General features: G+C 32.2%; 1 protein-coding gene across 1 annotated transcript; it reads left to right on the forward strand.

The window, feature by feature from the left end:
- The first annotated feature begins 27,222 nt into the window (after positions 1 to 27,222).
- Positions 27,223 to 116,105, forward strand: LOC111001777 (irregular chiasm C-roughest protein-like). Its single transcript, XM_045629547.1, has 22 exons — positions 27,223 to 27,473; positions 65,581 to 65,804; positions 70,610 to 70,760; positions 72,874 to 72,954; positions 81,949 to 82,100; positions 86,191 to 86,282; positions 87,563 to 87,671; positions 96,649 to 96,724; positions 98,373 to 98,455; positions 99,500 to 99,602; positions 99,757 to 99,890; positions 99,971 to 100,094; positions 104,739 to 104,884; positions 105,813 to 105,966; positions 106,366 to 106,604; positions 107,301 to 107,462; positions 107,918 to 108,021; positions 108,412 to 108,560; positions 109,792 to 109,968; positions 110,222 to 110,328; positions 110,926 to 111,028; positions 111,190 to 116,105. The coding sequence occupies exons 2-22, from the start codon at positions 65,676 to 65,678 to the stop codon at positions 111,225 to 111,227; spliced, it is 2,613 nt and encodes an 870-aa protein (XP_045485503.1). The 5' UTR covers positions 27,223 to 27,473; positions 65,581 to 65,675; the 3' UTR covers positions 111,228 to 116,105.
- The last annotated feature ends 28,074 nt before the right edge of the window (positions 116,106 to 144,179 follow it).

Genomic DNA, 144,179 nt, shown 5'->3' on the forward strand with positions numbered 1-144,179 from the left:
TTCTTTATTTATTTTGGACTATACAAATTAATTTTCTAAAACCGTTAAATTGTATTGTTCAAATGTCGTTGAATTTTATATATATATTGTTAAATTTTAGTTTTTTTTGTATTTTAAAAACATCTAAAACATATAACTGAAATGCCAACTACGTGTAAAAATCGACGCCATACTAGTTTAGCACTCTCAGAACGGAAGCTATAGTGAATTCGGTCCAGTACCCAACAATCAGAGAGCCAAACACATAATCTTATATGTCGCGTTGCTATGTTTTATATTATTTACGACTCGATTATTTAATATTTATTGCATGTGAAAATATTAACATACATGACTTAAGCGGCTTAAAAATAATATGCGGTATTATAAAATAAACAAGCTTTATATTATATCGACATGTTGTCAAGTAAACTCTCGGAACTACGGGTATCCGTAGCCCTTTTATTTTAACGTAGAAAATAAATGCATTATTTAGCTCGGGATCTCTCTCGGATGTCGCTGGAATTTACAAAGTAAGAGCGTTTAGTATTTACAATAAAAAAATGCCCGAGTTGATAGTTGATACATTTTCAGCCCATATTTTTATATAAGATACGTTTGAGAATTTTCTGCATTTATAAACATTTTAATAATACAAAACCAAAGCCACATAAGTTAAGACATCAAAAATGAATAAATTAAAGAATACTGAGGAATTATACATTTAAATTTTTATACATCAAAGGGTTTCTGTCAAATGTCTGAAGTAAAAAAAGCAATAAAATAATTATATTTGTGGGTTATTAATAAGACTAGTATATTATTATTATTGTTGGCTGTTATCAATTAAATTAATAATGGATTAATTTTATTAATAATATTTGTCCAGTGTCACAATAAGGTCTTAGATGGCGTTGGTTTTCTAAAAAAAATTGTTAACAAATTACTCAGCCGTTCATATATATCATAGATTATTGGGTTTAAAACATTCCAGTTTCCTGACGATAGGAAGTACTATACTCAGGAATATATGTATTAATATTAGCGCACAGTCGAGATTTGAAAGTATGACATGCCCAACAATGTTATAACATAGCCCAAAACCGGAATTCAAAAAATCCTTTCAATCCTTTGTCTCAATCGACAGCTACTACGCAACAGGTTAACATCATATTTTAATGTCGATACGAATCTTGAATTTATCTGAATAGCTACCTCAAATGAAAATGATCCCAAAATGATTTATAATAAAGATTAGATTCATAATTCAACCGAAAGTTTAAGATTGTATCACCATTGTTTTCAAGAACGAACTCTGTCCGTGGCACAGGAGAGGTAGAAACAGTTGAAATAATCTAGCTCGTTGCTAGTGGTATTCTTGTTTCGTTTATAAACGGTCTTTGTACAAAAACATCATATAAAACCTAGCCTAACTTAAGATTAGTAGAAGATGGTGTGGTGGTGAACAAATACCATCGGTGACCCCAGAGCTGGCACTTACCTCGCTCAATGAATACAGTATCGCAGTACAGCGAGGTAACGCTGCCAGGGTCAAAGATAGCCTACACTGCCACAGGGACTAAACTTTGTAAATTTGTATGAATTTTCTTTTTTTTAATTTTAAATTATTATTACTATGTAGGTTAAGAATATTGTAAGTACTATAAAAGATATAATTTTGTATTAAGTATCTATAAAAGAATAATTTATAGATTCTTAATACAAAATTTACTAGAAAGTCTAGCACTAATAACACTTACTTGTTAAGTCTCTATTAAGAGGAAGATTCTGTTCTTGTGTACACTTTTTTCCAGTTACCACTTTGTTTGCACTTAAGAGGTACTCTCGTGCACTCAGACTAATTCACTAATTAGAATGGTTTTGTCCTTTTCAATCTTCTCAGTAAGCCCGTGGTGTCAAACAGTTGAATACTGTAACTTTTTACAAATGTGCGAGAGGTTAGTACTGGTATTAAGTAATTATTATTAATGGAAAATCAACCGTTAAGATATTATTACAAAATTTAATTGTTCGTATATCTACTGTCCAACCAAATCTGTGTTCAACCTTTTTGTAGCAATTATTAGCCTCATTAATGATTAGATTAATGATATCGGAGAAGCCTTTGAAGCAATTCTATCATTAAATTACAATGTTTATTGTGAAACGTTATTAATTTCTAAAAGGCACAATGATAAGAATGACTTCCTTATAATTAAATATATTTAAATGAAAAGCATGTCATTATTCTTGTTAATTTGAATACCGTATATTGTGATTCGAATACTTAATTATATGAATGCAGTGTATTTTTTTTTCCAATTTTAGTACTCTTACTTTTAGAGCAGGGGTTAAGGGAAACTATTACCCTGCCCTCCCGTCCATGGAGAACAGATATGGCCTTGAGTTTTGCCCTCGTTGCGGAGTATAATGTGACTTCTCAACTATAAAAAAGGTTATATAATAGACCCATTAACGCTTCGAAAATCGAAATAGTCTATCTGCTTCAAAAAGCAAATTTTCTCGAGTAACCCACACAATATTCTGGAAGTCTTGTATACCTGAAATATACGGAAACGTGTGGCCGTAAAAAGATCATAAAAGCGGGCCATCTCCAAAAGTGAAATATTGAGGAGGAATTTGTCCACATTGTTGTGCTGCGTCCACACTAGTTTTGTGTTTATTTAATTGTATGATACTGAATAGATCTCACTATTGTTTGAGTGATTCCAACCTATCTTCTAATTAAATCAAAGTATGTATGTGAATGTATTATTACAGAGGATGTCTCGTAAATATCTATTTTTGAACATCTGTTACTGTAGTTTAATTATGAAAAAGTTCACTTACTTTGGTCATATCGCTCGTCATCTGCGCTAAGACCTAACAAGGAGGAGATATAATATATATGGCAGCATCATTCCTATACCAATAGCGACACCGAAGTTTTCGTATACGATTTCAATGAAGTGTTATTCGGTCCAAATTTCCGTTACTTTTGGCCAGTCGTACAAATACATTAAAGTCGAGATTGCAAGTAGAAGCTACAGTTAGTCAGCAGGTCTACCAGTAGTATCTCTTGATGCAAGGTTTATCGAGATACCCCTCATAGTCAATATTAGACAATACTGAGAGATACTCATGATATTGCTCGCTACAAAACAGAGCAAAGCGATCGGTTTGAGCTGACAAATAAATCAGTAATATATTCCACTTAAATCAGCGCTCAACAAATCACAAAACAACACAAACAATCATACTTATTGAGCAATTTAAGTAAAATAGTTTTTGAAAATTTAACTAGGTGGCAACACTATATTATATGAAGGTTGATTGTAACTAAGTGTTCTTGCTGTCATTCATCTTCTTACCAAATAAAAGTTATATTTGTGCTAATTACTATCGTTTCTTTGATAAACGACCCATAATCCTTCAGGTTATGGGCCCAGTAGATTCTGCAATTGAAAGTTTTAAGAAAAATAGCAAAGAAAAAGTTACAATCGTATTGTGAAGAAATTGACAAAATAACCTCAAAATGGATTCAATGCGGTCAATAAACTTAGAAAAATTTGATGGAAATAACTTTAGGCCATGGAAATTCCAGATAAAGTGTGCCCTAAAAGCAAAAGGGATTGATATTTCAGTGCCTAAACCGGCTGGAAATAATGTTGAATGGACAAAGAATGATGGCATGGCCATGTTTATTATAACATCTTCGATGGACTTCAAACAAATAACTTTAATAGAAAATTGTGAAACTGCTAAGGAAATAATGACAAAACTTGAATCAATATACGAACAGAAGAGTGAATTATGTAAAATGTTGATCCATGAAAAGTTTTATCAGTATAAAATGTCTACAAATGACAGTGTAGCTCAACACATTTCTAAAGTGGAATCATTGGCCAAGCAGTTAAAAGAAAGTGGCGAAAGTATTAGTGAAATGGCTGTGATAACAAAAATACTTGGAACACTGCCTCATAAGTATAGATCACTCCGTCAAGCGTGGATGTCTTTGGATCCAGAGCAACAGACTCTTGTCAATCTCACTGCTCGTTTGTTAGATGAAGAAGCTAGTTTACAGTGTGAAGAAGAACAAGAAACCGCTCTTCTTGTGGCTAAGAAAGGATGTAAAAATAGCCCAAAACAAAGTGAGCTGAATAGAAATGCTAGTAATTCAAATCAAAATAAAAACAGTAAACACAGATTTGAATGTTATAATTGTGGGAAACGAGGACATTTTTCTCGAGAATGTCGTGCTCCAAAGAAATCCAAGTATAGAAAACCTCAACAGGAAGGTGCAGACTTGTTAGCGTTTAATGTAGAAACCAAATTCCATGAAGCTGAAGACAATGTGTGGATTTTAGACAGTGGTGCCTCTGCACATATGACCTATAGAAAGGAGTTCTTTGTAGAACTATTGGAATGTAACCAGAAATCATTGACATTAGGAAACAAACAATCAGTGGAAGTGGCTGGCATTGGCAAGGTGTTAATAAAGAGATGTGTCAATGGACAGTGGGAGAACAGTGAACTACATGATGTATTGTATGTTCCGAATTTGCGACGAAATCTGTTCTCAGAAGGTGTGATAATGCGTAAATCATATATCATTATCAAGAAAGACTCTGGTGCATTCATATACAAAGGAAATGACTTGGTAATGTGTGCAACAATAACAGAAAATAATTTATACGAATTGAAAATTAAAGCTGTGGTCTCAGATACATGTAACTTAGTTCAAAGTGATCAAAATAACATTAAAATGTGGCATGAAAGACTGGGACATGTTAACCTAAAACAAATCAAGAGTATGAGTGCTGATAATGTGGTAGAAGGCTTGAAACTGAATAACAGTGATAAAACTGATTTTGTTTGTGAAGCATGTGCATATGGAAAGCAGTGCAGATTTCCATTTCACAAATCTATACGAGGAGAACTACAGCCAGGTGACCTTGTATATAGTGATGTCTGTGGACCTATGAGTCATACATCTATCCAAGGTATGAGATACTTTATATTATTTAAGGATGCTGCTACAAGTTACAGGCATGTATATTTTGTCAAACATAAAAGTGATGTGATGGACATATTCATGAAATACAATGCTTTGATCAAAAATAAGTACATGCATAGTGTCAGAATATTGCATACTGATAATGGAAGAGAGTATGTGAATAAAACCTTCAATGACTATCTCAGCAAAGAAGGTATAATTCATGAGTGTACTGCGCCATATACACCAGAACAAAATGGGCGTGCTGAAAGAGAGAACCGTACCATTGTGGAGAGTGCACGTTCAATGTTGTACGCGAGGGATGTGTCACTGGAATTATGGGCTGAGGCTGTGAATTGTGCAGTATATTTATTAAACCGGACTTCCTCCAGCCAAACTCCTAAGAAAACACCATTTGAATTATGGAACGGCATCAAACCTCATATAGGCCATGTGAAGGTGTTTGGAAGTATTGGATATGTCCATATTCCTAATCAGCTAAGAACTAAACTTGACAAAAAGAGTGAGAAAATGATACTAATTGGGTATGATAATAACAATTACAGGATGTTCAATCCAGAAACCAAAAAGGTTAAAATATCAAGAAATGTAATTTTTGAAGAACATAATGTTCCAGAGATAAGGAAGAATATTACACAAATATACATTGACGATGAAGTGAAGACATTAGGACAACAAAATCAAATGCAAGAAACAAATGTAGAGGATACTCTTGTGGAAACTTCATCATCAGAGAATGAAGATACCATGTTGAGTTGTAATAGTAATGACCCTACATATGAACCTTCTCAAGAATTAGATGATGATTTAATTCAAAGCAACATAAATTTGAGACCAAGGATTAATAGACGTTTTGAAGCAAACCTAATTGAACTGTCACTGCCACAAACGTATGCTGAAGCAATGAAAAGTCCACAAAGAAACGACTGGTTGAAAGCTATTGATGAAGAATTGCTTGCACATGAAGAGAATAATACTTGGACTCCAGTAGAGAGGTCTGGTCAACGTACGCTTACTACAAAGTGGGTTTTTGCTATAAAAAAGGATGAAAATGATCAGGTAAAACGGTTTAAAGCTCGTTTATGTGCACGCGAGTTTAATCAAATAAAAGATATTGACTATCAAGAAATATTCTCTCCAACAACGAGATATGACTCTATAAGAATTATCCTTTCTATTGCAGCTAAATATAATTTAGAAATTCAACATTTTGATGTAAAGACTGCTTTTTTGAACGGGTATTTGGAAGAGAATATTTTTATAGAAGTACCAGAAGGAATTTCATTTAAAAATGATTGTATCCTAAAACTTAATAAATCACTGTATGGACTTAAACAGGCGTCTCGTTGTTGGAATAGAAGATTCACTGAGTTTTTAATAAAATATGGTTTTGTGCAATCTCAGGCTGACAGTTGTGTTTATGTAGGTATTTTCAATGGGGTGAAGGTATTCATAATAATTTATGTTGATGATGCACTTGTAGTCTCTTCCAGTTCCTCAATGATTAAAAGAGTTATAGAATATTTGAAACAAACATTTAAAATAAAAGAATTAAAATTGAAATATTTTGTGGGAATGGAAATAGAGAGAGTAAATAATTGTATCTGTATTTATCAAAGAGATTACATTGAAAAATTAATAGAGAAGTTTTGTATGAGTGATTCAAATCCTGCCAGTACCCCTGCAGATGTAAATGTTGTTATTTCAAAGAAAATGGATGAAAATATTATTAATTTTCCATACAGAGAAGCTATAGGGTCCTTGTTATTTTTGAGCTCTGTTTCAAGGCCTGACATTTCTTTTGCTGTAAATGTTTTGAGTAGATATGTAAACGATCCAAGTCAACAACATGTAAATGCCATTAAACGTGTTATTAGATATGTACCTAATAAATACTAAAGATTTATGTATATGTTATGGAGAAAGTAGTGATCTCACTGGCTATTCGGATTCAGATTTTGCAGGTGATGTAGACACGCGTAAGTCTACTACAGGTTATATTTTTAATATGAATGGGGGACCTATAACATGGTGTAGCCAGAAACAGAAGACTACTGCTCTCTCCACAACTGAAGCAGAATTTGTAGCTGCTTGTGAAGCTGCAAAAGAGATATTATGGTTACAGCAATTATTATTAGATTTAGGTGAAAATATTACATCTGTTCCATTGTATGTTGATAATCAGAGTGCAATTAAGTTAATTAGCAATCCTGTTTATCATAAGAAAACCAAACACATAGATGTGAAATTTAATTTTATAAGGGAAAAGGTTGAGTTGGGTGTAATTAAACTAAATTATATTCCTAGTAACAGTCAATTAGCAGATATGTTAACTAAAGCGTTACCAACTCAAGCTTTTATCTATTTAAGAGATCACATTTTGTTTTTCTTTTCACAACTCTAATTTCAGTAGGAGTTTATTTTTTTTTTATATTTGTACCTAGTTTAAATTTTAGTGGGAGTATTGAGCAATTTAAGTAAAATAGTTTTTGAAAATTTAACTAGGTGGCAACACTATATTATATGAAGGTTGATTGTAACTAAGTGTTCTTGCTGTCATTCATCTTCTTACCAAATAAAAGTTATATTTGTGCTAATTACTATCGTTTCTTTGATAAACGACCCATAATCCTTTAATACTCTCTCTGACACCTTGAAATATTCAAAATAACCAATCCCCAAGTGTGGACGCAGCCGTACTTCACATACACTTTGCGTTATTAAATTTTGAGTTTTGTCATATTTTTACCTCAAGTGCAATGAAGTAGCGTGCCTGCATCGATATAAGTTTTACATACTACTGTTAATTGTTTCCTCAGTAAGGACAGAGGGGGCAAACGAACAGAAGGCTCTCGGGAACCCAATACCTTAGACATAAGGATACGGATACGGGCTAGCCGGAAACAGTCCGAATCTTTGCACGCTGGCACCCCTGTTTAAACTGCATCTTCATACTTTTACGAGGATGGAATCTGGGAGTCTCGCCCACCGCACGAAACGCAATTAAATGGGTACATATAGGTTTAAAAGGTTTATTGCCTTACTTTCATGTGAAACAGTAAAGGGGTTCCACTAGAAAGTGGGTTGACTGATTGCAATTCAAATCAAATCAAATCAAAATGTATTTATTCATATAGGTAATATAATGTACACTTATGAACGTCAAAAAAAATTAAATGAATTTAATTTTACATTTACTGCCAGTTCTCAAATCAAGGGCGAAGAACGGAAGAGAAGAACTGGCAATAAACTCTCCGCCACTCTTTTTAATCGCCAAGTTTTTTTTATACAATGTTTGTAAGGAGCTGTAACTGCATTGGTGAAATAACCTCTGTCACAGGTTATTTCAGGCAATAGGGTCTAAAGAAGAACAACCACCAAGAAACTTATATTAACTAAAAAAGTTCTTTATTTAAAAAATAATTTGAAATGTTTGTTTAAATCCAAAAACAACCATAAAGTTTCTAAACAATAAACGTATCGCGACAACTCAAGCGGCATTTATTGAACGGCAATACGTCCAATCCGAAATAGATACGAAATCCGACATAATAGCCTGATACAACCTTGCATACATATTGAAAACTAGCCAAAAACAACACACACCAACATCACCTCTATTCCATGTAATTAAAGACGTTTATTGTCTACATATTTTCGTCTGGTAATTATAATACGTTGTTTAGAATTGCGTATAGATTTTGTAGCAAAATGCAATTTCCAATGTTGAAATCGTTAGAGTCAGTGCGTAAGTAATGGATGCGGTATTTTTTGGTTCAATGGATAGCGTACATTGGCGTATTAGAATTAAATTTAGTTAATACATTTTTCCGAACGTAGCAGCTGTTAAAGATTTTTTTTCACTTAAAATATAACAAAAAATAGTATTTAATACAATACACTTGTCGACGACTTATAAACAGAAATTTAAATAAATTATTAATTAGTATAATATAGTTATATTGTGAGCAACTCTATAAATGTAAATTAAGTATCACTTATACGATCTTGTTGGCAGCTCATAACACTAAGATATTTTTTTCGGAATTTAAGAAATAGTTCATTTCACCGCAAACTAGAAAGTAAAGAGTTGTTTCCTCATAAGTGGGACATTAAGACGTATTATATATAATTATAATAGAATTCAAATAATTATAAACTTCTAAGTACTACTACTAAGTATATTAAGTCTAATCTATTATTATTATTATTAAAAAACACACACTGTTTTTATTAAAAAATTACAAATTAACTCAACATGTCAGTTACATTCCATAGTTTTACACGGGTAAAGAGGTAATTTAATCAAATTAAAATATATTTAGTTTCATCTTCATAAATGTGCGAAACGTTTGTAGTAGCCTTAAATATATTATTATATAAATTATAGAATAAACCTAATATTAAGACATTTTTACGAAATATTTACTGTGATAATATTATATACTCATATTATAAAAAGGAAAAATTGTATTTACTTATGCATTTCAAAATGGCTCGCTGTGGACGCCCTCTGCCCCACCTAGGGGTTAGGGGTATAGGACATAAAGAAGAAGAAGATGCATTTCAAAAAATACTTGACCGATTTAAAAAAATTCGCCATTTGAATGCTACAGTATTGTATAAGGTGTTAAAAAATGCCTATAAATATATTTCATGCGCTGCGAAAAGTATTGATGATAGAAAAAAATTCCACGATATACTCACTCCGAATCCAATTAAAAAAAATATATATATTTAGTTTTTTTTTACAACCAGCTACGGTCCTGTCATACTTCTCGTTCTCTTTCTTGACAGTCCACATACTCTTCAGTTATAGGAACTCATTTAAAGATTACACAAAATTACAAATTATCAATAAATCTTTGAAACTACGCAACGGATTTTGATACGGTTTTTTTAATAGATAGAGTGATTCAAGAGGAAGGTTTATATGTATAATAACATCCAATAAATAGTGGAGAAGTACTGTAATTTTTGAGGTTTCTAATGTGATGTCGTAAATAATTACATTTTTCCGCTTACATTGCAAATAGTGTTGCCCAAAATCGGTCTTGGTCTTGCAGTCTTGGTCTTGTTCTTGCATTTTTGCAAGACCAATACCAATACCAAGACCGCCTTATCGTAGCAAGAACAATACCAAGACTGAAGCCTGCAAGACTTGAGCAAGACAATACTTAAGCCTGCAATACTCTTGCGTCTTGCAGTTAGGACAAACTGAGATTTGGGCGTTATCAAATTTTCAACTTTATCACTAGAGAAATAAGGTTCAAGGTTGATTGGGAAAATGTGACGTTCTGCGAATAAACTGTTGGTCGGTCGGTGTATTATATACCTACATATTTGATAATTTACGAACAAAGACGCCGCGGTTTGCAACAAGTGTATCACAGCATTTGACACGCTGTCTCGATAGTGGGTGATTTAAACAAATTTGAAACGTGGAAAAACTCCAAATATGAGCGACGTCATATTGCTTTACGCATTTGGTTTTAAAATCACACATTTCCAAAAATCGAGATTTGCAGTTTCGGTTTATCAACTTCTATCGTATCTACTCTAGTAGCTAGTAACCTCCATAAAAACAGCAGGCAACGTATAGTTCCAATAAAAAAGGAACATAATAAACAATATTATTTGCATAATTATCTACACTTTATTTTTGCGTAGGCACAAAACCTATTTGATTTTGATTCTGATACTTCTGTTTTTTAATCTTTCAAAGATTTATTCTATCTATCAAAGAATGCCGCATTTTTCTTTGTCGGTCTTCGGCTTGTGTGCTTATAAATATGAGTTTTTATTTCAATTTCAGTCATTTCTAATTGAGTTTCGCTTCAAGTCTATCTTATTTATTATTCTCGCCCATTTACCTAGCTAGGTACTCTAAATTCTTATTGCTTTCGGAGTGAATGTTTACAATTTGACATGAGTGACGAGTAAATAGCAATAGGCTAATAGGTATTTGCAAGTCTTGCGAGACTTGCGAGACTCTTGCTGCAAGATCAAGACCAAGACCAAGACTGAGAGCGCAATACCAATACCAAGATCAAGACCAGGTGTATTGACGCAAGACCAATACCAAGACTGGTCTAAGTCTCGTCTTGGTCTTGCATTTGGGCAACACTAATTGCAAACGCAGGCTGAACCCTACGAGTTTTATCAAAATAATGTACTAAGTATTGTACACATTGAAAAGGTCTACAGAAAAATCCGTGATGATATATGTCTATATGGTATATGTCGCGTATATTATCGGAGCTTTCCAGCGACGGAAATGACAATACATAATAAAAACCTGCTTTTCATCAGCATTGTACCCGTGCGAAGCTGGGGCGGGTCACTAGTTTATAATAAAGCAAACGTCTCCATATAACCACAAGTGTGGCGTCTGATACATCAGAAATAAAGGAATGTCGATATACTTTCCGATTGGCTGCATATCGACGAGTTTCAACACTATCGTATTACATACTGCATTGATCTGTGGTCAAAGTATTGACGATATTCCGTTATGGTATCGATTAGAAACTAGTTTTTCAATTAAAGTAACATTGTTAATCCACATTTATATAATAGTTAAACTTTAGTTAGTTACTTTTTGAATGTTAATAATATAGAGAAAATAAAGAGATAATTTGTGTTCATTTGTGGGTAGGTTTCGGTGTTTAAAATTTGTCATACTTCGTCCATTATTGGTTTTATAATTTTAAGACTAAAATATTTCTTGTGTTAAGACTATGGTGCAGTAAATAATTGCAGTGCAGTAATATTGTTAATCCACATTTATATAATAGTTAAACTTTAGTTAGTTACTTTTTAAATGTTAATAATATAGAGAAAATAAAGAGATAATTTGTGTTCAGTTGTGGGTGCAGGTTTCGGTGTTTAAAATTTGTCATACGTCGTCCATTATTGGTTTTATAATTTTAAGACTAGAATATTTCTTGTGTTAAGACTATGGTGCAGTAAATAATTGCAGTGCAGTAATATTGTTAATCCACATTTATATAATAGTTAAACTTTAGTTAGTTACTTTTTGAATGTTAATAATATAGAGAAAATAAAGAGATAATTTGTGTTCATTTGTGGGTGCAGGTTTCGGTGTTTAAAATTTGTCATACGTCGTCCATTGTTGGTTCTAAAATGTTAAGACTAGAATATGTCTGTGTTAAGACTATGGTGCATAGCTGGTAAATAAAATAAATCTATAATAAAGTTAAACCAATGTAATTAGATAAATTCTGTTTCATAAATATGCATTTTACAGTTTTGATATGGTAACAGTATACGGTTACTCATTAACATCAACAAATTATGTCCATTTACTTCAAGCATTCAATAATACATAAAATAGATTTATGAAGGAAAAAATAACGTTGTCTATTTCCAAGTAATAAATAACAAAGTATGCATTACGCAATGAGTCGGGGACAGCAATGGATGGAAATATGATAAGCTTATTGTAATTGTTTTCTACGAAATTCAGTGCACAAGATATAACCTCAGATGTCCAGTAAGTAATCGAATCCTAGAAAATGTCTTCAGATTTATGTTCATAAATATATTCCTATTGTTTTATATTCCTGTAAAATATACTTATAAGCTTGCATACACATCTGTAATAACGCAACAAAAAACACATATATCTCAGGACCAATAGAAGTAGCCAACATCTCATATGTTCAACACCAAGACGCGCTTTGGGGTTTTTGATGAAGTTAACAGCCACCATAATAACAGACATACGCGAATCATATGTCTTTTTTTAAACATAAATTATATATAAATATAATTTATGTTTAAAAAAATAAAACAAATGAAAGCCAAACTACATAAGCCCTTGGCTAAAGGGGTCTACTTAAAGCTAATTTTTTCTACATTGTTAACGCAACATTACTATTAAATATCATACATGTTTTAAATTACTATAGACTTTATTATGTTTTAAACAAATGAAAGCTGCTAAACGTCACCAACACGACCTTCAAGAAAAGAGCGTACCGTCAGGTCCTGACCCCTTATTCTAAAAAAACAAATAATTATATAGTATTGTCTTTTATTAACATAACTTGTACACATTTAAAGAAAACAGTGTTTAAAGAAAAAAAACGGGTGTCAATTCTGCAAAACCCCTTCATCTTTCAGTCAATACCAACTCCGGGGGAAAAAATACAGGCGGGAGACCTTTTTCTACAGCTGTGATACGTTTTGAAACTCAACACCCCTTTGTCTTCAGTCACCGTGACCACGTACGCTGTAAAGCACGCGAAACGTCGGTTAAATCTAAAATTATGTACAATAATTATAAATTAATAATACATAGCTTAAATCCGTTGAAAAATGTTTTCTATTAACATAATTATAGCTTTTTTATAAATTGCAATTTGATTTTATAAATTGTCGTGCAGTTCGAATTGTCTACCAACATAGGGCTTCTTTCAACTGATTCATGTATCACTTTAAAAAATGTAGATTGCGTTTACAATAACATATCGTAAAGCCTCAAGTGAGTAGTTTCAAAAGGCTACAACTCATTTATTCTCAAACAGAATATTTAACCTTTTCAATCGTTTGAAACGAATCTCTGGGGTTCTTTGTAAACATTTTCTTAGGAAACATTCTTTCTGTCCTTAAATGCAAGCCTTTGGGGAAAGGAAACTATGGATTTGTTGGTAACTATTAAGAGTGTAAATAAATAAATAAATAACTTATGACACGATCTATCAGAAAACGTGACTTTTGAATTAAATTGAATTAAATAAAACTTCGACAATCCGTCTGAAGATCGTTCAAAGAAAAGAGTTTATCAACACTTAAAATACTAGCAACGTACTCGCGACCCGATTGTATGGAGAATATCTACTGGAGGTTTCCTTGTTCTATAAAAAAAACCTTTGCTAGTTCTATCATCAATACGACTCTTTTAAAGATTCAGCAGTGATAAAAAGTATATAAAGTTACATGTTTCCTTTGATTTCTGAAGAATAATGTTGCTAAGGAAAATGTCTTAATAAAATTGGATCCTAAAAAATATAATTCGAAGGAAATGTAAATTTCCATTCATAGGTCATTGAACATTCTCCAGTACTGGTACTCTGTTACTTACAATAGTAATTTAACTTATTCGATGTATTTGTAATTTCAAGGAACGGGATAACTATTGGTATCAGAGGGGTCAGTCTAATATAAGAAATACATATCGGCGCAAATTTATATATTGTTACGAAAAATATTAATAATGTTTGGGATTCATATTTTATGATAGTCTGTAGTAATTTTATATTCTTTATTATTTATGTTACAGCAATGGCGTGTTAGTGTCAGCTGCCACTGTCATTATCATTTAATGACATCGAAGTCAAATCTCTTTAAAACCGTTAATATGACTAGTTCATTTAATTTGTCAATGTTGCTAGATCTTATAATTAATCACTATTCAATGATCGATAATAATTCTGACTCCATAGTCATAATTATTATTATGGAAAGTTATTTATCATAATTTTAAATATTGGAGACTAGATAACAATAAATATTAAAGTAATCTTTGACACTCGTTCTTATGACTCTGTTTGACTCTGTTGTCTATTCGGGTTCGGTCGTGGAACGAGTACCCGAAATGTTACGAAGCTTGTTTATTACAAATTCTGGTTGTTATAAATACAGGAACTGATTGGTACGAGCCTCAGTTCGATTGAGCGGTCGAACCAAGCAGAAGCCTTTAAAGTGTAGACTCTAATGTCGAAATTAAATGGCAGATGCCAACAAACTAATCTATGACACCAGTATTACTGACGTCATTATCTTCAATAATTTAATGACAGCTTTAATAAATCTGGATTCGTTATTTACAGAGGCCCTTCGCGCCGACAGCAGCGGTGGGATCACACATCTCCAAGAGACTTCGGGAGAGCTGATCCATACGTTAGTTTCGGTACGCGATTGACGTGCCGAAATGGCGCAACTACACTTCGGACCAAGCGAGCCGTTACGCAGAGTATGCTACAATGGCACGGACGTTTTTTTAAGAGGATTCGACCATATGCTACCGACGCCGACGCCGAGGTAATGGTTGCGGTGATCACAGGTATTTACCCTGAGTTTTTTCGATCTGAGTAACTGAGAATTACCTCCGATTCACTAAATAAATTCTTATCAGTTCTTATAATATTTCGTAGGCGTAAAATCGAAAGTAGAGTAAATATAATGATATAACAAAGATCCCGTGTTATGGTATCTTCAAAATATCAGTTCGTTCGTTTCACTTTCTTAAACCGGGTCGTTTGTCGTTGTCGTGTTACCGGGACTGCAAAGTAAGAAATTCGTCTAAGCATAACGTTATTTCGTCATAATTCAGTAACAACAATACCGGTTTTCATGGCACAGTTTATTAAATGAGATTTCTGCCGTTGTGTGGGTCATCTAGAGTAAAATTGCTACTACCGTCAAAATGACGAATGTAACTCGCTATATTAAACTATTAAGTATTGTTCATTTATTAAACTTACTACAACAAAATATGTAATTAATTGTTCAAAGAAAGGTATAAGACTTTTTAAAACTATTAAAATTGTCAATTAATTCGAGAAAGTCATAATAAGATATGAATTTTATGAATCGAGAAAAAGAACGGGACGGACCAACTTTGCGTTGATTTTTGCGTGTTGAATTTAAGTACGGTTAGACATATTAGCAGACCAAATTTAGAGATTAGGCAGAGCCCGTAATTAAAAAAAGTAAAAGTAATTGTAAAATTAAACCTTCTAATATTTTTGACGAACATCAGGTGCATGAATGTAATTTGATGTGAATAACTAATGTGATAATAGTGTGATGACAAAAAAAAATATATCAAGTATTTTGTGATACCATTTTACTGTGGGTTTTAATTTTTAATATATCTTTTTTTAAAGAGAACGGGTATCGGTATATTCTGTCATTAGACTGCTTTTGAGAAGAACTGCTTTATAATTCTTAATCTAGATGTCAGCAGGCCGAGGCGGTTTACATGTTGTGGTTGGTTGAGTAACCAATTGGAGCAATTCTTTGAACGCCATGAGTTTATACTTCAGTCGAATTGACCGTATCGGCGGAAAATTTGTCGGAGAGTTTTATGTGAGGAGGCCTCGACCTCTTCTACTGACGTTTTTGGATCTAGGTAATTGCATTGAATTACTGAATAACTAATCTAATTAAAGGTAATAATTATTTTATGTATATGCATTGACATGTTTATGAAAAAATAAAAATGTGTTTTACCTATCCAATATCCTTCCTAAAACGCTGGCTGGCCACCATGCGTATCCTTGATCCTGGTCTTGTGGGCTGAACCCAGGATGGGTGATGCCTTGTGTGGGCTAGATCTCTAAATGAGTGATGCCTTGTGTGTGGGCTAGATCTCTAAATGAGTGATGCCTTGTGTGTGGGCTAGATCTCGTAATGAGTGATGCCTTGTGTGTGGGCTAGATCTCGTAATGAGTGATGCCTTGTGTGTGGGCTAGATCTCGTAATGAGTGATGCCTTTTGTTTTCCTATCCAATATCCTTCCTAAAACGCTGGCTGGCCACCATGCGTATCCTTGATCCTGGTCTTGTTGGCTGAACCCAGGATGGGTGATGCGTTACGTGTTGGCTAGATCTCGTCATGAGTGATGCCTTGTTTAAAGTTGTTGCAATGTAAAGCAGCGCAAGGGACGCGCTGGAGTCAGTATGGCCGTATCGGCGCAAATTTATATATTGTTACGAAAAATATTAATAATGTTTGGGATTCATATTTTATGATAGTCTGTAGTAATTTTATATTCTTTATTATTTATGTTACAGCAATGGCGTGTTAGTGTCAGCTGCCACTGTCATTATCATTTAATGACATCGAAGTCAAATCTCTTTAAAACCGTTAATATGACTAGTTCATTTAACTTGTCAATGTTGCTAGATCTTATAATTAATCACTATTCAATGATCGATAATAATTCTGACTCCATAGTCATAATTATTATTATGGAAAGTTATTTATCATAATTTTAAATATTGGAGACTAGATAACAATAAATATTAAAGTAATCTTTGACACTCGTTCTTATGACTCTGTTTGACTCTGTTGTCTATTCGGGTTCGGTCGTGGAACGAGTACCCGAAATGTTACGAAGCTTGTTTATTACAAATTCTGGTTGTTATAAATACAGGAACTGATTGGTACGAGCCTCAGTTCGATTGAGCGGTCGAACCAAGCAGAAGCCTTTAAAGTGTAGACTCTAATGTCGAAATTAAATGGCAGATGCCAACAAACTAATCTATGACACCAGTATTACTGACGTCATTATCTTCAATAATTTAATGACAGCTTTAATAAATCTGGATTCGTTATTTACAGAGGCCCTTCGCGCCGACATACACAATGTATTGGAATAATAATAATAATGAAGCACGTTTAATTTCAAATCATGACAAAAAGATAATATACAGCTTATATTTTTTAAATTGTATACATTAAATTCCAACCATATCACCTCGACGTCCGCCGTTCCACATCTGCGCGTTTTTCTAAAGTCCTTTAAGAAAAGAGTGTAACATTTATTTTACATTTATTCTTAAAAGGCCGGCAACGCACTCGTGAGTTCATTCAGAGTGTCCATGGGCTTCGGTATCACTTAACATCAGGTGAGCCTCCTGCCTGTTTGCCCCCTGTTCTATAAAAAAATCATGTAGGTATGTAATGTACACTTATGAAGGTCAAAAAAAGAAATATACATTAAATGCTTCTAATTTTACATATATTACCAGTTCTCAAATCAAGGGCGTAGAACGGAAGAGGAGAACTGGCAATAAACTCTTCGCCACTCTTTTTAATCGCCAAGTCTTTTCTTTTACACAACGTTTGTAAGGAGCTACAATCATTACACCATGTTCCAGTTGAGTTATAAAGAATAATAAAATAAATTAAAAACAAAGATTTGTTCTCTATCAGCAGGAGGCATGGTGAAATAGGAGCACGCACTTCAAACTCGTGAGAACAACACGCAAATACATAGTAGAAACAACTAAATATCATCGAATTCAAGTACAACCAGTCACCACAAGTACCACCAGTTCACGAGTATGAACGCATAGCCAGCCATCGGCCCCCTCGCCATATTTTAGGGAGAGTGTACAAATCACTTTTTGCTTTTTTATGTTCGTAAGCTTACTATATGACCATTAACAAACCTTTTTAATTAATAATTAATTAAAGCTAATGAAACATTGCAATAATATTTTGTGCTAAATTTAATTAAATACTATGCTGCTGTTAAAATCGTGTAATGTTAAATGGCTTTTAATATATTAAAATAATTATAAATCTACAACCAAAACATATTTAATAAGAAACTTTTTTTAAATAATTTCTCATATAAAGATGAAAAAAACCTGATGTTGAATATTTTAATTTAAAAAAATATTTTGTCTTGTATAAGGTGTTCAAAACTTCGTAAAATAAATCTCTGTACAAACACAGAGACAATCTGTCTTCCAGTTTAACGAACTGTGACCTATTCAATATCCCACCCTAAATGCCATTCCCACAGTTCATAGAATTTTGTTAATTTCGATGGTAGTGTAAAAGTTTACGAGCACATCAAATTTCCAGGGATTTTGGGGAAGTCATAATTCGCACTATCTCGTTTCTAAATCCTTATACCTTTAATACGACAGGTTTTCTGTTAAAAATGTTCAAGAGCCGCATCAGGTATACCTGAAACATTTTATATCAGTTTGTGATTAAAAATGATTAAAGAAGTCTTTTAAACCTTGGCTAAATTTCTAAAAACCGCATGCACTATAGAAATGTTTCACTATAATGTTATGTTCTGTGGTAATGCTTAAGATAAATCCAGATTCTAGACAAAGCCAATGATGATAGCAGGTCTTTGTGTCAGTCGTTGATTAAAGTTTCAATGGAGGTCAGCGAATGGCCTGACTTAGTTAGTGGTTTATAATTCTATTATAAATATATTAAGGCACTTTGTGTTAGAAACTATGACCCATACATAATAAACATTAACTCCCACGATGAACCCGAATTTTCAGTGTTTGATTCCCCGATAGCAACAGTAATTGATTCATATTGATAAGCATAGACAGCTACATTCTAAGTCTTCTAGATTTTTTATTTTTTTCTGGCCAGTAGGATCAGCCTTCTGTGCCTGTCAAAAAGTAGACGGCGGTCTACTTTTTGAATCTTACTCCCGATGTTTAAGTAAATTCGCATATAAGTAGAATGTTGAAGGTCGAAGAATTTGTTATAAAATTTAATATAAGAAATAGTCAATATTGTTTATATAAGGTAATAAATATATCGGCTTAAATAAAATTTCCTACCCTTTTACACGGCCATTGTGTGTATCACTGCTTAAAAAACATAACACTTCATTATAACATGCGCTGTCATAAATACTTATTACATCAACATGAAACGCATCTTAGCAGAAATTTAAACAAATGAACGCTCCATTTTCCATTTAAAAAGGTTTTTTAACTTACTTATTTTTTTCGAGTAGTTTTCAAAGTAAAAACAAATCTTTATAGAGAATCATGATAATATAAAACTTTTCCGTATAATAAGACAGTGTTACACCTTGTTAGCGATTTGTTTAATGTCTATTACCTAGAAGTCTTGAATTTCAATTTTTGAAAAAAAATCTTGCGTTAGCAGAGAATGCCCACCTATGCCTATACCAACCTCCTTGAAAACGATTTTCTTTCGGACAAAGACATATCTTGCATCGTTGCCATTTTATTAAGAACATTATTTTTTCTGAATAAAGTTTATTGCAAAAAAACGACTGTATTGGTATAACTAAAAGAGTTACAGTTACATATAAAACCGAGCAATAGCAATCATAAAGACGTATGTCCCGTAAAAAATTAAAACTCCCATAACAAATTCCCCAATGTAGGGGAAAATGTCATAAGGTGGAAACATTCGCTGTCAACGGCGCCATTTTGAATTCATCGCGCGCAAAACGCCCGCCATTTTTGTATACGAGTATTGCTATCCTAATGCGAGCATAAATGTCAAATTGCAATGGTTGCCTGCAAAAATAACGGTCTAAGCCATACGTGATCTGAACGAGTAATTAGTTTTTATTTTGTATCGTTTTACCTAACATAAATTCGCTCGCTACTGGCCATAAAAGGCTTATTATCTAATCCTATATGTTTTCTAAACAAGTTTTTACTGATACTTTTTTAGTTTATAAAACAAAAGGTAAGGAGTATACATGTTTTATATATATATCTGAGTAAAATAGCAGGCTGCTCTTCCTCAGGTCAAGAAAATATTATAGCTTTAACAGTTAGAATAACTTTGCTAGAGTAATTCAAGGTATGACGTCCTCCATTGCACGTCCATCATATATTTGTGACCCGATGTCCAAAAATTTTTACCCAAGATATCGCAATCGAGAGCTATCTGCTATGACAATAGTTGTGGATTTAATTATATTTTTATAGTAAATATATATGTTTCTTTTCGCTATAAAATAGTGCATGTCTCTATTTCGTCAACTGATAGCTAATTATTTATTAGCTCCAATGTGAAGTGAAGCCAGTCTTAATAATTGCAGCTTCTTACAATTCCTTTTCTTTTTCAAAGTTCTTTCAGAAAAAGATCGTCCTTTTTTTATAAAATTTACGTGTAAAATATTCGAAATATATTTTAATTTTATTTTATATGTAGTTAGATAAGTAAGCATTTGTTTATATAAAATCACAAGGACGAAACTAATTTGCATGGGAACAATCTTTAGTCCTCTCTAAGTGAAGGGATAAATTCTGAGCCGCGCCCATAGACCGTTTCCTTTTACAGGCCTAGAATATGCTAGTTGCGACACCTTTGGTACAGTTGTGTACACAATTATTAAATTATTTGCGTTACTTTCTATTATTTGTGACGCTGTTAAGTTTAGTTAACGGTTCATATAATTTCCATACTGCATGGTCATCTACAGGTCAATTATCTTGTTGTTGCGATTGCGTCCATTTAATAGGAGCCTTTGTTTTTTTCGACTTAAATTTAAATTTAAAAATTACCAATGTAATATAATTTTTTGGTTATTTTTTTAAATAATCAATAGTTTATTACCACTAGAAATTGTGTCGGAAATTATTTTATGTAAATGATTAATCATTGGTTTCGTTTCTAAGTTCGACTAAATAAATATAACTATTGAGTATAATGTCTTACACACGTTAATATTTTTAGCTTTGTTATTACATTATGTTAAAAGCGTCTGTCACCCATCAAATATTCCTCTTCTCACTAAAATATAAAGGCTGATAAGAAGTATTTTTTCATCATATCATAGAGCAGTGTTGGCGTAGTGGCTTCAGCGTGCGACTCTCATACCTGAGGTCGTAGGTTCGATCCAGGCTGTGCACCAATGGACTTTCTTTCTATGTGCGCATTTAACATTTGCTCGAACGGTGAAGGAAAACATCGTGAGGAAACCGACATGTCTAAGACCCAAAAAGTCGACGACGTGTGTCAGGCACTGGAGGCTGATCACCTACTTGCCTATTAGATTTAAAAGTGATCATGAAACAGATTCAGAAATCTGAGGCCAAGACCTAAAGAGGTTGTAGCCACTGATTTATTTATTTATTCATAGGCACATTTGAGCTTCTGGCTTAATTGGCAAGGACAATATACTGTATTTTATTGGTAGCATTTCAATTAAACTTTTGCCACTAACTTCCCCAGGCCACAGTGCATGATTTGGATTATCCTTTCTTGTAAAAACACTGGAACTCCTTGCCATCTTCCCTAGATAGTTTAATACGGGTTCATTCAAGCATCTCCTAGACAGACACACACTCCAATAGACCACTCACTTAACATTAGGTGTGAGGCCTGTATAGAAAAACCCTCATAATAGGACACGTATAGACTTTTATCAATACCAATCGTTCTACAAAACATGTACCCGAGTGTATTCCTACAACGTTCGCAGCTCGGTACATTCAAAGAGATTTGCGAGATAGAATGCGATAGTAATATTATTTGCATTTACCTATACAGATTTAAGTAACGCGAGCGATGTGAGGTTTCTATCAGATTTATATACAACGCTATTAATGGAATAAAATAAATATCTCAAACTAAAAATAACTTTATTCATGTAGGTAACTACACAAAAGTACACTTATCAGTCAATTGAATAAACAGTTATTCTAAATTTGAATTTTATACCAGTTCGCAAGTCAAGGGCGTAGTGTGGGCAAGAAGAAATGGCAGAAACTCTCCGCCAATCTTTCATCGCCAAGTTTTGAATCAGCCTTAAATATGTGAAATAATCGCCAAATTTGTCAAATAATCATTTAAATAATCGCCAAGTTTTTTTATAGAACAGGGGGCAAACGGGCAGGAGGCTCACCTGATGTTAAGTGATACCACCGCCCATGAACACTCTCAATGCAAGAGGGCTCGTGAGTGCGTTGCTGGCCTTTTAAGAATTGGTACGCTCTTTTCTTTTCTTTAAGATGACTTCATTTTCATAAAGGTATCAAATATATAAATATACTACGATCGTTCTGATTCAAGCAGTCAGTTTGACTAAATCTCGAAGGTTAATAAACGGAATTATAGATTTTATTATCTGTGAGAACAACATTCAACTACTTTGATTCGTATAGCAATTGTCAATTGTCTATATTGCCTTATACAGGTGTGCCGTAATAAATGGATAATATGGTTCTCGCAGATAGTGGAAGAAAAATACTGTTGTTTCTTTAGTGAATCGACAGAATTGTATACAATTGCGGCATTTAATACAAAATAATACTTTTATTTGATACGGCTTTTTCATCATTTTTATATTATTGTGCAGTTTATTTTTTTTAACTTTAACTTACTTTAACTTAATTAAATTAAATCAGTAACGGGTCGCTACAGCCATTTGTCAATCTAAAAGGCAAGTACTGGTGACTTCTGTGTCTAAGGCAATCCGGTTTCCTGACGATTTTTTCCCTTCACGGTTCAAGCGAATGTTAAATGCACACATAGAACGAAAGTCCAATTGTTGCATAGCCGGGGATCGATCCTACGGCCTCAGAGATGAGAGTCGCAGACTGAAGCAACTATGACTACTCTTTAACTAAAGATAAAACGCAACTGTTATTATGATAATATTTAGTTAAATGGATACATTTAGCAATATTGTTTCTTCTGTACACAGTTGTAAACTTCTACGTAATATAAACCTATAACATTACATGAATTCTGTAATCACACACTCTTTAAATTGTATCAATAAACGATAAAAAACTCACACAAGATAAAGTTTATTTTTAAACCGGCTTCAATCCTGTTCCGCAGGCTCTTACGCGTGGTGAGTGACAGGGATAGATATAGGATATCACGTTATATATGAAAGGGACAGATAAAGTCGCGTGGCTGCAAAAACGGAAGATGCTTATTAAAGAGAATTGCAATGCTATCTGGTTATTCAAGATCTTTGAATAAAATTGTTGTTATGAGAAAATCTATAGCTATTTACTTGGCAATATAAGTTTTGGTGTTTTTATGGGACAATACTGGACCAGCAGGGGCTTAGTAGCCTATTACAACGATTAAAACAAAACAAAACAAAAATATCTTTATTTGAATTAAATTACATTTACTGCTAGTTCTGAAATCAAGGGCGTAGAACGGAAGAGAAGAACTGGCAATAAAATCTCCGCAACTCTTTTTAATCTCCAAATTTTTTACACAACGTTTGTAAGGAGCTGCCATTACACCATGTTCCATATGACATCTTGAGTAATCAAGAATAATAAAACAAATTAAAACTAAAGATTGGGCTAGCAGGTACCCAGCCACCTTCGGGGGAACACTCTCTTCTTTAAGATCTCCAAGTCGTGTTTTGATTCAAATACCTCTCTAATGGCGGCTCTTTTGACAAAAAGCGCGGCAGAAATATGAGTCAAATTTGGAATTGCCAGGCGGCAAAAAGAACTTTACAATAAGGCAGGTGATGTAATTCAGGTAAAAACAATTTAATGATTTATTTATTGCGAAATCTTACAGCTAAAATGAATTATATAAAATAAATTATAAATAAAAACAGTTATACTTTATTATGAAGCAGCTGGAAGAGGACTATGTGTCGGAGACAAGCTCATTACCTAAAACGGGTCAAGTGATGTATTAGATTAAGATTCGTTTATGTATATAGAATTTTTTTTATGTAACTTAAATAAGTATACATGTATATTATACTGGATGTCAATAAAGGCTTAATAATAATAATACTTTATTAGCCAACGATGGGATATAATGTATGTTATTACACGAAAGTAAAAAATCAAACAAATATATTACATACGTTTAACTCAGTAATACCTAATACGGATGTATTGTGTGATGTTGTGAATGTGAGGGTATAAACGCTAGTGTGTGTTATCTCCGGTGTACTTTAAATTCTTAGTCTTACACGAGTAATCCAGGAATTAATCGTGAAGTGTCAAATGATTTTATTAACACAAAACAAATTCTAATGAATTTAGGATCTATGAGTAAACCTTTTTAAATACAGTTTTAATGAAAAGCTTGTCACTTGTTTTTATTGCATATCTAAGTAGTTTCATATATTCCGTATGTCTTTTTATGTTGGATGCACACGGGCATCTGATGTTAAGTGATACGGCCGCCCATGGACACTCGCATTGCCAGAAGGCTTGCAAGCGCGCTGCCGATCTGTTTAGAATTGGTACGATCTTTTTGTGAAGGATCCTAAGTCAAATTGATCCGGAATTAACTGGTGAGCAGCTGGAGGAATTGCCATATTGAACGCTCAGTTGTGGAACGATAGACGTTAAGGTGATATGGATGGTATTTTGTATTCTGCCTTATCCGATGATAAAACTCATCTTTGAAACTGTTTAATTTAAAAGTAATCATCTTTAGTACTAAGGTATCTAAGCATTTTGGTCTCTCGGTGTCTTCCACTATAATTAAAAATGTGAGTGTGTACTAGTGTACACACGTAAAAAGCGAAACTGCTGTATGACCTTATTTTTCGATAAATGATCTACTATATACAACTATACAGAAATCGGTTGATTTAAGTTGAATTAGATAAAGTTTAACAAAAAGTTTTTATTATCATAGACATGAATACAAATAATACAATTATTTCATTTTATTTTATTACTACGAAGATTATTACAGAATTTCAATAATTATAATGTAATGATTACTTACTACCATTTTTATTGTTATAGTATATTTTTGTTATTAATGGCTTCGATCTCATCGAATTAACCGTGGCAGGAACAAGAAAAAGATGGCGCGTAACCGAAACATGTGACGGGAATTTTTTTTTCAACGCCGATAAAGAAGTTTCACTTCAAAAATAATAGTAGTATAAAATCTTACAATTTGTTTAATAACTCAGGCAATCTCATACTTCCACCTACGTCTAGTCCTGTCCTGCCGCAATCAATAGTAATTAAATGCTATTACTGCTCTCGGCTAAACATACAGTCTAGCCTAGTAATACTATGAGAATATCAACCTAACATGGAATTAACTGTATGGAGAAAATATACAAGATCGAACAGCCATCTTTGTCACACGGTGGTATCCAACGGGTTTACTTCCAAGTAAAAATGTAGAAATCTTTCCGTTAATTGTGATTCGCTGAAAAAAAATCTTTACGCAATTTTCTTACACTCAATATTTTCATGTGTGTTTATACTTTTACTGTGTTATGTGTGTGTTAATGTTTTTTATTTTTTGCGTATATGCAAATTATGAAGGTAACTTTGTAAACGTCTTAGGATATTATGTAGCTGAGACTTAGCGCGAAGTAATTCGCGAACAGCTATCAGATTTCCGTATGTCAAATTACAAATGACATATGGAAGTCATACTTAGTAACTTCTGAATCTCGATAGACATATTTCTATTATACCCGCCTATGAACAGCACGAAATTAAGAATATTTATATTTGAGAAATTAAATATTATAGACCATCAAAGATTGCATCTGCCGACAAAATCTTTCCAACTAATATTTATTTAAATTTTAACCATATTTAAAAGTAGATTTATCAAAATTGAAATAACATTTTAATAGATTTAAAATATTATTTCAATTTGTTCAATGAATACAGCAATAAAATTTTCGTATTCAAATATTCAAATTTTAATTAAATAATGTTTCAATTCATAAGAATATGTTGTCTTACGCCCGTAGGTACCGGGTTCAACCATTCGTATAAATTTCTACGTCGTATATTACTGAAACAACACAAAGGTCAAAAATCTGTTTAAGAGTACAAGTTTGCAATAATGTTATTTTTTTTGTAAGTGGCAAATCTTATGGATTCTAAATTCAAAATGCAGATTAAAACTTTTCAACTCACAGAGCGGGGCATTAATGCTATGAAATAAAAAAAAACCGTTAAAATTAATTCAAACTGTTCCAAGTCTGCTTAATGTATAGGAAAAATTTCTAATGCCTTGTACATTGATAACACGACGCGTCTACCTTGTTTTTGAAACTCTGCAGTGTGGTGCGAGCGAGACGGCGATATTCAGCTTTCACACGCGTGATAGAGAGATAAATATTATTGCACCGGTAGTAAGGAGTGAAAGAGATCAATAATGAGAGGCACGAGGAGTTGAAAAGGGATTTCAGATTAAGGTCGTTTTCCAGACAAAGATTAGTTTGGTGTGAAAATCATAGATATGCTATGTCATGTCTTAATTGGTGGCAAAGAGTTGTAATTTTATCGAATTATTTTGATATGGTGACTTGCATTGCTGACTAATTTTTGCTGATTTAATATGATACATATTACAAGTTGACGAGACTATTAAAAGGAATATTTATTTGTTTATTTTTTTAGTCATAAAAATATTATAATCAAGATATTATTATATACTATAAAATTATTATTAAGTTCTACTTAATTTTAAATAAGAAGTGCCATCTTAGTTCTCTCATTCTTAGTTTAATATACCCGCTGAGTTATAAACTACACACTAATATAACAAGAAAAAATGCATAAATACTCGCTTAATATAACTATCGTATACAATTACATACAAAGTGACAAGATATCAAAAATCTGAATCACTCTTAATGGTGGTTCTGCACATTATCGATTCTATGACAGTCAGCCTGGCCAGGGCAAGCGAAGCCTACACTACACCCTCAGTTACCGGCTGGGCGCAAAACATACGGTTGTGTTACATTTCGCGCCCTTTCGACGATCCGCGGCATTTTGAATTTTAAATTTCGAACGTGCGTCAACATACGAATGACGAATTATTATCTGTGGCTCTGTGAATTATTATTAAAACCTTTTTGGTGAGAAAAAAATTATGGATATTGAAACTTTTTGCGGAAAGTGTTTTTCTGTTAGCGCGTTGTGTTTTCTTTGTAAAGTGCGTAATGTTTATGGATTTTGTTGACTACTAGGTCGAGGTGAGTTTGCTTTTTAATACAGAAAGAGCTTTTAATAAAAACAGCAGATAGAATATTAGCCAATATACCATTGAAGACAGATGTATAAACTTTTAGCATGCATTAATTTTATTTAAAAATAAAATAACAAAACTAGTAAAATCAAAATTTAAATAAAGTTTTTAGAATAATTTATAATTTAATTACCGAGCCTAATTACTGTATACAGTTAAAAATTTTAGAAATACTTACTAAATAAAATCATTAAATAGTTTCATTATATTCTAAAATATTATTTAACAAATATAAGTGATATCGATAATTCATATAAATAGAATAGTAAATTTTCGTCAAAAGCAATAATAATAAATTAACACAGAAAACTGTGCAATATTTTGTAGTATTACTGTAATAATATTTTTTATATTAATATACACGTAGGTACACTTCCTGTTTAAAACTTTTATCATAGACGATATGGTGAACATAGAATACACAATATATTGTGTGCATTTCTTATGGTTACTTGAACAAACTTAACATAATTTCAACAGTAGGATTAATAAATAAAGCATAAACACAGGTCCAGAAGTTTTCAAATAAAAAAGTCCATTTTTAATTATAGAACCTTTAATTAGCAATTAATGACAAATGTATATAAAAGCTTTTACACTACTTTCAACATACTTTAGAAACATATTTTATCTATGTTAGGCAGTTGAAACTGAGCTTTTATGCTCAAACAGTTGATATCACTTAAGCCCATCTTATCACTATGCAAAGGACAACACACTTGATTGATGTCGTAACAAAGCTCTCACTGAGGACGAAGATTCCTTTCCCATCCGGGGTAAATATTTGTGATGGTGATGAATTGTAAACCACATTACGCAAGTTTTTTTTAATTTGTATTATCTATGGTAATATTCATAAGAGCAGTGTTGGCCTAGTGGCTTCAGCGTACGACTCTCATACCTGAGGTCGTAGGTTCGATCCCCGGCTGTGCACTAATGGACTTCCTTTCTATGTGCGCATTTAACAATTGCTCGAACGGTGAAGGAAAACATCGTGAAGAAACCGACATGTCTTAGACCCAAAAAGTCGACGACGTGTGTCAGGCACTGGAGGCTGATCACCTTCTTGCTTGATTTAAAAATGATCATGAAACAGATTCCGAAATCTGAGGCCAAGACCTAAAGAGGTTGTAGCGCCACTGATTTATTTATTTAATAAATACTATTAACCACAGAGTAATTCAGTATTTTAACTAACTTAAATATCATATAGTATGTAATACAGTCATATGTTTCCACACAAATAGTAGACAGCAATGAAGATTATATAATTAGCAACAATTCTACTAATATCTGCAGAATTAACAGAATTGTTAATAGATGTTATTGTATAAAATTCACGCACACAAACACGCATACAATTCACATAAAACAATCTTCCTTACAATTATGGAAGAACTGGTACACATTGTATATTTTTAGTTTTTATATAATATAACTATTGATACAATTATTGCTTATACAATATTAGATTACATGCCACCCATTGATTATTTAAATATAACAAAAAAATCCTTGCATAAGTGTACCAAGTATTCCTGTTCCTAGAATATATAGATTAACATTGTATTGCATAATAGAAATATAATGACGGACTTATCGCTTTTATATAACAATTGAAAGAGACAAGGTAAGCAAGAAATATAAAAAAAATATAAGACATAATATAGTTATGTTGACAAAACCAATGGAACAAAAAAAAAACTTATGTAAACACTGGTAAGGATAATATTAAAAATAGGACATGAAAAAGAAAAGAAGAATATTTAAAGCTTCGATGTAAAACAAAACTTGTAATGGCTTAAAACATGATAAAAAACTCTCTATCTCTAAGCTTTCACGTATCAAGTTCAATCAGTATCGCTTCATTGATTTCGCCGTGAAAAAGACAAATAGTGTTACTTTCGTTCGATTAGGAAATGACGGATTACGGTCAATGATGCGTTGTCGGTTTTTTAAAGAGACAGTAGCATCGATACTATTTCATGCCTTTTGCTCTTCAAGCGTAGGTCATTAACTCGAATATTTAGGAGACATGGTTATAATTGGTTACACGCGTGTTATGTTATATCTTATTCATAAGAGAGATATAGAAAACTTATTTTCTCAGAGTTACACAATACGGGTTTATACTACACTAGTGACCCGCCCCAGCTTCGCACGGGTGCAATGCTGATGAAAAGCAGGTTTTTATTATGTATTGTTATTTCCGTCGCTGGAAAGCTCCGATAATATACGCGTTCGATCGCTGCTAAATAATCTGTAATGGGCTGTATAGATCTATATTAAATGAACAATGTATTCAAGGTATTTAATTGGTTAAGGATTAATGCTGTATTGGTTAAAATCGCTTCGAAAATTAGCCATTGTTTGTCGTAAAAAGTAAATGACAAAAAAAGTTATTGTGGGTTATCCATAAGAGATAGACATATACCATCATGGACTTTTCTGTAGATCTTTTCAATGTGTACAATACTTAGTACATTATTTTAATAAAACTCTTAGGGTTCAGCCTGCGTTTGCAATGTAAGCGGAAAAATGTAATTATTTACGACATCACATTAGAAACCTCAAAAATAACAGTACTTCTCCACTATTTAATGGATGTTATTATACATATAAACCTTCCTCTTGTATCACTCTATCTATTAAAAAAACCGCATCAAAATGCGTAGCGAGTTTCAAAGATTTAAGCATACAAATGGACATAGGGACAGAGAAAGCGACTTTGTTTTATACTATGTAGTGGTAACATTCTTCGCAAAGCGACAAATAGATATATATAGCGACACTGTTTTTTATATTTTATTATAAAGACTTGATTGTATAGAATAACAAACGAAACCACAGGTTTAAATTCGGAACAGTTATAATACCAATTTTTAATTTTGAAAAAAGATAACGATTTAATATCAAAATTAATCCATAACATTCGATATGTTTTGATACGAACGAATAAATTAATAACCAGTTCACCCGTTACTGGTTCTAATTAGGTGATTTAGTTTGAGTTCTACTCGTGTTTAATGTGTTTTAACTGGTTTGAGAAAAGGCCGTGTTGGGAAATTGGTTTTTAAATATGTATTAGCTACCATTGAGGTTCTTAGCTGGTGGTTTAATGTAGTTCCCAACAGTAGTGCCTAAATTCTCATCCCGGAAAATCACCAATTCTTCTTCTCCGACATACCACTTTATGTATAAACATACAATAATCTAATCTGTATCTTAAATGTCAATGAAAATTAAATCTTGTTTTAAGAGGGTCGGGTTTAAATAAAAAAAAATATATTTCCCGTATGAAGTTTGACTATTTGCCAGCGCTAAAACGAAAAAAGCGGAAATTTGATAAAACATTAGACTAAGGGCCTGTTTCACAATGTCCGGATAAGTGCTAAATAAGCTATTTGTTACTTATTTGTAGGATAAACAGTATTTTTGCGTTTCAGGACTGTCAGATAGCGCTATACGTCATGAAATTCGAAGTATCTTATTTTGAACTTTTATCTTTCGAATAATTTATGTGTTGCATAGCTATTTGGCACTTTATCCATACAATACATTGTGAAACAGGCCCTTAGACATCAGACGTCAGGTATCAGACCCAGAAAGCCGAATATATATATTCCTATTTAAAAGACGAAAACCTATTAAGAGCAAAGCATATAGCGCGACATTTAAATGTGTTTGAAGGCCACCAACGTACTCGCAAGGCCGATTACCCTCTTTTAGTAAAAAAATCAATCAATGGATGTTCTAAATATAAATTGTTTGATCACAGCTTGACAGTATGTGAACGTTAGATTATGTAATATAACTGCTATTGCTCGAAGTAGAGCGTTCTTCCTTTATTGGATGTGATACGTTTTTGTAAGATGTAATCTCTCACACTATTATTAATATGCCAGATCACTTCTACCTAAGGATGACAAATATCCTATAATCTCATTCAGATTCATTTAATATTCGATATTTTTTTATAATGAATTCAGTTATACGCGATATAATCTGGTAGCTTTGATGTCAAGAAAACTATTGTCTATATATTCTCTCGAATCTCCTTTGCCCCGGGGTTATAGGCATTATGGAGATATACAATATACTAACCTACTAATAAAATATTTAGGACACTATTGTAACAAAAACAAATCGTATGGACTTGCGATTGTCCGCATAAAACATAAATTATATTTTTTATAGACAATAAAATAGAAAAAAATGTGTAGAATTCTTAAAAGGCCGGCAATGTACTCGCGAGCCCTTTGGTATTGAGAGTCTCCATGGACGGCGGTATCACCGCCCCCCCTGCCCGTTTGCCCACTGTTCTATAAGAAAAAGACACTTTTATTTATTGCATAGTTATATGTTAACAGGTTTGATTAAAATATATAATCAGTGTTTCAAGGACGATCAAGGACGAATAATAAACCTATCGTTAATGAGGTTGTTCAACTTATTATATTCACAATTTATACTTGCGAACAAGACAATTTTTTTATCGTTTATACATTTTTTAGATCCGCACAACTTCCTGCATTCTTCCCTGTCTTTCGCAAGCCTCTAATTTAACGTTTCTATATGCTCTCGTCACTAAAACTTCCATTATAGATGAAATCCACTGTGTTTGAATATGGCCCAAGAATGAATATCTTTAATATTTATTAATTTGTTGGCACTTCGTTATAGTATTTATAATACTAATAAAAAAACACAAATAACACAATACATAAAAATTACAAGGGGTACAACGGGTGGCCTTATCGCTAACAAGCGATCTCTTCCAGGCAACCCTAGTGAGAAAAGAAAAAAAAATTATGAGTGCAAGACGTTATATAAAAAAAATATATAGAACCTTACTCTGGAGAAAAACTAAAAATAGAATATTAATAACTAACTAAAACTCAAAAGCTAATCTTAAGGAATCATTAATAGCGAATCGCAATAGAAAAGAAGAGGAAATACAAGAATGAAACAGGTCAGGGTTGATCAGGATAGGATAAGTTTAGGAAATGTTTGTATAGAATTTATGTACTTAGCAAACAGGCCGCGAAAATATCGCAAAAAGTAGCCATGCTATTTGTATATGCTATTTGCTTAGAACTAAAATAGCAACCTGTTATTTACATAAGTCGCAACACTCAAGGGCCAGTCAGAAGCGCCCTTGGCCGAACAAAATAAACAACAGTAGCGCACCTGTTGGTCAATTATCTCAAGTCAGGAATCTCAACAAAAACCCGTTCCAACTTTTAACGTGACCGATCCTACTACGGGAACTCATTTTAGAACTCATCATACTAGAATACTGTACTCTACAAAATAATTGACAAAATTTTCTAAATTAAGCGTTCTAGATGAAACTGGCTGGCGAAAAATCTGTTAATGTAATGTGAAAATAATTGGGGTAATTAAAAGTGCTCGTATTAATTACTAAATACAATCTGTCTCGTGCTGATATGTATCAAAATATATATAAAAGGATCGGAGTTTAAATTAAAAAAAATAAAAAATAAATTCTTTATTTGACCCGAAACAAATACCACATTACACATATTACAACATTCATGTAAATCTGTGTATAATTTTGTATTTAATGACTTCGCCGCCTTGAAACCTGAAGGGAAGTGTGTAGTGGTAAGTTAAGGTTCGGTAGATCGATCGAGTTTCAATAGTACTAGTACAATATCACATCAAAGGCGACTTTTTGTTAAGATCAGTGGGCCCTTGTTATTTTTTGTAAGAAATTTACTTTTTTATTTTATTGTGAGAACGCTCTCAAGTGACGGTTGGTTCGAATAACATGATTGTCAATTGTCTAGAGTACTAGGTACTGCAGACCTATTCTCGTTATATCGACAGTAAAATCGTAGTTATTTCAACATAATATATTATATTGACGGCATGTTAATAGATTTTGTTAAATAGAGAGACTAGACCGGTCACCCCACTTTGAATCCTGCCATAATCGATAAAAATACTTACAATTCAATTGTTTATTTGAATGAATCGTAATAATATTATAATATTTAGTTATTTATATTTATATAATTTAATTATAAAGCAAAAAGCAAATATTTAAATATATTATAAAAAGGAGTCCCAATAGGCAAGGTTCCGAAGATACTGGCAGCGTAAATTAAAAAAAATAGTATATTTCAATTACATAAGCATATAATACATCTAATTTATATTACATTTTCATATTCAAAATCATTATAGTAAATTTATTGACATCAATTTTTAATTGAATGTTAGATTATTTAAGTTCTCATTAGTTATTTCTTAGGTTATAATCAAGAAAATGTATTAAACTTACCCATCACAAACAATAGCATATGACAAAAACAAATAATAAAATAATAATAATAAAAGACGATTTGCGGTCTTACTGCTAATAGCAGTTTCATTCATGTATCTACAGTTATAACAAATATGGGCCACAGGAATATGGCTTATAATATAGGTACGAACAAGCCTTCTGAGAATGATACTGAGTATGCACTTATGAGCCCATTATATCCGATACCGGATCATCATGTTCATGGAATCGACTTTACCATATATATTTCCGTGAAAGTAATATGATAGTTATCGGTAACATACACTTTATAATTAATATGACAAATATTTATCTAAATGTACTAAATATCTGGTTTATTATAATATTTTTTCCTATTTAAGTTTGCTAAAAACTTATATTTGTTATCACATTCAAAGGCTGTTTAATTAACTTCATGAGAATAAAGTAGAAATTTCCATAATTTATGATCGTAGTAACAAAAATACCGCTCCGGTAAGCTTGAGGCTACTGCATCGGCATCTATAAGGCTGTTTCGGGATACTTCGAGATCTTTCTGTACGCCGTCGCCCGCCGCGTTGCCGACGCCGAAGCAACACTCGGGGGCATCTAGGACGATGCAGCATGCTTAAGGACGCCTCGTAATCCTTAAGAACGTTGCAGCGTGCTAAGATATAGTTTCCGACAGTATGCGCTTGTATGTAAGGATCCTGAAGGATCCTTTTCCATGCCGATGCCGATAATGATCACAAAGTTGTAAACTTCTATCTTCACCGAATTTTTTTTAAGACTCACGTAAAATGTAGTAGGAACTACTCGAGGTGGTTATTGTTCATCCAGTCTATGAATATCTGGTGAGCGATTCACAAATATTTGTTTATATGATAAAAACGATGGTTTGGTCGTTGCTACAGAGAAACAAAAGAAAGCTACCGCATTTATGGATACTCCTACATCAGAGATTTACACTTTGGATTTCATTCTTAAAATACGTTTATAAAAACACTATAATATGTTGTAATTTATCTTCCATTGCTCACTGCATATTATTAGTGCATCCGACATAAGCCTAGCGTTAAAGAGAAAGAATATAAAATTAGCAACACGCTTTAAATAGTATACTGGACATAATGGAAAATAGTTTTCAACTAAAATATGTGCTCTATTGTATCTAAACAAAAGTTAAAAATAACAATCTGGTATGCATTAGTTAGAAGAAGCGTGGGCGTAATAGCAATGGCACACGTTCTTTGTTATAAAAGTATTTTTGGATTTCCCATAATGTATATTTAATCATGTTAAAGGTTAGTCGACATCACAGGAGAACGAAGAGCTGGCAGCTACCTCGCACAAAGAATTAGTCTAGCAATTCAAAGGGGGAACGCTGCTAGTATCTTCGGAACCTTGCCTAAAGGGACTCCTTTTAATAATATTTTTTAATAATTAAATTTTAAGGTTAGTTATTAGATATATTTTTATGTATTAGGTGATGTAGTTGGAATAAATATCATGTTATTGTATGATAAAATATTAAGTTCATTTGCTTAAAGGATTATCAAATATTGTTACTCAAGATGTCACATGGTACATGGTGTAATGGTTGCAGCTCCTTACAAACGTTGTGTAAAAGAAAAAAACTTGGCGATTGAAAAGAGTGTCGGAGAGTTTATTGCCAGTTCTTCTATTCCGTTTTACGCCCTTGATTTGAGAATTGTAGTAAACGTAAAATTAGAAGCAGAATGTATATTTCTTTTTTTTGACGTACATAAGTTACCTAGATGAATAAAGGATTTTGAATTGAATTATTTATTGAATAGATTTTAATATCGCAGTACTTATCGCCGTCATATACACGGCAAGCGAGCAAAATCTTATTTGAATATATCAGACATAATTTAAGAAGTGAGCCGCTGATATTTTTAAAGTGAAAAGTGAAATGGTAAATAAAAAAATAATCATATCATCTGGTACTATATTTTGCAATATATTAAAAGATAAACAAATCTAGATATTAAAACTGAAGTTGTTTCTACGTACACAACACAATACTGCGTAACATACAAATATTAAATTAGGTATATTATTTCTGAATCAATTTGAAAAGAAATCATTATCTTACCAATAATTTAAATGCCGGCAACACACTCGCGAGCCCTCTCAAATTGTTGTCCAATTAAAAAAAGCAACAGAAAGTGGAGAGGATATCTTAGCTAAGCATCATATATATCTTTCTATTGGATATAGTTGATAACATATTATTAGTTTTAAAGAATTTCACAAGGCGTTAAGCAAAGAAAATCTTCCGGAAAATCAATATAGCAGAAATAAATAAGGCTTCAAATTTTTTATGAATCATTCTACGTCACATTTACGGCCGTACCCTTTTATGATTTCCGGTTTATTACTTTCACAAGTGACTAATTTTCCTCCTAAAATCCCAGTGGGAGGCTTAATTAAATACGTTTATGGTTCCTGAAACTAATTAAAAATATTCAGAAGGGAAACCTTTATTAGCAAAAAGATACATATAAACTTAGTATTTTAGATATAAATATTATTCAGGTCGATGTCTCAACCTTAAACAAAAAAAATTGTGTACCGTCTAGATACCCTGAGTATCACATCGATTCATTTTTACCTGAAATCGCTGTTTGGTCAAAACTCATCAACGTCCAGATTGGGCATTCTGGATATCCATAGTTTCTCCCACACAGTTTAAAATCGATTTTCGTTTAGTACTTATAATTTATTTGTCTTTTTATATCTTCATATACGTTGTTTGCCTATAAATGTTTGCCACATTAAAAACTGTATTTTATTGTTCTTGTACCAATGTATCAGTGTGTCGAGCGTGGGCAGGCTTTTATGAATAAATAAGGCTGTTGTTGGAACTGAAAAAGAAATTGCATGTGCTTATAGACCCATTTAAAATAGTTGATTATCTAGCTACATCAATAGGATATAAAATGTCGATGATAGCTTTTATTGGCTATCCGATAAAGCCTTCTTCTCGATCAATAATTTGGCCAAGACTTGCAATGTTAATAAATTTATATATCATCATAAAATCCCCATATATGCATCGACATCTGTAAAATTCACTGAACTATTAAAACCTATATAGTGGCCCAAGAAAACAATTTTATTACAGGAAAATAAACCAATAAGGAAGCATAAATCAAAACTGTTAACATTTTCTCTTATAGCTTTATTTAGCATTGTTTGCAACGAAGCGAACCTACTACATACTTTATCAGAGCTTAAATTACCTTGAAGTGACCTGGATTGGTATACATAGCATTTGGTGCCTTAAGAACGAAATGATAAAATGCATTATGGCGTGTTTCCTTTTGTGATATAATCTGAGAACCTGCATGTGTGTTTCGCTTCGGATTGAGCTTGTTTTGATAATAACAATTGCAACTAAGTATAGGATTATGTGGCATTTTTCTTGACGATTGTGACAGGTGTCTAGGATAAACGAATATCTTTTGCGTTTACATACTCAAACTCAAAATGTCCTTTTATTATAATATTCATATAGGTAAGCAAGTACACATATGAACTCCAAAAAAAATTAAATGGTGTATTAATTTACTTAACGAAATACATAGGTTAAAAGACGTTTTGCATTGTTCATTGAGTGAGCTGGCAAAAGTTATATTAATTGTTAGTGCCTATTTTAGTAAATTTCTTGTATGTAATTTCATATGATTTTTTTGTGTTTCGTCTGTAATGTATATTGCTTATTGTACACTCGTGTCAATTTAGGGTCACCTAAAGGTGTAAGTGTTTTTATAAATAAATAAAATAAATCGCACGACAGTTTTCATTCAACTGGCTGGGAGTTGCCTAACTAGATCATATATCTCGTACTATAATTTGTTAGTTATGACTTGAAACCAAAAATAATATTCTGATTAACACACTTTCACTCCGTAGAAGTATCATTATCATTACCCTATAATTTAGTTACATGTCTTAATTCTACTTCATAGAAATTGGGCTACAACTTCTTATAAAGATTTGGACTTGAATTTTGAGTCTTTATACTATACATTCTTTGAAATATTATACGCAGACACGGAATCTACGTTCTAAAAATAAATCTGCTACAACATTTTTACGTATGCCTTAGATTTCTGTATTTATTTCATGATCATTTGCCAATGGCAAGTAGGTAAGTGATCAGCATCCTATACCTGATACAGACTGTAGACTTCATGGGTTTTATGATGTTTTCCTTCAGTGTTCCATCACTTTCTAATACATGCATATTTGCACATATACAGTCCATTACACACATATGCAGCACAGCCGGTGTTCGAACCTATGACAACCTAAAGCCACTAGGCCAACACTGCTACGTTTTCGGTGTTAAAATATATAAAAATCGTAATATTATTTTTACTTTTTTATATGCATTGTAAGTTTTTTCTTCTTACAGTCGCCAATATTGCTCACCGCCCGTATCGTCTAATGATACAACAATAATAACACATTTTAGTAAATTTAGATAAAACCATGTTACATATACTAAGACTTTTCCAGTAAATCACACGGTTTATTGGTGATCGTATAACAGGTTTTGTGTAATGAAATATGTTATTAAATATCGTTAGTTTAGTTTAGACTAATAATTTTGAATCATGCCCTTATAGACGATATTGCCGCCGCGTATTATGTGATATTTGTACTTTGACGTAAATAATAATATGCCACCGTATATATGATTGAAAACTGGATTACCAAAGCAAAAGACAAACAGATGAGGAGCAAAATGGAGGAGGCCTTTACCCGTAGAGGGGTCCATATTAATTTATGATTTTGATTAATTTTTAATTTATTCATTTAAATTTAAATTTATAAATATTGACATTACTAATTATGATTGGAATTTAAATTTAAGGATAAATAAAATGGTTATATTAAAATTTGTAATGCATACATATAATGTAATAATTAATCATATGATATACTTGTTTAAAATATATTATTCATTATGAAAACAAAGAGGCTAATAATAATGAATATATAATATATGTTTCCACCTAATTTTGACTAAGTAAAATACTGTATAATGACGTGTTTTTGTTATAAATGTCTTAAACAAAGCCATACTTTTCCTCTTGGCTTAAATATTCAAAAGGTTATTATTATGTGGTTTGAGAGAAACCTTGCGAAATGCGGTCATGTTAGGCCGTTGAAAAGATCGCCCACGCGCTAGAATATAGGCCTACCACAGTCTATAACACAGAGAAAGCGATTTTTAATACCATTATAATCTTAACTAATAAGCTTAAGCTAATTTGTTCTGTGAAAAATATGGTTTAAATATCGAATAATTCAAGTTAAGTATAATATTACTGACACACACGCTAGCCCTCATAATGCAAGCGTATTTCTGTATTTATTTCACTAAATCAGTTTGCTATAACGCAGTATTTCAAGACCCACAGCTCAGGGATTTCCTAGTAATCTTAAACGTTTAGAATTAAGTTTCTTATTTCTAATTACTTATAAAAAAAAGTTATACATACAAATTTAAAAAAGGCTAATGCTAATAGGCATGAAACACATACAAAGGGATCACTTTAATTAAAGGCCAGATCAGCTTCGTGAAATGTGGTCGTAATACAAATTATATTCTCACTAAATCTCAGATTTAAAGAAATTTGCAAGCAAGTATGTAATTCCTGTGGGAATCAAGAGGCTGTGTTTATATAAAACAAAGTTTATACACTGTGGCTCTATCTATGAATTATTAAAACACAGGGCCATGCTTTTGTTTCTTTAACCAAAAATGTCATTGTTGTGTTAGTAAACTTTCGTATCTATTACGTATTATTATTGTATTAGAATAAATCTAGCTACATTTGTTCTGTATTTCAATTTCAAATGTTATATAAATTGTATTTATGTATACAGCAAAAAAGGTTTTAATCTGATTTAGCTAACATTTATTTTCTGATCTAAATATAAAGAAAGAAAGAAAGAACTTTATTAGACACAATATATTACATGAATGTTTCTATAAAGTGGAGTGCACTGGCCCCCACACTAGGATTCCCTGTGTTGTGGGCAGCCAGTCTCTTCCTTTTCACATTTAAACTGTATTGCTAATTAATTTTACTAAACAAATTTATATCTATACTATTTTTGTACAATAAGAATGTTTTCTGTATCAGTATAGGACAGCTTAACAAGATATTGTTTGAGTTTTTTAGTAAAAGTATGTAAATATAAAACAAAGTCGTGTTAATAACTCAAGTTCGACTGGACCGAGTTTAGTAATAAATTATCTAATAACAATTAATTAATTAATTATTTTACGAATGCAAACAGCATATGGCGCCATCTGTTGACAAAACTACGCATCATTTTGCATAGTAATAGAAGAAAGCAGAGTGGGATCATTATCGTCACGTGGAGACTAGTCCACCACCATGGGTGAAAATCCAGAACTACAGATTAGGATAGATACATACCAACATTAATATCCTTAGCCTCCTTGGTGAAGTATCTAATAGCCATGAGTTTTTAGTTATTTAAATAGAAGAAGGCTAAGTCCTTTAAATTGTTTTTAATGTTTCCGCTTGAAAAACCGCAGAGCTTTTCGCTAATTAGACGAACACGCCCACGACTTTCACAACTTTCTATTACATCCACGTTACACTCAATAATCATTAAACGCCATTACTAACCGCAAAACATTTTGAGTTTTTATCGTATTGAAGTTTTTGTTAACACCCACTCGGCTAATTGCTCAATGTTATGACGTACTTCCATAAAATCACTTTGAGTCCGGTTCTGACAGGTTTAAGCACAATGCCTGCCATCTTCTGAGATCTAGTGCCCACTTAATCTTAATCTTTATTTATGTCTTCAGTCGAAATATTATCTATATTTTATGATTTAGTAGAAAATCCTTTGTTAAACTAAATTATTTAGAAAACTAGATGTCAATGTTTAGACTACGCTATTTTTGCGCCGTATCGGTGCCTGGCTTCGAAATTTGAACAAATTATTATGAGTTTTTGTTTGTCTATACTAATATTATAAAGAGGAAAGGTTTGATTTTTTGTTTGTTTGTTTGTATGAATTGAATAGGCTCCGAAACTACTTGGCAGATTTGAAAAATTCTTTCACTGTTGGAAAGCTACATCATTCCTGAGTGACATAGGCTATATTTCATTTTCAAAAAAATAGGCATCCTTACTAAAATTACGATAACATTAACATTTGTTTATTATTTGATACAATTCTAACAGATGGCGCTGAGTTAAAGGTAGTAGTTTGGCAAGACGACGTTTGTCAGGTCAGCTAGTATTTTATATAAACCTAAGTGCATAACATGGATAATTAAGAAGTTTACGAGTTTATACTTGCCGAATTTATTTTTTCTGTTCAGTAGATATTAGATAGACATGAATATTTACGTTTTACGTAACTCCAAAAAATACGAGCTCTTTCTAACTAATCATACAAGGCAAAGTGGCAGGTAGAAGGAGACCTGGCGGCAATGGATGACCTGGTTACAATCGCAGCATCCAAAATTAAACTAGCCATTATGATAGCGAACCTTCGCAAGGAGAGGACAGTATAAGAAGAAAGAAGATTTTTTTAGACCGGAGACCAATGGGCGGATTAAGAGTAAGTGCTTGTAGTACCAGGAAGTATGCAAGTCAAAAATCAAATCTAAGATATCAATGTTTATTGTATCTCAAATTTTACATATATACATGGGGCCCGACTCTTATACGTATCTCAAATATATGAGTCGGGCCCCGTAAGTAGTCACAGACACTTGTGTTGGGGTTGTATCGCTAATTCCCATATTTATACAATATTGAGACAGTTGTTACAAAAGAACACAAAACAAAACAAAACCCTGCCAAGAAACAAAGCCGGTAAAACATTAAATAAAATGTAATTCTAATAATTTATCAGAAAATTCTATGAACTTATTCTATGCATGCGTGTTTGTGTATGTTTGTGCTGTGTGTCTGTGAGTGGGTGTGTGCAATTATACCGAACCAAAACAATGTTTATATACTATAATTTTGTTATATAATGTTTATGAAGCTCGTGCAGATTAAGTTTTGAGAAAGACGACGTTACTTTAACAGTCGCGTTAATGATCATTCTTTAATGACAAGAATTCATTGATGCGCTGATTTTCCTGACCCTTATTCACACCGGCTGGGAAGTATGTTTCGCTAAAATATGATTTCACTTAGCCTACCTTTTTAATAGCTACATACCCAGAAAGGAGCATTTTACTGTGCTATCCCATAGAGACCTTTTACAAAATAAAACTAGTGTTCAAGGAATTAATTAAAAATTAGTCGAATTCCTTCAATTGTCTTCAAGTATTAGGTATATAAGTAATCATAGCAACATATTGATCGATTCATTTTTATTCATATATGTTATTAACTAATATATTCAAAATCAAACACAAAATATCTTTATTCATATAGGTAAACAAGTACACTTATGAACGTCAAGTAATGTAAATTTATATTTACTACCAGTTCGCAAGTCAAAGGCGTAGAGCGGGCAAGAAGAACTGGCAAGAAACTCAAGAAATTATCTCATTAAGAGGTCTTTATGTTAAGAGGTTTTAAGATTTATTAGAATAAGCGCTTAGCATGATTTAAACGTCTTGACTCGAAATGACAAAGCCGTAAAAAATTGTTTTCGCGTAGAAGTGACCCAAGCTTCCGTCGCCAAAAATATCGTCAATTTATCATGCGTTACATAATTTTCAATTATTTTCGCTTTACGTTATTTATGAGGTACCCACAAAAAGTACAGTTTTGTTATCGATACTGATAGTTCGAAAGGAAATTTTGACATTTATAGCCAGTATAAAAGAGTTATAGTTGTACCTCCCATTTTGATAGAGCGGAGGAAAAAATAAAACATAATTTACGAGCCTTTTTGCGGTTGAAGAAATCAATTTTATCTGTTTTATTACTTCGGCTCTATGTTATAAAGATCAATATCGCGTAACTTTTTTATTATAGCACTTACCTAGACGACTTGTGTTATAAAACAATTATTATAGCTTATGTATTTAAGAGACGGTGTTAACGCCAACGGTATTTTGCAATGTTGATTGATTTATTATAAGTACTGTCATTTTAAATTTATATGAGCGCGTTCTTTGCAGAATCTAAAAACGAAAATATCAATTTGTGATTAATAGGCTCCTCTGCTTTTATTCAAGCGTTTGTTAGAAGGGCCTGTTAAAGTGTGTGATCTGATAATATTAATAAAAGAAATATATTAGAATGTATACAAAATCTATGCTGCAATAATCCTCAATTTTCTGTTTCTTGATATTTTCAGTTTCTTTATATCTCATTCACGCCGTAAATATTTGGGTAAGGCAAGGCTATGTTTTCCTTCACGAGCGATTATAATACGCGCGCACGAAGAAAAGTCCGTCAGTACGGAGTCGAACGATCAAGGCACTAGGCCTGTTATATTATTAGTAAATTTATTTTGTAAGCAGTATTGGTCTAGTTTCTTCAGTGTGCGCCTCATCCCTGTGGTTCGATACCCAGGCTGTGCACCAATGGACTTTCTTTCTATATGCCCATTTAACATTCGCACGAACGGTAACGGGAAACATGAGAAACCCCACATGTCTTTAATCCAAAAAGTCGACGGCGTGTGTCAGGCACATGAGTCTGATCACCTACTTGCCTATTCGATTTAAAAATGATCATGAAACAACATATTCAGAAATCTGAGGCCCAGAGCTAAAGAGATTGTTACGCCACTGAGTTATTTTATTTATTTATATTTTTTACCGAACCATATAAAATGCAATGTTTTAAAGACATAACATTTTTCCTTACCTTCCATCATCTTTACAGGTATTGAGGTATTCCTCTTATATGTGCGGATAATATTATGTCGTATATAATATTATGTATTTTCAATTATGCAGACATTACATAAAAGGACAGATGTGTCCCGTTATAACATCGCTTGAAATTAAGACAAGTTTTTTAACGGCATTTATTTCTTTCCAAATATAGCGTTGTTGTTCAAAAAAAGGTTTACGAAAACGCAATTATATTGAGTACTGTTGTGACGAAAAGTGATTTTATTAACCTGTTATTTTAATTTATATTGTCTTTTAATTATTATATTATATATACATTATCACTGACCATATCCAGAATACGTATTTTTCTTTCGATGCTAATATGCTGTGGGAACATTCATTTAGCTCTGTCACCATTGACATGTTTAGCTGGAAATATTTAAACTTAATTAAAATAACATTATGTAAATATTATTTCGGTTTAAAAAAACTATCTATTGTACTTAAATGAAATAAAAAATTGCACAAACACGTGCAAACATAAATTCTATATTTTAAATGCTTGCTAATGTTGACATAATCTAATAAAAGTTCATGGTAATTAGACAAAAAATGGACTGACTGATTATCATTGATATCGACCGATCACAATCTGTTACTGCGCAGATTTAGGAACTTCAGAGCAAAAAACAATGCCTAAGAAGCATTAAATACAAAACACATACAAACAAATCAACTTTTCGACACAACAGTACACACACCAAATAAAACTGTCACGCAATTTATATCGTACAATTGGAAAAAAAATCTACCAGCTTTGTTGTAAGATTATTCTTTTAAATGAAGTGTTGGGTTTTCCGGGTTTTTAATAAGGATTTGTGTCAGAAATAATGAGATCTGAGATCCGAGCTCGTTTTATTTGTAATTTGAGCAGATTTGTGTTTTTAACCAACTGTTAGGTACTGGAAGGTACGTTTGTATGACGATAATGATAGCATCAAATACACGCATCTTAGGTACCGACTTACTTATCAGAAATTAAAACGTTTGTTAATACATACGTTTCATTTCACGAAGTCAGAACCTGTATAATACTGTCCAAAAATACGGACTTAATAAAAGAAAATATTGTTCAGAAAATACTTTCTGAACAACGGGGACCCAGCTTTAATAAGAGAGACTAAAAAGTGAGCTAAACACGTACAATGCAGATTTAGCATTCAATTAGTTCATTATAATAATAATAATAATAATAATAATAATTTATTTATTGCACGAATATGGTATAAAATGTCAAGGTGGTACAATTGTCAGTCGTTCGCATATTCTGCCACACACAGTGGCGCGCAAATTTATCTTAGTTTAGATTTTACATTATTAGTCAGATTCATATCAATTAAGTCAATTATTATACATAATTAAATTTATATAAATTACCATGTCTCACACAAATAATCGTTTATTGAGTAGTACGTTTTTTCTAAAAGTAATGCACTAAGTCGCTTTTTAAAGATTCTTGTCGGAAGATCTTTAAGTTCTTTCGGTAATCTATTGTAAATTTTAATTGCCATACAGAAGGCGTTTTTCCGAAATAATTCTAAATTTATTTTTGGCACAGCCAATTTCTCCCCATGTCTACTACTTACTACATTCGATTTAAAAATATGTATATTTCTGTGTACGAACAGGGACATTTCTAATATATAAATACATGGAAGAGATAACACTTTGAGTCTCTTAAATAGAGGCACGCAACTATCGATGCAATTTGCTCCACAAATTGCTCTAATACATTTTTTTTGGGCCTTAAATACCCTATTCACTTCGACTGAATTTCCCCAAATTATAATTCCATATCTAATTATAGATGCAATATATGCATGATAAGCAGCTAATACCGCAGCATGGTTAACAGTTTCTCTTAGTCGTTTTAACACAAAAACAAAACGGTCTATTTTGTTCTGTAATTTTTCAATATGTGATTTCCAATTACAAAATTTATCTATCGTTATACCTAAAAATACACACTCGTTCATTATGTCCAGTTTATTGTGTTTATATTGTACGTCTATTAGTGTTTTAGAGTTATATGTCTGAAAATGAATTATGTTAGTTTTGGTCATGTTTATTTGTAGGTTATTTGAATTCATCCAGTTGATGGCGTCGTCTAGAGATTTAATTAAGTTGTTTTTTAAATCTTGGTCGTTTTTGCCTTTTATTATAAGTGTAGTGTCATCAGCAAATAGTATACAGTTCTGGTGTATAGCATCTGGGAGGTCATTTATGTATGTTAGAAAAAGTAGTGGGGCCAAAATACTGCCCTGAGGTGTTCCGTACTCATTTTTCTTATAGTTGGATCTATAGGTTTTTTGTTTTAGTTTACAAATCTTTGTTATTTCCACATATTGCATTCTATTTTCAAGGTAACTTTTCACCCAGTTATAGGCATTACCTCTTATTCCGTAGCATTCTAATTTTTTTAAAAGTCTTTCATGGCATACAAAGTCAAAAGCCTTTGTCATGTCTAAAAAGATGCAACCTACAAGCATTTTATGATTTAAGCATTCAGTAATTTGTTTAACTAGGGTAAAGCACGCAAGGGTAGTGGAACGATTTTTCCTGAAGCCAAATTGTTCTTTTTTTAGAATATCGTATGATAAAAAGAAATTCTCTATTTTATTATACATGACTTTTTCGAAAATTTTAGATAATATGGGAATTAAAGTTATTGGTCTATAATTAGTCATTTGTGTTTTTGCTCCTTTTTTATGTAATGGTTTGATAATTGATATTTTTAGTTTTTCAGGAAAGATCCCTTCTACTATCGATAGATTAATTATGTATGTCAGTGGATCAAGTAGGTATAATGCGCATGATTTAATTGTTTTGGTATCTAAATTATCGTATCCTGTAGATTTTGTATTTTTCAACGATGTAATAATTTTTAGTATATCCGTGTTATTTATGGGGGAAAGAAAAATACTTTTATGGTTTAGAGGGATTTTAGCTTCTGGCAAATTGTTTGTTTTATTTTTAGTAGGCAGTGAGGTAAAATAGTCATTAAAAAAGTTGCATATTTCATGCGGTGATTCATATGTTTTGTTATCGATATTAATTGCTTCTATTCCTGAATTAAATGTCATGTCTCGTGTATTAGTTTTAATTACATTCCAGGCTGCTCTAGTTTTGTTTTTTGCGGAATTTATGTATTCTGCATTATTAAGTTGATGGGATTTATGTATACATTTTTTTAAGATAGATGAGTATTTATTATATGCAGACTTATTGTCCATTACCCTCGGATCTCTGACAGAAAACAGACGCGGACTTTTTCAAGATTACATCACAAATATCCCTCGGAATTAATATCAAGTGACTCATTCATCTGTATTAAATATTCTCAGCGATAATGAAAAAAATCTTGAAACATCTCAGAAAAACGAAATGTCGCAAACAAGTTCTTGGTACGATGCGCGTGACTCTTATGTTGAATTCATTGTATTAACCGCCAGTACTTACCCAAAGAAAATTAAACTTTAAATCAGTGTAATAAAGTGCAAATTGTCGTGAACAGAAGTCGTATGAAGCCAACTAGCTTGCGGTGTTAAAACTTACCGTATTCGAATTGCAACCTTTTTGTTACGGGTTAAGATACATAATTCCATGTCAGTTAACCGGAATAAATTGTCTGGTGTTTTGCGACATTTCAAAGCTTCATTTTACCAGTTTTCCTGAGAGTGCGTTAAACTTCTTGTATGCATATATAGAATGCATAGCATTTTAGTCATGAAAAACTGAAGCGTTGGACAGAGGCTATAGAAATCACTGTCTCGTGAACTACAATAGCCATAGGTTTGGTGCTAAAAATAAAACTTTTTCGATTGTTACACTACTTTTTTTATCTAGCCTTTAGCTTTAACTAGCCTTTCTCACTTTTACTCTTGCTTCTATATACCATGGTGGAATGGCAAGCTAGGCACAGAAAAGTTATCACTATATTAAGAAACATAATTCCATGTGATAGATACCCTGAATAGTCTGGTTTATTGCGAGATTTCAAAGCTTTATTTTACCAGTTTTCCAGAGAGTGTGTTAAAAGTATTCTAGAGGTAAAATGATGATTAACTAATGATTTTTTTAATTGAGATGGTCGGAAATTCTTCGTTACAGTAAAGCAGTCGTTTACTATACAAACAAAAATCACTTATTTAAATAGCATAAGATGCTGTCTATAGGTAAAAAGAATAAAATCTCGCATGGCAGGTGCAACCTGACCGGACATAGAACCGGCCGTTCGACCGCAGAAGAGTTGAATGCATTCAAATTAATTTTATGTACTTTAGACTCCGTTATAACATTACACTGACTGCGGCTGAAATTAAAAATTATTCAGTAAGCTTGTGATTAAAATCTATTGTTAAGCTAAGTTATCGCTATTGTTGATAAAAAACTAAGTGTGGGATCTCGATAAATCGAACCTGTTTAAGTAAAAATACTTAGTAATCCCAAATACACGGTATTTTGAACTATTTAGACTTTTTAAGCCGAACATAATGTTATTTCCATCTCCGACGTCCGAATCGAAAAACTCTTTTTGTGTTGGATATAACCGAAGGTAGCTATTTAGAAAACTTAATAATAGATTCTATGGAATATAGGCCGATCGAAATAGACCGATTAAAGCCGCGGGGAACATCTAAAGATCTACTGCCTTATAAATTCTAATAAATAATACTAAAAATAATCTTCAGTTGCGTTAGCGTTCTTCCGCCCTTAAACCACATCATATACTATATGTTCCTCTAGTGACTATAATAAATTATGTTATAGTTATGTGCACTCTGTTGATAAAGCCGTCTTATATAAGCATTGAATTTTATTGCTCTCGCGTCACTTTAAATCTTAATATATATATTTCTTGTGTGCGTGTGTATGTGACTGAACTCCTCCTAAACGACTGGACCGATTTAGACGAAATTTTTTGTGTGTGTTTAAGGGGATCTGGGAATGGTTTAGATTCACAATTTTGTCCGCTGGACAATGTTTTTTTAATTAATTTTCAATTTATTAGTTGTTGTTGATTTTGGAATGTTTTACATTGGATCCGACAGACGGCGCTACCATCGCAGTGTCAAATTTTAAATAATATTCGAATTTTAATTTTAGTCTGTCCCGAAGTTTAAAAAAAGTTTTGTTATCATTGTGTTATATCGTGTGTGACCATGTGCTGGATTGTTAGATATTGTCATAACATTTGAATAATAATTTTCATCAAAATGGCTTATTAAAAATTGAAATTTTGAAATTAAAGACGTGTAGACAGGACAACGTCTGTCGGATCCGCTAGTATTAATATATAATAATAGTACGCTTATATAAGGGTAGAGCTATATGTATCTATAGATTTTTTATTGCTTATTTTATATACTAAATTGTAAATATTAACATGTTTTGTTAATTAGTATATACAAATATTTCTTCTCATTTAAAAGACAATTAGATCGGCCTTCTGCGCCTTCCTTCACCGTTCGACTCATCAGCTAATTTAGCGTTTATTACTAAATACGTTGAGAAATTATTTAATGTTTTCGTAACTAACGTAATAGCAAGTTAATTTCAGCATTTACGAGGTTTTCCTTCGCCATTTTCCGATGAGATCGACGCAATCGAAAGATCTTTTTTAATTGCATTTCAATCGCGTCGTCCCGAGTTTCACTCAGCAAAAAACTTGCTGCAATCAAGAAAATACACAAATGTCCATTAACTTTTCTTAGTTAGGGTTGGCTTCGGTTAACTAAATTAAAAAGCCTCTTATATCAATCGATGGGACGGTCTAAAATTATCTAACATCAACCCTACATTCAATAGCAAGTTAATGTACATGCATTAGTAGCACTATTTAATGGCTACTTGAATTAGAAAATTGACAATATGTGAAGGCAAACATTCGATAAATGAAAATAGTTTCTTAAGTCGTTCCCTAGATGGGTGCATATGATGTTAGAACAATCATATTACATAACAATATTTAGTTGTAGGTGTTTAAGCGCGTTATTTTGTGTTTTTATCCGGGTGATTCAGTCTGGATCTGATCTGGATAATCATGTCTTAATCAGTGAGACTTTCAGAAAAATAACGTTTGTGTTGATATTTGAGGGTAATTTGTATGATCAAATTATTCGTTTGGGAGCATACATATTTATATGTCTTATCCCCTTTATGAGCAAGTGGATCAAGCAAGTGTAAGCGAATAAAATAATAATAATAATAAGTGGCGCTACAGCCTTTTTAGGTTCAGATTCAGATCCTCAGATTTCTCAATCTGTTTCATGATCTTTTTTTAATCTTTTAGGTGATCAGCCTCCAGTGCCTCCTCCTGACACATGTCGTCGACTTTTTGGGTCTATGGCATGTCGATTTCCTGACGATGTTTTCCTTCACCGTTCGAGCAAATGTTAAATGCGCACATAGAAAGAAAGTCCACTGGTGCACAGCCGGGGATCGAACCTACGACCTCAGGTATGAGAGTCGCACGCTGAAGCCACTAGGCCAGCACTGCTCAAGCGAATAAAATAGATCGAAGAAAAATCCGATACTACAAAGCCAGAATCTACGATAACAACTTAGGCTTTGATACATTTTCAATTCAATAATCCTATACCGTTTAAAAGGAAGCGATAGACTCGATTTCTGCATTTATACGCTTAATTAATCAGAACCCAGCAAAATGTTTGATAATTTTGGTATAGTAAAACTCGGGGAATAATAAAATATGACCTGCGTGGGTATGAATGAATGGTACGAATCAAAAAGTGATTGGTGACGATTGTTGAAAGTAATCGAAAAGTTATTATTATTATAGTTAAAAATTACAACTTACAGATTGCGTTGTGCGATGATGTCTTGTCTGAACTTACACTTAAACGCGGACAGAGAATGACCCAAAAAATAAAAGCTTTCGAGATCTGGATATAGACGTAAAATATCTTGGGTCTGTCCAAGGATACGAAACAAACCGTGCGGTATAGAATCAAAAAGAACAAAGATATGATTTTGACGGTAAAGAAACTACGGACACGTCTTACGTAAGACAAATTCAACTATTGATTCAAGGCAAAGAGGCAATTAGTAGGAGACTTGTCTTGGTTGAATAATCTTAGGCAATGGTTTGGTCAAAGCACCAAGCTGTTGAAAAAAAGCGCAGCATTTAAAAGTAGCCTTTATGATCGGCAACCATCGAAAGGAAATGGTACTATCAGAGGAAGGGAATTTCGTGTGAGAAGTTTTATTTAAGGTGATAAAAATAGTTTCACCAACTTTATTAGAATCATTTTACCGACATTTACTGCGCAGGAAATAATCTTCAGATTCCTACGCATCTTTTGATTATTCCTATAAATTGATGTTAATTATGAATTTGGAATTAAAAATTAAAATATGACTTACATTTGATTTTAAACAGGTTTCACCCGGCGCCAGACAGATCGTACGATTAAACATCATAAATATTTATTATTCCTTTCACTTGACAGTTAGATTTATTGAGGTTCATTTTTTTGAATCCTAATAGAAATGTCTTAGTTTTTTATAGTTACAACTTTGTTCCTGCGCTAGTTAAACGGTTGCTGTATTCGGCGTTTTTTATATTAAAAATCTACGGCCTTATAAGGATTAGCTTTTTTATACATTTAAAATAACCGTAGCCGTAAAAAATTATCTCGTGTTTCAATAAAGCCTGCGCATGTGAATTAAGACGAATACGACGAAATAAATAATAGATTTTTTTTTAATTAAATTATTTCTACAGTTAATCTCTAAACAATATTCGAACAATTACATTACACACAAAAGCTAAAACGGAATACACATTGAAACAGAAACATAAAGCACAGTTTTACAAAGCACAGTTCTAAGATTGATCGATTGATAGATTATAATATATATTTAATGTAAAGGAACAAACAAAGCCATTATTAGTAAAAGATACCTGAGTTTTTTAAATATTTGTTTTAAGAATTGTCTAGTCACATATCTCCATTTGTTGGTTATTTATGTTGTAATCTTCTTCCTTTAAAAAAGGATTCATCAACGGATCTTGAAAATATAATTTCCATAATTCTCTTTCCTAAAATCACCTTAAAATACCTAAATTACCAGCTAGATTGTACAAGTCATTTTTTATGTTGCAAGTTATGGAGTCAAAGACGCTATGAAGATTTAAAATTGCTCGATTTTTCAGTATAACATTTGTCAATCAGAAACCATAAGGACATGGGCAATAACACATCCGTGAGATCTCTCGTCAGATGGCTCAGTTATTGATACATTACCATATTAATTAGATGTGCTCGGCCGCCTGCTGCTATATCAACAACATGTCAATTCTGATGTACACTCCAGGACATGGATTTTGTGACACACGGATTAGAAAAGTAACATTTTACCTACGCTCGATTCACTTTTCATTCGAATAATTATTGCTAGTTAAAACTACTTATATTTAGTTTCTAATTGATATATTTTGCATGCCTTAGTATATTCATAGACAAATTTTAGTGTGTATTTTCCTCTAGAGTTGTCCTTTCTTCAGTACTGAAGATCATCTTGGTATTCCATATCTGCCTACATTAACTATAAGGCCTGTAAGGACCTTAACTTGATCGGTCCAGCAAGTTGAGAATCGTTCTCGGAGTCTTGCCTTCCACTCTTCCCGTCATCAAAAGTTTCTGCATGTTATCGGGACCTCTGCGAGCGACCTCTGTAGTTCACTTGGACATGTATGTCCAAAAAAACATACTGAACTTGGTGACATACTGAAAAAAGACGTTTCGTCATTTGTAATAGTCTGCGGATTGACAAATTTGTTCAGGGAGTTCTGAGCTTCCGCCTTTACCACCACATTACATTGGCAGATCTATCCTTCCCCTTATTTTCCTTTGTGGAGAAGCCTTAGTGTAATATAGGCACATAAAACCAAAATTTGTTTTAATTCAACTTAACATCCACTAAGTAGTATATTGATAATAGTGTACCTTAAAACTGAAGCCTTTAAAAGCTAAGTATGCTATCTTTTGCATAAAACATAAGCTTATAGTTCATATTACAAATTAAAACTCAACTTTCATTCGCGTAATATTCATTTGTAAATACCATAAAATATTTATACTTCCTATGAATTAATATTATTCAGTTCTTTATTACAATAAGCCGGCATTTATGGCTCTACGGTTATTAACATTTTTATAACCGTTCTGGAATATTTGCTCGCGAGTGTATACGAATAGGTAACAGCTTCACAGTTTTAAACATTTAATTAATAAAGGAAGTATTAGTAAAGTATTTTACGCTTTTTCCATTAATAAAGACATTTCTTCGGTTAATGGTTGACTATAAAACCAATCGTTTAGGAACATCTTAACCAATGGTTTATACCCATTTGCTTGAGTAAGTTGGATAATTAAAAGAATTAAACGGTAGCCGATGCTTAGAGATGGCTATGGGTATTAATGATTCTATTAACGAATATTTGAATTTGGAATGGATAGACTTAAGAAGTTTTATATTGACTTGTGTATTGATGTACATTTGATACAAGATTGTCATATTATACCAACATCTTTAGCGCCCGTACATGTCTTATATTTTAGACAGATTGCGTATTTCATTTACTCGAATGTTGAAGGAAACTAGCTAGCCTTCTACCCAAAAAGTCGACGGCGTGTGTCAGGCAGGTGTAGCACCATGATTTGTATAAGTCCAATAATAAATATATAGTGTAAAATAAGTCTTAAAGATATTATCATCCATGTTTTAACGACCATTTTAGATCATTGAAAGTTCCCACAAGAAACCTGTTTACGGTTATTGCTACCAATCACCGAGACAAACTCGATCGAAATGTGAGCTGTAGTGATATTGTATATTAAAAATAATATCTTCCTATACATTGCATATGACGATTATAATGAGGATAAAATTATTTTTTAGTATTTAAGTCCCTGTATTAATAAGTAGGTTTTTAATCAGTTTCACAGGCATTAAATTGTACCGCTTCTTTGTGACCTTTAAATGACAAAGATTTATGATTTATGAAATAAATCTGTTTCTTTAGTTGTATGCGATCATAGAGGTTATTTGCGATCATTATTGGGTTAGGTTAGTTTTAAAATGTTGACACATCATAGCCGTCGGCGCCCATAGTCCACTCCGTGCTACAAATCCAAAAAGTGTCTTGTCCTGGCATCCGAAATAAGAAACTTCCAGCGCTCCCTGTCTTGTGCCACTTCCGATTTCTGGCGTAACTGAATAAATTATTATCCAGCTAAAGAGATTGTTTGGTAAATCGATCAAATCTTATATTTGTTAGATCTATTATAAAGCAGTGAGCAGTGTTGGCATAGTGGCTTCGGCGTGTGAGGACCGGAGGCCGTAGGTTCGATCCCTGGCTGGCACCAATGGACTTTCTTTCTATGTGCGCATTTAAAATTTTCTCGAACGGTGAAGGAAAACATCGTGAGGAAACCGACATGTCTTAGACCCAAAAAGTCGACGACATGTGTCAGGCACTGGAGGCTGATCACCAACTTGCCTATTAGATTTTAAAATGATCATGAAATCTGAGGCCAAGATCTAAAGAAGTTGTAGCGCATCTGATTTTTTTTATTAATTAAAGATGGCTGCATATAGATATATGCCTATTTCTCACTGGGACTAAAATAGTAAATATACCAATTACACTAGGGGCAGTTCTCAGCACATATTTTTAAATTAAACGATGAACAAGCGCTTTCATCAGTCAGCCCTAAAAAGACGGATGTCAAAATTGACCCGTATAATGAAATTTCACCCTCCTTGTACGTTTCGTCACGATATTTGTGTACACAAATATTGACTGAGTAGGGATATAAGCGTAATGAGGGACACATAGTTTATTTACTTAATTTTGTTTACAATTACGGCATTTGGTAATTGAAAGTTTATGGCTTTTGTATTGAACGTTGGATAATATTATCCAACAAGTACAATTAATAATTGATTTTTATTCATACAAAACATTCATTTATTAAAAAGTGCCTACACAAGAAGTTGATGAAGAAATTAACTGAAAGTGAAAGTTCTTTGTAAAATATTTATTACTAAGGTTAAAGCCGCAAAAATTTACACTGTTAACACACTGTATATGTGCTAATGATAATATTAATAAATAAAAAATCTGCGTTTACTGCATAAGACAATATGCGACAGAATTGTCATCTAAAGTAATATGTAACTACTAAACGAATACATCAACCAATAGCGTGTATTTTTTCTCGATCTCCCTTACTCTCTCTCTCTCGATCTCCCTTACTCTCTCTCTCTCGATCTCCCGTACTCTCTCTCTCGATCTTTTAAATTTGCTTGCTTCCTACTCTCGCTCTTCGCCCTTTATTCCCTCTTGCCCTCACATTCAGTCCCTATCGCTCTCCCTTTTCTTCGACAAAAACGTTGCACATCCTCGTGACGCTAATCTTATGTTTCGAGTGTTTCATCCCTAAAAATTTACTCTCATGCGCCTAAATAAATTTCACTTCAAAAATGATTTAAAATGGCTAATTTAAGTCACAGTTATAACGTTTAGCACGATTTTACGACTACAATACGTGAAAGAGATTAGCTTCGGTCTTTAAGGCCCATCGAAACCGCGAGAGTTTATATCCTAGGTCTAGAATCTGGTTAGAACGACCTCAATAAAAGTTGATTGCCTGAAGTTAGGCGTATGCATGCGAGGGTTATTACATTTCGTAAAAGATGTGAAAGTGAGATGAAAATTTTACGACTTTTATATTTTCATTTTAAAAAGCTGTGCAGAGTTTTTACTGTGTGATGTGCATGTAAAGATTTTTTTACTGCAAAGATGGCGCAGGCGCAGTGGCCGTATTCTCATAATATTGTAGTAAGAATTATTTTTATGTGACAAACGGAGTAGATGCCAGAAGTTAAACGAAACCGCTGGTCATTAATACTCACATTTCCCACGCAAGTGAGTTGCTGGCTTTTGATGAATATGCTGTTTTGATAAAGGGGCCTAAGTCCAATTAAGAATTATGTCCTAAGTTATTACATTACTTTTATGCTTTTATAATTGTTCGTCACTTTGTACGTAGATATTTACAAACATTGTATATCTTTAGTTTCAATTGAAACTCCAAAACGAAACTCCTCTATAATAAAAATGTATGATATTTTTATTATATTAAATATATATAAGTAGTCAAAAATATAACGCAATGTAATCGAAACAAAATTTGCATTACGTTGTTTTATCTTGGCAATTTGCGTTTCCTTACATAATAAATTCAGGAAACATTTGTACAAAAATAAATTGGAAATCGACAGATCCGATTAAGGGTTTGTCAAGCCACCAGGCACATCATTAAAACAGTTTATTTTCCATGCGAAAAACCGTGCAAGCCGATGTGTTCTTTATGCTTGGGCACTGCGTGTTTAATTTCCTTGAAGTTTTTTATCAAAGGCTGTTTATAAACAGATGCCCGTAGCATCCGTTCCCAGAAGGATTGTGGATGGTAAAAAATTGTAAAAAAATACCATGAGATAGTGATTTCGCGGTTGACACAAGCTTCAACTTTATAGGTTATATTCGGTTGCATTTTATAACTTTATTGTTATTATTTGCCTTTAAATATAGTTTTTCAGAAGTGTACATTTCGGAACTTAGACTTATATTTTGTACGGCAGATAGCAAGTTTGCGTATGAATATTTGATAGTAGAAGATGTAAAAAGTATTGGTGTTTCTATGCAATTACCCGCATATTGGCATGTAAGAGTTATTGAATATGCAATAATTAATATAAATGTTTGCTTTTTAGTAGTCGATCAAATTTACGATAAAACACCGAAATTACGTACAAAACGCGATGTTTTGTATGTAATACTTGCTCCTTTATTGCATTATAGTCCCAACCTTGAGGCGATATTTACCGCTATGGGTTTGATAACCTAATTTTTAAAAAATATCTCAAATTTTTGCGAGCTTTTAAGAATTCCTAACGGTTTTAAGACACTGTAATAATGACTACCATATAACCGTTGATCTCAGTACAATTTGATACAGACAACGTGAAATAAATTAACCTCGTTAGGTTTCATATGAGAAAATCAGTACCTTTTAAACCAACACATGGTAGGTAATAAGGTAATTCGATCGTGTTCGTGGAACGTTACCTTCATAATTGAACTTGATTGTACGTTAGCGTATCGATTGTGTTAAATGAAAACTGTCTCTATTTTATTTATTATTAGGTTGATATTTGAATGAATACTGAGCTTACTTCTTGGAACTACTGTTTCGAACATTGCAGTATATGAATTGCGTCAGAGAAATTTAAATTTGACTGATTTAAATATACATTTTTATAAATATTTTTTATACAGTATAGTAGAAATTGCATATTACACTTGCACCACACAAATAACATAGACGAAAGTTCGAGTCACTTATCACATTCTTTTACTGCGTATTTTACAATGTTGACAATTGCATTATAATACGATACGATAGACTTACGATACAACCATGTGGAACGGATTACAATATATGTAATCTTTCGTAAAGGTTGTTTAAAAGAATAAACTAGTACAAAAAAACATTTAATTGTTCCTCTGTCCGGCCTACTATAATTGTAGACATGACGTGTTATTAATCCCTATAATCACATGCTACTATGCCAGATATTAAAATGCCTGTTAAATGTTAAAGTGCAAGACTGGTTTAACCTATCAGGTTGTACCTCCGACGATTTAGATAAACGGTTCAATATGTTTTGATTAGATTCCTCTCATCAGTAGCAAATATTTGCAGTGTTAGTTTCTCCGGAGATAATAATCATTGTTATACATGCATGCATTTAGAGGTACCTTCCTTTAAAATAAAATTTCAATACAATGGATTCTGAGATAGTCAACCTATCCAAAGGTACAAGCTCGCAAAACGCAGAATTCACAAATTGGATTTCGAATCTACAGAGGTCGAGAGGAGAGGAGAGAGGAGGGGAGAGGTGTGTGATGTCTGAAAAACCAACACAGGCACACAGAACGATCATAAAAACTTTCAGCTACACTCTCAATTACATACGCATACACACCCATTCACACTCACTTGTTCACTCATTCTTAGTTTATAACACTAAAATTATTATTTTTATATCCCTTTTTTTAAAACTGTTTTAAACATATAACACGCAATAATTATTGTCTTCTAGTACAACTAGTACAACACATGGCTACCCTAGCGTGGGGACTAACGATATATGAATCTTGTCACAACCCTTTTGTCATAAATAAAGTTTTTGTTATTTTATTTTTTTATTTATTTTTAATGTTTTAAACTGTTTTAAATATGTACCACGTACCACGAAATAATTGTCTTCTAGTTACCCACAACACATGGCTACCCTAGTGTGGGGACTAACGATATATGAATCTTGTCACAACCCTTTTGTCATTAATAAAGTTTTTGTTATTTTATTTTTTTATTTATTTTTAAAGTTTTAAACTGTTTTAAATATGTACCATGTATGTACCACGAAATAATTGTCTTCTAGTTACCCACAACACATGGCTACCCTAGTGTGGGGACTAGCGATATATGAATCTTGTCACAAACCTTTTGTCAAAAATAAAGTTTTTTTTTTACTTTCCATTTTGTGGTAACCAAGCTGCACATACGGTACTGTAAGTTATATATACTTAGTCTGAGTTTTTAGCTTCCGGTCCCGCCTTTGTAGTTACAGAAGCAATCAGTTAAAAGTTGTAATTGATCATTGCATCGTAATCATTCCTTCTAGCACGCCGATCACATGAGATTAGACCATCAAGAGCCTTAATTGCCGTCGACTAATTGGGGGCCAGTTAATTATCTACGCATCTGATCACGCTGACAGCTCTGTAATTTGTAGCTATGGACATTTGTGGCAGTCTATTTAGATGTCATTGTCGATGACTTTTATTGAGTCCTAAGCTTTCATAAACAATTAATGAAAGAATACGTCAAATGAGGAACTCATTGGGACATCGCATCTGACATGTTGGGATTCTGTCATTCCTTTCATTGCAGTATTATTTGAGAATTTAAAGAAAAATCGACTCAGTAAAATGAAGCCTTGCTGTAAACAGAAATAATAAAACAAGGCGTGTCCGAAATACATAATTTTAGTTTCATACATTTTGATGAGAGTGAGGTAAATATTTTAACTCGGTCGATCGTCACATATTTTGATCGACTTACTACTTTGGTTCATTCTGACTGTGTTGGACGCGTTTCTTTATTGATTACCTTATTGCCAATTTAAAAAAAATGTTAGTAGGATAGTTACGTCCTGAATTTTATAATTTTGTACTGTCTTTTGTGACTACTGTAAGGCAGTCTAACCTCTCTTATTGTTTTCAATCTAATATACTTTCTCCATATTCTTAAGACTGATAATTTTGTGCTTTTTTGCTAAGGATATATCGGAACGAGGTATGTACATAGTACTCATTATTTTAGTGTATCGACAGCTACAGAACCGTTCTTTGTGGTATAAAGTTTTTTTTTAATAAAATCTTTCCTAAATGAGCTTTTAGAAGTGATTAAGATCTCCTCAATCGCTTCAATACTTTAGTGACTAATAATATTACTATGTAAAATACATATAGGTATATTTTTGTAAAGCAATTATAGATAGCTAGAACCGTTTTCAATGCATAATTTAATATCTAGAACAAGATACTGTATCGAAGGCAGGAAAACCGCCAGCTTTAATTTCCTCTTTTAGATTAAATACATGTATTTCTGTGATGTAGATAAAGTGTGTAGTGTTTTTTTTATAAGTATCTAATATTTTTACTGATATTAAAAATATATATATATTTGTTCTCTAAATAGCTGTGTTGATTTGTTAGCTTCAGCGTGCCCCATCCTTGAGGCCGTAGGTTCGATCCGCGGCTGTGTCTATTCTGACGTCAGGCACAGGAGGCAGATCATCTACTTGCCTATTAAATAAATGATTATAAAACAGAAGCAGAAATCTGTATGTCTATGGTAGTGCTACTGATTTATTTATTAATATGTTATATTATAAAACGATCCATAGATCGAGATAACATATTTAATTTGAATCAATATTCGAGTATCTGATCATGTGCTAAATATAAAACTTTATATAATATGTCTATCAACATAATAAACGACTTATATCGTATGTTAATCCATTTCCGGTTAGTCTGTCTGGTTCTAAATTTAAATTTGGTAGACAATGAGTTAATGGAATGGAACACAATTTAATCTAAGCATTTAGAAAATTTTAAAGTTCAATGTTGCATATTTGGAAATGAATGGAATGTATTGATGAAAAAACTAAAAACATTCTGCTACTAAGTTCATGTTGTTAATTATGTTGATGAAAATCGCCTTAATACATGCACATTTTGCCACGGTAATAGTATGATTTGACATGAAATAAATCCATTTTTATGTAAAATCATTCTCTGGACACCATTCTCTTACTGTATGACGTATTTTGTAGGTAAAAGGTGCATTGTTTTATCGTAAATACTTTAGTGGCGCGATATTTTTCTTTTAAGCAGGGGCTAGTTATTTTTAAGTCACATTAAGTCTGGACTGGGGTGGATATAAATACATACAGGAGTAGTCGTCGGAAACATCAGTGGCACGCGACTAGCTTATTGTTACGGTTGTGAGTTAAGTGATTTTGATGGAAATCTAGGAAATATAGCGTTCAGGTAAGGTAATATAATATTATTCGAATATTAATAAAATTCAAACTTTAAATATATGAGGTGCATATACTTTAACAAATAGTTCAATTATACGACCTTTAAAATACAATTTGTTAAACACAAAAAACCATTCTGACTTAATATTATGAAATATTACTTTAATAAACAATTAAAACAAAGAATCTAATTGCAGCGTTTCAACAAAAGTACTTTTGTCACTTTTCACTGCAGCGTAAATTCAATTTGCCATAAAGAGATAAAAGTGTTTTAGTCAGTGTGGTAGAATATTGGCCAGTTTAAATTTTTACGCCAGTGACGATAGGTTGTGTGAGACAAGGTTTTGTAGATTGGAAAACGGTTTTTCTCGTCTTAAAAAGATAAAGCCCACTAAGGATTTCACTCACGCGTCTTAAGTGGTTGACGCCTTTGAGTTTGAACTTAAGTGGTACTCGAGACACCTTTTCCTGTTTGATCAATTTATATACGTAATCGTATATAATATAATTGAAAAAGGAATCTAAAAATAAAAAAGACTACAAAAAATACATTAGCAGTTCTGATTTCAAAAATCCAATACAAAACTGTTCTTGTGCATTTCAGTATAATATGATTGTGTGTAAATATAGATCTCCAATGTATTACTGATTAGTTTGAATCTGTTTCTACGCTGAGACATTGCGTCTATATGCGGATATCATTAGCTGGAAGTCTTCCACGGGCTACATCAGTATATGATCGTCAACTAAGTGAACAAACTCCCGCCAAATTGATTTAATACTATATATCCTGATCGGAAAATAAAAGCTTTTGATAATGAGGCAGAGCGACATTCATGTCGTTGTCGCCGAGAGCGAGCTCAGAAGTTGGATGATGTTTTTTCACGTTGTGTTTTTTTTGAGTCATGAAAAAAGTTTTTATCTCAATTGATACTGGCCACTTACTTTTCAATAAAAATGCTAAAGAAATTAATCGCATTTCAAAATTGTCTCGGACTTTCGAATTTTAAAATATTGCATGATTGCATGAAATTTATATTTAAATTAAATTCCCGAAAAAAATATGTAAAATTTCCGAACCGATAAAATAGATTGAAACGGCCGGGTTTAAAATAATTACTAAGTATAACTCGATCAACAAGTTTTGATTAATTTAATCTATAAAATCGGATGTATACAGTCAAATCCTCGATAAATTAATTAAACGTATAATTAAAGATAGCGTATCTTTTAAAGGTCCCGATAGATTAATATTAACAATATCGACGATTTTAATGAAACTATATACACGTCACGTTATCTTAATAGAAAGATATATAAGAAGATTATATGCTACTTTTATAGTTAAATCTAAATTACATTGATAGTAGAAAAGTATACTGTTAACAGTATGGGATAAGAACGCGTTTGAAAGGTGTTTTAATTTGGTATGTTTTTAAATGAATGGTTTAAAATCTCATTTTTTGTTAGTTAATTCGGACATCCAATTTATTAAGTAAAATAAAGTGGCGCTACAAGCTATTTAGGTAAGCCCTCAGATTTCTGTATCATGATCATTTGCCAATCTAATACGGAAGGAAGCTAATCACGTAAATCAGCCTCCTATGCCGGCCTAAGGAAAGTCGGTTTCCTCACGATCCTCCTTCAACGATCGAACGAATGTTAAATGCCACATAGATAGATTCCATTGGTGCACTGCTGGGGTTCAAACAGCAAAATATTAGAGATGAGAGTCGCACGCTGAAGCTACGAGGCAGAACAGTAATCATTCAGTATAAGTTCGTCTTAGACGTCTTATAAACGTGGTAACATTTCAGTAGTTATACTGGTAAGGAATAAGAATACTTGCCCGCTCTACGCCCTTGACTTCCGAACTGGTAGTAAATGTAAATTTACAATTGCTTTAGTTTGTTTTTTTGACGTTCATAAGTGTACTTGTTTACCTATTAGTAAAAATATTTGCAGTTTGAGTTTGAGAAAAGTTACATAATTTATATAAGATTACATATTTTTTTGTTTTGTATTCTTTATTAGATGCTTAAAGAAACTTGGAACTTGTGATGGATCAGCTAAAACGCCAATAAATCGATAACTAATAAAAAGTGTAAAAAGCCTTTTCGGTTTTGATATTAATTTGATATTAATAATTATAAATAAATACAATATGGAGATTTTGAATAATCCTCTATTCAAAATAATATTGTGAATTGAATTATATTACTGTATGCAACGAAGTGTTAATAAATAAAAATAAAATAAATATAGTATATGCGAACTAATCAATCCGAGATTACCGTAATGAGCGAATGTAAGAAATAATATGGCTGGGAATGAGAATATCCCGTATAGTCTAGGAGTTCCAATATATCTATCCAAATATGTATTTTTTTCCTTTTTTACACCTAAGTATATTCATAAATATTTCTCAATAAATACAGTTTCAACTGATAAGTTTGAAGTTGACTAAAAGCTGATAAATAGGATTTTTAGGATACAAAGTGTCTCCATATAACTTCACGAGTCTAAATTATCAAAACTGGTCTCTGTAATTCTTCATACAATTCATTCCCGTTTAAAAAATTGCACGTCTATTAAAGCAAAGTTTGCTTAAAGTGGATGTTAACAAAAGCAAGAATAAGAATTCCTTAGATGACAATACTGCAAAAACCTTTGACAAGGACAGGATGTAATGTGAACACTCGCTTATCGTACCATTATACAAGTTATGTCATATTACGTTACGTTTTATTTCATGTTACATATATACCTATGTTTTTCGTAATATATAACTGCTATGAAAATTATTCTTATGAATTCTCATTATAATAGTTGGGTCAGTCCATACGTGTAGCATACTTGACATGGATTAAGGACAACTGATGCCATACTTCCCATGTTATCGAGAAAATGTTGTTGGGTTTTAGTGAGTAGGGGTTTATTGCACCCCACGGAGCGACACACACAATCCCCGAGTCACGTTTAAAAGTTGCACCGGTTCGGAGGTCTGTAAATATATTAAAAAAGGACTAGCAATGTAAATAAAGTCTCACTAAAATGTCAGACATGGGTCATTGCACCCAAATTATAAATGTATCGAGTAGATTGCCGCAACGCATGGTGGCGACTCTTAGGCTATAACTACGTAGATAACAGAAGTTCACTACTGGTTATAGTTACACCATTTCCGGGATATAACAGTAGTAACGTGGTATTAAGTATTACTTCACATGTCAGTTAAAAGCGTCTTAATGTAAGATTATTTAATGGTGTGGACGGACTTTCTTGAATAACGATCAGAATTTCCAAGGATCTAGTGAATTTCATTGCAGTTATTTTTTTTTAATTTAACGAAGAAGAAAGTGGAGGGTTATTAGGATTAATTCCTGCAGCTGCAAAAAACAAATGCCCGTCGCCGGTATACGCCCGTTATTGATGAACTATCAACGGTGACGTCATCTATCCTATCATACACATAATTCGTGCAGCAACTAACTCGCGAGTCCTCTGACAATAAGATAAGCGGTGGTATTAGTGAACATCAAAGTCAAAAATCTTATTAGAAATTATTCATAAAGGTAACACAATGTACACTTACGAACGTCAAAAAAAGAAATATACATTAAATGCTTCTAATTTTACATTTACTACCAGTTCTCAAATCAAAAGCGTAGAGCAAAAGACAATAAACTCTCCACCACTCTTTGTAAGGACGAAGGATGGAGGTGCAACCATTACACCATGTTCCACATGACATCTTAAGTAATTAATAATAATAATATAGATAAAATAAAGATTTGTCTGAGATTGTCAAAGTTCCACATCAGTAGCCACTCTTTTGTACGTGGGTACTACAGTACCCAAAAAACAGTATGGCCTCATTCGTACGTGGTAACTACAGTACCCAAAACGAAGAGTTTAAGAAAATGCCATCTAGTTCAAACTGACCTAAGAAATAAACGTTTTTATCGACGTAGAACGATAGCTTACGAAATAGTGTACCCAATTAACAACAGATGGCAATGAAATATGAAGAGTTCTTTGTACAAAAAAAATTCCAAAGTCGGTTAAGTGGTACTTGTCAATTTTGTCAACAAGCGTATCGAGTGTCGGCAATTATTTTGTTAGTTTTATATCATATTTCTTTAATTATCATACATCAAAATAAACTTGAATATTTGTACTTTATGATTATGATAATATTTTATAGTTTTAAATGCGAAATTGAGTTTGATTCCAACTTTAAAATATTGTCGTCACGGGCTATTAAATTGAGTTTGATTTCAACTTTAAGATATTGTAGTCACGGGCATCTAATTATTATTAAATGTATTTTAATCTATATCCTTTAAGCTATTTTCTAGTATTTTTTTCATAGTTGTAGTTATTATATACCAACAGATATAATGGTTTTTGTTGCGATGTATCGGGCGCGGTGCGCGAGGGTCTAGGCCGCGTGAGTAGATGTACAGATGAGATATAAACAGTCGTGCGGCCCGTGCAAAAGAGAGGGTAGAGCATCCTCCTACTTTACTTTTTAAATAAACGGCTTAACCACAAAAGCTCAATAATTAACAATTTAATTTGAAAAATATTAAAACCCTGAAACAAGATGAAAACCACTTAAACTCAGAGTAATTTGAATGAACATGACTAAAAGCGCGAATCGCGTTAAAGGGACAACAGTTTGGAACTTTAAAATTATTCTGAGACTTCCTAACTTATTTATTTGATTAACCCGCCACGTTTAGGTATGGCATCCAGTAAAAGCATAGCTATATAATAGACATCTTTCTCTTAATTATATCTAGTATATTATACGAGAACATAACGCATTTTTATATCAAATAACAATTCAGATATGCATTAGGCATTGTCACGGCGAGCATATATAAAGTTTTATAGTAAATTAAAAACAAACAATTATAAAAGAAAACAATAAACAAAAAATAAATAAAAGTACTTATTTATCTAGAAATTACGAATAAAACCGATTGCACATTCCTAGGAGATATTATTTTACATTCGCAATATATTTGGACAATTGTCTTAAAATCGGAGAGTCGTCGTTATAAAAAGACCAATTTAGTTTAAAAGGGAACTATTTATAAACATATCTGTCTTCAATTAACCATTCTATTGTTTCAGATCCGGCCACCAGAAATAAACATGGCGCCGTTCAAAATAAAGGAGACGTAGGGAAGCGGACATCCCTCCAAGATGTAAATAGATTTCCTGAGGATATGAAAATGTCAAGTTATAGATCGCGAGTGTGGGGTGTGCCGTTATTTCTTTTGTTGCGGACTATGTTTGTGATCAGTGGGGTTTTCGGTATGCAGGAGCAAAAATTCGCGATGGAACCTCAAGATCAGGTAAGAAGATAGTATACTAAAAGTAACTTTACTAAAAACATGACATCAACAATTTTGACGTGTTAACGTTTTATAATTCGATCGAGCCGGCACGGACAAAAAAACATGACGCATGCGGCGTTACTTCGCTCTGAGGCGTTCCATATAAGGCTTGAAGTGCGAGCAAGAGCGCAGAACGAGCGAAAAATTGACATAATTGTATTTATGCGTACAAATAAATGAAACTTGATCAATTCAATTACGATTTCCATTTACTTCCTTCTCTATATCCATACAAAATATCTATCAAACAAATAAAATTAAAATTTTCTTATGGCATTGTCACGTTCAACTATCGTCAGTTAACCGACTTTACAGACAACCTATTTTTTTAAGAATAATTTTGCCTTGTAGTCTATACAAACGAGATGGTTTTCTTTGGTAAAGTAAAGTCGCCCGTCCTATAATTGACATATATTATTATATGTAAAATCTTCAACTACTACTAATCACTCGGCCCCTTTCTACTTGCAGTAGGCTATTAGCACCTTTCTTTACCTACGAAAGGTGTCACAACAAACACAGATTATATAAACGAAAAATAGGTGTTCTAAATAATATCATGAAAAATGTAACAAAATCTGAGACCACAAAAAATTTGTCCCATTTAGGATAATAATAGAAAGTATTTTTAAGTTTAAAATAGTTTTTATTACTCCACTGTTGGTTTCCGTATGATGTTTACGCTATCCGCTACTTTAGTTTCACGGCCAGAGTTAAAAGCCTGATCTTAAAGTTGACAATAAAAAGGTTTAATTACTAGACTTATCCTCTTTTCACTGAACCAATACAGACATAAATCACCAATGGACCTGCGTTTTATATCATAGCTATCAGTGGCAGACAAGTAAAATTTCGTATTCCTTAATATTTTCCAGTACGTATAACTCAGATTTTCAGAACTAGCTGCGGGATTGTAGGTTTAATGGAGTTTGCAAATAATCGCGGTAACTTGATAAATTCGGTTTAGTTATTTCGGCTCTAATTTGTGAATTATCTCGCGTTGATTGAGTTCGAAATTAATGTTACGTAGATGCTGTATCCAAAATTGTCTTTTTTGAGTACGTGTGTTTTCATAATTCTTAAAGAATAATTAGTAGAAGTACCTAACATACCAGTATACTTTTAAAATTTGATTCGCAAATTAAAGATTTAAGTTTGTGCCTGGTAGATAGTACCGGTGACCCCAATTCTACTGCTTTCTTCGCTCAACGAATAAGTATCAACGAAATGCTACCAGCGTTTTAAAGGAGCAATGCCACAGGGCACAACCTTTTTAATGCGTTTTAAATTAATTTTTATTTATTTTCCTATTTACTATGTAGGTTAATAAAATTGTAAAAACTGTATGTTATATATAAATAAACAAATCTATAATATCAGTTAGTTTAGGATCCACTCTTTCTATAAATACCTTGCATTACCCTACCTTAATATAGTTATATAATATAAACTCATTTAACCAACTAGATATTATACATAGCCAAACTTATTTGACTGAGGGTTAAGAAGAAAAGAGGGTACCTATTATAAAAAGGCTGGTAAAGCAAATCCGATGAGATCAATTCTCTCCTATTATATACAACATACATTGTAAACTCCATATAACGGCCATTGATTTAACGATGAACATTTTGATGAATAATTTGTTTTGGTTGGTGTAGCTTGTCTTACATAGAATGATGTTTTCTCATACATAGCATTACACCCACTCTCAATAACAACAAAAATTTAGTCACAAAGTGTATGTTCTTTTGTCGCTTTATTATCCTAGCTCGCAATGAACTTGATGGTCGGTATCATGCATATGAACTTTTTAAGAAATTCGCTCTTTCGTTTCAAAATTGGGATTGCTTGCACGTGTACACTGTTGTTAACCATCACTAATAAGTAGTAGTCATGAATTATCTGTACGTTATCATATAGATAATCAATGACTGATACTTATTTGTATGACACAGAAATTTTGGATTCAGTGAGAAATACTAAACAACAAAGAGACGAAGAAGATAAGGCGGATGATCCCAAGGCTCCACCGAGCATTGAAAAAGCTCTGGTAGCAGCTAAACGATTGGAAAAATACTTTCCTTATAACCAAGGTGCCTCAATATCGCAAGATATGATAAAATTAATGGTGCAACAAAGGACGTCAGACAAAATTACCAGTACTAGTATTCAAATAAGATTCTTTTTTATGTACATAACGACTAATACTAGTTTGAAATAAACGTTTTCTTTTTCTAATTCTGATCTTTCTTCTCTTAACGATAATTCTCTATAACCACACAATGCACAGTACCTCCAGTTTTGTTATAAAGAGTTTACACTGAACATATATGTAATGTATGTCTTTAACAAGTATATTATCTAACTCTTTCTTGGCTTTACTAGTTAACTCATAACGTAAACTCGGAGTTCCCAGGTTCGATTTACTGCAATAATTGTCTGGGCACAGAGGCCTATTATGACTGAGACTGAACATATGTCTTAAAGCTAAAAGAGCTTCAAAACACAGTTTAAAATTGTATATAATTATTGCTAAACTATATCACAGCGCCACAAAGCATTTAAAAAAATCTTCAATCTGTTTGTACTTTCTCGCAAGCTTAAGTAAAGCCTTCTTTACTCAACTCCAATGTGATGTTGCATCTACAAACGATTCTCAATACTTAGATTGAATGTACCAATTTTTTACTTCGCTATTATTTATAAATGATACTAGCGAAAGATTCGTAATTCGATGTAGTGATTAAGATGTGAGTAATTCACTATATGTTATTGTTATAAAGAAATCACACAAATATTTCACAATAAGAAATATGAAATAAATAGAAAATTTAACAATATCTTTGAAACAATTTTTAAACTGAACTATTTACAAACGATATTAAATCAGTATTTAGAGAGATAATACAATTTGACAGAAAAATATTTATTAAATTGAAAATAATGTGTTCGTAGAAGTGTAATTATCTGTTTCATGGTTTACTAGACTAATCCTCTTATTCATAAAACAAAATAGGTCAAATATCACCGTTTTTACAAAACGAATATTTCTTTAATACACCGTATATTAAAAAGATATTCTTCATTTGACAAGGAAGAGAGAGTTAGGAAAAAATAGTGGTTATGGTTAGGTTAGGGAAGAAATAGTGGTTTATGAATTTAAAAGTCATTCCATTTTTATGCGTGTAATATTATTACCCTTACAAATAGCATAACTCTATATCTTAATATATATAAATCTCCTGTCACGATGTTTGTCCGCAATGGACTCCTCAACTGCTTAACCAATTTTTAATTAAATTGGCACACTGTGAGCAGTCTGATCCACCTTAAGAGATAAGATAGCTTAGATCCTTTAATTATAGTCCCAATTTTATTTGATACAATTCTAACAGATGACGCTGTGTTAAAGGTACCAACGTTTCACATAAGCTATTTCACATCAGTTCTCTTAAAGTTTCCCTTGAATAGCTTACTACTATGTAATATAACAAAAACCTTAGCCACAGCAACGTTTGGCCGAGTCTGCTAGTATTCTTATATTTTTTCAAATGAAGTTCATATCTCCCCCTTTTTATCACATCAAAGACACAACTAAACAGAACCAATAATTTGTTAAAACAATCCAAACTAATTTTAGTTTTATTTTATAGATAAAACCAAAGGCATATTTCATATAATATTTTCAATTACAGCGAGACATACACCAGAACATATCATAAAGCATATGAGATTGTTAAAAAAAATTACGTAGAGCTTTGTAATTATATTATAAATATCTGTTAGCAACAACTCACTGGGGTTTCGGCCCAGTTTAAATACAGTGATTTTGTTTTGTTTTTTTTAACACGTCTTATGAGACGTCAAATCTAAAATAATTGTGGTCTTCATATTTTTATGAAGACCACAATTATTTTAGATTTGGACCAAAGATAAACGATAGAAGCTTAATATGTATAATAGACACAAGAATCAACAGCTGTCCAATTTCCCACGCAAACTTATCATACAAGTTTAACATCCGATCTGTATTTTATCAAAGCTATTAATCCAACATTTTATTAATTTACTTAGATTCAGGTGACGTTATGTAGGCATAGACGTAAGCGATAAAAGTGTGATAAAGTAGATAATTTTAAGTGAGGCGTAATTACAAGGAAGCCAAGAATTACTGTTAGATTAAATGGTGAAAAGGTGTCTGGCATTATAAACTAGTAACTTAGTTAAAAGCTATTTGAAGGAGATAATATGCAGAGTTTGCTCTGGTTATGATGTTTTTATTTAAATTGATTTGTTACTAAGAAAAAAATACAAATTTGGTCAAAGATTTGCTTAAGATCCTAAAGAGTCACTTTATTATCTCGCTAATAATAATATTCAAATTTTAAAGCAGTGTTTGCCTAGTGGCTTTAGTGTGCGACTCTGATCTCTGAGGTCATAGGTTCGATCCCCGGCAATGAACCAATACACTTTGTGTCTATATGCGCATTATCATATCATAATCGCTCGAACATTGAAGGAAAACAGCGTGAGGTAACCGGCTTGCGGTCCAAAATTTGAAAAGACTTATTTTATTGTTTTCCATTAAATAATAATATTACATAGTATAGCCAAAATTGAGACTTTCGCAAAATAAAAAGGACTGTGTGTTTAATCTAATATCGAATAATTAACAAATAATGACTACAATCATTTTTGTGTGTTGACATCATTTTTAAACTTAAACTTCACGAAAAATAACATATACATTTTTTTTACAGACTGCAGTCATAGGATCAAGAGTAACTCTACCATGTAGAGTTGAGAACAAAGCAGGTCAACTTCAATGGACAAAAGATGACTTTGGATTAGGTCTTCATAGGGATCTGAGTGGCTACGACCGGTATAAAATGATCGGGAGTGACGAGGAAGGTATGTGTCGGATCTTGTGTTTTTTTTATAGAACAGGGGCCAACGGGCAGGAGGCTCACCTGATCTTAAGTGATACCGCCGCCCATGGACACTCTCGATGCTAGAGGGCTCGCGAGTGCGTTGCCGGTCTTTTAAGAATTTGTACGCTCTTTGTGTCTTTAGTAATTAAAAATATTGCGTTTAAATCTAATTTAGCAGTGTAAGGGTGATTATAAAATTATTTTGTACGCGTTTTTTTTAAAGAAAAGGGGCCAAATGTGAAGGAGGTTTATTCACTATCGTCCATGGACACTGTCACTGTCAGAGGGCTCGCGAGGGTGTTTCCGGCCTTTAGTTTTGTTTCCATAATGTTAATCTTCAATCAATTAATTTATGAATTAGAAGCTTGATTGTTTTCAATTAAAAACTGACGTTTCACCTATAAAAACTGGTAGTCATAAAAATGTAATCAATTCTAAGAAAATTGGTAAATACATTGGTCTTTGCTATTCAAATGCTAAATAATAGCAGCAAGACACCATCTCACGCTTAAGTATTAAAGCTCTTTTATTAAATCTGAAAAGTATATAATAAATATTGGACAAAATAAAATACAAGACTACGGATACCGATTAATGATATCCTAAATATAACTAAATGAGCTGCCACCAGTCAGCAACAAACATACTAAGTTTCATCACAAGTTTCGAGGTTGTAAGCTCCGTAGCAAACTTCGGACCTTTGTTAGCTAAATGCCTTTATATTAAGTTTAAGTAACGGTTGCTCTTGCCAGTTTGCTCAAAATAAATTATCTATATTTGCCACAAAATATACTAGTAATACATATACAACTGTAGTACACAGTTTAACTTTTAAGTTTGTAGCGTTCCGTTAACCGTATATAATATAAACTAGTTTATAACATTATATAGCCATTTAAATTATATTTGAAAGTGAGAAATCATACTTGTATGTGATGGTATTATTTAGGTGTGAACGGAATATTACTAAGTCATATACAGGATATGATTTAAGAGCCTAAACAACCACTCTTACCTTTTGAAACGGCTTCAAAAACATAAGTAATACTTTGTGCCTATTTCAGTATGGTAGTTTTGTTCTAGGTGTACATTTTCTTCAAATAGAATTAGTTTAACTAATGTATACAAAATATTGAGAAACCTCCTTTCAAAGATAAGAAGAAAAGCACATTATTCTCCACACTAAACTACCTTTTGTAAGAGACAACTAGAAAAATATTTTTATTTTATTTAACGTTCAATTGTGCAATTTTAGGTGATCTAACTGGAATACATGTACTTTGACTTTGAATATGCTTCCGTTTTATAACTTTTGGCCCCACCTGGGTTCGTACCCGAGTCCTCAAGATCTGCCATCGAACCTGCTCATCAAGATAGTAACTATGTGTATACACACACATATACCGAACTGTAATTGTTGATTAATTAAGGACTTTCTTTAAAGAATAAATGAATTTGAATAAGGAACATTTTGTTGTATACTGTTTAGTGTATGTTTTCTAGTGCCTTGGGCATATATTTTAAATTACGTTTCAAGTTAAACTTAAAAAATAAACTCTTCCTTATACAGTTGTTAAGATTACATTGTATAATGTTTCAACGTAAAATAGCAATTATTTTACAGTGTAATATTAGTCTAAGCACTAAGTAGGTCCCTGGAGAAACTTAGTGAACAGGTATAATTATGACCTAGTTGCATCATGATAAAGGAATTTACATTTTACAAGTAAAAGGCTAAACCAAAACAAAAACTTCTTGGCTTTAAACGTTGCTTTAAAACTGAGTTAGCCCGTAACCGAATGGGGTAAAGGGGCATACTGGGATATTATATGCCACATAATAAACATATTTTTGCTTCTGTTTACGATATTTCGGTCTGTCTACGACGGGATGCAATTTTTGTGTATGAGGATTTATTCTCATGAACGCAAATTTTATACAGAAAAAAATTTTTGAGCAGTCTCAGAATGAGGTATTAATTAAGTATTGCGTGGAAAGAAATTTAATGGTGTACAGGGGTTCGGGTATTATAGACCGACTAAGCTAACAAAGTATAAAGTTTTTCAAGTTTTATTTATTTATTTATTTTTCAGGTGACTATTCACTCGACATTCGCGACGTAACGTTAGACGATGATGCAAAATATCAGTGCCAAGTCAGTTCCGGGGCAAGAGGTAATGTCTAATACTTATTTTTAATAGTATAATTGAATTCCGAAGGAAAACATATTTTACATAGTGTTTAAGTATTGCTTTTAAAACGAATTCTCTACATCTTGGTTTAATTTACTATAAGACTAAATTCAAATTAAGCTATAATATATGGGCCCATCCCAGACCTAGCCTATTAACAGTAGTTGTATGATATAAATTATATACATAATCAAAATCACCTTCCACTTACCGCTATTTAAAACAATTATTTACTTTTGATTCCACTACAACCTAGCGTATTTAAGCTAATAGTTATAGTCTAAATAAAAAACCGTCAAAAGTGATTTTTAAAGTCTTACATACTTTACTGTTTTCTTGCGAAATTTTTTTGAATTCCTCATCGATCGAACCTAGGACTGAATACACCACCTGCGATAACCACTACACCATGGCGTTTAATACTTAACAAGCATTACGTGAGTCGGAAATACTATCAATATTAATCACACGAAACAAATAATAGGTAAGTTTCACCGTCTCCCACGCTGGGGAGTGTAATTTAGGGTGATTACGTTGTACAAACAATAAGTATTAACAAGGCGAGGATATGTGTAATTGGTTGACTCAATTGGTGAACGATGGATTTTATTAATCCTAGAATTATTTTCAATGATGAAACGAAAATGTCTCAGAGTCAGGCGCTGCCATGAAATTATAAGATACTTTTGTATCTGTGCTCAGAGGTTTTTTTAATTCGGTCGTAACACCGTTCAATAGCTAAGAGCTTTTTTTCTATAAATAGATTTTAGTTAACCTACACAAAAAAGGATAAATAAAGAACCTTAATTTTCTTAAAATCGCATTATTTCTATTACCTTCAATAATACATAACAAGTATTGAAAAATATAAATGAATGTTCTTCTTAATAAGAGAAAAATACAAACTCTATATGTTATTGTTGCAAATAAAAATGTCGACGTTTTCCCCTGTTGGGAGCAGAAATCTTGTCATAACTTTAAAAAGGAAAGCAAATGTAAGAACATAAACGCATTTTACCCGCATCTGATGCTTTACTTAGGAAAATTGTGCATTTGTTTCCAAGTTTTCTTGAGTATTTTTTATTGTTTCATGCTATCTTCAGTCGTAATAGCTACAACCGTAAAAGCTTTTTTGTTTAGCTTAAATGACTTCTTGGTATATGATTTACATCGTACTTTTGACTTGGACTTTAAAATTTGTTTCCAACAAATTCTATTTTACTAAAGTGATTTAAGTTATTCAAACGTAATTTCGCTAAATATAATAATTGAACTACAACATATTGTTTCTCTTGTAAAAATGTCATTACAACTTTAATTAAATTTTATTCCGTGTATCGTACATACTGTACAGTAATTTTAAGACTTACCAGCGATCGAACCTACTTCGCACTTGTACCTACGTATTTACTGTACTACGTCCCTTAGTACCACAAACACATATGTACTTGTCCCAGTAAAGTTGTTAAAACAGAGAGTTAATTGAATCTCTAGACAGTTAATTAAATATCGATATTCAATCAAGTCGCTAGCATTTTGATTTAAATAAAGCAGCGTCGAAAACGTTTCACTATGTGCAAGAATCTTTGCAGTAGTTTGTAAATTTATCACAGAGAGAGATGTTTTATTACATGTAGTGATTTGTCTCTTATTAATTTGTGTGTACGTTGTTATGAATATAAGATTAAGTTAAGCCGCGTTATGCAGATGAATTCGAGGGTATATCAACGTAGAAATAAATTTTAATTCAATTACTTTCCCGCTTTGAAAGCATTTGTAAGCTAGCTTTATAACTCTTTTGTCACTTCACAAAGAGATTTGACAATTTTATTAGCCGGAATTACAGAGAAATTAACATCCCGTAGTTCGAGTTACTTCAATGTCAACGTTCTATTCATATGCAAAGGATCATGAAATTAATTTACATGGCCCTTTGTACATAACCTTTTGATAAATTTGCTCCGAATATCTGCTGGAATTTCCTTTAACAGCAGGGCTGTCGATTTGATTTAATTTACGTATATGTGGTACGTAACTGTGGGAAAAATGTTACAAACGATAATATTCATCAAATGTCTTTGAGGAATAGGTGATTATGGTAGAAATAATTTGATATCACGTTTGAATCTAAGTAAATTGTTGCCCCGCCACGAATGCTTTCATCAACCATACATTAAAATAAATTTAACATGTGTGCACACGTAAACCAAAGATAACTAAGTTCGTGTGTAGTAAACGGTATTTATTTTAAATTATAATAAAAATAAAAACAAAAAAGGTGATTTCACATGTAATTACTAATGCAACAACAGTGGTGAATGTTTTACTATTTTTATTTACCTTATACTGATCATGTCTAACTAAAGCATAATTTGACAGACGCTGCAACTCTTTATGGTGTGTAGATAAAAATGATATGACACGAACAAAATTCTACTATTACCATTTACCACAAACAATAACTGTGTTCTATTAAAGTGTTCTCACAATTGCATTTTCCAATTATCTCGGGCTCTTGAAGCAGTTGACAACCCTATTTATCAACGGAGCGGCCTTATGGCCCATTCGGCTTTGTTCTAAGATTTACATTTAACTCTGTATTGAGATAATCGACTGCTCCTTTTCGTTTGAGCCTTATCTTAAAAGGATTTAACCCAAGTCGTATTTAATTATAAGAATTTATATAAAATGTTTATGTTTATTCCAATGTTGCGCAGAATTGTTTCAATACGTAAAAATATGTGAATGTTTAAACTTTAAAGTAATATCTTCTCTCGCATTTACCTTATAGAGTGTTCTGATTAATAGACTTTATCGGACGTAATTTTTATTTAATTTTTACTTATGTAACAGAACAGATTTTTATTTTATTTTTTACTTATGTTACTTAAATGACGTTATGACATTTTCCTTTGAATTATTGTAATGTAGGAAGAGGGTAAAACTTGCTGAGTTTCTTGCCCCTTCTACTCAGAACAAGGCCTCCTGGTAAACCTGGTGGTTTCCGAACGGATGGCGTAGTTTTGCTCATTCGCGAATTTTGTAAACGTTTTTGACATTCATAAGCATAAGACGCTAATAAACTGAATAAACGAATTTTGATTGATTGATTGATGTAATCAATTTTCAAAATCGGACGTCGTGGCAGAATATGAAATTCCAGGCGTAACTCCACGTTCAGCGTTGAATATCTGTGAGTTTGTTAAGGCAGTTTTCGTCTCGCCCACCACTATCTGTGAGCTGCCCACTTAAGTATTTCCGAACTGATTCGACTTACAGTCCTGCCAGAGGCATATCACTTAACATCAGATAAAATAGAGAGATTTTGACATTTCTTCAATTTACAAAAAGTTAACATAATATTTTTGCCAACAGGAAAAGGTAGATTCTCTGTACAGGCTCAAGAATTTTACTTTTAATATTTAGTACTTAGTAAAATATAAAATAAAAATAATTAGTCCTATACATAGTAAGAATTAAATGAAAATTAAATCCATTTTTAACTACAAATTTACGTCACATTTATATATAAGTAATAAGTATTGTCTGTGTATATTTTTACCGTTACTGACGTATTTTGATTCTAAACGCGGTGATTTCGAAAATTTTTGTTTTCAACGTTTAAATAATAGCTAATCAGTTTAAGCCAGTTTAGTACCGTAAGTGAATAAATTAAAAGAAGGTTTCACTGAACTATCTGAATGATAAGCTGAGAAGCCTGAAATGAGACTAATTGGATGTCCGGGCACGGGTCCAGAGTGCTATTCACGTAACGAAATTGCTTTAATATAATCGATATTTACATTAACTTAGTCGATTTCGTAGTCAATAACAATGTATATATAAAACATCAATCATCGGGGATCTTCAAAGAGTATACCTATTCTTAAAAGGCCGGCAACGCACTTGGCTTATGGCGGTATCACTTAAAATCAGTTAAGCCTCCGGCCAGTTGGAACCTGGTTACAAAAAATAAATAAACTTTCAGTGAAGTGAAAAAGTTATGAGTGAAAATGAGTATGTTTTGTTAGTATAAAGTATTATTGAAGCATAAATACTTCCTTGAAGATCTGGTGTAGTCAATTGTCATGGTAATATGTATTTGGCTTTTAATAAATAATAAATATAGATTATATTAACATGAATTCAAGTAAAGACTAATTATATTAAAGATATAATATGACACTACGATTAGTTTTAAGTATTGTTAATAATAATTATTATAATTAATATCGTGAAATCGCTTAAACGTTTGAGTATTACACGAATAGCTCTTTCATTAATGTCGAAGCTTATGTCATAGAAATGATACTGCAGATTAATTGCAGAAATCACACAGAATCTGAAGTAGCGTGATAGTATTGAGGATTTTAAAAGCCTGAATAAGTATGGTTGATTATAGTATTCGTCTTTATATTATGTACGTTATTGATAGAGGACAAATCTTATTTATGTATTTATTTATTGAATTATAAGAAAAATCTAACAGCTTATACATAAGTATACCATATTATAATATGTATAAACATATTATAATACTAAGACAATACAGAAAGCCAAAACAGATTACATAGATAAACAATTTATGTATAAAAAACAGAAAACAAGCAAGTACCCATTATAAGACAAAGATACATTAAAAAAAACAAAAGAATAAAATTAAAAAACTGAAATTTTTATTTTTATAGAAAAAAGCAACAAATAATACTAAGAATTTAAACTACTACTTAAAAAAGTCAGAGTCTTCCCGCTTCTCTTTGTTTTTAATTTAATTTATTATGCTTTATTACTCAAGATGTCATATGGAACATGGTGTAATGGTTGCAGCTCCTTACAAACATTGTGTAAAAAAAACATGGCGATTAAAAAGAGTGGCGGAGAGTTTATTGCCAGTTCTTTTCTTCCGTTCTACGCCCTTGATTTGAGAACTGGCAGTAAATGTAAATTAGATTCATTTAATGTATATCTTTTTTTTTGACGTTCATAAGTGTACATTATGTTACCTATATGAATAAATGATTTTTGACTTTTTACCATAGATTTATTTGCTTCGTTGATATAATATATTTACTTACAAAGTATTTAGTGTAATTTAAAACAAATCAAACCTTTTTATTTTTAATTAGGGATTAATAATTGAAAGTATTTGACCAATTGTCTGTACATCAAAGAGTTTGTCTTTGCCTGTATCGATAAAAGCATTTTCTTTAAAAATGGCCGTATTCCAACTGATGATACCAACTCGATTAAAATAATAAACCGCAATTATTCAATTTGTCATTCCCATTAATTACCAGAAGGTAATTAAATTACCTTGATATGCGAAATTAAACTATATGATTATGAAATAAAGTCGAAGTGCCTTATTTTAATGACGATTTCTGAAGTCCAATGTATATTTAAACTAGTGGCGCTTCTATCTGGCCATTATAAATTACTATATAAAAATGTATTACTTGTCATTCATAAAATACTAGACAAACTTTATACCGCCTTACAGTGAATGAACGACGTGTTACTAGTTGAACTAAAGTTTTTTTTTATATAGAAGAGGGGCCAAACGGGCAGGAGGCTCACCTGATTTTAAGTGATAGCGCCGCCCATGGACACTCGCGATGCTAGAGGCCTAACGATTGCGTTGCTGGCCTTTTAAGAATTTGTACGCTCTTTTCTTTTCTTTTTGGATTTAATAAAGTAATGCAATAAATACAAAATAAAAGTTCGAACAATCACTGATTTACAATACTTAGCTTGATTATATTTCCCTTTCCAAATTCTTTTTTATTAGTAATATTATTCTACATTTTAAAACTTCTTAAATATGCTATTCTGAATGTTGATATATAACGAATTCAAAATTTTACTAAAACACGTTCTTTACTTTGAAGGAAGAGTATCGACGAGATGAATAATAAATGTTTGACAGACGAAATCTTTCTATTGGATTTTTTTCGACCATTTTCCAATGTTTTAATAAATTCAAACGGTCGGTGAAGATGTTCTCAAGATACAAGTGTTAGTTGTAGTAGTTAGTAGTTAGTTAGATTTATGTACGGCTAAAACATGGTCCTTTAGTGTATGAAAACTTGGTAACATATAAATAAAACTTCTATCGATGTCCAGCCTTGGGTAAAGAGCGTTGCAAGTTGAGCAAATACCTACACAATATATGTAATATTCAAATTTATGTATATGTAATTATAATGATCTCAAATACATATGTTTCAGTATTGGAGACGTTGTTCTGGTGATAAAGATTTTATTACTTCAACTCACATATAATATACTTCACTGTATAATACATAGTGTCGGTTCAGAACTCGCCAATTAGTAACTTAGCCTAAACGGCTAAACCAGCATAAAATGTCTTTGTTTAGTAATTTACTAGATAAATGAAAAGAAAATTGCCAGCCAATCCTCAAAGGGGTAGAAATAAAGATAAAAGATTTACATAAAACTAATGGAAGTTTTTATCAAGCGAAACAATGGACAAACTGGCTTGCGGGAAAATTGTGCAACTTTGCACTATTTAACTTGCAAAGTTTGTAGTTTGCTATAGAAACTATGCGAAGGGTATCTCATTGTCTTTTGGTAACATTAAAGTGTGATCTGCGGGGTCCGCTCGCTTTGAGGTTTGCGTCTTCCAATTGTAAACTTCCGTATATGCAGACTTTCTACGATTAATTCGTTTGGGTTAAATGTTTATCTATTTAGTTCCTACTTTAATTGCAATTTAATGTTTCTCAGATAACAGAAATGCTCTAAGCTGTGAATGACATTCTCATCAAACTTTTGGTCTTGAATACAGGAAATATATTTACGTGTTTTAGTTAATACGTAGTATTTAAGTATAAGTTAGTTAACTTCACTTCACTTTATTTTTAATTGCGACTTCTGTGTAAATCACAATTCCGCCAATGTCACGTTTTAAGTCTTAACACGGTGAGGATAGATTTGATTGATAAATAGTAATAAAATAAAAAATAAATAAAAATTTCCTTTATTTAACTCAAAACAAATATTATATTTTACATATTACAATATTCAGTGTGGTTAACCTTATACATAATGGTATACATCTATGAATAAATAAATAAAAATAAATAAAAAACGTTTATTTTGGAACATAAGATCATCTAGGTATCACTTATTCCACGTCAATCAAATCGAACCTGTAGGCATCCCTACTCATTGGCAAAGAAGACAGAGGGTGTAGGCCGAGAGAAAAAGCCGGCGGAAAAAACTCTCGGTACTCTTTTAAAAAAGCAAATCATCAAACAATATTTAAAACAAATATATCAAATTAATTAGAGGTAGCCTGCCCAGCACTAGTCCCAGGCCCTTTTATCAACTAGATAATCAATAACTTTATAGTAAGCCTTTATACACAGCTTTTCTTTAATACATTTCTTAAATTTATTAAAAGGCAGAGATAAAAGCGCCTCTGGGATTTTATTAAAGAAGAGTGTCCCTTTTCCCAAAAAATAATTACTAACTTTACATAGTCTAGTACGGGGAAATTGCAGCCTGCGTTTGTTCCGACATTGTTGTATTGACATTGTGACATAATATTTTCATAAATATATTGCGAGGGAAAGGTAAGTATATTTATTTCCTTGAATTTATCTCTCAGAGTTCCCTACATTTTAAATTATAGATTGCACGAATAGCCCTCTTCTGCAGAATGAAAACAGATTCGACATCAGCAGCGTGACCCCATAACAATAAGCCATAAGTCATTAAGCTGTGAAAGTAACTAAAATAAACAAGTTTAGCTGTATCGACATCAGTCAGAGAGCGAATTTTTTTAACCGCGTAAGCTGCAGAACTAAGTCTCTTCGCCAATCCGAGCACTAGTATGAGCACTAGCGTTTAAACTAGGCCTAGCCTGTACCTTAAACGCTAGTTTCTTCCAGTGTCATTAAGAAACTGTTTGCCATTGGACGTTTATTTTTGTTTATTTAACCAAATGGAGGTGGAATCAAATTTAAATTGTTGTAGTTAGATTGGTGTAAGTGTGAACTCCGACAAAATATTTTTATTTTAAATCTTGTGAATGAGAAACTTGGATATGACATGAATTTAGTATCGTTGTTTAGTATGGACTAAAAATAAAATAAAGGATTGAATTTAATCGAAGCAGAGTTACCTAAAACAAAAATGACTTCACAAAAAAAGGCAACACGCAGATATATAATAATATATAGAGGTTAACATTGTACAAGTTATGGAGGGGGGAATCTGTTAATTTATTATCAGAAATAAATTTCCCTAACATTTTGACGATAGGACGGATTAGGTTAGATAGGATTTGAGGGAGGGAAAGAAGGGAGTTAAGGTTACAAGGACGAGGTTACATGAAATTAACTATGAATGCCTATTGTCAAATGTCAAAATGATGTTAGACAAAAGAATAAATGATTCTACAAACCATAGAATATCGTAACCACAAAATAATCATTGTCATTGACAAAAAAGCGTTTTAAGGAAAATTATGTTTGATCCATAACAATATAGTATGCGGTGATATTAGTTGTTTATACTACGTATTTGCGTGTTGTTCTCATGAGTATGTAAGTGCGTGCTCCTATTTCACCATGCCTCCTGCTGATAGAGGACACATCTTTGTTTTTAATTTATTTTATTATCATTTATTACTCAATATGTCATATTGAACATGGTGTAGTGGTTGCAGCTCCTTACAAACATAGTGTAAAAGAACTTGGCGATTGAAAAGAGTGGCGGAGAGTTTATTACAAGTCCTTCTCTTCCGTTCTACCACCCTTGATTTAAGAACTGGCAGTGAATGTAAAATTAGATTTATTTAATTTTTTTTGACGTTGATAAGTGTACATTATGTTACCTATATGAATAAATGAATTTTGACTTTGACTTTGATAGCCTTCGACGTATGTAAATGACACTAGTAACGAGGTATCATTCTATACTAAACTGAAATAAAAACTCTTTGTACAGGTGAGCCAGCAATTAGGTCGCGTTACGCCCGCCTAACCGTAATAGTGCCGCCGGAACCGCCCAAAATTCTTCAAGGCAATTTCTACTCTACCACCGAAGACAAACTGATCATATTGGAGTGCATATCCGTGGGTGGCAAACCACCGGCTGAGGTAAATATACTAGATTATAAAGCTTATGGTTTTAAGAATAAGGGTGATTTTTCGGTGAAGTTATAAAGCTGACTGTGAACATACAAATTATGGACGTTCGATTGAAAATGGATTATTTCACTCGTCCTGCAATACAATAATGTGAATATTATGTCCAATATATTTTAGTTTCAAGAAATTGTTAGATGGGAAAATTATAAGTATTTTTAAACATATAATGACTATTTATTTCAGTGTTTTCCAAACCTGTTTGTCACACCTTAGTATTTCTAAAATCTCATGTTCAATGTCCACTTAAGAAACTTAAATTATGGGTTTTAGGAAGAACTAGGAATTTATTAACAATTCAAGCTAAGTTTTAAATTTACAGAACAATAAAATAAAATTCTAAATAATTTTAGTAAATTTTCGAATAGACCATAACAACCAAATTACCCCCCTGTTGGGAACACATATTTATTTGAAAGATCAGATGAAGAAAGATCAAATGGTTGTGTGTTGTTTCAATAAAAAGCTAAGCGTAAATGAATATTTTTTTAATATATTTGATCAGTTGTATCAGTTAGTATTTTTTTCAAAAATACAAAACGTATTTCTTACTTACCCTATTGGTTCAAACCCTTCTTTTATAAGCCGGAAGTAAAAAGTTTTTATTAAATAAATGCTGTGTATTTAAAATTATATGTTAAATTACGGATTATTTGCATTAGAAAATTAGAAAAAATACAAATTCATCCAGCGTTGCCATTTACAACTAATTAAAGTTTCTGAATTTTAAGCGCGTTCAAAATGACATGCAAATAACTGTTCTGTTTCGGAATAATTTTGCTTATATTTCAAAATTGAAATATGCTTTTAATATTCAAAAAATTTAATTCGCACTGATATTTTGATAAACACGAAAAAACATTTATTACCCCGAACTAAGCTGGCATTTGAATAGACCGTGTGTTTATCCAAAACTATTTGCGTGTGATAAACAAATGAAAATGAAAACCCCTATCTTTCAAAATAACTAATAGCTTCGTTATTAAACGTCAAATTGGAGCAGATTATAAAATTGACGTGTATTATTTTGTTTGAGGAGCGAGATATCGAATAGTTCGGATATGCACCAAAAAACCTTATAGGATGTTCATTCTTGATACCTTTATAAAAATTATAAATTATACGCGTACATATACCTTAGGCCAATCAATACAAATAAATGTTTAATTATTTTTTCGTGAATTTAGTTGTCGGTAAGTTCATAATTTATATTTATTAGTAACAATAATTTCATTACTATAACATACATATATATATATTCTACGTTTTGTAATAATAAATAAATAAGGCATTGGCGCTACAACCTCTTTAGGCCCTGGCCTCAGATTTCTGAATCTGTTTCATGATCATTTTTAAATCGTATAGACAAGTGATCAGACTCCAGTGCCTGACAGTCGTCGACTTTTTGGGTCTAAGACAAGTCGGTTTCCTCACGATGTTTTCCATCACCGTTCAAGCAAATGTTAAATGCGCACATAGAAAGAAAGTTCATTGGTGCACAATCCGGGATCGAACCTACGACTTCACGTATGAGAGTCGCACGCTGAAGCCACTAGGCCAATATTGCCTACACGTTTCAAAATCAGGGAAATTCCTAAGATAAAAATATTATTTCACGGCCTTTCACGCTTTTTTATAATTTACGATAGGCACTATAATTTTTTCATATTATAATCATGTATTGAGATTCCACAATATTCGTAATCTCACCATTTGCAATGCATATAGAAGTAGCTCCTAAAATAAGAATTCGGGGTTAACATGGTACTAATGGGCTTTCGGAGTGTGTCCATCATTAACCATCAGTTTAGCTGCTCTTTTCCACCTGTTCTATATAAATAGACTACCTATACATTCCTGTATTTCGCTGCATCACCAGGCATTATAATAACTTAGGCAAAATCAAGATTAAACTCATCAATATTCATTGAAGTCTCATCTTTAAATATGAGCAGCGATTTTGGAATCAAGCAACAAAATATGCTGATCATCATGCATGCTCTCAAATTTAGGACGTAAAATAAGTTCTTGAAATATCGATTTTTGACTCTTTAAAATTATGCGAAAGTTTTTAACGTTAATTCAAGAGTAAAGTTTGAAAATCTGTATATAACCGTTTTCCGCTACGGATATTTAGACAACTACATCGATCTTGCATACAAAAAACGGGATAGGTATTTCTGTCTGTATTGTAAGTTGCAGAGACGACGTTTTTCTCAACTGAGCGTTATTTAAGTCAGTTTTTACCGTGTAACACCATATGTGGAACCGGCACTAGTATTTCCGAATAAATTAGACTTAGGTTTCTTCAAGACGACGGCAACGCACTAGCGAGCTCTTAGGCAATATTATGAGAGTCTGTGTAAAGTATGGGCTATTATTTAACATCAGTAAGGTTTTGTGCGTTTGCCCGTATTGTCCTATTATTGAAAAAAGAAAATACGTATCCAATCATCGTCAGCTGCGTTTAAAAAATATGTATTATACTAACATACAATAATATTTTCGTATATTAGTATATTTTTTTGTGACCTCTGCATCAATAATCATTGTTTTATTACATAAAAGGACTTTACACTATATTTTCATACTTAAACAGTTACAATACCGACTAAAATGTATTATTAAATTTATACTATGAACTTAATTATTTGTGACCAAAGATAAAATTACCCAAAGGACAACTTAACAAAACTGAATTCATTTGTGAAAATGGGTATCGTGATATTGGCCAAATGGGAATGAAAATGCTAAGAGATATCAAATGATTACTAAACCCTTTAAAATACAACAGTATAATGTTTAAAAATTCATTCTTTCGTATAATATCTTGAAAGGACGTAATATAATATCTTAATATATATATTTCTTGTGTGCGTGTGTATGTGACTGAACTCCTCCTAAACGACTGGACCGATTTAGACGAAATTTTTTGTGTGTGTTCAAGGGGATCTGGGAATGGTTTAGATTCACAATTTTGTCCGCTGGACAATGTTTTTTTAATTGATTTTCAATTTATTAGTTGTTGTTGATTTTGGAATGTTTTACATTGGATCCGACAGACGGCACTACCATCGCAGTGTCAAATTTTAAATAATATTCGAATTTTAATTTTAGTCTGTCCCGAAATTTAAAAAAAGTTTTGTTATCATTGTGTTATATCGTGTGTGACCATGTGCTGGATCGTTAGATATTGTCATAACATTTGAATAATAATTTTCATCAAAATGGCTTATTAAAAATTGAAATTTTGAAATTAAAGACGTGTAGACAGGACAACGTCTGTCGGATCCGCTAGTATATATATATTACATTTATGCTTTTTTAAATAAGCTTTAAAATCTGCATAACTTTAACACATACAATATACATTTTGATGTTCATAAGTGTTCATTATGTTACCTACATGAATATATGATTTTTGAATTTGAATATATTGTATTTTGTTAAAGTAGATATATCTACTCCATCGAGATAATTTCGATTTTAATCAACCTACTAACTAAACAATTTCGTATGTAAATTTGTCGGTTCTATTCTTCAAGATGTATTATATGCATAGAAATACAAATCTACTGTGGTTATTTAACGCTAAAATTTCATTATATTTGTTAAGAAATCTATTCAAAACTAGCTGAACCGACAGACATATTTTCCTAACCAATTTGACTTAGGGTCCTTTAAGAAAAGAAAAGAGCCTACCGGCACTGTGAGTGTATAGCAGTATATTTTTAATATCAGATGAGCCTGGCGCATAAGAAAAAATCATAATATATAGTAAATATAAACCACTTGTATACACAGTAAAAGAATCCTCCTCCTAGCCGTTTAGGATGAGTAAATGTCATCACAGGCAGGCAATGGTTTAAAAAAATAACGGGACGCTCGCTCGGATCCGAGTGGGTGGCACCGGTACTATGACCCCGCACCACTCGGATCCGAGAAAAGAGCACTTAATGTGGTAAAGCACTTAACACCATTTGTCATTGCTTGTCATGGCGAAATCTGCAATCGCAAAGCAATCATTAATATTTCCTTTCAGATAACTTGGGTGGACAGCAATGCCGGCGTTTTGACGCAGGGTGTCACTTACACCGTAGAACCGTTGCCTGATGGACAGAGATTTACTGCCAGGTGAGTACATCGTCGACAACCCTACCTATGTCAGTGTCAGGCATTTCTGATAATTGAGCTTCATCTTTGAAATATTATACAGCTGTTAAGAATTACGAATGTTGGAGTTGCCGGCATATTTTATGTCAAAAGGAAAATCAGTTTAAATAAAGAATGGATTTTTTTTGCGTAATTATTACCATTTCTTTTAAAACCCCGTCTACCGCTGTCAAAATATAAACTTCACATAGATAAAATTGTAAGACAGCTCTTGAAACCATATGACGTGATACATTATTAAATTGCTTTTAATAACATTTCATATTTCTTTTTTTTTGCCTGACAAAGAACGTTTGTTAGCAAAAAGGCCGCCCGTTGCATTTCTAATAATTTATGTTAATTTTTTGTACTACATAATGAACATATAACTAAAAAAATAATATACATAACATATTCTTATTTGGGTCATAAATATAAGTTCTAATTAGTTATGACCCAAATAAGTATCACTTTATTTTGGTTTCCAAGAAATCAAGGTTTGTTTGTTCTGTTGAAATTATAGTGTGTCTACTGATCATTGTTAATTATAGCTTGTATACCCACAATTATAGTTTTCAAAAAGTCTAACAATAAAATGGATTTTGATTACTTAGATTGGGGCTTTTTAATTTAATTAATGCCTGACACGAACGAAAGAGTTATAAAAAAATTCAAATACAATTTATTCATAAAGGTAACATAAATGAAACCTGATGGTTTCATTTATGACTATCAGTGAAATACATTTAGCCAGTTCTCAAATCAAGCGTAGAACACGAAGAAATAGCAATATATTTTCACACAATTGAAGTTTCTTCTGCAATAAGATTCTAAAAACAGTATTAATTACAGCATACTCCACAAGCATATCTGTATCCTAGATAGTCTTAATGTTCTTAAGTATCGAAATTTATTTTATTTATATTTATTTTAATCCTTAAATTATTTCCTGATCTATTCTTAACAGTTAGTATCAGGATCCATCTCTGGTAAAGGCCTCTTCCAAGCCTTCTCAAGCCTCTTCAAGCCTCTATCGGAATTTATCGAAGTTATTTTTAATATAACTTTGATATAAACCTATATGACCTTGAAGAAAAGAGCGTACCAATTCATAAAAGGCCGGCAACGCACGCTAGCCCTCCGGTATTGAGAGTGTCCATGAGCGGCGGTATCTGGCCGTTCGTCCAACAAAGAAACGTAGAAAACTCGCGTTACGATCCTTTAGCGTTATATTACATTATATTTTATTTCTTATGATTCAGGTCGGTGATAAAAATGGCACCAAAAGAGGAGCACCATAACCAATCGTTCACATGTCAAGCTCAGAACACGGCTGATAGAGCATACAGAGCAGCAAATATTCTGATTGAGGTGAGTGAATTAATTAGTATGCATGGAGCGTAGAACACACTTGTAAATGTATTCCCATTATTCACAAAACAATTGAATTAACAATAAACAAACCAATTCCTAAAAACGGTGAGTAAAGGCTACCATAACAAACAGATTGTATGCATGAATTTATATTAAATTAATCATTCAGAAATGTTTTAGGTAAATTAAACTGTACCTAAGTAGAACCTCATAAATAAATTAACATTAAACATTAGTTTAATTCATTTCAATTTAGTATAAAATACAAATTTATATATTATTTTCTTTTTAAATATTATTTCTAAAATTTAACAAAAATAAAAACCAATTCGACTTAAGGTCCCTCAAGAAAAGAGCGAAACAATTCTTAAAAGTCCGGCCACACACTTGCGAGCCTTCTGGCAAAATGAGCCCATGGGCGATATTACTTAATATCAGTGAGAGATTAGGTGTGAAAATTATTAAGAGAGAAATTTTATTTTTATGAAATAAAATAAAACATTTTAATAACATGAATGATAGAACCATACAAGCGTAGGCTTTATAGGCACCTATTTGTGCTTTGCAATAGGCGGCATCTAATTAAACATCAGGTATTACAACCATTATATTACAGTTCTGTAATAACAAAACAACATTGGGGCAATAAACACGTGTTCAAATAGGTGAATAAATCAAAGCGAAACATTAATATTAATGTATCAAAAAGCTCGTGATTTGGGCTTTCCAGGGCTTACAAAAACAAGCGATTGCGAGAAGCTGGGAAAACTAAAGTAGGACAGCAGAGCTCAGCATTTCTCTATAAAATTGGAGTCGGTTACGTTGACGCCGCTTTTAATGCGTAACCTAAATATGCGCTTTGTTTCTTGAAAATGTTTTAATGGGAGTTGAAATTAAATCTTCATTTAAACACGAATTCGAAAAGATACTTCACTCAGCTTATGTCTAGACAGACGTTATGTGTAGCCTGCGACTAAATTACTTTATATAAGTTATGCTTATCTTAATAAATGAGAGTGTTTTTTTTATAGAACAGGGGGCAAACGGGCAGGAGGCTCACCCGATGTTAAGTGATACCGCCGCCCATGGACACTCTCAATCTATATTTATAAAATATTTTTTATTATAAATGTATAATGAAAAAAAAAATGAAATCTCGAAATCTGTAGAAACATTATCAGTTAATAATTATTATATTCAGAGTATACCAAATAATTTAATGTCATTAAATTAGCAAGCCTACATTTTTAAACAAAAGTAAATCTGTAAATTTAGTTTAGACCTATTTGTACGTAAACAAAACAATTAGATACGCCAAGTTAGGCTCGCGGCCAAAGTACACGAAGTCAAGAAAACTACTAAATAGCGTTATCAAATTATTGGAAACAATTGAATTGTCTCATAGAACGAATTTGGCAAATACTCAAATTAAAGAAGGCATTACAAATAGGAACTCGATGAGATAAAAAATGATTAATAAAAAAACGCGTGGCACTCTACTGTGTTAATTTTATTATTAATACAATTGCATAAGTTGTTAAAATTGCATAGCATTTTTATCAACTTATGCAATTGTAATAATTTATTTATTTTTTATTCATTCAGTATTTTTATTTCTTTGATATTATTTCAATCTACCACTCTACCAGACTCAGAATATCACGCCTATATAGTCTGTCTCACTCTACGCTTACCGGCTGCACCGGCTGCGCTTACGCTACGACACTGATCACGCCAAACCGATGTGAGACGCAGGATGCGTTCTGTCCCGCTCTAACGTGTATTGGCCGCACCTATATTACGTCATCGCGTGTTAGGTTATTTTCGTTACGGAATTTCTTGATTCGGTCGCTACGCTCAGAGCCCGCGATAAAATCTATGCAATAGCTTAAAAGTTTATAAATTTGCAACAGTGTGGGCGTCGGTGTACCAAATTTATTGTAAATGATGCTTGTTTTTTGTTCTCGTCACATATGTTAAAATTATCACACAGATAGTAATGTATGATATGAATGGCCTTAACTTCGGCTTGGACTTTTAAAAGTTTTCTGATCTCAGAAAGCTCTTAGCTGTAAACTTAACACCTTAGCCAAATTGTGGCTTAATTAAAACTAATTTATTAAAACATTTCATTCAAACTACAAGCAAATTCATTGTTTTGCTGCTTATTTATTCCCGCAGCGTGTTATCGGACCTTTTTCGATTCTCAGATATTCAGAACACAGCGCTTACTTTATTTAGTTGGGAAGTCGAAGGGATGAGAAAATTTCTCTTTTCTAACAAATGTTTTTGACTAACTAAGCTATTGCTATTGCTATGCTGGCTATTGGGAAGTTGAGCGGAAAACTCATCAAAACATTCGGGTATATATAAAAAATATTACTTATTTAAAGCTAAACTTCAAATAAATCTAGTCTTTAAGGTCAAAAAGTAAATTAGGTCATTAGAAAAACTTAATTTTGGTTAAGTTGCGATCGTTTTTTAGATCCATATACACTTTATTTGGTACTTACGAGCGTTCACCTAGTCGTATTAATTATAAAATAAATTAATCAGTGGCGCCGCAACCTTTTTAGGTCTAGGCTGAATCTGAATCTGCTTCATGATCATTTGTTAATCTAATAGGCCAGTGTAGACGGCGTGTGTAGGAACGAGAGACGTCACTTTTTTGACTCACGATATTTTCCTTCACCGTTGAGCGAATGTTAAGTGCGTACTTAGAAAGAAAGTTAATTGGTGCATAGCCGGGTTTCGAACCTACGATCTTCAGGATGAGAGTCGCACGTTTAAGCCACTAGGCCAACAGGGCTCTATACTTAAACAAAGTCAGGGTTTTACTGCATAGATTTTCCATATATCACATCAAACCAGTCGAGTCAAAAGTCGAAAGACTTCGTTCAAATTCGAGCAAAGCACTGGTACATAAATTTATTTAGCTTTTAAGTGATAAATGCTAAAATAGCATAACGCTCTAGGTGAAAATAGCATTTTAACTAAGTTGCTAAATGAAATCGTTTCGTTATACAAACGCAAGCGGAACCTCTAATTGGATATAAGCCTTTGATTTACGATTCTGGACTCATAGAGTATTAATGAAGTTTTCGGCTTGGTCCCACAGTGTATGAACTTGTATTGAAACTATTGAGCTTGAATATATACCAATTAATTTCACTGAAATTCAACTTTTAGGTCATATTATGAGATCAGGCACGAGTTAATCTCTTTAAATTACTTGAGTCTTTCATTAACATAGTAGCCTACATTAGGGGTTAGTAATTGGGAATTTAAGCGGTTTATATATTTTGGGTTTGACTTAGGATGTTTGGAAATTCCATCCTGTAACGGGCTTCTTAGATGATCGAATTTCTAAATATTTCATTGCATGAACGCGATAAAAGGCATAACTACATAATACATCTTAAATTTAATTATGAATAACTTGATTATGGAGACTGTTATATTGGAGAAAGTACTAGAGAGTCAGCCAGATCGGGTCTGGCTGATTCTCTAGTACTTTCTGTTTATTCAGCATTTCCCACCAATAGATGAGACGATAATTAAAATTTGAAGGTTCAGTATAATCCTTCCTTGCACACACACATTTGTTGGCTTTCATTTCAATATTCTGTTAACCCCAATTATCAATTAATTTTTGTACTCTCTTTTTTTAAACTCTAATAACTGGAACAATCCTAATAATACGTTAATGAAAATACATATACTAAAGTACAATGTATGCATTCAGTCAAGAAAAGAGAATCAAGCCATAATTTCTTTACTATTTTTTGTAGTCTGTAGTGTGGCAAGCCGCACCGCTTGATCGACAAATAGCCGTATTAAATAGTCCATCAAGTTTTTACGATAACATTAATTCTTAATGTTTTTTAAGTTGTTCGGGTTATATTGGTTATACCATCCGGTAGTCGTCGACATAAATGTTATAAAAGTAATAAATACAAATCTATCGCGTGGTAGTGTATTGCTGTTTAATATAGAACCTTTTTGGTTGTTTGAAGATTTTACGCGATGGCTGGTTAAAAGCAAAAAAAATGTTTTTAGAGGAACAGTTTCAAAATTCAAATTAAGAATGAGTAGAATATTTTATGAGCGTGTTGAAGTAAGACAGCGGCCCTATTATTACAATTTCTGCTTACTTTTTTGGGGCAACAGATTAGGGTTTAGATTACGTTGGGAGTGATTAATTTTCTGTTCTTGTTCTTGTTCGCCATGCATCTATTGACATGTTCGTTCATAGACAATAATAAAATGCCTTGAAATGTGTACGTTTTTATATTACAGCGATCTGTATGAACGTGTATATGTAATTATTCACTGAAGAAATGAAATCTCATTGTAATAAAATTTTTACATCATTCAAATGGCTTTAACATGTCAAACGGGCAATATTTATAAAGTTTTTGACCACTTAATGCTGGTAGCATGCTCAAATAAAACCTATTTTATTACTCAATTTAGTTTTTACGATTGGTATTAAATGTTTTTGAATTTTTGAATCACGGCTCATAATTCACATATGAAGGGTCAAGTAAAATATGGGTTTTATCAGATTTGGAATCAGTTTTTTACGTTACATAGAATAAGGACTAATAAAAACTCTAACTTATATTTGAGCAGTGTTAGCCTAGTGGTTTCAGCGTGCGACTCTCATAACTGAGGTCGTAGGTTCGATCCCCGGCTATGCACCAATGGACTTTCTTTCTATGTGAAGGGAAACATCGTGAGGAAACCCACATGTCCTAGACCCTAAAAGTTGACGGCGTGTGTCAGGCACAGGAGGCTGATTAGCTACTTACCTTTTAGATTGAAAAATGATCCAAAAATCTGAGGTCCAGACCTCAACACGTTTTACCATTTTTTTGCATTTAATATGTATTTCTTTATTGACGTTCACAAGTGTACCAACATAAATAAATAATTTTGAATTTGAAAACCGTCATGAAACAGTCACGTACATGGCATTACCTAAATAAATAGTAAGAAATAGGTATATTACAGAGCACAGTAAAAATTATTGTCCTTCGTACGGCAAAGGAAATTACTATTCCGGTCGCAGGATAAACGAGCCTGGAAACGCTTTGTACAATTGTTTTGAAATGAACAAGTAAATGCTCTCTTTAGCGTTGGCCGCGACTTTATTGCAAAACGTGTATCAAACTTACATACCCAGAAGTATGGTTATAATGTCCGAAGTAATAAATAAATAAATAAAAAGTATACTATGTGACATAAAACCTATTTTTCAAATGAAGAATAAAATAGTGAAAGACTCTTCACACATTCAGAAAAATCATTTCAGTTCACATTTTGACTTACTGATTTATGTAATGTATATATGATTCATGTATACATGAATTCAAGTGATTTTTGCCAATACATATTTACGAACAATTTGGAAGGTAGTCTATATAGACTATCCCAAATACAAATTTCACTCGCCTCGTGTTTTAAAAATTTCAAATTTGGAATAAAGCAACTTTTGTTTGTGCCAAATTTCGGAATCAGTAGCATTCATTGACCGAGCGTATTTTATATTACGTATGTAGGCTGTATACTATGTGACATAAAACTTATTTTTCAAATTAAGAATGAAATAGTGAAAGACTGTTCACACATACAGAAAAATCATTTCACTTTACAGGAAAACCCGAACAGTATTTTGACTTTGTTCTTTATGTAATATATACATGAAATTAAGTGATTTTTGCCAATCAATATTTACGAATAATTTGGAAGGTAGTCTGTATCCAGATATACATTTCACTGACCTCGTGCTTTAAAAAATTCAAATTTGGAATAAAGCAACTTTTGTTTGTGCCGAATTTCGAAATCAGCAGCATTCATTGACCGAGCGTATTTCATACTACATATGTAGGCTGTATACTGTGTGACATAAAACCTCATTTTCGAATAAAGAATGAAATACTGAAACACTCTTCACACATCGAGACGAGCGTAATCGTCATTTCCGTTATAAAAGTCGTTTGTTTATCATATATTTTTTGTTGGTCATAAAATAAGAACCCTTTACGGTCTACCCAATTACTTTTTATGGGCAGGGACGTTCTCTGCTATCGAGACCGGCATTTGTATGTCAATGTTGTGTGACCGTCCTATATGCTTTATTGACTTACGTGGCTATTTGGGGTCCTCTGTAATGTATCTCATTTATTAAACTACTTTTGTACCCATTTATAAGTGTATTCATTAATTTAATGAATGCGGCTCAAAATTAAATCGCTATGTTGTACGGGTATATTTTTTGTTTCATAAAACCTTATAATAAAAATAAATAGAGTTCGTTGCGCATTGATAATATATAAGAGAAAGGGATATCGGTACATTAAACCAAAGAATATGTTTAATAATTTAACATTTTTAAAGATTCAAAAAAAGAACCAAAAAGCTACATATGACCCGAACTTAAAAATATGTCTAACTTAGCACAGAGTAAACGTATTTTGTTGTAGTTTCCACAACCTTTTGCGTGTAGCGATTCAAATAATTTTTATTATTATTGTAAACATGAAGAGTTTGTTGAACAAGATATTAATCTTATTATATATAAATTACGTGTCACGTTGTTTGTCCGCTATCGACTCCTAAACTACCGAACCGATATCAATCAAATTTGCACACCGTGTGCAGTTTAACTTAAAAGATAGCTTTGCATCTCAATGTACATATACTCGCAATATTATTTTATTGCAAATATCTGTTTATTATTTGATACAACTCCAACAGATGGCGCTGTGTTAAAAGTACCAACGTTTCACATTGACTATCTACCTTTTACGTAAGTTTTCCTACCGTTTCCCTTGAATAGTAAACTACTATGTAATATAACAAAAATCTTAGCCACAGCAACGCTTGGCCGAGTCTGCTAGTAGTTTTATATATTAGGAGGCAAATGGGCAAGCACATTGCCAGAAGGCTCGACAGAGCATTGCCGGCCATAATATATATTCATGAAATACTGGAATAAAGTTTTCACTAATGCCTACGATTTATTAATTCCTTAGATAGAGTAAACATTGCCGCTAGTTCAATAATACTGTACTAATACACTTAGATCTTTTACTAAGCTTTTCTCTTTTTAAGCGAATGAATATTGCGTTCGCAATGGATACTATACCGGGTTTTTGTATATTTTTTATTACTTTTTATAGATTACTTATTGGATTGTTACAGTGTTATCTATGTTTCTAAAACTACCATTTTTTAAATAGAAAATTATAATTCATTTTTTTTGTAAAAAATCTTTTTTGATTGAGGAACGTGGGAAACGTACATACAATATATATTATGTAACTAACATGTGAAAGTAAAAATTAAAAATAAATTGTTAATTAATTAATTACTATTAATTGCAGCAGGCTTATGATGGCAGAGGTTGTTTTTATAAGTTCATGATATTGAAATGAACTTTTAAAAAATTGTTTCACCTAAATAACAGATGAGGGTTTATTTTTCTTATCCCGGATCTTAGACTTTAATATGTTTACGCAACGGTCACACTGAGTGAATGTTCATAAGAACGGCAATCCGAAGATTTATGTTGTCGTCCAAAAAACTCGTAAACTTTACCGATTCTGTATTTGCTATGGATTTGTTGGCTTTAAAAATGCAGTCAAAACGAACCATATATTATTCGCCAGTTTATGGTAGCTCAGCCCACTCCAATATTTATGGGAGTTTTTTAAGGTAATGAATTTTGTTTATTGTACCCTCCCAGTATTGAATGCGTTTAATGAATTTTCGCGCTTTGAATTTATGAACGTAAATAGAATTTCGGCATGAATGCTATTAAATTAATATCCCGTGTTTTAGTCACTTTATTAATTATGTATGTTCAATTTATGGTTTTCTGAAAAATAGCTGTTATCTTATCATAGTTTTGGCCTCATATGGTGATATTTCTGTGTTTTTTATTTATTTATTTCACTACATTTTTCTATCTTAACAGTAATTACTAATACGATAGAATACTAAAATAACTAATTGTGTTAATGATTTTTTATATCGATTTAATAAATAAGAAATACCGATTCCTCACAGACCGTGACTTTCTTATTCCCTATTCCCTTTCCTTATCATATTCACCATGGATCGACACTGGAGATATTTGTGAGAATAATATATATTTAGAAGTCCGTTTTTATAGGTATTTGACCATTTAAATCTATATTTAGTATAATTCAGAAATGGGCAAAGCGCGATGTGAAATTCCATATGGAAGTCATACTTACCGCTTAGTCTCCATTCTTAATGTGCCCTTAAGATAAGAGTGTACCACTTTCTTAAAGGACGGCAACGCACTGGCAAAGCTATGGTGTTGCGAATGTCCATGGGCGGCGACGAACACTTTAATTGGGGTACGTTGGGTGTGCTCGTTTGCCTCTTGTCTATATAAAAATCAGAAGAGCTTTTGAAACATTATGTACATAAGTCAGGACAATACATAATATAACGAAACTCCATGTAATATTAACAATAGTATTTGAACCTAAAGGCAAGCTTCAAACAAATCTTCAGAGATAATCCATCTCGCAATACAATTACGATTTAACTTACGTATTATAAATCTACATTATTAACGACATATTATGTTGTTTGCTAATATTATGAGTTACTATGCTTAGTTAAAATAATATGACCTATTTGTCTACACAGTAGGTTAAGCGTCCAAGTTTGATGACCTGTTAATTAATAATTGGTGTTGGATGGATTGACAAAAAAACAAATGATTATCGATCTTACTTGTGTTCACAGGTTCTTTTTTAAACAAATGTTTTGTCAAGAAAAACTATACTTCTAAAATCTATATCAGTCTTAATAAAAGTACTGCTTTGTCTCTTTTTCTCACGGCGTTAATGGGTTTGCCAGAAAGAGACGAATGTGTAAAACGACGTTTTATTAAGAGATATTGTATATATAATGTTTATTTTGTTTACAGGTGAAATATGCGCCGAAAGTGAAAGTTCGTATAAAAACAGGAAAAAGGATAGTTGAGGGAAAGGATGTTATACTTTGTAAGTATTGTATATGTTATAAAGCTAAAGATTTAAGTTTCAATTTTAACGCGCTTATTTCACGAACTACTGGTTAGAGATAAAAAATTATGTATTTAACAGTGTACAGATAATTCTCAGATTAAAAAAAAATATTATTTATGTAAAACCTTATATCAGAATACAAAATATATACATTATAACTATTGCTTTTCTTAATCTACCTTAAATGATTCTGTGTACCCACAGACAAAGGCCTCCCCATTGTACTCCATTTTTCCTTATTGTTTATCATATTTTCCGAGATCGAACCTACGACTGGTAGGAGGGATGAGAGTCGCACCTCAACAACGGGACTTCTTTCCATGTAATATATAAATCTACAGATCATAACATTTTTATACAAAACTAATCCTACAAAAAACGAAATATGACAATTATTTCGTCTTAACAAAGACCATGTTTAATTTTAAATCAAATGCTTCACAAAAGGGGGTTTAAGCAGGGACGATTAAATTTCACTGCAAATACTAAAATTCCATTTTCCATTTGACGGTAGTCCACTATTATTTCGTATTTCAATGGGATTTACAGTCATTACACAGCTCCCTGTTTCTCGTTGGATTATTTCTGTACAACTGCTAGAAGTTTCTTTGAATGTTTTAAAGATTTCTGTCCTATTTTCGTGTAAGATTTATCACTCCGCTTGTGTCTGTGCAAATGTATAGAATAAATAGTATATAATCTTTAGTCAATACAGACACCAGTACAAATATAGTTCTCTAATTAAAGTATTTGTTTGTTTCGCTGGTTTACTATCACTAACAGAATTCGAACAAAGGAGTTCAAATGCAAATCTGATTAAGCCTTTGGTGGCGATGGTTTTTCATTTCCCTTGAGTGCACTCGATCCCAACCTCTCCAAGGTGGTGAATAAATATGTTAATAAAAATAATACGCAATTTGTGAGGCACCCACGCTCAAGTATGTAACTACTTCTTTTCAACTGGGACGTTAAGCGTCAGGTACCTGGGCTCATGGATGTCTTAATCAGACTGACAATTGTCACCCTATTTGACTGTCAGCGATGTTGCTAAAAATAAATATATTAGAGTGTACTCCTCCCTCAAAGGCCGGCAACGCAGCCACTAAAAATGGGTGTCTATGGGCTGTGATGCCCTTTTTAATATAAAAAAATTGCACAAACAAACTTACAAATTTAATTTGGTTAATACAAGAATCAATTATATTGTCAGTGTTACAACGTGTACATCTTCATACCGTCAATTTTTTCAAATCGCATAAGATATTTAAAATAATAATAATAATTTTATTAAAATCCTGAATGATGAACTTGATCTGTGCACAAAGAAGAGTGTAGTAGAACGTTATGTTTAGTTGTTTTGTAATAAATCTTTTTTGTTATATCTGTGATAGTTATAGCTATACTATTCGTTGCGTTGACGTTATCCTAAGACACACCTGACGTAGAAAGTATTGCAAAATAAACATCAATTTGTGGCACCTACAAAAATATGTAAAACTATTTAAATATTGCTCTCATTTCGATTACCTGTCTAAAAAGCGTTACGGGTTCCGACTTTATACTGAATTCGTTTACATTTTTAACAGTTAAAGTTCCAATCAATGACACAAACATATTTTTTCAGCGTGCACAGCGGACGCGAACCCAAGTAATTTGACATTCAGATGGATTTTAAACGATTCCATAATTGGAAACAGTTCCGAGCTGGTGAGTATCTATTGAAGTTTTTAATTGCTTCTGAATATTAATAGATTAAGTTATCAAAGAAGTTTTCAATTTGCAACTGTCAAAATCGATTCATGTCAACGTCAAAATATATGACAGATGGTCAATTTGGCGCGTATTTTTCAATTGCACGTGACATGTGCGTGGCATAGATAAAAAATAAGGTTGAACAAATGGCGAGATGAGTAGTTTGTCAGTTGTAGTTGCATTTTGCTAAATCGATGTCCCACTAGATTAATATGGTAACTGAAGAAAAAATATTTTTAATCATGATAAATACTTTATCACTTGCTAGAAGTGGAATTTAAACAGATTAGGCACTACTGTGTCTGTAGACTGTGGAAATGATTACAACTATTAATTAATATCTATTAATTTTTCACTTATTAAATTAAATATAAATTATTTTTTTAAGTCGCGGTGGTTTTATTTTGTAAGCATAGCCAACAAATGTGCAATTTTTATGCCAATATAAATATAGGCTAGTCTATTGATTCTTTATCATTTAAAATTTTAATTATTTTAGTAAAATTCAATTCACAACTTGCTTAACATAAGCATAAATTACAGAATATAATTGTGCCCTGTTAAATGATTGCTCTTACCCAGTAAAATGGAAACACTAACATTAATAATAACTAGTTTTATTGTTTTCTAAATTGAAATCGTTAATTGCTTCCTATAGTAGTTATAATTTCATTTGGTATACCTTTCCTAAGGCCTTACATGAATATATTTGTGGTATTATTATTCAATGATTTTATTTTAACATTCCGTCACCATCCAGATTTTATGTAACTGCATATCTTCAATATTTAATAAATTTAATATAATATAATAACATTGTATGACGACAAACGTATAAGTTCTTGACTTGACCACGACTGTAACCCCCTTCTGGTGCCAAAGCTGGACCCGCCCTTGCCTTGGCTTGATAATTTTAGTTTTTATAGAGGTTTCTGATATGACATTGATTTTTGAGCAATTAGCCCAACATTAATGTATGTAAACGCATATTTTTTTTAGATAATACCGAATATCACCAGAAGTTACAACGGCGCTAGAATAAAATGTAAAGTGGTAAATGATGTTGGAAAAAGCGAAGAAACAATATCGCTAGAAATTTCCTGTAAGTTTCTGTTACTTTTTTGTTATCATATTTATGTACCTTCCAACTCAAAATAGTAAGTTTCGTCGGAATCGAATCCAGGTCGTCGGTCGTCGCAATAAGTTTTTTTATAGTTTTAAAATTGATTCTTTAATAATAATTATACAATATACAGATGCTCCGACGTTTCGAAACCGCCCAATGGATGTGGAAGCGGAGTTGGGTAAGCAAGTGACGCTCAGCTGCGATGTGGATGGGTTCCCGGCGCCAGAATTCAAGTGGCTGCATTTAGAGGAAGATACTAATATCGTAAGTTTTCTAATGCGTAAATACGAGGACTTTTTGTTACGTGCTGACTGTAATACGTGTCAATAATAATTGTTTTACAGAATGTGGGTAAAACAGCCAACCTCACACTAACAGCTGACACACACACATCAGGACGGTATATGTGTATAGCCTCCGTGGAAGGGTACGAGGAGATAGAGGCAGAAGCTTCTATATTTATAAAAGGTATGTCAAACTTTTATTTGAAATCAATAACATTACATTGCAATTTAAAATGATATAATAGAAACGAGTTAAAGAAAAATCAAGTTGAACTAACCAATCACATATGAATAAATATATTGATAAAAATGTGATTGACATTAAAGATGCATGTCAGAGTGAACATAGTAGACTAAAATTGGGACGGCTAATGGAAATGTGTATCTCGCTCGTATATACAAACATATTAAGTTTCTCATATAAAATGCATTTTTTGTAATGAGTAATAAAGTTCTTTAAGCATTTAGTTAATTTTAGCAATTTATTATCTTTATATTAATATTACTTGTTTTTATTCCTATTTTAGTTTGACTCAGCTCTAAAAAATATCCCATTAACATTTTGTCTTTATAATCAAAAATAGAAATGTACAGTCTATGAAAGATAATTTTCTACGATTGTATATGTATCTATATCTCTATCTTCTTATATCGCTGTAACTCCTATAATTTTCTATAGGACGCTTCCGTCTTTATACTATTATTTATATTAACTGAAGACTGTTTTAAACTTCAAATATAACGCATTCATTTAACCAAGCCCTATGTGCCATATACTTATTTACATTGGATAAATTTCCACAAAGAGGAGGATATAAACGCTTACAATATTAACGTATGTCAGTAATCTTTTCGATGTATCGGAACTTATCTACCGATAAAGATAAAAAAGGCACGCCTGAAAATTTACCTCGCCTCGACTCAAAATTGGGTAGTTCATTAAAGTTTGTGCTGTCATGTTTTGTTTTGCGTTGTATTATATTTTTTATCAGTGAAGCTTTTTGTGGACATGTCCAATGTATTTATTTTATGTTATACTTTTTTTACTGTATAGAGATGTCTGTGTTCTTATTAAATAAATAAATTGTAGCAAAATAATCACCTTTCATGAAAAGAACTAAAAAATAGCTAGTAGATATTTGATGCTCTTAAATATTATTTTTAAGTGAGCTAGAATTCTACAAAATACTCTGCTTTATTTTATCAGTGCTTAACCATTAGCGCCACACCTTAGGTGACCTGAAGCTATTAGAATAGTGATTCGAATGGGCAGTTGAAGTTAAGTTATTGTCATTTTCATGGCCTAGCCGGCTATTAAAATGGCTCGTATTTTTAGGAAAGTTATTATGAAAATTCGTTTTAATTCAATATAAAATCACCGTCGCTTATAAACGAACTTTACCTATTGTTTAAGAACGCAGTCTATGAGATGAGAATATAACACGAGAGATGATATTTTGTTGACTATGGTTAAAATAAAATAAATCAGCAGTGTTACAACCTTTTAGATCTCCGTCTCAGATTTCTGAATCTGTGTCATGATCGTTTCTTAATCTCATAGACAAGAAGTGATCAGACTACTGTGCCTATGACTTTTGAGGTCTAAGGCAAGCCAGTATCCTCCCGATGTTTTCGTTCACCGTTCGAGCGAATGCTAAATGCGCAAAGAGATAGAAAGTACATTGTGTATAGCCGGGGATCGAGATGAAAGACGCATGCTAAAGCCACTAGGCCATGATTAGACTATGATTGCTCAAATGTAAATATGAGAAGTGGTTATCACCGTTACAATATCACCACCATTCATATTTTTTTTAAAACTGCTAGAATGGTGATAAGTTTTTGAAGTATAGGCGAGTACTGATGCGCAGGAAATCGAATCAAGAACTTTTAGTTTATAAGCCTAGTATACTGTTACTTATAAGTCTCCTTGGCAAATCTCATCTCGTAAAGAGAAAAGTAATCATAATAATTGTATAAATGTTATAATTGTGATAAAGCCGGTATCAATTTAGCATTTGGGTCTCAATTTATACAGTAAAAGCGTGGACTGCGTAAACACTTTCCTCGAAGAACTTAAAAAGCTCGCTCAGCTTAAATAAAAGAGTGATCGTATGAATTTTTAGTCTAAAAGTGCTGAGTCTACTTTCAGGAATTTTGCTTAAATCTTTTGTAATACCTGCTTTCGTCTTAGAGGTTAGGTCCTTTATATTTTGCGATTGTAAGACTTTTAGATATAAATTTTTGAGAAAACTCTTCAGCAACTATTTAAATCTAATGGAACATCATAATGTTTTAAGAACTTTATTTCTCATTACAAAAAAAAATATTTTATTTACATGAGAAACTTAATATTAATATGTATATATACGAGCGAGATACACGTCGCCATAAGCCGTCTTAATTTTAGTCAACTGTGTTCATTCTAACATGCATTTTTACTGCCTTTTTGAATTTGTCTTGATGTTAATTGATTAAGTAATTGCACACCCTCATACCCAATAGATTTCTTTAAGTAATTTGTACGCGGCTTCGGCAAGATAAGCAAACTCGCTCGACGAGTATCGCGTATAGTTGTGCATTTGATTTTTCTAAATGCTAAGCAACTATGGAGAGAGTTATAACATCATTGTATGTTCTATATCTATGGAACGTATGGCAGAGACGTTTTATTTTATTATTGTTACAAGTGGCGTCCATGCCATCGATATTAGATCAAGGGCATTTTTCCTTATAATTCTTAAACGGCCAGCCAAATTGCTCACATTAAAAGAGAAATGAAACAATACGCCGGGCCGAACGCTTTTACTCAGGGTCGAAATTTGCAGGCTTTTGTTACTTCGGTTACTGCTCCGGAGTTGTAGGGATGATATATCTTATTAAATTATAAAACATTTTGTATCAGTATAAAAATATTATCTAATTAAACTCTTACTGATGGCTCAAATTACAATATAAATCAACCTGACTGAACTGTTAAATTTATTAATAACTTTACGAAGAAAAACTCGCGGGCACTAAACTTAAGTGATATTATGCTTACTTACTATCCATAAACTAAGACTGTGTTAATAAACTGCAAACTTTTCAAGTTACTAATTTATTATTTAAGTTCATTAAATAGATCAAAATGATAACAATCTTTGATTGCCGATTTCTGCCGTACATCGGTGGCAGGAAAAATTTCAGTGTGGCTACCCTCTTAAAATGAAAACATTCCTACGTTGCTTCCTTGATGCACGAACATTCCTGGATTTTGTACAACAATCAGGAATCTACGAGAAACTTTTATACTCGTTGGTGATTTCGGTGTATACTTTTTAAAATTCATCGTGGTTTTCTCTTTGTATCCATAGATGTACCTGCAATTAACCGACACTATTTAATTCACATTTTTAAACTCAAAAATCTTGCGTCATCCTTATCATCATTAATATTTGATCTTATATTTACATCGCTACATGTAATGATTATTATTGTTGTGTAATGGAATTGTTCGACACATATATTATACATACAAACTAACCGTTGAAAGACAAACTCCAAACAATACGCTTTACAAATCACAATGTTTCGACGGTAAACAATATTGGAAAATATAAATATAATAATTAAAATAAAAAAGATTAATAATTTACATGTAACGGTCACATTTTTATACGAAACTCATCAAAATAGTGCTGCCATCTATACCAATATTATAAAGAGTTAAGATGTGTAAGTAAATATGTTTGCCACAAAGTGCCCCCATAAATACTGGACTGATTTTAAATATTATTTCACCATTTGAATGCTACATTATTACCGATTAATATAGGCTATTTTAATTGCAAGACCACCAAGGTGTAAAAATGCTTATAAAATATCTTTCATCACATTTGCTGCGAAAACTATTAGTGATATAACAAAAAATGTTCCACTATATTAAAGAACACATCTACAAAAAATGATTTAAAAATATATGTCCACCCGTGCGATGCTGGGTCGGGCCGCTAGTTATCTATATTTAAAAACAACTTTTAATCCCAGTACATTCTGATAATATATATACCTATTAACAAATCTCACAATAAATCACAAAATAAATCCACAGACCTGATTTACTTAAATGGATTAAAGTTTTAAAACGCAGTAAGCGTCAAAATTAATCAAGATTAGAAACGATAGTTGGTCAGGTGCCGATATGAATAAAATTATCGTAAAACCTTAAGAAATATGTTAAATTAATTTATCCCGTTAAAAGTGCTATAATGGCATTAAATTGATGAAAATAAAGGCGTCTCAGTAATTGATAGGTTCTTCGAAACATGGTTTTACTTAGCGTTTCCCATCAACAACCAATCTCAATTTGACCCAATCGAAATAACATTTTTTTTATTAGCACTACTACATACGAGTATACTACGTATCTGTAGTTAGAAAAATGATAATATTATTTATGTTTTCGGTACTTTAGATTGGGAATCAAAAATACCACCATTAAATTCGTCCTTCGTTTGTTTTATCGCCCAATAACTAGTAATTGCCTAGAGCTGTGTCAATTTTAATTATCATATTTAACGTATGAAGAGTTTTTGATAAGAATAATGTTTACACATTTTTAGATTTTTATTTTTAATTTGATACTCGAAAATGTCTCATGTGATTGTCTAGTATATATTGTCTTATATTAACATAACTTTTATACATTTAAAGAAAACGTAAAGTAAATGTAAATTTAAAATGTTGTCTAAATAATTATAAGTTTAAATACAATAATACATAACTATGATCCGTAAAAAAGTGTTTTCTTTAGTATATATTTCTATAAGAATGCCATTGTTCCCAGGTCCACCGAAGATAATATCAAATCACACGCAATTCGGGTCTCAAGGTGACACGGTGAATATTGAGTGTGCCGCATTCGCAGTTCCAAAAATCGATAATATCGTGTGGACATTCGAGGGAAAGGAGATAGATGGTGTACATGATCAGGTAAGATTGTAAATTTTTTTTTATAGAACACGGGGCAATCGGGCAGGAGACTCATCTGATGTTATGTGATACCGCCGCCCATGGACACTCTCAATGCCAGAGGGCTCGCGAGAGAGCGGCTTTTATTATCGACCATTACGCAATGCGACGAATGTGTGTTTGTTTTCATATCATTTACACATTTATTGTGATGTATTAAAAATGAAACGTTTTGAAAATGAGTCAGAAGTACCTCAAAAGCTTTTTTGTAACTTTAAAAGTTCTTGATGAGAAGTTCTAGGAAAGGTTTGTTATCTCGGAAACACTTTAATGTAAATTAAACCGGAAGCTAACGGCAACAGAATATTACTCTTCAGAAAGCTTACAACAAAATAAGCTTTATTTACAATACCATTTTTTCATCGAGTCTCTCGGTTAGTTATTTAATTAAATGCCTATTTATTACCTTCACAGGGTTTATATATTTGACAGTGTGGGTTTTGATTGCTCTAATTTGATTGTTATCATGAGAAGAAAGGATTGTATTTTATTAATATAACTTTTACATATTTAAAGAAAACACTTTTTAACGGATTAAAACTATATATTACAAACTTATAGTTATTTTACATAATTAATTTTTTTCCTGACGTTTATAGCGTGCGTGGTCACGGTGATTGAAGCTTTATAATAATTACTTTTATTTATTAAAATTACGGTTTATAATAATATTCATCAGAAATCATCATCATCAATCCGTTAAAAAAGTGATTTCTTGAAACGGGGAAGAATACTTAAAGAACTCACTAAAGGAATCTTAAACTATACCTGTGATTTACAAAGTTTATGACCTAGTCAACGACTTCTGTTTTATAAAGTTTCACAGCTTGCCATATGAAGACAGGATTTAAAAACTCATGCATTTGTATAATTTAATATCCTATTTTAGGACTATGCCTTTCAAGAGGATATCCAAGTTGGTGGTGTTGTAAATTCGACACTCATCATCCGAGAGAGCCAGTCGAGGCACTTTGGTGTCTACAGATGTAATGTGTCCAATGACTATGGGAGTGATATGATTGATATCGTTTTGAGACCTACAAGTATGTATTTGTACTTTTTCATACATAAATTAATCTGAAATTTTATAGGAATAATAATATTATATAAGCCGTACCGTAAGGACCGATTTGGCTAGACGCAATATGCAAGCAGACTATATGTATAATAAATTTGTCCGTGGGGTCCTAGCGCGTTAAGGCTTTTTAGGATATTATCAAAAAGGTTAGTCGACATCACAGGAGAACGAGGAGCTGGCAGCTACCTCGCACAAAGTATTAGTCTAGCTATTCAAAGAGGGAACGCTGCCAGTATCTTCGGGACCTTGCCTAAAGGGACTCCTTTTAATAATATTTTTTAATTATTCAATTTTAAAGTTAGTTATTAGGTATGGTTTTATGTATTATGTTATTTGTTTTGAATAGCACAACCTTATGTTTTAGAATCATTTCCTCTTCTACTAATCCTATTTGGAATAACATCTGGGACCATCATGGTGGCAGCAGTCATAATGCTGGTGATATTGTGTCAGCGGAAACAGCGGAAAAACAAGCAAGCACAGGTGACGGAAAAGCCAGATGTGACAGTTACTGCCGAAGAATTGTATAAGGAGAACGATAGGAATTCTAATATTAGCGACTTGAAGTTGGAGTTGCGACAAGCAAATGGAAACTGTGAAATTGTGAGTAGATATTTGAGCATTAGTATATTACTCTCAACGAAAATGTCTTTGATATACTTGTTCTAGTAGAATTGACTATATTAATAAAATCCTTATAATCATATAGTTCATCAAATTATAGTTTCCTTCCTCCCAAAAACCTTAATTCGTAATCTATAAATGTATAGCCATTAGAAACAAAGAATATTTTTACTAGTTAAATAAAGGTGAATCACGATACTTCTAATATGTGTTATTCAGAATAATAATATTATAATAATAAACTTAAAAATGTGTGTTGTGTGAACACAGAATGAAAGTCATTTAAGACAGTTAATTTTTAAAAAGTGTATTTTATATTGTTTGAAAAAAATAAAAAAAATACAAATAAATATCTAACCTGTAATCTTAACTGATTGGGTTAATAGCGATCTTTTGTGACGTTATCTGGATCTTCTTTATTTTTCGAGAAACAACGGGGCAAAGGAGGAGTGATCTCCGATCTGTAATCTTATTTAAAATAAAACTAAAAATAGACATAGACATAATATTTATTTCTAACAAAACACAGAGAAACACACAAAATAACTATAATCAAAGAAAAAAAAACATATTATTCCTGCTCCACAACTCTACGAGACTACAAGCAACATAACCAATTGTTTCCTTATATCGACTGCAATACTCCTCTTAGCTCTAAATTACTTTTCCTTTTAGGACTATTCAAATACTGGATCTGACAGTACACTTTGCTCTAATGCGAAGCTTGGTAGTGGTATACCTTTGGCTGGTACTGTACCATTATCAGTGAACCAGGCCAATACATTCCCATATAGATATAGCAATGACTACAGTGATCCTGCCTATTCAGATTATAAGGTAAATTATTAAATTATTTTTTACATACAATAATTGACCTAATGATCTAACATTAAATGTACCAATTTTTTGAGTTTCATTTTTTTTTTATTTTGTATGTATTTTGTAGTTTACATAAACATGTCATTACTTCGAATGACATTCCATATAACTGAGGTGATGATTTTAGTCTGCGTACTTTAGAGTATTAAGAAATAATACAGATAGTAGATATTTAAGCCACTTCTTCATTTTCTTTGGAAAATTATTAAACTCGGTTTCAAATAACTTAACCATTGAATTTCATACGAAATTTCTATCGCTTTAAATATTTTTGTGGTAAGTATACTTTATACGTAACATACTGTCTTTCACTATGTTCACACAGAGAAAAGAGACGGCAATATTTAAATTTCTAATGCTTTTACTCTATATATTCATACATAAGTATGCCATTAAAGCAACATTTACAACAGGTGAATGGTTATTCCACGTACGTCCATTACGGTCATGATTACACGCCCGGTTCTTTAAGGGTGCAGTCACCCACGATGGCCGCTGATAAGCTCACACCGAATAGGTAAGTCTTTGAAAGCTCCTGGAATTTAGAACATCGTTAGACTTGCCAATAGAGTAAAATATTTGTACAAAAACTCAAAGTCCTTGGCGATGTAAATTTGAAGCTTTTACATATATAAAAAACATACATCTAATTCTGTAATCTAAAACTCACTATTAGTGCAAGTAATATATAAAATTATAAAAAAATGTATAAATAGATGAGATTAAAACATTACCAAATATTTGATTAATTGCGTCCGCTCCTAGTCTTGCTTTTAAATTCAATTAATTCATTTCATATAATCTTCAGCAGTGTTATCTAAAATTAGTTTTAATTAACATGATTGTAACTTTTACTTCGATATACCTGCTATCTCAAGAATCCGCTATTAAAATACAACAATTTCAGATCAATAAACGGTAGCCTACCGAGAAGCATAGACACGCCGTCAGTGCAATTCAGTGGGAATGGCTCTCAGAACAATTCCTTACAACGTTCGGCCAAACGCCAAGACAGTTCCAATGCTCTGAATAATTTAGGTGTGCCCAGTTCTGAAGGTAAGTGAGGTTTAAATTTAGAATCTTTTTGTTCGACATTTAAAATTTAAAACGTATTTGAAGTATCAGTTTATGGAAGTGTTATAGCTTTAAAATTGTCGTCTGATGTTCTATATAGAGTATACAGATTGTGCTGTTATGTAGACTAACAAACGTATCGAAAGTATAAAGCCTGACACGTGATTATTATTCTTCATATACGTCGGATCAATGGCGCTGGCATCAGCTGCCATTGTCATATTGTGGTTAATTTGATTTGCCTATATTAATAGGGCTACAAGTTAACAGATTTTTTGATATTTCCACGATTTTATTTAACATGTGAAGATCTATTAATATTAGCAAAACAAATCAACCACAGAACAATTCTGAACTAATTAGACTTTGATATTATTAATAATGACAATGGCAGCTGACACGTGATTCGTGATTCCTTCGACATATATAATAATACTAGCGGATCCGACAGACGTTGTCCTGTCTACACGTCTTTAATTTCAAAATTTCAATTTTTAATAAGCCATTTTGATGAAAATTATTATTCAAATGTTATGACAATATCTAACGGTCACACACGATATAACACAATGATAACAAAACTTTTTTTAAATTTCGGGACAGACTAAAATTAAAATTCGAATATTATTTAAAATTTGACACTGCGATGGTAGCGCCGTCTGTCGGATCCAATGTAAAACATTCCAAAATCAACAACAACTAATAAATTGAAAATTAATTAAAAAAACATTGTCCAGCGGACAAAATTGTGAATCTAAACCATTCCCAGATCCCCTTGAACACACACAAAAAATTTCGTCTAAATCGGTCCAGTCGTTTAGGAGGAGTTCAGTCACATACACACGCACACAAGAAATATATATATTAAGATTACATGTGTGTGAAATAAAATCGTGGAAATCTAAGCGCTTCTACACTGGTTCTAAAAGATTCGGATTGGTGACTTGGCGTTAATTATGACACTCATGTCATATTGGATTTTGAGGAGTGGGGTCATTGTTCGCACTGAGTCTCAAATGTTACCTTAATAAATAACAAATGCAATATGAAAAGAAGACGCAATGAAATGTATGTTTTTTATTAGGTCCAGTTATCTTGACTCTTTATTTATTTATCTTAATTAGTCAGTGTGCCATTAATATCAATTGTTATTATCAGACGTAGTAGCTTAGTGTTTATTAGAAAAAATAATGAAATTATAACGTCTTCGCAGGGAATCGAATCCCTAATGGAGGTATAATCCATGGTGTGGATGTCCGATATGCAGCGACATACGGGAACCCGCACCTTCGAAGTGGTCTCGGGTTTACAGTCAATACAGCAAAGCCTGCTTCCACGCCAGCTCCACCCCCTTACTCATCTGTTAGAACCTCAGTTATATTACCGTCAGGTGAGATATTTCATTTATTAAAAAATATATAATCGGAACTATACGGATTGTGTCTACCCACATATCTTAGATTTTTATTATTAAGTAAAAGATTTCAGTCACTATATTTGGATTCTGTGGGTATTCATTGGTGTTTGGGGCTAATAGATTTCATTTTTTCATCACAGTCATCTCAATAAATTTCTCTTCAGTTTTAGTTGCCTTAACAAGCTATTAATTTCAATTCCGTTGTAGACTGAACGTTTTTTTATAGGTACCTCATCCCACTCCATAACGTCTCCTACAAGTCTTGCGTCCCCGCAATGCGCAACGAGTCCTATTACTAACTCCACTATGTCTACTGACAGTGCGCAACCACCTGTGAGTATAAAAATAACTATAAAATGTATAACTTATATAATAAAAAACTTGAAGTCGATAAATAAAATTACATACCAATAAAATTTCTGATTACGCTACCTTCTTTCTGGTTCTATAAATATTGTATAGATCTATAAATAATTTCTATTTAATATATAAATAAAGTAAAAAAACCTCTTTAGGTCTTGGCCTCAGATTTTTGAATTTGTTTCATGATCATTTTTAAATCTAATAGGCAAGTAGGTGATCAACCTCCAGTGCCTGACACACGTCGTCCACTTTTTGGACGTGTCGGTTTCCTCACGATGTTTTCTTTCACCGTTCGAGCACCGTGTGCACATAGAAATAAACTATTGGTGCACAGCCGGGGATCGAACCTACGACCTCAAGTATGGGAGTCGCACGCTGAAGCCACTAAGCCAACACCGCTCATATATAAATAAACGTTAAATAAATAATACCATAATCCAGACATGCTTAGTTGATTTAAAAATACTTAAACAGCTTTAAGCTGGTATACAGCTTTCCACTGTCCACTATTCCATCTGTCTGAGAAAGTGTACAAAGTGAATCTGAAGTAAATTCCTTTTATTTTAGCTGGGCGTGGCCACATCTTCAACCACACCTCAATCGCCCAGTTCCCACTACATATTAGCACCATCAAATAGAACATTGAGTAATTCTACCGTTACTAAAAAAGGTAAGATCTGCTTTCCCTAGAGATAACTAGTACCTTAACCATAACAACAAAGATTAAGGCTTAAAAAAATCCATTTATTACATATTACATTACATTAAATACTATTTTATTTATCGTACCCACATATTACTTAAGTTTTCTTATCGAAGAATTTTTTACAGGTTGCACAATTCAAACTGCCCTAGCAACACACGTATAACAGGGGTTCAGGTAAATTGACTATGAAGTTAAAAGTGACAAAACTAGTGAATAGTGAAACATAGTGACTTTGATAGTGAAAAATACACGATTTTAGTGAAGTGATAAGTGGTTGCGATTTCCTAACTATACTAGTTGTTAATGTGGGTTTTTTAAAGATGTTTGTACATTAGTTTTAATTTGTATAGTTTATTAATGTTTTATTGTTGGTATGAAAATGTGTATTCTAATCAATTTTTTTTCAAAATCTAAATTTTATGCTTAAATTTCAACTTATTTGTGTAATCTGTCCCTACGTTTTTCAAAACGCCATAGAAATTAAGGGACATTAATTTATATACGTTTTTATTTAAATGTGCTGATAAATATGATGTTTGGGTGTTTTTCTGATTAGAGAATTAAATTCTAACAATTAGTCAATTTTATATCTGACTGAATCTCGTCTACGTTGTAAATATTGTACGATAAATTCATTGACTTCACTATATCATAGAATTTATTAGTTGAAATTTATCGATTATTGATATAAAATATACTAGGAACTAATACTTGATTTAAATTTGTTTAAATGAAATGGTTTATTTTCTAAGAATAAAACACGTTTATTACATACTTAAACCATGCTACGTCTGAGAGGTATAACAAAGTAACTTATACTAAAACAAATATATAAAAAAGAGGTTATACAAATACTAAGCCTCTAAACTTTAGGATTGATATATGTTCATTTTCAAAAAAAGAACGAAAATTATCAATGGCCTTTAGTCGATGAGTGTGTCACATCACAATCACTTCGATAAAAATTGTACCGGAAATATCTGCTTAGTGATTCATGTAATAAAACATTAACGAAACAAAGCTTATTAGTTTTACAATATAAAAAATAGATGTTGAGAAAATAAATATTTTAAGTATTCTATGAACAATATGGCCCCAGTATCAGGCTTTTAAAGTTTTAACATTCTTCCAATAGCGCTTAATAAGGTTGGCTTTTTTAATACCTTTATAGAAATTTTCTATCGATCTCTTGCTTAGAAAAAGCGTACCATTTCTTTATAGATCGACAATGCATTTGCGAGCCTTCTGGCAATATAAGTGTAAGGCATCGCGTAACATCAGATGAACCTCTTGATAAATATTAATTTTGTATAACAAATGCGAGCTGTCTAGCTGAAGTAGCTAACTAAAATAACCCATATATTGGGTTGGCCTTAGATTTTTTTATCGTTCTCAGTTTCTATATATTGACTAAGGCAAGTGATACACGACGTCGATTCTCTAGATTAAGTAATAATAAAATATCGGCAAATAATTTATTATAACCTTGCAATCAAATCAGCAAATATTTTCGATTATGTTAATGGAAAAATGTGTTTTAAAATACTGTAATAACTTAATAAATGAATTGCTAAATCTCTTTACAAACTTGAACATTGATATAACTTTTGAACTTTTTGAAAATTCCAATTAAAAGCTTCAGTTGACACTATTATCATTTTTTTCGCCAAATTGTGCTTTCAGAACGCGTCAACAATAACTACTTAGTAATTGGATTACAGACGGCTCAAGCGATTTTCCTTTCTTGATTTTACACGTATTTGGATACGCGTTTGGACTTCCGTCAAGTTTTAGAACCAACCAATAGAACAAAATTACTATTGTATAACGATACATAAAAAGTATTCAAGTTAAAAATATCCATTGAAATGTCCAATTCAAGTTTAAATTAAATTCTGCTGATGTGTCGTTTCCACGTCAATACTGAACTTTGCGGTATTGTTAGTATGACCTAAATAAACCAATTCGCTTGACCTACACCGAGTTGGAATCTACTTAGCGTATAACTGACGAACTTTTCTTCATAATGCTGTAGATGCTGGCTCCTAGGTTCTTACAAACTTAAAGTTCTAGTTACAAACTATCAAAATATAACATTTTACTGTACTATTTGTTTATTTCATATAAACTCTATCATAACCTCTCTACTTATGATAGAGTTTTAGCTTTTATCATTATCAGTTGCTCACAGCAGTTTTGTACTGCGCGTCCCTAGGTCATCAGTGGCATATGTTGAGACCTTTATTGAAATTAAACAAACAATCGGACTATATATTAGATTATATATAAATAAATTATGTGTAAATTATTTTAGCGTCAATTAGACAACGCGTTTAATACTTTGTCTAATTCATAGTCGTCGTGAACACCTTGATACAAATGGTTATCAATAAAATCCATCATAGTTATAGAAATATATCGAATCACAAAATAAATTTAATTATCAAATGATATTTCGCAAAATTTTATACATACTCAGATTCTGCAAGTTGTGTGTGTGCTGTGCTGTCTCTATCTGATAAAAGGTGATGATCTAAGACAAAAGACGAATTCAATGCGTTTAATCGTGATTCATCAACTTGATCACGCAAAATGTTCCGTCTTTCTATTTATGCAATTACTGCTGCGTCTGCAACTTTAGATACTCACGACTCAAACTACTTTAATTCAGGAATTATCTTCTTTGTCTTTTGGTGCCTCTCCATTACTGGAGGATGTCCGAACCGTGTATTAAACTACGCAGCATCTCTTTCATAGTCACAATACTCGTCCTCTAACGTTCCGAAGCCATGATTTTTCCTTCTGCCAACACGTTGACCCTAGCTTATAACCGTTATAAGTGTCCTATCACAACACGTGGCCCTACGCACGTATGGAATTTATTAAAAATATTTTTGAACCTTTTCTATTGTCCCGAAGTATCGATTAACTCAAATACCTCTCATTAAAATTAACGATAGCAGCCTAATATCGGTTAATTGGGGTCGGGTTGTCTGTTGTAATGAAACTTTAATAACTTGCTCTATCGACCATAAGTTACGCCCAATAGGGCGAGGGTACTTTCAGATATTGTATGTCAAGTATCTGACCCTGGTGTCTGGTCACGCACTGGCTTCTCCTACAACTCCTGGATTATGTCTGTTAAATAAATTGCTTATGCAGCTGAGTTTCTTCTGATGTCTTGGCAGTTTGCTGTTCGCATTATCTCTATGACCGTCATTCCATATCTGATCATGCGGAACCAGCTGCCTGTCAAGGTATTTGCCTTACATATACACACACACACACCCTGAGATCGTGGTCTTTGTGAGCTGTAATTACTATAGATCAGGTAAGCAAAGGCTTACCTGCAGGCAAACAAAGGTTTGATGAAAAGTATTTGTGTTTAATTATCACACAGTTAATCAAAGCGATAAACAATAATTTTAACTAAGCGACATAAACATATCATGCCTCTCGTTCAAAGTAGGTACAACATATCAAATGACTTCAATTGATATATATTGCGTAACACGTAATTATTTTTAATTTCTTCTCTAATAATTCAAAATTTATGTCTCGTAGAATTTTGAATTATCTAACTCCACCGGCCTATTTGTTTTTGTTACCATTGTAACCGTTACTATGGTAACAGACACAGTACAATCCACGTTTTATAAAGGCCGCATATATCGAGCTAGCCTATCGTTTGCAACGAATAGGATCTTTTTTACTATTGTCAATTACTGTCGCAAATCATTCTAATAAGGTAAATTCTATAGGTTTTAGAAGCTCAGTATTTACTCTGTTTTTTGAAGAGATCAGTGGTCACATCAAATATAGCGTTTAAATTAACTATGGCTTGTATTAAGATAGCCACATTATAAAAGTTGAAAATGCATCTTTGCAACTGCACCTTTAAACATAGACAATATTTTAGTATTGGTACGGTTTTATTTACTTTATTTGGTTTATATTGATTATCAAATATGAGTGTAAAGAGCAAAGAGATTCAATCCGTCGCCAAAAATGGATTGGCTTCGTAGGGTTTGGTTATTGGGATGCAGATAGGGGATGGATCAACTGTCACTGTGTGATCTCAGATTGTTTTCAATTTGAGATTTTGTTTTCATTATTTTTAAGTTCGGGCGTAAATGCATACTGAGCTTCGAACGGCTTATATTAAAGGTACTAAAGTATACTGTTAGTCAATTGAAAAAGGCCTAGGCAACAAATTAATGGATTTCTTTAGTTTTTAAGCACCATTATGTCTAGCATTGTTATTAATTTAAGTTACAGAATTAATTTTATATTATATAAAGATTAAAATATTTTACGAAACTATTATTCGTGTAGGGTTGTCACAATTATTACAATTAAACAAAAAAGATAAATGTTGACTATAATTTTTTCTGTACTACAAATTCATAAATTCGACAACCTGTACTATACAAAGTATGGCAGTTTAATCAATACCTCGCCTTGTAAAAATCTTTTTAATATAAATCTACTCTTTTAGATCGATAATGCTTTGTGTAAATAATTATTTTTCTGTGATAAATAGAATAAATTGTAAATATATGTCGCTATGTTGGAATATGTTAGATTCAAAATATGTAGATTTTTTTTAATGTATACAAAACGAAACGGTAAGAAACGGTCCTAGATTTCAGAGTGTACATTTGAAAACGAAATTGTCGTTTGATTGTGATTGGTTAAACTGTGTGACCAATCAACCGATTGGACGTCATTCTGTTCCTCAAAAGCACTTGCTAGCGTTAACGGCTTTATTTAAAGCACGTTTGCAACCCTAAATGATCGTTGACTAAACTATTGAAGAGTTGCCTTGTTTGTTCCGGCGATTTGTATACACACCTTCAAAATCAACGCATAACTATTGTTCTTTATTTTATACTTGAATCTAACATATGTAGCTTTCGATTTTGTGAATTAGTATAGACTTGAATAGATAGAGTAAAGGAATGTTGAATTTTCAAAACACTAAGTTAGTGATATTGTACAAAATACTTTTCTAAATAAAAGAAACTTTGGCCTATGTAAATGAAGTTTTATTTATTTAATTATAAGTAATCTTACATCTTATACTTATACATATTATAAGACAATATAGAAAGCCAAAACAGATTACATAGATACATAAACAATATAATATGTATATGAAACAGATAACAAGCAAGTACATTAATAGACAAAGATACATTAAAAAAAAATTAAAGTGAACTGAAAACTGAAATTCGACATTTGAAACAACAAATAATACTTACTTAGAAAATTACTAAAACAAAATCAGAGTCTTCCCGCTTCTTCGAGTACTTTTTGACATCTTTTTTTGGAGGTGGCAAAGATCCTGATAATGAATGTTATAGTTCGATAAAACCCGAAACATTGTCGAATTATGCAGGCAGGACCTAAGGCTTAATTAATTAGGCTGCAGCCTAGGGCGCGACAATCTAGGGGGGCGCGCTGAAATCGCGTCCTCGCTAGATCCTATGCATCATCCCCTGCATATTTCCACTAGACAGAGACAAAACACTTAATGACCTATGAACTGGATCTACAAGCACATGGGAGATTTTACTATCCAAATTACATACGGAATCGACGTCACAAAAAATCTGTCAAAGAATCGAAAAAAAAAATCAAAGATTCCAAAATAGATGAGTGTTACCAACTGCAGCTGCAAAAGAGTTAAAAGTTACTTGCGCTCCACACTCCGCCAACAAAAACATACGGAGCTCTCGCTAATGTACATAGAATGAGATTTTTTAGAAATGATTGTATTCAAAAAAATATAAGAGGGCGCATCCCGTTAAATAGCCTAGGGCGGTCAGAATTCTCGATCAGTCCTTTGCAGGTAAGTTTTAATGCAATTTCCCATATACGGTAAGCGGTATGAGAAACACGTGTTATGAAGCGCGTCTAATCCTGTGTGACAGCATGTCAGGGTACCTTGGCACCTGCAGCCAATGAGGCTCTGGTATGCCTCATTAATTAAAAAGAGTAACATTTCAGATTAGTAAGCTTTACTCGAACCAATTGGTTGGCGAGAATTATCTCCAAGATATGAAATAATTTTTAATTCATTTCACCTGCATCATGAGCACACCCCACATACACACCATTACGTACATACCCTCACTTTTACACCATCACACAGCACAACCAAATTAGGCTCAGTTAAATAAATTGAATCACAATTAGTTAAATGTATTGAAAACTTTTTGTTTGTTTGTTCCTTTTTGTAGTAAAATGTATGATGTATTCCATGTTTGGCTATATTTTCAGTGTATTTGTTTGTAATTATATATAATTTATGTTAGCTGTAGGATTACGAAATAAATAAATAAATTCGTGTCCTCAGATCTGTATCTGTTTTGTGAACACTTTTCTTTCTTGACCTGCCTTTTGCGCCTGACTCGGGTCGTTAATTTTTATATTTTTTAAAGATTTCTGCAATCTTAACACTTCATCTCTTTCAAGAGTATACAAAAAAATATTGCTTTGCTATTTATGTGCTGTGAAATATTTTTTTTTATATTTCAAAAGAAGTAACACAACTACACTACTTAAACTAAATACAAACACACATAATTTCTTTATGTAAGTCGTTAGTAATGTATAAGAATATATTTAGAGAGCTATTATAATTACGATTCAAATATCAACTATGAGTTGTTTGGTACATAGCTATCACGTTACTGATATGTCATTGTCACACCTGATATGCCCTCACTGATTGGATTAATTACATACAACACATACACACACATGCATGATGTTTGGATTTGCTTGCGGATTTTATTTGCGGATGTAGATGTTTCTTCAGAAAAATGTAAGATATAGTGAAAAGACTCGAAAAACCCATTTTTTACTCGACTAAGTGAAGCAATTCAATATTTCGTGTATACCCTAAATATGCGTGTGAGACAGATGTATTGTTGCACACTGGCTGAATTCACAAGAATTACATTATTTATAATTAGTTATAAAATGGTTTAGGTTTTAAGTTTTTACTTGTTATGTTTTTAGCTTAGTTTTCTATTGTATTAGTATTTAGTTACTGTAAAAATAGTAAATAAGGAAATAAATAAATTTTATATACAATTATATTTATATTATAATCTCCCGTTATGTCCAACGATAATTTTCATTCATTTGTTTTATTTACCTTCAACAAAAGATCATCCATCTATTCTTCATCGTATTAGCGAGTATGACTCACTTAGTAATAAATAAACAATGTTTTCCAAGTTTTGAACATTTCCTCAACGCTGTGAGTCGCATAGTTGCTATTTGAGTTGACCTCTCAGCATACTAAATAATCTTCGCAAATATATAACTCTATATACGTTGTATAAAACAAACGAATAGCGTTACCTTCACAAAGATACCTCTATAAAGCTACCGTTAAGTTTATTGGAAACGCTAAGAAAACAATTGCAAACCCACATTCATTTCGGCAAAAGTCCACGAAGCGTCGGTAACCGTTGTCAAAAATATCACGTACCATCTTTATGAGGGCTCTATATGAACGTAAAAGAACTTTACGCTCTACCGACACACTGGCTAACATATTGTTCGTACCACAAACGTTTACAATGCACGGAATTATCGACCTAATTTTGTGGTACATACTGGTGAAAACTCCGTGTACAGTTATGTATGTGCAATTGTATCGGAGATAAAGGCAAAACAAACCCCAATTCAGTATGGGTGATGATACTTTTTTCGCTATCATAATGTTGCTGGTTTCACGTAAATATGTTGTTTTTATAGTCTTATTTTTTACTTACGAGATGGCACTTAATTTTTTTAACTTAAAAGGCATAAATCACCTTATAACATACTATTTCCCAACAGAATTCCTGGCAATGTGCCCGCTATTTCAATTGTATGTTATTTTTTTATCTTTATTTAAGAATCTAAATATATAAAAAAAATATCTATGTGGCAAGGTTATAATTGCCGAATTAGTAACATGAAACATACTATTTTTCATATTAGGAACTTTTGTATGTTGTAGAAAAGTACTGATCATCTGTAACAACTGAATCTCCGCAAACATCATAAAAAAATACATCACAAAATCGCAAAATATTTAATTCCGGGCCAATAGAGCATTTTATTAGCTTTGTTTAAAATTCGCTCCAGCATCTATTTGCGAGAGGTCGAAAGTTTCCAAACAAAAAACATTTATTTGAACACCAGATAATATCAATAAAACCGGGAAACTCATAAAATTTAAATAGACTTTAAAACTGTTATAAAAGCCTCCTTTTTGTATTGTTTAGCGTTTTCAAAAAATTCAGCTGAATTTACGATTGCTAACATATGACTTTTATGGGTGGTAAACGAATGTGAGTGTTTTTTAACTTTTATTGTTTTCCGAAGAAAGTGATTTGTGAATTTTATAACTCTCAATCTTATTATGTACTTACAGAGCAGTTCACGCGTCTGATTTATTATCTTTTTTACTACTGGTAAGTGCTGGAGTAATTAGAGCAAGACTAAAGAATGATAAGGCTCAAGACATAATAAAGCTATTTTTAAAAATAGAATGAGCGTAAAATCTATAATCACAGATTACTAAATAATTTATTCTGAAGCATATTTATATCGTTTTTAACATTTTTTTATCAATTAAACAATTGTTTAGTTTCATTTAAATATACTACATATATTTAAACATAGTTACGTTCGTTACGTTCACATTATACGTATTTTTCTATATTTATCAGTTATAGATATATCGGGATATATTTCATGAGAAGTATCAAAAACATTTTCGGCAAATGTTAAGGGTAATTTAAGAACAGGTAAACCCAGGATTAGGTACAAAAGGATTTTAATACATATAACGCGGTAGAAGGGAGTACCTAACACCATAGGAATCTTTTCAAATTAGTTATTTCAAGTTTCGAAAGGAAATCTATCACATATAGAACTTTAACATAAAATTAATATAGGATTTTCCACTAACATTTGACTTTAGGTGCATTTTTTTTAATTTAGTAAAAACATTTTTTCTTTAAATACAGATGTATAAAAACTCATGAATTATGCCTAATATTATGTCGAAAATACCTTTCGTTTGAGATTGTATGTGGCAACCTTCTTTTTTTCGTCATAAAATAAGGAATAATTTAGGACATCGGAACAGTACAATATTTGACATGGACATTGGGGGCTATTGTTTGTAATCATATTAAATTCACCAGCACTGGGAGGCATCATTGTATGAGGAAAGAAGAAAACCATTCCTTTTCTTTAATGTCCTGGTAAGTCTAAACAACCCATGATTTTATACTAATTCCTGGAGCTATACAGTTTAAGAAAAGTTTGTAGGTACTATCCTTCAATTTGGACTTTATTAAAATGTTAATAGGCTATTTCTATTGCAGTTTATATATTTTAGATATGTCCAACAAACAAAAAACCAATGCATTTGACCTACTTACAACAAAATACAAAAAAGAAATCACGATGTCCCTCCAATGTCGCCGCAATTAAACATATATTTTACAAGCGGTTAAAAGAAATCTCAGTCAGCGCCACAAAAATTGCATCCAGATTAAAAAAAACGTCAACCGTAATTTAAATTTCGAATTCTCAATTCGGTCAGTCGGTGCCCAACTCTGCTATGGTTAGCACGTTTTTAATGAAGTGCATTTGCCAGATGTTGTCTGAAGCCGTATTTAAATCACTTTGTACCTTCATTAGGGAGGTTTTTGCTCGAATTTTCAGCTTATCTCGCAGATAAAGACGTTTCATTATCCTTTCAACTTTTATTTTTATTTAACGTGGCGTGTGTTGCAAGCCTCATTATAAAATACTTCCAACAGACTTCCTGAAGCCTTTATAAATTTAAATAAAATTGTTTTATGTATAAAGAATATTATGTAATAGCTAACGTTAACTTCATTTTCTAATATTTTTTAATGTTTTATAAATAATTTAAGTAACTATAGATTCCGACAGGTACATTAATTTACATAAACTTAATTATAAGAGAATTTTGATCATAACACATAAGAATAAAATGCCATAAACAATTTGACACAATATGTCTTGTAAAATTTACCCTTTTTCGGAAACACTTTTACATGGCAACACAGTCCATAGTGTTAATTAAGAGCTCTCGCCCAAATCATTCGGCGTGTCTTTGATGAAGTTGATTTTGTCTTTTTTCGATGTTTTAGATGTGAGAGGGATGGCCGAAGTGACGCGACCCCTCAGAACTTGGCTTAAATAAGACGGAATAAGACACTTAATAGGGGTGAAATTGTGAGTTTAATTTTAAAAACAAAAGATAGAAAGACCCTTTTGCCTTCTGTGATTTCTTTAATAAATCAACCTTTTTATAATGAGAGGGTATACTGAGTATTCAAAGAAAAAATCTATTTAAATCATAGGATACGCTGCAGTAAAATTTGGCTTTATTGTTAACAAGCTGACATATTAGTTTAGTTCAAAGGAATATGACAAAAGAAACGAAAGTTATCTCTTCATTTAGTGTACACCTGGAAGCAGAATGCTAATTTTGATTTAGAATCAGTATAAACTAGTCTAAAATACGATATAATGTGGGAATAATATATCTATACTAATATTATAAAGAGGAAAGGTTTGATTTTTTGTTTGTTTGTTTGTATGAATTGAATAGGCTCCGAAACTACTTGGCAGATTTGAAAAATTCTTTCACTGTTGGAAAGCTACATCATTCCTGAGTGACATAGGCTATATTTCATTTTCAAAAAAATAGGCATCCTTACTAAAATTACGATAACATTAACATTTGTTTATTATTTGATACAATTCTAACAGATGGCGCTGAGTTAAAGGTAGTAGTTTGGCAAGACGACGTTTGCCAGGTCAGCTAGTGATAAATATGGAAATAAATGTTGCAAGGCAAACCCAACCAAGTCGAGTAATTTCTACGGCTTTAAGAGTCAAATCACGTGTCGTGGGTTATAATAATAATAATATTTAATTGCAAGAATATCTTACAAAAATATGTAAGGTAGTACAATCGTTAGTTCTCATATTCCGCCACACAATGGCTCGCAAATTAGTCCCTACAGGAATTTTAAATTTTTATATTAGTCATATGAATTGGTCAATTGTTTGTATCATACATATCATATCATGTTTAGTATAAACACTATATGGCTTCCATAGCCATAGAGTAGGGAACAAACTTATGAAATCAGTTTAGTTTTCTTTTTATTATATTTTATTATTACTATGTAGATTAAACATTTCTTAATAATGTATATTTGATTCAAATGATTACTAATAAACATTACATTGAACGATTAAGTTTTTTTAAGATTTAAGTTCATAGAATGGATTTGAAAATTTATTTGTGGTTCTTATAAGGAAACTACAAGAAAAATAAAACATGACTCCGACAAAAGTAATTTATACGGTACTTACTCATTCATGAATTAATTTATAAGGCATCCCATTAGAATTAGCATAAAAAACGAGGCGAAATCAAATATTTTCCTCCGAAAGACAAACCAACTTTCGAAGGACCCTTGGCGTCTGAAAGTTCGAATCTCCAAGTCAATTTGACTCACGATAAAAAATCGAATCGCGTATTTCTTTAATCACTTTTGAATTTGAAATATTTGTATGCTCTTTTAATAATACTTTTATAATGTGATAATAATATTACATTATAATAATAAATATTAGTAAATATAAAATACACTAAATTAATATATATATATTATTTTCTCAAAGTCCGCTACGTATCTCAGTCAAAGGAGATTATAGTTCAAATAAAAACGCACTGAAACATAAACCATGTTATGGTTTATTTGATGTAATACTTTAGAAAAAAATATAGCATCCATGTCAAACACCACAACAGTTTTTTTTTCATTTTTCTTAAATAAACGTATTTGCTTCTCAGTCAGACCTCACATGAAAGCTCTCATGCCATTCATAAGCAGAAAAATCATTTAATTTCCACTTGAAATTTAAAGCGAAAATAACCTCTTTTAAATCCAGCGGTCGGAAAATCATTCATCCGCCATATCGGGACCGATAAAGCGTAGTTATTTCAATAAAATCACCACAACTCGAGTTGAAAGGTTAAAAAAAAATCACGAACTCACTAACAAACCTTGTTCAGGAGTCTCGGAATCGGGCTATTTATAGGCACACGGTATTTAAATGGTACGATACGTTTGTTATACGATGTAATGTAACACAACGTTTCATCAATACTCATTAATATCTTGTAAATACCTAAACAATTTAGCTTAAATACTTATAGCATTAGCTCCTTCTCTATCTTCCTTTAAATTTCTGCTGTATAAACATTACCTGTCCACGTCATATCCCTAACTACTAACTGACGTGAGACTGATCTTGAATTAGATTATCATGATTCATGTGCACTTTTTCTCTTTTTTTTTATGAATCCTATGTCAGTTTAGTTTTTTTTTGTTTCCGTTAAGTATGTTTTTTTGCTTCTTATTGTATTTGTTATATGTATTTTTGCACTTCTTGCCTACCTTGTGTAATTTGATCCCTGTTTTTTTCCTTAACTCACAGTGATTGTGTGGAAGAAATCGCTCGATAAGAATAAATAACATGGTTGGTTTTTAGTATGTAATGCGTATGTGCTGTGGTTATAATTAGCCCTTGCTCAGCATTATGCTGAGGAGCAGAGTGTTCCACAGCGCTGGGGGTCTAGTCAAGAAAGATTAACAGTAGTGTATGTAGGAAGTCGAAAACTAAATTTGTATGAAAATGACAGCTGTAGTTGGTACGAACTGTCGATACTAGCTGGTCATTCTGCCAGAGACCACAGCAGCTAGTTTGCGTCTTAGTCGCAAAAAACATAAGAATGTAAGAACAAAAATAGTAGTAAAAGTTATCAGTGTAAATAATGAAGTCTTAAATTTCAAAATAAGAGTAATTGTAGAATTGGTGAATAAATATTAATTATTTGGGCAGATTAGAAACTATATTTCGTAAGATTTTTGTGGAGTTAATTTATACCAAGTAATTCTGACTGCAATGGCTTACCGACAGTAAAGTAGATGGTGAATGAAGGAGATTATATCCTGTATGACATTACGTCTGAAAATCATTGTCTTGTATTGTAGTTTACTTCAGTGACAGATACTTCTGTGACTCCGCTCTATGATGGTCATGGCAATTTCATTCTCATATGATACACAGGCTCAAAACACGTAAAAAATAAATTGAAAATAATTAATGTATCTTGAAAATATTAATTATGTCGTATTATGTGAAAAATCTCGAAGGTTTCCTATTACGAACTTAGAGTTAAGCAATTCTAAGTTACCCATTTGAACTTGTCTCGTTACCAAGTTCACATGACTCTGAAATTGAAAAGAGACATTTTAAAAAGGCTTATGTAACGAAAGTGCTTAAAAACTTAGGGAAATATGATTTCTTATTTTAATACATTATATATACATTATTATGTTACATATACTATTAATGTAATATATTACATATAACCTACTCTAATCTACTAACACAATCTAATCTATGGGAAATCACGACTTTACTTGTAAAATTCTATTAAAATATTGCTACATGAAACTGTAAAAGGTAAATTGATATCACCTAATCGCAGTTAAATTAATTTAAAACGATCTTTCACCTGTAGACACACACACACACTTACTTTTGACGTAACATGCAATTTATAGGCGTTTTATTTTTCGGTCTTTCTAAAGTAAACTAACTAGTACCTACAACAACCAAGTTTATTGATGTTTGTATATCATAATGAGAGTGTTTATAATGACGCCACCTTTTCATATGTCACCGTAAAATCTGAGTCTGACACTTAGGGAGGTTTTACTTTTTTATGGCTTATAACAGAGAAAATAATGTAGTTAAGAAATAAAGAAACAAGTTCATTTGGAGTTTCAAGTATCATGGGATAATCATGGGAGGTTCTAACTGAACTCATATCAATATCCAGGTCATGCATTACTATTGAAATTTTTCCTAGTGACATCATGTTTCGGGTTCACCCAGAAGTTTCAACCTCCATCATACACCAATTAGTATTTGTCACAATCATAGAACTGTTAATTTTATGATATTCTTCTTTGGGGCTATCGTTAAAAATAGATTGGTCCCGAAAATATTTTATCCCTACCGTCACGAATCAAATTTTTGATGACTTCTCGTTGATAAATAATTATAATTATAAAAGCTCATATTGGAAAGAAAGTAAGACCCAAGCTGTAATAGCAATACTTAAAACAATATAATTATTCATAGAGTATTATTATTAGACTTAAATAACCTCCTTGCATAAAAGAACCGTCATCTCATCACCAAGAATGTACTCTAATGTAAACCGTTAAGCTTCCGAAGCGTTACTAACGAACACAAATCTCTGTTACCTTTTAAATCGAAACATTGTATTCAATTTTGGTGCAAAAAATCTATTACTAAAAAAGCCAAATGAAACTAGCCGAATAGAATGGCCGGCGGAAATTCAGGTGCAAAGGATTTTTTTCTCGAACAAAATAAATTGACTTTTCTCACCCTGGCAATATAACCGTACATTTAGGTGAGAAGTTGTTTTGCTTAGAGCTGAATTTTATTAACATTTTACATAAGGTAGCTTTTTTAACTTAGTCAATGTTAACCTATACTGGCTTAGTTCTCCGTAGTTCGTTTATTCAATACGTATCATACTAGATCCAAGTGAATTTCAGTTATAAATAATAATATATCGTTGTAACTTTAAAGGCCTGCCCTCAATGTAATTGAGCCTTTGACAAACATAGCAAATATTTTTTTTATAGAACTGGGGGCAAACGGACATAGACACTCAAACGCATAGACACTCTCAATGCCAGAGGGCTCGCGAGTGCGTTGCCGGCCTTTTAAGAATAAAATAAGAAATATTTTTAAAATGCATAATAATACCACATGGTCTGTTGTTATTTATATTTCTAATACTTTAAACGTTTCGATACAGATATTTTATATATAAAATACCATAATAGAGGCATTTAAACTAGTGGTTGCGTAATGTAATGTCTAAAAGAAATCAGTGTGAGGTAGAGGAATGATGTTTTCATTCGGTCTCGACTTGGCCTAATGACGCTATCTTAATTCAATTGTGGCCACATTTGATGGAACAACTTCGTAGTGGTTGGGTATGGCAACGAGAAAGTTTTGCTATAAACATTTTTACTTCGCCTCCTGTCAAATTATTGTGAAAAAATCTGTGACTTGTGGTAATGAAAACTAAGTATTGCCGTACATACTTTCTTGGTGTAACCTAACATACATTCCAGTTTTCGTTCCTTCTAAAGTAATCTAATTAGGAAAAATAAGTATATTAATTTACGTTTACATATTTTTTTTAAAGGATTAGATTAGATTAAGATTTTTAAACATCAAATCGAGAGATAAGATTTGAGATGTGTTTGGTAATTTTTATAAATAACGACGGATTGCTGCCTATGGATACATAATACTTGCAAGTAGGTTATCGGCCTTATTAGACGCTCTTTTATTGAAGGACCTAAATCGAATTTATTATTTATTTCAGAAATGCATCAGTGGGCAGCTGGTTTAACATAATAGTGCCTTAAAATCGCTGATTTGGAATGACAGATGTCAAGATGATACGGAAGGAATTTCGACTATGCTGTTATATCTGAACAAAAAATATACATCAACATAACACTTCAATTAAACTTTCTGGTGGCCATACAAGTGTATTACTCACGCCTACCGCATCAAATAGCTAATACCAACGTAATTATTACGGTAGCTTTAGAACAGTTTTTATAAACATCTCGGTTTTTTATATCCAAGACAGAGATGGCTATAGTTTGATGTCTGCAACTCATATCTTAATATATATAAATCTCCTGTCACGATGTTTATCCGCGATGGACTCCTAAATTACTTAACCGATTTTAAATAAAGTTTGCACACCGTGAGCAGCCTGGTCCAACTTAAGAGATAGGATTACTTAGATCTTTAATTATGTAGTCGCAATTTTATTTTATTGCAAATTATTTGTTTATTATTTGATACAATTCTAACAGATGGCGCTGTGTTAATAGTACCAACGTTTCACAGACACAGACAGCTATCTTACCATTCACATAAGTTCTCCTACCGTTTCCCTTGAATAGTTTACTACTGTGTAATAACAAGAACCTTAGCAACAGCAACGCTTGGCCGAGTCTGCTAGTGTTTTATAAAGGAATGATAGTTTTAATTATATATTTGTTTGTAAACAGAAATCACTATATCTTGCCACTAACATTTACCTTTCACGGAAAATAAAATCCCAGGAATACAAAGATTTCGTCATTATTGATAAATTATGAGAAACGTAATATTAAGCCTAAAAAGTACACGTAGGTTTTCAAATTAAGTTATGTCAAGCTTTTCTGTAATGTAATGTGTTTCCATTATGATTTTCACAATTCTCTCTAGAGATTAACCGCAGATGTGCAATAGTATTCCATAAGTCTAAATATTTGATGCGACAGGGGAAGATTGCGGGTACTGATAAAATGCCTTCTATTTTATTTTCTACTTTTTTATTTCTTTTGTAATCCTACAGCTAACATAAATTATATATAATTACAAACAAATACACTGAAAATATATCCAAAGATGGAATACATCATACATTTTCGTTTATTTACTACCAAATTTTAGTGTTATATTTTTATGTTTGGCTTCAGTTGGTTTGTTAGTTGATTATTTTAATATTGTCTACTAAGGCTGTTATAATAAGTAGAAGTCAATATTTAAAGATATTAAATGATATTTCATTTTTCGACGCAAAAAATTTATTTAAATCTTCAAGTTTATGGCTGAAATGTTTATTTTGCTTACGCAACTCAATTATTTGTCCTACGTACGAAGTCTCCAGTAAAGTAGCTTCATGATTAAGGTATTCGATCATTACCACCTCTTGACGTTGAAATATCTTCTAAGTCATGGACTGTTTGATTTTGTGATAACCAAACATTGTCAAATACGTTTTTTATACCCAAGTGATTATGTATATTAAAATTAAATAATATTTGTTTGTTTTTACTTGTTGTATACAAGTAAATTTTTTAATCTTTTAATAATGCACGTTCTTCTTAGGCTAAACTCAGCACATCCAAAACTAAAAAATCTAGTTTTTAATCCGACCAAATATATATATATATTTATATGCTTCTTATAGTAGTTTTGGTAAAGATAATTGTCTTTTTTTGTAATTTATTTACTATTTACTTTTACATACAAATCTTCCAAGACTATTCTCAAATACAGAGTGATACGCAAACACACACATTCAGGTACTCTTACATTTACGCATACTTACGTTAGATGTAATACTAAGACTACTCGTTCTTACAAAAAATTGTTTTAAACACCAATTTAAAGAAACAGCACCATGTACAGGAAGAATTGGAATCTAGTTTCCCCTATACACAAGGGGACAACATATTTCACAACCATATTTCTATCATGAATATTGGTATTATTTCATACATATATGTATGTTTATATGTGTGGTACGAAATACAGGAGAGCCACAACTCACTGTTGGAGGGTTATCTGTCAATTCTTCTTCTCCACATGTTCTTGATTTGGCAATTCATGAAATGCAGCTGTCCCTTCTATTTTTGTATTATTGACGTTCTTGAATAAATTCTAATTTGATTAGCCAGTCTTGATACAGAATGATTTTTGCAAATGATTTAGTAACAAAACCCTTGGTGTTTGGGGCTTTGGTTGAGATCTTCCAACCTCATTAACTTATTCCACGTTAGACCTATTTGGACAGGAAATTATCTTTCCAAAACCCGTTTAATTTGCCGAGACCGTTTAAGAAAACACCAATTTGGGGCAAAGCAATTAAGGTGCACAATTTTATTTTGTGCAGTGCCAAAATTAAAAAAATAGCTTGAACCTTCGCCAAAACCCGCGTTAGATTAACTGATGTTAAAAGTTCTGAACTGGCAACACGCCAACGTACTTATAGTTTGACGGATTTATTTAGACAAGGAGAACTATTGTCTTTGGTGAAAATTCATTGCACTTGCAAATGAGATCAAATTACTCTAGAAAGCGATGGTAGAAAAGGTACCTAACGTTTATCACTTAAATGGTTTAAGTTTATTGTGTTAAAACTATTTGCCTATTATGTATAATAAATATTTTTATTTATTTATGAACACTCGTTGTAAGTATACAGAAATACAGTACAGTTAAAATAATTATATAAAGGGAAACTGTAAAGAACATAATTATGAACATCTGGGCAAATCCGAGTGGTTTTGTTCATTGGATGCCGAATACTCGCACGGAACCGAGTCGGCGGCATCACTACTATTTATTTATTTTTATTTATTTATTTAAGTCTACAACATCACACATATTACTAAATCTACTGATAATATAAAATGTTATATCTAATATGTACGACAATATATGTAAATATAAGTTATGCTAAAAATAGGAATTAAAAAAAAATACAATTAAAAACATAAACAAGATAAGATAATTACACAATAAAATAAAGATACAAAGAATTAGCTACTATGATCCCTTTCCACTTGAATCTGAGGAACAAGCTCTTAATGACGTGTTAAAAAAGCTGCTCTAATATTTATCTGTTTATGTTTATATTTATTAATAACTACACAACCATTATTAGACACATATTCTGAACTAAAACTTAATATATTTTCAAGGGCTGCAAAATCATTTTTTCTGTAAGAAGTTTGACAAATCATGGCGTAGCAGAGACTGGGACTGCGTGTGCCAAATAACCACACTAAATAAAAAAATAAATAAAATATGTTTATTTTGGAACATAAGATCATCTAGGTATCACTTATTCCACGTCAATCAATTCAACTTGTAGGCATCCCTACTCATCGGCAAAGACAGAGGGTGTAGGCCGAGAGAAAAAGCCGGCGTAAAAAAAAACTAGGCTTGGTAAGCGGTCGCAAATCGCAATTGCTGGTTGTACCCCGGGCGCGTACGAAATTACTCAGAGGAGCACAATTTGCGCATGTCTTACGCACCCTAAATATTATTGCTTCTGATACAGATATATTTAGTTGCACTGGATTCAGAACAACACAATAATTGCATTGATTACAATTAGTTATAAAAAGGTCTAAGTTTTAAATTTTAACTTGTTATGTTATTGTTTAATTTTCTGGTGTATTAGTATTAAGTTTTTGTAAAAATAAATTACTTTTGACTTTTGAGATTAGAATACAGACCTTACAGTTGTGATATTGTTGAAAAACTATTTTTTATGTAATAATAATAAAACATTAATAAATAGCAAAATAAAACAACTTTAAAAAGTTTGGTCCCTTTGGCCTTGTGTACCTTTAGACCTTGTCCAGAAAGAGCGAATTCGTCGCGATTCTCTCGCACGTATTACGCGCGACCGTTGCGTCCACAAGGTGCGTACCAACGCGCGAGCTATAAACAGTTCCGCGTCAAAAATTTGGCGCTCGCTCTAGAGTTCGCGCGTTAACTGGACGCAACAAGGCGTCCCTAGTATTTCGCGCAATACGCTCGAGTCGAGAGTCTGGCGTAGTGCACGCGATTTACGCGCGTATTTTGAATTCGCGCGATGCTTCTGGACCGGATGTATCGGTGCCTAGTATCTAACTAACGCGCGTATGAATTCGCGCGATACGATTCGCGGCGAATTCACCCTTTCTGGACAAGACCTTAACGCTGGCAGCATTTCCTCGCTAAATTGCGATACTTATTTGTTGAACGAGGAAAGCACCATCTCTGAGGTCACGGGAATTGGACCCCAACGTATATCTTAAATAAGCCTTTGTGCACCCGCGGCCCAACAGTCACTTCAAAGGGAATTAGATAATTAGATTCATTAAATTTATTTTCAGTATATTAATAATTTATGTTTTATCTCAAAGTAAAATAATTGAAATTCATTTACAAGCGTGTAGTGTCTGGGTGTCCTATTGTATTGAGTTTTCCGTATTGAAAAGGAATACATTACAATAATTACTCCAGCAAGCAAACATCACGAAAAATTCTCCAAATGTATAAATTAGACGTTTCATACTTAACTTCGTGTGAAATGTAAGAAATATGAAATTGCATTTGTAACTATTTGCAATTCACGAGTTGAGAATAAAAAAAACTGTTTGGAACTGCATATAAGTAGTTTCGAAGGAAAATATTCGAGAGCCACGATTTTTCATATTAAATAAGAGTTTGCATTTCAAAGTTAAACATTTGCAATATCGCAAGTTACAAATGAAGAGAGGAAACCTGGTTGCGTCACAGTTTTTACTATACAGCGGGTTAAATCTTAATCTTACCGGTTGCTAATGCGCCAAATACAAAAATACGATTTATATATTATATCAGGGAATGCTTCGATTATCAGAAAATGTTTTGATCAAGTCAATTGACCTTCAATTTTTATTATTGCTTTTGTTTATAATTGAGATTCCTTCTATTTATTTTAAGAATCATTATTTAATTGTTTTATAATTTAGATTCAATACTTAACGAATATTGTTGCGACCAATCAGAGACGATCAAATGACTATAATGGGATCGAGCCGCCATCTTGCTTTTGGAGAAGTCTAAACAAAGTATACAATGTCTAAACATGCAGACAGATAAGCTAAATTGATTTATGTCACAGACTAGAGCAATTGCACTCCTGGCAGCAAAACTTATGTAAACTCCTTGGTTATACAAATTTCTTGGAATTTATCTTTGATTTCTATGATATATGGTTTCCTTTGTCCAATGACGATGGAAATCAAAAGTATACTCTTTTTTTAGTTGGCATGCATTATCATGTCTGCCAGTTGGAGCCCCATATAAAAATATATTGAATTCCCTTAAGTAAATGTTCTTTTCTGTATATACATGTGCTAAAAATAAATGTTACTTTTATAGTCTATGAATACACACAAGAAACGTGGGTGTGCACTGTATAATGATGTGTCATTTGTCTCTTTGACGTTCGGAATTCAAATTTTATGAGAGAAAGGCATACCTAAATGTATTGTAGAGTATAGAATGACGTTCTAGTTTACTAGTAACAGGAATTTAAACAACACAGTAAAATTCAAATTCTTACCCTCATGGCACTGGCGGGTGGTAAGGGACTCCGCCTTTATAATGAGCCCGAGACTATGGCATAAGCTGAAGCGGTTCTTTTATTCATATTTTGCTCATGAAAATAATGTCAGTTCTTAGATTTAAATGCAGGAGTATAATAAGATAAAAATAAAGTTACATTCACTTTAAAAAGATATGAGAATTTCAACGTTGCTTACCAAAGATTGCACTGTCCTAATTTTTGCCCAACCTGTATGTTGTTTTAAAATCTATATACCTGATAAAATTTTGAGTTCAATTTTATTTAATTTTCTCAAGCAACAACATCAAACGATAGTTTTAAACGAAAAACAATGAGAAAACTGGTCTAATCTAATTATAGGTGCCTGGAAGAGATCGCTCGAAAGCGATAAGGCCGCCAGTTACCCTACTTTTCGTTTAAAAAAAATCTGTGGTGCTACAAGCTCTTTATTTATTTATTTACACTTCGTTGCTAAAGAAATACAAATAACACATACTTTAGGTCTCGGCCTCAGATTTCAGAATCTATTTCATGATCATTTTTCAATCTAATAGGCATGTAGGTGATCAGCCTCCATTGCCTGACAGACGCAGTCGACTTATTGGGTCTAAGACATGTCGGTTTCCTCACGTTGTTTTCCTTCACCATTCGAGCGAATGTAAAATGCTCACATAGAAATAAAGTCCATTAGTGTACAGCCAGGGATCGAACCTACGACCTCAGTGCTGAGAGTCACCCGCTGAAGCTGCAAAACTTTTCATTTAATAATGTCAATTGTATTATATTTCTGTACATGCAACGAAGTGAACTGTAGAAGGTTATTCTCACAATTGAGACACTCTTCTTTACTTACTTAATTCAGTTGTTTGTCAAAACGTCATAGATCCCGTGAGTACAAAGAGCATAATATTATTAAAACATTTTCACTTGGACCGCACCCACACATTGACACATCACAGGGTCTCACATGAACTATGCCGTACGTATGGCAGACAGCGTAGTTCTATGACAATGTTGCACTTTTACAGCTTTTACTTCTAATTTTATTTGAACGTAACGACCGCTGAGGGACGTATAAAGTTCAACAATAAAGGGAGGTATTTTCGTTACGAATTAACTCTATTCGAAATACACGGTTTACAGCTTTGCGGTTTCAGTTTTCCAGCTCCTTGACTCAGTAACTGGACTAATCTATTAAAGTCGGTAATCTTTGTTGTGTTACTAGTAGCTAGTAATAAGTATAAAACGATACAGACAGCGACACAATAAACAAATTACATGTCAGTTTTTTTTGGGGTCGTTTAAGTCGACACGCTGTTAACCAATCACAATCAAATGAATTAGTGTTGCGCAAGTTATATCTCTATCTATATGCTATTATTCTATTTACTGCTAAAAAGGCCAACGCACTCACAAGCCTCCTGTACCCCTTAATCTAATGAACATGCAGGACTGTTATTATGGTAAACCAGTGGTGCTACAACCTTTTAGGTCTGGGCCTCAGATTTCTGTACCTGCTACATGGTTTTAGGCATACTTGCCTATTAGGAAGAACAAATGATCATGTGACCAGCATTCTGAGCCGCCGGGCCGGTGCTGGTTTACTCACGATGTTTTCCTTCTCCTTAGGTGTAAGAGTTAATTAGTGCAAATCCGGAGTTCAAACCCACGACCTTGCTATAGCATGCCAGGGATGAGAGTGGCATACTGAAGCTATTAGGCAAACACTGCTCTTCATCATTATTACCTGTATCTATTATGGTAAACGTACCTTATATCAGCCTACTTAATTTGTCTTTTTAAAAGGTAATAATAGAAATAGTTTCATATTAACGGCTAATTTATTATCAAACAAGTTTTGTATGCGTAATTTAAGAACAACACAAAGACTGCAATAAGGAAACTAAATGACATTCGCGAAGATGCGAGATAGCTCTCTATTCGGGAATTGTTCAAATCATAACAGCGAAATACGGCGACAGTGACAAACGCTCCGCCCCTGGAGGATATGTGGTATATGTTACGAGATACTAGCTAAATGTTTAAAGATGGTATGGATTTTAAACAAGTAAACTTGTGTATAAAAAAATCTAGGCTGAATAAATTGTTCTTGATCCTTAGGTGATTTATTCTGTTCGCCAATGTCTTGGCAAAAAAACTAAATTAAATAACGTAACCAAAATAGGGTTGATTACCATATTTAGTTACTTTGGTTATTTAATGTCTCCTAGTTGTTCCTATGGTAATATAAGTGCATGCTATGCTATTTCACTGTGTCTCACTGATAGGTGTTAACTAGGAAAGACAAATAAAATCATGTAGCGTGGAGCATGGTGTAATGTTTTTATCGTGTAATGGAGAGCCTATTGCCAGTTTAGTTCGTATTCAATGTAAATTTAGACGCATTTTGTTTAGTGATGGCTATGGAGTTTAAACACAATTTGTAGATCTTGAAGCGTCTCTTAATAATACACAAACATACTATATGAATACTTTGATTATTCATTAGCAGGCGTTTATTGTGTTAATGGAATCCATGGTGATAATTGATATAAAATCGCTTGAACGTTTATCTTAATACACACAAAATATTGTGCATTTGAAAGGAAACAAACTGTATTTCTTAGAGAAGTTGTGGAAACACTCATAATTTTTATGAAATATTATATTTATTCTTCTTCATACGTCGATTTATTCTGTATAATATGTTCGGAAAGCTTTAGGTTCACACTTGTATGGCTCACATTTATTGGTTATTAAAATAAATGCGAAAGAATTTCAAAATACCTGTAGTATTTAGTACGAATCGTTGATTTTTATTCAAATTTTATGTGTGAAAATTAATCACTCATAACAATGTCATGTTTTGAGGCTGTTTTACATTTTTGAATATGAGTATGTAATGAATAACGTTATACACTTATTAAAGTGAAACTTTTATTGCAGCGTCTCAAACTTTTTGGTCAGTGTGGCGCATGTCGCGTGACGGTCGGCCGCGGAGTAGGCATTAAGTGAAAGGCGCTCGTCATAGCAGCTAAGGCCAATATGGCGGCGCACATAGTTCGCAGCAGCTGACCGTGTAGTGTTTAGACTATTATATGTGTCAGTACTCCACGCTATTTTAATATGTGTATATAATCTAAATAATTTATAAATATTATATATGTCTTACTCTCTTAGACACAGAATTCAATAAAAATATTAGTTGGAGTCTTAGTCTACTTTTATTAGTCCGATTATCATTTCAATTTCCCAAGTATAAAATTAAGATTGATAAATCGATTTTATACCCTTAATGGCATATTATTTCAACAATTTTTAGTTATTTGTCTTTAATGTGAAAAAAAGTTTCATTTTTACCGTGGTTTCACAAAACCACACAAATTTTTTATCTCTTATATTTTTATAGAATATAGGAAAGTACCAGTAACAGGGCCATAGGTACTATTTACCAGGCGAAAACTTAACTGTCGACCATGCTCGTAAACCCTTGGGTGAGTTCTGGGTTCTGCTCCAAATAGAACAATATCAAAGTTGGAAGAAAAATCCATTACATTTTACATACGTTCTGTTTTATCACTTTTTAATATTTTTTGTAAATTTATAGTTCTTAAGAATCGCATCATTAATCGATAGACAAGCACTGCTCTTATAACTAATTTTATATAATTTCATAATAGGTACAGGTTTTAATGTTTTTCATATCGAAATCACTGGAAGTTTGAAAGCAACCGTCGTCGGTACATTCTAGTAATTTATCGAAGCAACAAATATATTTGGGAAAAACATTACTCTAATAAACACAGTAAGGGATCGAAACAGTGGCAATAAATCATCTAGATAACACTAACGCAACTCGTAACATGCGGGGCCATTTTGTCCCAGCACGGACTCAAGCAAGGGTTAAATCTCTCGAGAACAACCCTCCACATGTCAACTGCCAACCACTTTGTTAGTGGGTTGAAATAGGCGAATATTATCTAATATTTTACTATTGTTAATTCCGCAAAAGGTTTCTGAAATACTGAGAAAATATGCTGGAAATAGTAATCATAATACATACCTATACTTGGTATCAAGAGGAGCGTTGGCCTCGTGGATCGTATCGATTTACTATAAAATAATCACGAAATACATAAAGAGCCTTTTAGTGCCAGTTTTTTTGTATTAAAAATCAAATTCTTTAGTTAAAGGCGTGGGGATATATTTTATAAATTGTTTCGTATATTTTTTATTTAATACCCAATTACTTAGGAACACAAGATTGATTGAGACTACATATTCAAAATTTTAAAAGTTATGGATTGTTTTTTTAATGCAAGTAGAATTTGTATAATTGAATTGTGGCAAGTAGGTTTACCATTAAGACATTAAGAGGGCTGATTTTGACTAAATATAATATGTATAGCGATAAGATATGGTAGACGTTGGTGTTATAACAATAGTTTAAGACCTTTTATTAGACGGAAAATAAACCTACCGAACCTTAGACAACAGACTTTATAAAAATCGAACAAGCCATTTTAAATGACGTATAAACATAAGGGAGGTAAAACGAGAATTTACATAGAATACAATTTTTAAATAATTTTTGTGTCACCGTGAAATATCTAAAGTATAAGTCAAATCGTTTATTCCAATTAGACCAACTAAAACTGCACTTTTGAACGTTAATAAAATATAAAGATGATTGATCTAGATACTAGTTGATCCATCCAAAAGGTAGTTTTGTGTGGAGAAGAGCATAAACTCATACAGATACAATTTTGCATTTATATTCGTTAGGACAAAGTTATTAATTTATTCATGAAATTAATCACGCTGTAATTAATATCGCCGAAAATAAAATAAATGAAGTGAATTAATCAATCCATAAGTACATTAATGAAATATTCAATATTAGTTGTATCGCTATGATAAATTATCGGTTAACCGCAATAAGTGAAAATTAACGTAAACAAAACCGGTTTTAAAACGCGTACAAATAATTTATCATCGGGTGTGAGGTTTTTACTTTTAATTACATGGCATCCACGAGATTATACAATTTTATAATCATTCTAGCTACCACGAACGTTGTTTTGCCAAATTAAGATTTTCATACTACCTTCCATTGAAATGTTACAATTTGATGGTTAAACTGAACATTTGATAGAGAACGCAGTTTTATGTATGGGACATGTAGGGGGTCAGTACAAGCTTAACCTTAAGTTTTTTAATGTGGCGCCTTTGTCCCTCAGCCGCCATCTTGGAAAAAGGGGTGAAAATACGTTTTTGGTTATATCTCCTGAACTATCTATCGTTCATAAAATTTGTAAATATATACATTTTGTAGCCAATCGATGTACCTGCAATTATGTCTATTTGACTTTTTATCATAAATCCAAAATTGAAAAAAATATCAATAATAAATTGAAAAAAATCCTTTTTTGCTAAATAACTTGTAGATTGAAATACATACTTATTTAAAAAATAGGTGAAAAATTAAGAAGGATGGTCTTACATAAATATTTCTATTTTCTAAGTATATAAGTTGGGCCCACATCAGAGACTTATCGCTTATCACATACATATGTTATATACTTATACATTATGTATGTAAGTTCTAGTGAATGGCAATATCTATGAGACTCGAGGAACTTAAATTGAAAAATGACCCTGAAATGCTGCTTATATTATTTCTCAATAAAAGTATGACTTTCTAAAGAATTTGCAATACTTAAAATAAAATATATCATGTGGCTGTCACTGTCAAATATCAACAAACATCTATCAAATTTTGGGTAAGCGCAATGCGTGGTACGAAAAGCGTTTGAGTTAGTAAAATTATTGAGGTCTAGTCAAATCACAGAAAACGGCGAAGCTAGTGTATTAACAGAAATGCTGCCACGAATGACCTCTAATGGACATATTATCATTAGTATATTAAGTCTCATAGTCGGTTTTTTGGCCTTTGATGTTATCTCCATAAGAACCACTCTTACAAATAGGCGGGAGGTCGTGAATAGCGGTCCAATGTATGGGTACAAGCGGAAATGTTATAAACGTTGCGAATACTTAAAGCAGTTAATACTATTTGTGTAATCCATTAAGCCTTGTAAAGAAAAGTAATTTGCTTAAAATATAGCGAAATATAAACTTAAAAATCTTACACGTTTCTAAGAATTTTTTATCTTTGTTGTTTGTTTATGTCTTTGTATTATTTAAAATTGTATTATATTTTTGTTGTATTTTGGCTTTTATTGTAAAGCAAGATAGTTTCTTTTTCTTTACAGAACTGACTTACTTTGCAGGGGCAAACGGGCAGGAGGCTCATCTGATGTTAAGTTATAACGCCATGGACACTCAATGCCAGAGGGCTCGCGAGTGCGTTGCCGGCCTTTAAAGAACGCTTCAAAGACTGAAAATCGCTTTCGCTTCTTGCTATATCTTATCACAAAGACAACCTAATGAAGTGGAGGGGAGCTATTATGGAAATTGGAAATGGGTCCCGTTTCATTCGGAATACGACAATTTTGATGTTGGTCGTATTTTCCAATTTCATCCGGGATAGAGTTGCCAGATTCAAAAAAGTTAATACACTTTTAGTTTTAGTGTATTATATATAAAGCTTTTGTGCCTTCTATCTTTTAATTAATGTCAGTCATATGTATATTCTAGATATAGTTTAAATGAGGATTCGTTCATCGTCAAATTGATATTGTATTATATTGAGATAATTTCCATTATACTCATAAAACAGATAAAATAAATTAATGTTGAGTGATATTTTCATGGCAAGGATAAAATAACTACTTTAAAATTGGGTAAAAATATTTTAATAAAACTATAAAGGACATTTTTAAATACCGCTTAATAAATGTTACACTGTAAATTTTGACATTTCACACATAAGAGTGTTGTTATAAGACGACATAATCCGTAAGAAGCTTCTAATGGAAGTAATATGATTGTGACTTTAATCACTGCATATAATAAGATCAGTGTAACTAATTGACTCAGAACAAACCAAAAAAAAACAAATTAATTTCACCAGATTATGAAATTTAAGAGCTACTGAACTTACCACAATATTACCATTATTTTGGAAAGATTTCTTTATATGGCAACCCTAATCCGACTCGACAATTGGATGGATTGTTGATTCGTTTGGATTAGATAAGCTGTTTTTGTTGACGATGTTTACAAAATTATTTTAGCAATGGGATAAAACTGATTTTGAATCAATTTCTCATTTTGTTAAATGTTGGCGTAAGGAATAAAAATAAGGTATACATATATCTATATATTTCTTGTAATCATTGTTATACTTAAGATAATATATAAATCACAATTTGGTACACTTTTATCAATATTTGGATTAAGATGTCTATTTCAGCTGGTTGAAAATGGATTGAAATCGGTTATTGGGTTTGGGCGTTATAAAGCGTTAATTGTCACACTTACGCAGTGATTGAAATTATATAATTTATGCGAACTAAGACATCCATTTATCTAATTCAAATACATTTTTGACATATAGGTCAGACTTAGAGTTTATTGCCAGTTCTACTCTTACGTTCTATGCCCTTGATTTGAGAACTGATAGTTAATGTAAAATTAGAAGCATTCAATGTATATTTCTTTTTTGAGGTTTGTAAGTGTACATTATGTTACCTACATTAACGAATTATTTTTTGATTTGATTTGAGTGTTTGCTAGTCCGGTCAAACCTTAACTGGCGGTGAGCCTGAAATTCTAATAAAATAAATAGTACTCGCGTATAAAGACAATAGATAAGGAGACATGAATGGTTTAGCGTAACTTTTTATATCTATTAATTAAAGTTCACCACAGTATATAACACTATATGTTAAATATTTTAATTTATTGAAGAAAACTGCTATGAGGTGGATTGAAATTAAAATAGCTGTCCAGTACTGATCAGGCTGGTTGAAGGTTTTTCAAGCTACAAAAAAAATAAAAATACGATAAAAATATTACACTTCTAGTGTTTCATTTACTAGTATTTTTTATTCAACAATAAGCAAATATTATGTCTCTTTCTCCAAAAATATTGTTTTTAATCAGCCCAATTACACAATTACCAACTACACCTAAATACATTATGTATCCCACACAATTGATTAGAATCTCTCTAATACACATACATTTTATAATGGAGTAACTTTGGTAATAACTAAATTCGATTCTTGTATCGTAACAGTAATGGTTGTTAGTTTGATGACACAATTACGACCACAAGCAGTTAGCGGATATATGTTCGAAGATTTGTAGTATGAATTTATATATTAGCTTAAGCGAAATTGCTTGAATTTATTTTGCTATCACTGAGGCAACAATTCGTTCTAAGTTGCACTGTTAGTATTGAGTTAACAAAACAAAGAACTCCTATAGTGGTGCAAATACCGCATACCAACGCTTTAATATATGCGTGTTCTTTGTAATTAACACATTAAAGATCACAAGAGGACACAAACATTGGTGCAACGCCCAACATGATGCACCAAAGATGCCTCCGCCTGCATTAAAATCTTTTCGGGGCAAACAAACCTAAGTGTTCTTATTTTGAAATCAGAGTGTATCAATGCCGTCTAGGTAAAACGGAGGATTTACACTACTTCTCGCTAGCTATTGGGGCGTTAAGTCAGTGGTAATACTCGTCGAGGATCCTCTCTGAGGTAGAAGAAAGCGCAGCACCTTCTCCCATATTTGTAAAAGGAATAAAAAACTCATTACAATTTTAGAGTGAAGTTTAATATTACAAAAATAACGTTACTTTAACATAAAATTCAGTTTAAATATTAAAGGCTACAGAGACGAACTTTTTTAAACTTGTTTAAATTTTCTTTTTCTTAAGTTTTAAAACTACTATGGAGGTTAAAAAAAATTAAATATTTGATTGTTATAATTACTAATAAATGTAATATTTAAATGTTTGTGATTCATATGTCATTTGAAATACATAAATATGGTATGCAAAAAACTGCGCGCGCGTCTTCTTAACTTAGAATAGGGGAAACCGTAATTTAAAAGATATGGCATAATATTGCATAAAATAACGACGCATAGTTATATCACTCGTACCATCTAACGGGGATCTTATTCAGTCCGCCACCCGGATATATCCCAGTTGATCCGGATACCCGGGCACGCCACAGGTGACTTTACCCGGACCAGTGAATCGGAATATTATTTATATTACGGAATAAAACATTTGACGTTTGTATTTTGGAATATGTTTATCTTCACATAAGCTAAGCCTTTCTCAACGTAAGGCTTTTTGCGAGCTTTAATAGTTTTTTGACAATTTCTTTATTACTGTAAGTTTAAGTCGTTAGTATATTTATTTTATTTATTTAATCAATTACCATCTCAAATTCGCAATATTGGAGTGTTTGACAAATTCAAAAGGCAGTAAAGATGCATGTTAGAATGAACACAGTTGACTGAAATTAAGACGGCTTGTGGTGACGTGTATCTCGCTCGTATATAATATACATATTAATATTCAGTTTCTCATGTAAATATTTTTTTTTGTAATGAGAAATAAACTTATTTAAACATTTACCATTTGTTTACGTAAGTAAGCCCATGGCCAAACTCAGACTAAAAATATACTAAAATATATTTATATTACATATTAAATAACATAAAATACAACAAAATACAATAATGTATAATACAATTTACTTAGTACTAAGGCTTGTACACCAATTTTTAAAATAATTAAAAACAATTGATATCTTTTAAACATAGACATGAATATTTTAATATTATTTGTACGGTTTTTTGAGATTGCATTCTATCCGTCGGCAATGGATTGTCTTCGTAGGGTTTAGTTATGGGGATGCAGATAAGAGATCGATGGACTGTCACGGTCTGATCACAGATTGTTTTCAATCTGAGATTGTGGATTAATTATTGGGTTCGGGCGTAGGCAAACATTGCTTTAATTTAGAAGATCTTAAAATAAAGTGAATTTTTCAATTACAAACCTGGGATATTTCAAATTTAATAAACCTGGAATTTAACAATGTAAAAACGCCTTTAAAATAATAATTATTGTGAAAGCGAAATGTTTTTCAATAGACCTCCAATTTCGATGCAAATTCAATGCTGTAAATAAATTGAAATATTTTTTGGAAAATTCCTTAATTTCCTTTTGTTTTTTTTTGATCCAAAGTACGAGTTTATCATAACATCACTTTTGCTGGAATTTTATGTTTAACTAAAAACACGATATAATGTTTTTTTTTTTAATATTCTTTATTGATAAAGCTTGCTATCGCTCAGCACACTAATACATAGGTAAAAACAAACACAACATACAATTTTTAATGTGACAAGCACTTAAAGGCAAACATGACATACATTTAGAGCTCATACAAATATCAATCAAAACAATTATTAAAGAATTACAAAAATTACAATTACAAAAAACTATACTGCCACAGGGGCCAAGGGATTTCAAATTCTTTTAAATTAGGTTTTAGTTATTTTATTACTAACACTATATTAAAATAATTTTTATACAGTATTTACGTTATCCTTAACCTACATAGTAATAATAATAATAAATAAAAAATTTAATTAAACATAATATCTATTATTTAAATCAAATCAAAATCATTTATTTATATAGGTAACACAATGTACACTAATGAACGTCAAAAAAAAGAAATATACATTAAATGCTCCTAATTTTACATTTACTGCCACTTCTCAAATCAAGGGCGTAAAATGGAAGAGAAGAACTGGCAATAAACTCTCCGCCACTCTTTTTAATAGCCGAAAATTAAGTAAATTAATATTTTAAAAAATTTCGAGTACATTAAAAACCATACTGAGAACGAATAACACGTTTTATTTCAACCGCAGTCGAGCTAAAGCAGTTTTTCATTAAAAACATTACACAACTCAGCGTTTAAAACCAATCCTAACCGTTCAAACGATTATATTTCTTACCCAGAGAATTTAAAGGCGAATTTTCCACAAACATTTTTCCTTTATCATCAACGACTTAAGGCCGCGGTTGCACGTCAAGTTAATCGCAAAACAAGCCCGTTTGAGAAAGAATTCTCTTTTTTGGGGGCGAGAAGACGTCTTGGGAGATAAAAGAAATTTATTGGGCAGATTAAAGCGTGCTCCACCGATTGTTTGGTAGCGTGTCAATCTGGACGGGAAATGTGGGGAATGTCGCCTGTGAGCTAGTATTAGATGAAATACACGCGCTAGTAATGTGTTAACGCACTGTTTAAAATGGTACGTTATTTTGTTTTTTATGTAACAGGAGGCAGATGGGCAGGAGGCTCACCTGATGTTCAGTGATTCCGCCGCCAATGGACACTCAAATTAATATTATTAATACATACAATATGGCCTGGATTCATCCTTGCGTAGCAAGCACATTCTGTGCGCACAACCAGCTACCAGAGGTATTGCCTAGACTATTCCCTCAAAGATTAGCAAGTCTCCGGAGTTGCAGATGTCCAGTTTGTTGTTCTCATGCTCGTTTGTACCATGAGAAACCTTATTATGAGGTTATTTTTAAAATTGATGTATATTTTAAAACATAAATCAAACAGAATTAAATGTGTTTAACCACATTATTTCTCTCTTTTAACATATTCATAAACAATAATGTAATCCAAACGCAGTTAATTAATAGTACATAATACTCACCTCTATGTTTACAATTCGATGTTATGTTTTCGTTTTGAAACAGAAATAGTGATTCTTCGCAGACTGCCTTTTGTGCGTTTTTCCACGTAATTTAATTTCCACAAGAAAATTTAATCTACTTATAAAGAATTAATTTACGGAATACGCTTTCTCATTATTTAATCTTTGAACTTTATATAGTACAGATATGTTATAATACGAAACATACTTCAAAACTTTAATACTTTGTTGCCAAATAAACGATGCATAAAAGAATCTTCTTTTTTCTTTTTTTTGACGTTCATAAGT

Source organism: Pieris rapae, chromosome 9 (genome assembly GCF_905147795.1).
Source record: "Pieris rapae chromosome 9, ilPieRapa1.1, whole genome shotgun sequence".
Lineage (NCBI taxonomy): Eukaryota > Metazoa > Arthropoda > Insecta > Lepidoptera > Pieridae > Pieris > Pieris rapae.

Bases quoted from the DNA above. Each gene is read 5' to 3' on its own strand.
- LOC111001777 (XM_045629547.1), top strand. From the start codon at position 65,676: ATGAAAATGTCAAGTTATAGATCGCGAGTGTGGGGTGTGCCGTTATTT. The intron at 70,761-72,873 runs GTATGTGTCGGA...TTTATTTTTCAG, and splicing joins GATCGGGAGTGACGAGGAAG to GTGACTATTCACTCGACATT. The intron at 72,955-81,948 runs GTAATGTCTAAT...CTCTTTGTACAG, and splicing joins AGTCAGTTCCGGGGCAAGAG to GTGAGCCAGCAATTAGGTCG.